General features: G+C 36.0%; 1 protein-coding gene across 2 annotated transcripts; it reads left to right on the top strand.

Annotated features, from left to right (window-relative positions):
• Positions 1 to 46,003: 46,003 nt before the first annotated feature.
• Positions 46,004 to 121,202, top strand: LOC101890702 (transcription factor hamlet). Of its 2 annotated transcripts, none has more exons than XM_020035483.2 (8): positions 46,004 to 48,146; positions 90,004 to 90,476; positions 96,611 to 96,748; positions 96,813 to 96,975; positions 107,451 to 107,604; positions 111,336 to 111,492; positions 118,041 to 119,090; positions 119,212 to 121,202. In XM_020035483.2, the coding sequence occupies exons 1-8, from the start codon at positions 48,080 to 48,082 to the stop codon at positions 120,391 to 120,393; spliced, it is 3,384 nt and encodes a 1,127-aa protein (XP_019891042.2). In that variant the 5' UTR covers positions 46,004 to 48,079; the 3' UTR covers positions 120,394 to 121,202. The 2 variants fall into 2 exon arrangements, with proteins under 2 accessions (XP_019891042.2, XP_019891043.2); XM_020035484.2 differs by lacking the exon at positions 46,004 to 48,146 and adding an exon at positions 82,089 to 83,885.
• The last annotated feature ends 16,606 nt before the right edge of the window (positions 121,203 to 137,808 follow it).

The raw sequence follows: 137,808 nt of genomic DNA, 5'->3' as shown, positions 1-137,808 counted from the left end.
TTGACAGGGTGAATCATTTCATATTTACATAACAAATCATATCAATTTGTATCAATTTCCATTTTAATATCCTTGATTGACTAGAAGAAGATTTTCTCACAATTCTCATCAGGGGAAAGAGTTCATCCTTCCTTATGTAAATTTTATTGTTTTTTATGCCCATCTTGTCAGGCCGAAGAGAGCAATCATAGAGTTGAGCATGGATAATCCCTGAGGAAATAAAGACGACCAATAATTACGTCAATATTTTTGTTACGGTGGCCAACCAGCCAGCCATTCAGTCAGCCAACCCCCAATTAATAATTCATAAATTCGTGTCCTTGCACCATTGTTTGCCTCGGCACTGCAAATCCCAATGTATCAATAACATCACGCATAAAAAATAACAATGCTCTGCGAACAAGCCCATGAACAATTTAAGGCTATGGCCTGGCTTCGCTGCTTAGATCGACAGCTGTCAAAAATGACATTTCAATTGTCAAACAATGTACATTCTCTCCCTGCCAATCCCCTGTGATTTCGATTTTTTATACATGGCTTAATAAAGCCTTTTAAACAATTCCCAAATACTTCCTGGTAGATGGGTTTTTTGTTCTTTCCTTCCACATTTTGTCAATTGAGATTCGTTGCAATTCAAATCGAAATAATTTTTATTGTAAATGTTCTTGTTGTTGTTCTGTTCATATTTTTTGTACTAGTCGGGCTGAGTATTCGTTGTACACTTATGGAAAGTGGGATTTTAAAGAATTGGCAAAATATCATTGAACTGTTGGTAGAGTGGGGAGCGGCGATACTCAAGGGGGGGAGTGGACGGTGGAGGGGTTGGCATGCAAAAGAATTGAATCAAATGAAAAAAAGAAATGGTGAGTTTTACATTCATTTTTAAATGTTATTTAACCCACAAAATACGCTATTGTTTAGTGTGAACAATTGCGATTACCACAACTCCTGTGTGTGTGTGTGTGCAGGGGAGCGAGTGAGTCGCAGCCAACTCACTGAGGGGGAAGGATTCTATTATTCGCTTAAACGACACATAAACGTTCATTTGTGCGCGTATTTTCATAAAATGTGTTAAAAAGTTTAAATTTCTCGGGGGTTGGTGGGTGTGTGTGAGAGTGTGTGCTGAGCTGTGTGTGGCTGTTGCCTTTGCCGCCACAACTGTTGAGGTTGAGTAGATGATGGTCCTTTTGTTATTTTTAAAAGCGATATATTTTTACTTCATTTCAAACAACATTTGCTGCGGTTTTTATGTAATTATGATTGTATTATATTTATATGTTTGTATTTAAAAATTATACATGTATGTATTAACAGTTAAGAGACAACAAATTATAATTGCTATGCAAAAATTATTTGGTCCAAACCCGGAAATTGATGATATGATCCAAAATTCAACCTAATTGGGCAAATGTAACGTAACTGGCACATCAATTAAATAATTGGAAAGATATATCTAAATTTTTTAAGATAAACTAAATACACAATATGAAATTGATTTATGTTATTTACACTCAATTCTCTTGGAAACTATAATGAAAAATACAAAATCTGGTATTCCGAAGTAAGTAACCTTATGATAAAATCTTGTAACTCCATAAAATTTGGAAGTTACATTTTAAGACGGGATAGAATATTTTTTGAGAGAAGTTAAAGAAGTGTGTTAAATTTAAAAGCTCTATCTTTAATTGTGATTTTAACAGACGTTAGGACTGAAATATACAGCTAAATCGATATAGACTAATATTTGGAGGCTGAATGCCAATATTAATATATTATCTATTATGTATAAATGTACAATTTGTATACCCCCAGTCATATGGTTACAGAGGGTATATATCATTTGATACTAAATAATAGGTTAAGAAACTAGGCCTCTTTGGACCAAACCCATTTCAGGATATTTGGAATTAATCTAGGGGTGTCCGTGTGTCTGGCTGTTGGGCAAGATAACTGTGGGATACTCCCGATTTGATCAAAACTCGGTACATCGTAGCATTATTATAAAACTTAGATCCAGTTGGGAGATGGGCAATATCAATTCACTCCTGGCTGAGGGTGTATATCTGTCCGCGATATCGATGATACTTTTTAACTTGTAATACTAAAATTTTGCCTGACTTTGAAAAATGTTGTATAGATATAACATTCTCATTAATAGTCTCGGATTCCGTCAAATTTCGTGGGAAAAAAATTTGGGAAAAAAAAGTAAAATCAACTCTACATCAACTCCTTACGGATAGCGTCACTATAACAAACGAATTTCTTTGAGGTGTTGTAATCGGAATGTTTACATGTGCTAAGAAAAATAAGTAGTGTTACAAAAACTTTGTAAAATGATGCACAAAAGTCGATAAAGGGCCTCAACGTAGCAGACAGATTTTTCAAGATACTGTGAAGGATCCTGTCTCAGAATCAAGAAGCACTATCAACTTTACGATTTCAATTACACTGGTATCACGTTAGCTCATTGTCAAGCTAACATAGTCTTCCGACTGTTGCTACCATGAGCATATATATGGTTGCTGTATACATCTTCAAGTTTGGAGGTTAACGACACTGGCATCTTTACGAATCGGAGCCAAATAACTTTTTTATACCCTTAGTCATAGGGGTCGAGAGGATATAAATCATTTGATACGGTCAAAAAGTGCCTCATCGAAATAACGATTTTAGACCCTACGTCTCTTTGGACCAAATCCATTCTAGGACATTTGGAGCCGATCCAGCGATGGATCGTCCGTACATCTGTCTGGCTGGTGCTCAGAATAATCCGATTTTGTCCAAACTTGGCACATCGTAATATTATAATCAAACTTAAATCGAGTTCGGATATGGGCAACATCGATCTCGCACATACCCCACAAAACGTCGAAATTTTCGAAAGAAAAAATATTTAATTGCACAGAAAGAGAAAGGATAATACGATTTTCTCCAACTTCGCAAATCCCAATATTTTCATCAGTGCTAATTCAGATGGGAAAATGGACAATATCGGTCCACTCCATAAAATACCAATTGACTCTTATAAAATGTGATGTATGAGCCCTATTGTTTTCACACATAATACAATATTTTTAGTCCACTCCTTGGGGAAGTACCACCCCGCAAATTGTCAAAATTTTGAATATCCATTAGGTTCATAAAACACGAAATTAACAGTCGATTCCATTCTGACTTGGTACATTTCAATATTTCTATCAGCACAAGATCTGTAACAAAGAGGGTAGAGATCGAACCATTCCTGCTGGTACCTCCACCACATAGGGTTCCAGGCTTTGAAACACAAAAAGCTCAAAAAAGCGAAATAAGTACCCAACTTTCTTCAAATTTCACACACAAACATTTTTGTTAACACAAGATCTGTTGTGATGATGATATATATCTGTAAACCCCTCTTGGTAACTCACCCACAAAGGGACACAATTTTCAATCATTTAATCTGTCATAGCTCGCGAAACTAGTCAGCTATTTTTTAAAACTTGCTATATCTCATCCAGAAACTTGAGATGAATATGGAATTTATGATTTCGCATAAAATTCAATATAAATGATCGATTTTCTTGAAATTCAGCCTATACCAATATTTTTATCTGTATTAGATGAAGTATGAAAATGGAATGCTTCGGTCGACTATATCAGTTAACTTACGCACATTTTAACATTTTCATATATCCCTTATAAAGTGAAGAAAGTAGTCGATATAGTCCAAACCTGGCACGTCGCAATATTTATATCATATTTAATAGGTCCGATACGAAATGGGCAATATTGTCCCATTCCATCGAAACCTTCTCCATAGAGGAGATTTGAATAATTATAAGAGAAATAAAAATATATTTAAATGATCGAACATTGGCTGATGGTATACATCTGTCGGTAAAGCCGACTGATACTTTTTAACTTTTTTTTTAAATAATTTCGTTCAAATGACTGCCTCGGCTGACCATGCCATTGTGTAAAGCTGTGTTTCACCGATGGCTTCACGAATAGCATATTATATTCATAATACTGGTAAGGCAGAAGGGAATTTGTTTATATTAGCTTTTAATGGGTTATTTTGCTCATATAACAAGTTAATGTTAGGTTTATAAATAGTAGTAGGTAATAGCTGGAGGTATTAATTAAGTATGCTCTTGTAATGTATTTTTGCTTGTGCAATTTCATAACAATTTTTAGAATAAATTAGAATGTAAATAAAGTATCTGTTAAATTTTTAAAATAAAATAAAAATTTAAATTTTTTTAAAATAATTTAAAATTTCTTCTGCGTTTTTGGTTATAAAAAAAGTAGTTGCCCTAAAATCCACTTTGTTATCTGGAAAACTATATTCCACAAAAAGTTTGAATTTATATCGATCCATTTTCATGACTCAACACTGTAGAAAAAGAAATGTTCCATGTACGGTTGTTTGTGTGTTTATATGTTATGCATTAATATCATTTAACCACTAAACATTTTTATTATTATTTCAACAAATGGGATTTCAAAACGGCAGCAGCAGCATCATCATTGCAACACACACACATTACCATTGTTAAGGTGGAGGTGAACATGGGTTAGAGCATGCAAATTGTTGGGTACGAGGATACGAGGAGTGTGTACATTTTATTCGGTTTTGTTGGTTTCGGGGCTTTGTTAATTGCTTTCGTTTCAAATATTCCACAGCCGGATATGTCACCATTCAGTTCATGTTCACTCACATTTTGATTTGGTTTGAGTATTATTGGCAGCCTGTGATTGTGTTTGGTAATATGTGTCACAAATCCTCCACCTTCGTGGCAAAATCCTCAATAACAATGCAATTATAGATGTGATTGTGTGTGTGTGTGTGTGAAATTTAATGAGATTCATTTGAACTTCCCACCTTTTTTCCATTCTTTCTCACTCCGCACTTAAATGCAAAATTATGAAATGCCATTGATACACGAGGACAGACGGAAAGGCGGACGGACGAACATGGCCAGCAGAAAAATAAAGAGGACAACATTGAACAGATTGCAAAAATAAATGTGAACACTTTGTCATGCCAGAAGGCGTACATTTCAAATAATTTGAAGTGAAAACAACTCTATGGGCATCTCGGTTTGAGGTCGCTGTAAAAATGTATTACAAAAATATGAAATGTTGCAAGTGAAGTGGTAATGGTTTTGTATGAAAAGCGATGTTCAAATATAAAAACTATTTGTTATTGCCCCATCTTAAAATAATTTTGAAAGACATTTAATTGTAAATAATTACTCATTGCTACTGTTTATCATATTATAGTATTTAATCGCGATGTTTAGATTTTAATCCCTTGGAAGTAAGTAGAGATAATTAATTATTAATATATAATAATTAATATTTTTATACCCTCCACCTTTGAAAGAAGGGTATATTAACTTTGTCATTCCGTTTGTAACATCCTTAAATATTCGTTGTTAAAGTATATATATTTATAATCAGCATAAAATTCTAAGTCGATTTAACGATGTCCGTCTGTCTGTCTAAATCGCCAAAATTTAGGAGAGCAATTTGTATTGTGCCTAGGATAGTTGGTATTGAAAATGTGATATATCAGTCCACGTTTTGGTATAGCCCCCATATAACGGTACCTCCCGGTATTCGGTATTTTGAAGATTTTTTCCACATTTTTTTCACGAATTTGTCTGAAATTTGGTATTTGTAGTTCGTGTGGCGAGTATGTGTAGTTCCACGCTTTGGTATAGCCCCCATAAAAAGGTAACTCCCGATATTCGGTATTTTGATTATTTTTGCCACATTTTTTCAAGGATTTGTCTAAAAATTGGCATTTGTTGCCCATAATGAGTTCAAGCTCCGGTGGCGAAACATCGCATGCATAGGTCCACCATTTGGTATAGCCCCCATATAACGGTACCTCCCGATATTCGGTATGTTGATGGTTTTTTGCCATATTTTTTTTCTGATTTGTCTGAAAATTGGTATTTGTAGGTCATATTGGCTTCTAGCTCCGCTGGCCCATATAGACGTATTTCCCGATATTCGATATTTTGATGATTTTTGGCACATTTTCCCATGAATATGTCTACAAATTTGTATTTGTGGGTCATAATGGGATTTAATGTTTTCTTTACCCTAAGGTGGAGGGTATTAAAAGTTTAGTCTGGCCTAACTTAATGTTTTTTACTTGTTTTTCGATAAACGTCGTCATCCGTATTCGCCATTGGCATGAGTATTGGTGACAATGATTTTGGTTCACTGATGAATCTTTTAGAGATATTATTATACGCTGAATTATCGAAAGGATCTCCTCTTAGCTGTGTCAAGTTTGTTGGTCTTGCTTGTGACCCCTTGTGGAGGAGGTACGTTTTTTGTTGGATGTACCAGAAGATAATAATATTACGATGTACCAAATTTGGACCAAATGAGATACTCCATTCGAGAGCTATCGTGAGCACCAGCCAGCCAGAGACAAAGACGGACGGGTGGACATCGCTAGATCGACTCCAAATGTCCTAAAACGGATTTTGTTCAAAGAGAACTAGGGTCTAAAATCGTTATTTCCTTGAGGCACGTTTTGACCGAATCAAATGATATATACCCTCTCTATATGGCTGAGGCTATAAAAAGTAGAGGCTATAAAAAGTACCTAAATTCGGCATTTCCGAATTTTTAATGCTTTCCACCACATGGAAAGAAATTGGAAAAATTGTCAAAATACGGAATATTGGATGACACAGTTATAAGGCTATACGAAAACGTGAACATGAATAGCCAATTGACCGACAGAGAAGACAGTGCTTATTGCGAACACCAAATACCAATTTGGATCTAATTCAGTTGAAAAATTGGCTAAGATCGGCAAATACTGAATAAGGAAGGTACCATTCGAAATATTCCATGATGTGAATCTGTATTACGAACGACAAAAACGTTTAGAACATTCAGTCGAAAAATTTGATATGAGACTTTAGAATACCGAATATCGTTAGGTACGATTTGTATGGGGGCTACACGAACATGTGGGCCTCTGTTGATAATTTTCTATCATAAAATATAGTACCTATTGCGAACTTCAAATTCCAAATTTTAAATAGTTCCATAAAAAGTGTGGCTATAGTCCTTAATTACAGAATATGTAAAGGTGCCGTTTAATGGGGGCTATACGAAGACGTGGTTCTGTATAGGACAATTTCTGTCATAAGAGGTAGTACCCATTACGAACTCCAAATAGCAAAGTTGAAAACATTTGGTATATGTAAAGCATACACAGTTCCAGAGTTTTGTTCATACAGTTAGCTTTAACTTCGGCTTTGTGGAATCAGCTCTAACTTTTTTCTTTGTGCTTCTAATTTTTATTAAATTCCTCAGCGCTATGAAATTGTTATTTCTGCTGAAAGCTTTAACTAGTTAAAACATGTTGGAGATATTTCTATAATTTCTAAAGTTTTATTAATTACATCCAACCGATTTAATAACTTCATTATATTTGCTATTTAATAACTCGACATTTTATTACATTATTATGTTCATATTCGGCTTGTGCAAACACAATTCTTTAATATCCTACAGATCAGAATAATACAATCGATTTGTTATGTATTTTTTTCTTGCTGCTATCACTCACATTTCATACACAGAGCAGATGTCATTGCAACACCACCAATCGCAACAATTCAATTTCCGTTCATTAAATCTCTACGAGAATGGCAAATCCAATGTCAAACACTCCCCCACAATATTCCGTCAGCGTTGGGGAAAATCCCAGAAAAAAAAACCAAATGTACCATAAACGACAGTCTATCGACAAACAGCAGAAACATTTTCCTTGGCAAAACTACAAAAGACCATTTCGCAAAGTCTAAATGTTCCAAATGCACAACAATAGCAACCACAGATCAGGCTAAAACATCCGCAGCGGAAGGAAGAATCAGTGGCTTGCCTAACCCCGGCAAGCAAATGTTGTTGGAAACATATTTAGCTTGTCTTGGTGGTGGTGAGTCCACTTCTCGTTGGAGGGTGAACTCCAATCCATATGTCTTGCGTCGTCGCTCTGTTGCACTGCCACGGTGGCAGGAACACTTTAAAGGCTTGCATTAACAATGCGATTATCCTTTAAACGAAACAAATTATTTCAAAATTTCATTTTCATTGCCCCCAGGCATTGCCTGAACGAAGGCAACAAGCGCCGGCCGCCGTTTGCCCAGCGAGTGTGTCGGTGCACATTAGCTGGGTGGAGGAGGAAGCAAGCATATAACGACAATGATAACAAATTATGAGAGGGTGTGGGAGATTGTTAGAATCCGTGCTTCTGCGGTTGCTGGATGTATTACACGGCATATTCACAGTCAACCAAATTATGATTTATGATGCCATCTCAACCACTCGCCGTCGTCAAACATAATTGAATTGTTCCCAAAAAAACAACAAAGATTTCTTCCGGGTGGAAGAGACCGAAGGAGAGTAGAAGATAAAAACCACACATTTAATGACGGCTCCACACACATATGCCTTTGGAAAATTTCACGGACTATTACACAATTTGTTGAGTTAAATGCGGTAGCCACTCCTACTGCTACTCCTCCCCGATATTTTTCAAATCTCATCCACATCGCAGGGCATTCATAATTCCATGAGATTGTAAATAATCTGTGGACACAAAATTGGGACAAAATCTGTTCTTTGCACACTTCATTTGATTTTCTGAAACGCAAAAAAAAAAAACAAAGAATCCTAGGAATTTTCCAGCCATTCTTTTTCTTCTTTCGTATTACGATTCTTCAGCCAACCACAAAAAAGCAAATTCTAAGCGTTTTAATGATGGCATGTTTCTAATGTCCTTTTTATTCTTATCCGCTGTGCGTGATGTCTTTGAGGGTTCGCTCTCTCCTCTCTCTCACCAGCGTTTGTCCTTAATCAACTTGAATATAATAAAGCTCCCTCTCCAATCTACTGTAGTCATCTGGAGTGTGGTGCCACCTCATCGTTAGTCCATCGTTGTTGATTCTAGTCCACCTTCTTCGCCATCACCATCGCCATCACTATGCTTCTAATCTATAATTTATTACTTGAGTTCGGCCATTACATTTCATTTGCATATTTATGAATAACGAACGTGGTATCCAGTGGTGTGGAGCTAAGGGAGCTTCCTGATTGCCCAAGTTGGGTGAGGTGGAGTGGTCAGTGCGGAAGGTAGGTGGGTTAAAATATTCTAATGGAATGGGCCGCAGGAGGAGTTTTCAAATATGACATCACAGTGTCCTCCATTATTAAATGACATCAAGTGGGAGAGTACGGACAGTAAAATATGGCGAAAGGAGCAATCACGAATAGGGATGTTGGGAGTTAAGGAATGACAAGAATTGGAGTATCGGTATTGAAAACTTCAACAGAAATATAATGTACGAGTATAAAAAAATATTTAAACTTGGAGTTTTCCCGAGAATCCTGAATATTTTTTTACAAAATCCAAGATTTTTTGTGCAGATAAGAGGTCGTAGTTATTCAGGAATTACCTAAACGATTTTTCTCTAGAAAATCTTTGAAATATTTAAAAAGTTCACGATATTTGGTTAGGAGGTCTTTAAAAATATTTTTCTATGAAAACTCTAGTAAAATCATGTGAAAAAAACTTAAAAAACAAAGGAAAAACCTTAGCGGGTAGTTTTTGAAAAATATTTCAAAAATAAAAAAACTTTGGTCGAAAAAGACTTTTTTAAATTATTTCAAAATTTATAGTTTTTGTTCATGAATACCTTTTAAAAATGTCTTATTAAATTCATTAATTTTGTGGGGAAGTTTTTTTAAAAATCAACGATATTTTAAGAGGAAGTCCATGAAAAATATTTTAATAAATCCATGATATTCCCTTATCATATTTTAAATTATTTGTGATTGCATCCAATTCAAGGCTATCGTTAGAGCATCCAGCATTTGATTGTGAATAAATATTTTGTGTCTCGTATTGTGATACTGGAAGCGTAGCCCGACGTCAAGGAAGTGGACGGAAGAAAACAGCAACATCAGCAGATGGTTCGAAAAATAAAGAAGCGACTTGATCGAAACCCGCGTCGCAGTGGCCGAAAAATGGCTCGTGAGCTGAATATACCGCAATATTCCATTCGGCAATGAGGTCGGAGTAAAGCCATTGAAATTCCAAAAATTGCACTAATTTACACCGCAACAGAAAGAAAATAGACTCAAAAGAGCTAAAGAGTTGCTTCGCTTGGCCGCAAAATGTGAACTGCCGAATTTGGTTTTCTCCGGTGTGAAAACATTAGTTGTTCAGCAGTTTATAAACAAACAAAATGATCGTGTTTACTTGTCAAAGAGGAGAGCTGAAAATCTGCACCTTCGGTTGGCCACCAGAATTCAAGCGCTGGCCATGGTGATGGTGTTGGCCGCCATAACAGCCGCTCGTATTAATCGTGGCATCAGAATAAATGCCGAATATTATCGCGAAAATATTTTGGAAGGTGTATTAAAGCCTTGGGTTCGCAAACATTTTGGCCGCAGACCTTGGACATTCCAACAGGACTCAGCACCATCACACTCAGCACGTGCCACCAAAGAATGATTACAAAATGAGGTTCCTCGCTTCACTTCCAGCGCACAATGGCCACCAAAATATCCGGATACCAATCCTTGTCTTTGTGTCAAGGTTGGCACTAAAAAATACCAAAGTGTCGATAACCTCAAGCAAGCGCTTCGACGGGAAATGGCCAAAATACCCCAGAGCAACTTTCGGGCAGCGTTTGACGGTTCCATTGGCCGTTTGAAGGCCATAAGTCGTGCCAAAGGTGGCCAATTCGAACAAATCTAAACTTATTCTCAAATTTGATGTTATTTCCGAAATTTTTTGCTTTCATTTAATAAAATAAAAAAATATATATGTATAAATTATGGCGTTTGACTTTGTTGCAGTTTTTTTATCTCATCCTGTATTTTTAAAAAATCCAGTCTTATCGTATAGCTAGGGATCCCTAAAAAATAATTTAAAAAATACACGGTTATCCTTGAACGATATTTTTCAAAAATTCATGCTTTTTTTGTCAGTCTATCAAAAATATTTTTAAAAGCATGGTTTATACATTAAGAAGATTTTCAAAATATTAACGCTTCATCTCTAGTGGGAAGTCGAGTATTTTCAAAAATTTAAGATTTGTGCTTGTCTCCAAAATGTTTTTAAAGTCCACGATTTATGCCTGGGTATTTTTAAAAAATCCACTTATATTGAGGAAACTCCTCATTTTTGTAAAAATCACCTTTTTTGTAGGTGAGGTACAATATTATCTAAATATCGGACTATATCGAAAAAGTTCAGACTTGTGCCCGAAGTACCAAAAGTAGTGAGCCTTTATTGGCCATCCTCAAACTCCGCAAATACATTATGATCTGATCCTCTCAGTTAGCCAGACAGATAGACATCACTATATCTACTCCGAATGTACTGAAGTGGAATTAGTCAAAAGATACATAGGGTCCGAAAAGAGGTTTATTTTATTTTTCGGAGCCGAATATGGAAAATTTGAGACGGCTAAAAAATTCGTGCCAAAAGTCAGATTTTTATGTTCGGGATTTCTTGAATTCCGAATGTTTTTTTTTTTGCAATAAAACTAGTTGTCTTTAGGATCTTATATTTTATCATATTTAAACTACCGTTATTCTACATACAAAATTGATTCTTGGGTTATTTTTTCCTTTTTCAACTCCTTTCAAAAACTTTCTTAGAAAGCAGTTTTCAGATATTTTATAGATGAATTCTAATGAATCGTTCAATATATAATTACTTCTCGTTCACATCAAAGAACTTTTCCAAGAAAAATCTTCTTACTTATTTTTATCAAACTATGTCCAAAGACTATCACGCTTTTTTGAGTTGACTCTATACTTTTCTATCATTAGTTTCTTTCCACTCTTTATTCGTTGTGCCTGATAAAGATTTCGTGTCTTCAAAATCAAATGAAGTCACATTAAACGTCTTAGTGGACACTCTGTTGGCCACAAAGCTATGGCTATGGTGGAAAGACGAAGTCAGCTCGGCTCATGCACACAGACATTGGTCACGAACGGAAGTGCTGATAAGACTAAAAATGTTTTATTTCGTTGTCGTGTTTAATGTCTTTTTGTCGTGTCTAATGTCCTTAGGAGGATTATCAAGGTGAGTGGGAATATAGGGAGGAAGGGAGGCAGAAAAAGAAAAGCATAGATAGGGAGGGGGTGGAGAAAGTTTTACCGAGCTTACTCGCACTCCTTGGAACAACGTATTAAAGTTCAGCCAACAGAATATGTAATAACTTACCATCCAAATCCCCACTCATGCCAAAGAACCACCCACCCACATACCAACCACAATGACAAACAAAATGGCCAACAAAAGGAGGTGGAAAAATAAAAAGCGAATAGGACACGGTGAACATTTAGCTTTGTGGGTCTTATAGAAATAACCAATTCTTGACTTTCTTGCTGTGGTGGCCTTTATCTGATGAAGGAAATATTTAAGTCTTCCTTCCAAGGCATTTGAGATTAGAATGGAAAATTATTTTCATGATAAGTTTAATGTTGCTAAAATTATGGATTTTTATTCAGAAAACAATAATGGAAGAGAAATATTTTCTAGACAAATGGGTTAACGTAATTCAGGAGAATAATTAAGAAAACAAGCTTAATAAAGCTCAAGCTCATTTATTCCTGTATGAAAATTTGTTTGCGAAATGTGGTCATGGACTTCAAAACAAACTTAGTATACTTTGACCTTGAAATGGACCTACATTGGAAATATTTGAAAAAAATCAGGCCATAAAATTCCAAAATTCATTATTAATCATTTCAACTCGGATGTAAAACATACATAGCTTTAAAACTATTTAATTAAAATAATGTAGGAAATTGAAAAGCTCCTAAAACAATTTGTTAATTTGAAATAATGAAATATTAAAAATAAATATGTTCTTGCAGAGTCCACAATTTCATGAATTTATTGAAAAAGTTTCTTAAATTATCAATGATTTTTTTCTGACAAAAAGTCCTTGGAACACTTATTTTTTAAGAAATCTAAGAGTTTTTGTCGGAAAGTGGACTAATTTCTGAGACTTTGGAAATTAAAAACCAAACAAATAACTTTTAAAAAATCCACAATTTTTTGTCAGAAAATCTTTGAAAAATTCACGATTCTTCCATGCCCTAGCAATAAAAATGTGCTCAAAATTTTATAATGTTTAAGAAGCCAAGGCCTTCTGATAGTGGTCTGATACACATCACAAACCTAATTTTCGTTACCCGACTAAAGCGTTATAGAATATATGTTCTTCATTTTATCTATATTATATACAGAGTGAGATAAAACAAGTGCAACAAAGTCAAACGTCATAAATTTAACATTTTTTTTAATTTTATTGAATGAAAGCTAAAACTGTCGGAAATAGCATCAAATTTTAGAATAAGTTTACATTTGTTCGAATTGGTCACCTTTGGCACGAATTATTGCCTTCAAACGGCCAATGAAACCGTCACACGCTTCCCGAATGTTGCTCTGCGGTATTTTGACCCATTCCCGGTGAAGCGCTTGCTTGATGTGATCGACACTTTGGTATTTTTTATTGCCAACCTTGCTTTCCAAAATACTCCAGACATAATAGTCCAACGGATTGGTATCCGGAGATTTTGGTGGCCATTGTGCACTGGAAATGTAACCATTCTCCTCAACAATATTTCTGTTAAGTTTTCACATACCTTGAGTAAATTTTCAATATTTTCCATTTTTTACCTAATTTTGGATTTCCTGATTTTGAATATGAAATTGGCGAAGACAAAAAATTTGGGTTTATGCCAGAAAACCCGAATGTTGAACAAGCAAAAACGATGTAAAACTCTAAAAACTATGGTCAAATGGGTCATTTTTCAAATCTCTAAAATTGGGACGTTCCATTTTATGGGGTCTATGGCAATACTGAATATTTTTTTCAGAAGAATAAATCTGCTCACTAAAAAATACCCATCAAATAACAGCTGACCCTTTTGGAAACTGGAGCCAAAGTCTTCAAAATACTGAAAATTAAGAGGTTAATTTTCTATCAAAAATGAAATTTTTTAATTGATTTTTGGTCGAAGCGCAAGTCTACTCGAAGTAATGTAAAAATTTCAAATTGCACCTGATTTGGCTGTTAATTGGGCAGAAACCTTCAAAACGCCGCAAATCAGGGACAATGTCATGTGGGGTTATACCTTAACCTACACATCCTGAAAATAATATCAATGACGGTGAGAAAGTTCTTTCTATAATTTCAAGTACGGACAAATATGTATGGAAAATCGACTAGACTATGACATCTCCGACGATTATTTCGAAGTATTGCAAACGAAAAGACTTATTTAATATACCCTCCGACAGTTGAGATGGCGTAATTATCTAAAGTGCTTGGGGTGGTGAATCTCTCCTCTTTGATTTCGATTTCGGGGGTTCGCAAGATAAACAGTAAATAAACTGTTGAAAACGATTCAAAATCATTTTGTCCCACAAATCGTTTTGCGGAACCCTGATTTTCGGCCTCGAAATTGTTTCTGGTCAATAACTTTATTAATATTGATTTTATGCATAAAATGTCGGATGGTCTATTTTATATTGGGTTTAACCAAAAATTTGCTGTACCTTGAAATATTCGTACCAAAAAGAAAGACGCCAATAATTCTTAAATACAATAGTTTTTACAAATTAAAATTTATCTCTTTGTTGATATTTGAAAAAATCTAGTTCAAAAATTTATAATGAGAAACTTCACATGGATCTGGAGTTAGGAGTACCTAAAATATAAAGTCATATAAATGTAATTTTATATAAATGTTCTAATTTTGTTTTCCGACTTTAAAATTAAAGAGAAAATAAGTTTAAAATTCGTAATAATATAAAAAATATGTATTCTTATTCATAAATTTCTAATTTTCAATTTCTAAAACATTTCTTTGTGTTCTCCAAAGGTTTGAGATTGAACGATCGAACACTTGAATAGTTTGTCCAAACAAAACTATGGTTTGTTGTGCTAACAAATTCCATTTGAAAATAATAACAAATCTTTCATTATTTTCCAACATAAAAATATTGAATTTTAACAATATTAACAACACAACAAACAAAACCAAAAAAGCCGCCACCACAGCGGTCAACCGGCTCTTGATCTCAAGTAGTTTATAAACATCTTTGTGGGCTCTTGTATTTTATGGAAGACAAATTTTATGGCTATTTATAAGTCTTTGTCAAACTATGAGGGTGAGGCAGTGACAGCGACGACCACAACCATCACCAGATGGTCTTGAATTTCACACTTAACGACAATTTTCCCGAATACCCTCAAAATTTGTCAAGGATGATTATGCCTAAATGAATTTGTCGTAAAACTCTGTTTATGATCGATACTCAATTGTGCGAAGAAAAAGAAGAAAAGTCACAGACATTCCCCGCCAGCCGGGGGGACTGACCGCAAATAATTACAAACTATTTTGAAAAAAGGAAAATATTCCAAGCAGCACTTCTTTGAGAAATTTAAATTATACAATGACTACATACGTTGAGCATTTACAATAACTTTTTCAAGTACATATGTACAATGTACATTCCTTGGAATGTGGCATGAATTATCCTCCGTTTTTAATTAGTCTCCATTTTATTCTGCCCAGCCATGTAAGCTAATTTATTCAGTGTTGTTGGATGCATCTTGAAAAATTATTCAACCGAAATTTCTTTTTAAAATTTGCGAATGCTTCCTCTCACCGCTTGGCTGCATATCAAACGAAATGCTCCACAATGTGCAAGGATGAGGAGGACAATGGATGCGAAAAGTGGCTGGATGGCTGGCTGGCTGACGGGCTGCAGCCATTCCTCGTGGTTTCTCATGCAAAATGGTTATATATTTTCCATTCATTCTTAATTTCTTCTTTCTTTTTCTTCCCTCCATGCATTTCATTTTCCATTTTGTGTCAATTGTATGCCATTTTATTTGCTTGGAAAAATCTTAAAATAATTCCAAGACTTAAAGTCAAGTGAATTGAATTTTGAGCACCATTCCCCCCCGGCCATTTTCGTAGAATCCATAGATGGTTGCTGTCGTCGTTTGCTCTGAAATGGTTAAGTAAGTGAAAAATTTTAATTGCAACATTTTACCTCTTTCATGGTTTTGTGATTTTGTTACAAATTCCATAAAATTATTATTGTGAACTGATTTAGCCCAGCTGCGAGGCATGCGAAGTGTTGGCCATATTTAACGAAATTGTAATATTATTAGAGCAGTCAGTATTATCCTGCAAGTGGGTGTTTTTTACTTGTGAGTCACATGGACTAATGGAACAAGTTAGTCGACAACTAACAAAATTGGCAGTTTTAAAGAGAAAACTAGTTAATGAATGAAAATATGAAAAAGGAAGCAGGTTTTTGTATACTCAGCACAATTCACAATTTTTATACCGCCCTGAAATATTGGGTTCTAGTTATTATTGGGGAGCTTAGAATGCATGGAAATCTATAATTAACATTTTTAAGTTTTTTTATCATGGCAATATTACAAGAACGAATTATCAGCGTTTGAGTTTATTTTTATCAAATTTTTATTATTTTTTTATTCAAATTTTGACATGTTACGAGACCTATAAGAACTTTCTTGTCGACAATTTAAATATTTTTTTTTCAAAACCTAGGTATTCCCGGCCTTTCACCCTGGTAAACATTACTTATCGTTCTCCACTAATAAACAAACGTTGTTTTTATAAAAACAACAATAAAGGGATTAAGCCTGACCATTTTGCAACAACAAAATACTATGGTATACCGAACAAACAAGCCTACACTGTTCTATTTTTTTAATCTTCTACAACTATATTTGAAAGCATATTTTATTAATTATATAATAATTAATGAATTTTATAAAAAAATCACATTTTTATGCCTTAGGGAGAAATATGGAGGAATCTGATTCAATTATATACAATTATAGCCATCTGGGAACTCTGCCCTTTTTGTATGAGTTTCCAGGTTTTTCAAAATATTGACCATATGTGAAATAGGTGACAGGACACATCGACTATCATAAAAGAAAAAACATTCAGTAAGAAAAAATATAGACCGAATCAGGAACCCTCTTCGAAAGATAGGTGAAGTGTATGGCCAAAGTCAGACCTCCTTTGCCTTTTGCAAGGTAGGTACAACAAGAATTTAAACTATGCATCACATTTACGGAATTGCTCTAATTTTAGTTGGCATATAGGACAGTCGAGAACTCACCGATAATTATGCAAAAATGTAACTCTTTGCGGCGTCGGGAGAAAAATTACAATATACTAAGTATGGGCCAAATTAAAAAACCCTTTGAGAGGGGGTTATGGCTAGATCGACTTTAAATGCACTAAAACTGATTTTGTCCAAAATTTACAATTTTTCGATGGCGATTTTTATACCCTCAGCCATATGACGGATGTATATCATTTGATACTGCCAAATCGTGTCTCATCGAAATAACGGCTTTAGACCATAGGTATGATTGGACAAATCCGTCATTTGGAGTCGATCTAGGGGTCCCGTCTGGCTGGCTGGTGCGCACCATAACTCTCGAAAGAGGTATCCGATTTGGTCCATCGAAATATTATTGTCAAACTTACACCGAGTTCAGAGATGGGCAACATCGGTCCACTCCTTTTGGTACCTCCCCCACAAAATATCAAAATTTTCACGGAAAATAAATTACCTCATAAAATGAGAAAGGATTTTTGTCAGTGCTAGGTCTGGGACTGGATTCTTGTTCTATGAAAATATGAAATGAAAAATATTTCCTTTATAATTTTTTTCATTTGACATTTCTTTCCTTTATAAATGTTTTCATTTCACATTTTCATAGAACAAGAATTGAGGCCCTGATCCGAAAATAGACAATGTCGGTTCACTCCATCAAGTACCTTCCGCACAAAGGTTCGAAATTTAAAATTATTATAACTCGTATAAAATATTTACGAGTTTGTACATCCTAATTTTTAAAATATCCTAATTTTTTATAAGAGGAATACTTTGGTCCGCTATACAGGGTGAGATAAAAAACTGCAACAAAATCAAATGCTATAATTTTATTTTTTTTTTTTTTAAATGTTATTAAATGAAATCAAAAAATGTCGGTAATAGCATCAAATTTTAGAAAAATTTTAGATTTCATCGAATTGCTTCCCTTTGGCACGAATTATGGCCTTCAAACGGCCAATGAAACAGTCACATGCTGTCCGAATGTTGCTCTGCAGTATTTTGGCCCATTCCCGGGGAGGCGACACTTTGGTATTTTTTGGTGCCGACCTTTTTTTCCAAAATACTTTAGACACAATAGTCCAACGGATTGTATCTGAAGAATTTGGTGGTCATTGTGCGCTGGGTGGCGCGTGCAAAGTTCTGTTGGAATGTCTAAGCTCTGCGGCCAAAACGTTTGCGTGCCCAAGGCTTTAATACACCCTCCAGAATATTTTCGCGATAATATTAGGCATTTATTCTGATGCCACGCTCGATTAATACGATACAATTGGCTGTTATGGCGGTCCACACCATCACCATGGCCGGCGCTTGAGTTCTGGTGGCCAACCGAAGGTGCACATTTTCAGCTGACTTCTTTGGCAAGTAAAGACAACCATTTTGCTTGTTTACAAAATGCTGGACAACGAATGTTTTCTCATCGGAAAAAACCAAATTCGACAGTTCACCACTTTCGGCCAAGCGACTCAACTCTTTACCTTTTTTGAGTCTATTTCCTTTCTGTTGCGGTGTAAGATCTTGTACTTTTTGGAATTTCAATGGCTTTACCCCGAGCTTATTTTTCAATATTTGCCGAATGGAATATTGCGATATGTTCAGCTCGCGAGCCATTTTTCGGCCACTGCGACGCGGGATTCGATCAAGTCGCTTCTTTGCTTTTCGAACCATTTCTGCTCATGTTGCTGTTTTCTTCCCTCCATTTACCAGTATCACGGTAACGAGTGACGGTACGAGACACAAAAAGATTTATTCACATTTAAATGATGGAGTGCTCTAACGATAGGCACTTGTGTTTTCCCAGCCAAATATAAAGAAATCACACTCTCACGCTTGAATTCCATCACGAATAACTTTTTCTCTGGAAAATTCTCACCAAAATGCTTTTGTACGCTTGCGAGCTGTCACTGGAATAATTTTAACAGCTGTGGGACGAGTGGCTTAGAAATGACAGCAGTCTGAAGTTGGTTGCAGTTTTTTCATCTCACCCTGTAGATGGGGTTGGCTTGACAGAATTCGTATAAGCTAATGTTTGATTAGCGGGATCTGAATGGGGGTGTAAAGTTTACTAAGAACGAGAAGCGCAGAAAACTTAATACAATCCTTGAGGGTGGTCCACGACAGAAACATACTGAGGGCTTTCAGGACTCAGGTAAAAAGTACAGAGCCTTTGTTCTAGTCACACGTCACGTTTAAACAATAAATGCATGTCAGTTAAACTTGTACACTTTTTCGGCAATCACAATGGCCTACAAAAGCCACACAATAATAATTGTTGCTTAATACGAGATATGTGCGATAGAAGCATTGAAAAACTTTTTCTATGTTTTACTTTTTCTAGAAATCTCTGTTTTAAAAGAAGTTTGTAAAATGCTTCGACCTCCAATCAAAAACGCTTAACATACGTATTTTCCTTTCCCCCACAAATTCCCAAAATAATATCACACTAAATTATAAAATAATTATTTTTACATTTCCACAGAATAATTGATATCCCCCTTCCCCCTGTAAACGTTATGCCAATGAACTCGACAATAATCAACCACTAAAGCGTCTGCAGTGAAGAAAACACTTGATACCACTTGCTTATCCCACAAACAGATGTATTTGAACGCGAAATGTTTAACATGTCTCGCTGAACTGACCACACACTTCTCGATAAGATCAAGATTATTTTTAATCGCCCAGCCTGCAGACAATGCGATCATGTTTTCACAACAATGTTAATACATTTTTTGCGCTTAATTTTATCATTTCCAGACAGACCAAAGCAATTGAAGTTCAGCTGTGGCAGCTGATCAGGAGGATCATACGAACGAATGCGGTAGCAATTAAAAATTTGGAAATTTGATCTTTCGCTTTAGCAAATAATTTGCTTTTATTTTTGTTTGTTCTTCAGCAGAGCATCTCGCAGAAATCACAATCATCAATGAAACGATCGATGAACAATCGAATGATGGGAAGGAATTAAAACGGAGCACATCAGAATGTATGACGTCTAGCAAAATGATTACGACAGTAATCCCCCGGCTTGGCGGAGAGGCAGAACTATTTAATGAAAGTCACGTTCCGTTACACAGACACACCCACACATACTGCTCTCTGTGAAATTGATCCGCCTTTAGCGAATTTGTCTATGGATGTGGAATGCCTCCTCACCTACAATGGGTTTGAAGTCATTTGAAAATAGAGAGAGAGAATGAAAAACCTAATGAGATGATTGCATGTGAAGGACTCACCAAAGCTATCAACGATCCATGCCATTCAACAAATTGAGGTAACTGTATGAGTATATGCTAATTGTCCAGATTAGAAATGCTGTCATGTTTCAACGAGTTACAAATATGGGTGGCAATAGTTACCGCTTGAATATATGAGGTCACCGGATATCGGAATTCTACTGGGCACACAACAGTCATCCATCTATCTGAAATTCCACCCAAATATGGTTGAATGTGACTGTGTGTTTGTGGCTGAATAACTAGCTATCCCAGATGAATAACGGCATTTATATGTACCTAGAAAATCGTGCTATTCTTTACGCACAAAACAAGTGGTGGTCATTACCTGGTAGCGTTTAGATTCACAAGTTTAGTTTCTTTGTAGATATATTTCATCGCTGTGGGGATTCAATAAAAGTTTTAAGCTAAAAAAGTATCGTATTAAGAAATATGCACTCCAAATTATTCTAATAAATAGATAAATATTTAAGATCACCGATGTAGCCAAGGACTCCGACTGGACACACTTTTCAGGGTCTGCCGAATTTAGAAAAGGTTTATTCAAACCTTAAATATTTAAAATATTGTATATCTATATCAATATTTAAGGCCCTTTCAGCGAAAGTTCTGTTATTTGAGGACTAAAAATATCAATTATACTTTCTGAAAAGGAATACACTGATTCATTCTTCATTCAGAAAACCCTATGCGCGTAAATTAAACCTATTCGATTGCTAAATAACTTCATTAAATAAAGTGTGGATATGGTTAAATCGCCTGATCTAAAATATAATTTACGGGTCATGAATATTTCGAGGAGTCAATATTTTTTAATATTTTTAAAGCCTCTGCCTTTGCAGGGATCAAAATACGTCTCATTGAAATAACTAAGGTATTTAAAGTCGAACTGGGGGCGTCCTCAGGGTCTGTGATCGGGGTGCGGTAATATGTTAATCGAATTTGAAATCAGGCACCTTAAAGATGTGATATAACAGTTCAATGCTAGCCTCCCCATAAGCGATCAATATGTACAAAATAAACAAAAGACACATATAAAACTAGATGAGCCCACGGTTTTGAACTTTTCCAATTTGACAAAAAATTGTATTCAAAACTATTTCATCGTCTCCATACGTAAACCCTAGAAACCAAGAGTGGCCACAATATCAAATTTCAGAATTTCTGCGATAACCCTTCACCCAATACCAAATTTAGTAATATTTAGTACGCATATCCAAAACAATCTACAATTCTTCATCCTAGATCTAAAATTAGTACCACTTAGTACTTTTTGAACAATTATAGTACACATTTGCAAAAAAAAAAAAAAAAAAACGTTGCATATCAGATCGTAGACACTAACACTTGTCGCAATATAACATTTCACGGTTTCAACTCTATCCCTTTACCCAATACCCACTTTAGTAACACATTGTACGTTTTGAAAATTTATACTATGCATATCCTTTCAAAGAAAATGTTAAGGTACCAGTTTAACTCTTTCGTCTGGGCGTTGATTCTCTGTCTATCTGTTATTCCACTACAGTTTTTTGCACAATACGGTATACCTGACTCATTTTATATTAAAGATTTTTTTTCTGAAATTCAGAATTTTTGTAGGGAGGTGCCAAGCCACTCTCTTTTTGAGAATTGCATTTTTTTCTTTTTTGACAAAATGTTTAAATTTTTGTGTAGGAGGCATTAAAAGGAGTGGAATAATTTTGCCAATCTCTGAATGTGATCTAAATTTGATTGAGCTAATGGTATTCAAAATAAATTCACATAAAAGTGGTGTTCATTTTTACCCGCTAAATATAATTCAAGGGTCGTCCAAAATGCTATGCTTCTGCGCTGTCCTAAACCCTAACTTCGGGCAAAATTCCGTGTCGTTTGGTTTTTAATTGTGACTTGTAGAGCCACTTCAAGATCAGGAAAATGTTAACACCTAAACATACATCAGGAAAGTTTTCTTTTTTGGTCCATTTCCACCTCTAAACATTTTGCGATCATCTCCAATTCTGACCCCACTTCCATTTTCAATTTTGTGAAGATCGGGTCGTAATTACGAGCTGTAGAGTGATTGCAAATTAACATGGACTAAATCGTATGGTATATCTTTTTGATGTACCAATACCTTCAATATACTCATATACCAGGGCTTACTATAAAATTCGCTCAATATTATAGGTATAATCATGACTTAAAAAAACATCACATCTTGTAAATATTCTCATCATTACGTTTTCAAAATCCGTAAAAACTTCTGCCCGACCACTCGCATCGGAAAATCTAAATGATATTGATCGTTTGCGGTTTTGTTATATAAAACAATTAAAATGTCAAAATTATGGAAAACCAAGTAAAAATTCTAGGCAAACATGCGATATGTCATGGCTTCGTTTGTCAGTTGGGGCTAGTCGTTAACAGCGATAATGTAGAACAGAAGGCACAGAAGTGGCTAAAATCTCTTTGGTCAGAAACACAACTCAACAGAGACATGGCATGGAAAATCTTATGCAAATTAAGAGGGCTCATAGCCATGTGAAATAGAACGCAATCTAACGACACCACCGCCACTACCGCCTCCGTCATCATCATCATCGTCACTATAACTATCAACCCCAACCCCCTACAGGCACACGAAGTTTACCGCAACTCAATAGCCAACAACCACATCTATTTCCACACACACACACACAGTGCACATGGACATGCCAAAGGATAATGGCAAACCACCTGCTTAACACTCTTCAGCAAGTGAGCAATTAAGGTTACATTTGTAGTTAACCCATAAACACCCCGGCAATGTTCTCCTATCTCCCCCCTCCCCCTGCAACTTGACACTCCCAGCCCAGCTTAACGAAGTTAACTCGGTATCAGTCACTTTTGCTTGCTCTCGCTCTCTCTTTTTCCCAGTTAATTTCGTTCGACTTCTACGTTTATCCTTGCAATAAAATCAGCCAACAGTCAAAAGGGCATTTGCATTAGAAAGCGTGACACTTGTCGCTCAACATTATTCACAGAGACGCACGCTCCTGCTATAACTTTAAGTGAATATGAAATGAACACACGCCGTGAACTGAATATCATTTTATGGAAATTTGTTGTTGTTGTTGTTGTTGTTGCTCCTGTACTTCAGTTTGAAGCATAGTCTTACATTTGACTACAACAAAACAAAAAAATGACCAACAACATCCGGTCAAAATATGATTAGAGGGAGGCGACTTCAGCCACCCAACCAACAAACCGAACAAACCGAAATTAGAACTGTGCGGCCGGCCGTCACTGGCTGCCAGTGTCTCCCATGCGCTAGTCGGCTGGCTATTTTTCTTAGTTGGAAATTATGCTCTTATCTGGTTTCCTGTCGTGTTACTTTAGTCTATGGTTACATATTTCTTTAGCTATTCTCCTGCATATCTCAAGGAATAAAAATGCGGCGAATATTATTGGGTTGCGGTTAGCTGGGGTTTACGACGCGCTCCCTACCCTCCTCTCACCGGTACCAGCACGAGTTGTCAGTAACGTTTCATAATAGATTGTCAAGACATTTATAATAGATTGAATAATCTTATCAACCTTAATCGTGGTCAGGGCGAAACAACATTTGGCACTTTGGTTTGTAATAAAAATAATTTAGAAAGTCAAAATGGGTATGGCGACTAAAATATACTCTCAGTCTATGACAATTTATTTATATACGTAAACAAAAATAATGGTGATCAAAGTTGCAAAACTAGTAAACATTCTTAAGAAACCCACGTTTTTTTCTACTAGGTCCACAGGGAAAATTTTATGCTACAAAAAATTTGAAAAAATCTGAAACTGAAAGTCTTAAAAATATTCTGAAGCAAATTCGTGGCTTTAGGCCAAGATAGGCTTGGAAAATGGTAAAGAAAACATTTGTTTTAAGAGTTTTAATTTTTTAGAAGTACTTGAAAAATATTTTATTTTAAAAATAGTGATTTTTTTCAATTTTCTTAAAAAATATTTTTTGAAAAAAAAAAAAAACAATATTTTTCCTAGGAATTTAAAATCAAACGATTTTTGTCCAGAAATTTCTTGCAGAATATTAAAAAATCACGATTCTTGTGCTAACCCTTCCACAAATTAAAAAAAGTAGTACCTCTTTAAAGTGCACATACCATCAGCAATATTCCCAAAAATTTGAACTTTAGTTATGCAGAAAGCAAGGGAAATAAATATGTTAAAAAACTTAAAACTTCGTTCAGGTAGAACGAATGAATAACAAGTGGAGAAAGATATAAATGTATATAAGTGCGGTTGTAAGATTTAGAAGATTTTCCAAAAGAATGTTAGTTTTATTTAATTCTTTGGTTCCTCTTCTATTGAGCTTACGATCTCGTCACTTGGGTAAAAATGTTTTTTGTCATAGAAGTTATTTTTAAAATAAGTTCTGGGGAGAATATCCCAGACAAAAAACAAGGGAACTGATGAGGATTGGTTGCTCTTTCCAAAACCTAGGTATTTCCTGCCTTACCCCCTGGTAAACATTACCATCGTTCTCCACTAATAAACAAACGTTGTTTTTATAAAAATAAGGGATTAAGCCTGACCATTTTGCAACAAAAAAAAATATGGTATCCCGAACAAACAAGCCAACTCTGTTCCAAAAAAAAACTTAATTTAAATTTAATAAGAACAAATTTATGAAGTTTTAAGTTTGGATTAACACCATAGCGATGACAATGGGGGTGTGGTGTCTGATGGGACTAAACTTTTGTGTCCCGAAAGTAGAGTTAGGAAGTTCTTGCACTTTTTACATTTTAATGGCTTTACCCCGAGCTCATTCTTCAATATTTGCCGAATGGGATATTGCTTTAACAGCAGTCGGACGAGTGTCTTTGGGATGACTGCAGTATGGAATTGGTTGCAGTTTTTTCATCTCACTCTGTAGAAGGGGATTAATCTAATACAAAATTTAGTCCTTTTTTTTTTTTTAAATACCTTCAAATCTCTTCTCTACACATTAGCAGTTACCTAATTGCCAAATTTAAAGCAATATGCGTTCACCCAACACCAAATGTAGTTTTTTCGTATATTTGAAGTACGTAGTTTCAAAATTCACTTCTTTCTTTTAACCCTATCACATTTTGCAGTCCTATCCCTTCCCCGAATACCAAATTTATTATCATATAGTACGAATTTCCAAAACCATCTCCATATTTTAACCCTTCACACTAACAGTGAACCTAATGTGAAATTTCAGATTTGATGTACTACTTGTTCACCCAATACCAATAAACAACCAGTTAGTATTTTCGTATAAACGTACGTATTTCCAAACCCTGTACTTTATTTCAACGCCAACCACCAGCAATGACCCCAATATCAAAATATTACATTTCCAACTAAAATCGTTCCCCCAAAACCAAATTTTGTACCATTTACTGCAGTTCTTATACCAACTACACGTGTTCAAAACCACGTTCTTATATCAACTCTACTTCCCAAACTTAGTTCTTATACCCAATGTGATCTTAGCTCAATCCGTTCACATAATACTAAATGGTTACAATTTTTTTTTTGCAATTTTGTAATTTTAGTTCGAATCTCCAAGAAAATCTTTATAAAATCTCCATAAATCCCCCTCACTCAAACATTGACCCACATGCAAAATTATATAATTTTAGCTTCAGCCGTTTAATCTTGGTGTGGAATTGGTTTGTCACTAACTGACCTAAATATTTTCAAATTTATTTTTTGAATATAAAATAACCCATGAAACAATGCCCACATAGATAGCTTTTATACATAAAAACCGTTGTATTGACATCACCTTTCATATCTAGTTCCGGGAAACCAAATCGGTCAATGCATTTCAGAGAACATCAATTACTAATACAATGCCACTTTCTTTACATAGACTAAAATGTGCCCACTGAGACTACATTACGATCACCCTTTTTATAACCTCCACCCTGGAAAGGAGAGTATATTAAATTCCTCCATATAGTCATCGTAGACCCCATAAAGAATATATATATGTATTTATGATCAACGCAAAATTCTGAGTCGATTTAACGATGTTCGTCTGTCTCTTTGTTGAAATCACTAGGCAGTACACACTAATTAACGCTGACATTTGAGACAGTACTTTGTATTGTGTCTAGGATAGTTGGTAATGAAAATAAGGAATGTCGGTCCACGTTTTCGTATAGCCCCCATATAACGGTACCTCCCGATATTCAGTATTTGAATGGCTTTTGACACATTTTCTATAGGACTTGTGTTATTATAGGTATTTATAGTTCATAATGACTTCTACAACCGGTGTCAGAACATTTCCATTTTCGCTAGATTTTCCTTGGAATTGTTTTAAATTTTGTATTTAAGACTCATAATAAAATTTAAAAGAAAAATTAAAAATTATGGTGTTTGACTTTGTTGCAGTTTTTTATCTCACCCTGTATATCATTCCTTTTGCACAGGATCACCGCGGAACCAATAATCCATTATTATTATTAGCTTTCTTCTATTACTTACCTCTTCTCCCCAAGACAATAAAAGAAACAAAAAGTTGGACTACCCTGCACTACCATGATATGTAAGAATTGAGGAATTTTCCGAAAGGAATCTTGCACGCAAATTTATTTATGTATTCACATGGAACGGCCAAATGACCCACCAAAAACCTTCTAAACAAAGACAAAACCATTCTAGAGACATTATTTTTTAAGCATTTTTGTTGGCCATAATTTACCGTCGTATTACTATCATTAAGGACACTAAAGGAGTCGGAGACGGCCAACGATGTTGGTGGACATTGGCAAGTTTATGTCCAGCAGTGATAGCAATCTTCCAGTGATATATGTATGACGTATTTCATGTTGACTTCCTAGCTTTTACCTGTTTTTTTTTTTTTTTTTTTTTTTTGGGTTTTTCTGTGTCTTTAGTGAGACCGGAATTTCAACTATCATTTAAGGTGCCTTTTTTTGTTGGTATTGTTGTAGGAATTTTCTAGGGAAATCAAACAAAATATCAAGTAATCAGACCACTGGCGGAGCCCTAGACTTACAAAGTGACACGTGCATCCCAAACGCCAACACCAACACCGCCACCACCACCATCATCGTCATCATTGCAAGCTACTACAAAAGCCACCTTGCTCATTTAGTAGTGCATGTTCGCACATAAATCCCCAACTTTACGCTTGGCCAGTTGTGGCGAACAGACCGGCATAAAGTATAACGAAAAGTTAATTTCAGGTCGGTTCACTCATGTGTCACGAACTTAATTTTCATTCGTTTTTTCTTTCTTGGCCCAGCAGTGTTGTCGTTATTCTATAGCCTTATTTCTCTTCCGATGACCAATAAAGTTAGCGACTGTCATTATTGTCTGCTTCCTTATGTTAGCAGCGAACGTTTTTTGTTTCCTTTTTTTGTGTAAACTTTTTGTCTTCCACAATGGCCAGAGTACGTCAAAGCTGGTGACTCGTATTACACCGTCCAGCAGAAATATTAGGCTGTTCGTTCGCCAGAAGCTCTTTTAGAATTGAAAGGTAGGAAACGTTTTTATGTTGCCTTTGATGGCTGCTTCTGACTGAGAATCTTCAGGGAGCGACTTGAAAGAGCAAATCACTTAAATTTTATTGGTTCTAGCTTGACTTCCCTTTTCCAATGAAGATTTTAATGAGCGTTGTTTGAAAAGCTGTGGGCCATTGTTCTCCTGTTCATCATCTGTCGAACGTGACAAATGGCCAGAGAGTTCTGAAGTGAAGCATTTGCTACCAGACAGCATCATGACATTTGGCTACTCGAGTTTGCTGTTGCGCATGCGTGCATTTAGTGGTCATTTAAAGTCACTGACTTGTCAAGATGAGTAGTCTGGTGTTGTGTGACAATTGTTGCTGTTGAATGGCGATATTGCAACCACTTGCCGTCGTTCCAACTGCTATTGAGTTGCGATCGTATGTATGGTTGTCTGCATATTACTCAAAGATCACAGAATACTTATGTAAATGTTGTTGTATGAGTATTTTATGGATATAATGTTTAGGGTTTATTTATGCAAATATGGGGACAGTGGACTGACCAGAATTTTTATCCCAAAAATAAAGCAGGAAATATGAAAATATAAAGTGGCATCCAAATATATTCCGAAGTATGTATACTTAATGGGAATATGGAGTATTGTTTAATAAAGGATAATATCATATATGCAAATTACCACATGTCATTATTTCACGCATTACAAAGTAAAGCCAACTAATAATCACCTGTAATACAAAGGGTCTATAGATCTCTATTTTCAAATAATTGCTTTCACTATTTCGTGGCAATTTTCTATATTTTCAACATCTGTCGTACTAATTTAAAAATTTATATTTTCGTATATTGAAGCTGGTTCCATTAACGTTAAGGGAACCACCTTCAATGTAAAAGTCAGGAATTCCCTTTTTGGCCGGACTTTTGTCATCTTGGCGACTTTTGTCATCTGGCAAGTTTGTGACACATTCCGATTAAGATTCCTTGGACCTATTACATTTTAGATATATAGTGTCCTCAGCAATATTACTGATGACCATACGATGTTTTATTTGGTCGAACATTTCAATCGTCAATTGAGTCGGCAAAGGGGTCTCTTTGGACTTTTTATAGCCTAAGTCATATGGCTACAGGGGGTATACATGATTTGTTACGGTATCAAAATATGTCTCATCGAAATAGCGGTTTTAGACCCTACATCTCTCTGCACCAAATCTGTTCCAGGAAATTGTGGGTGCCCGCCCACCCGTCTGTCTGGCTGGCTGGCTGTGCACACAATAAATTTTGAAGGGAAGGGTCTAAACTTCGTATATCGTAATATTATTATCAAACGTAAATCGAGTTCGGTGATGGGCAACATCGGTCTAGATAGGCTATTCTGGTACCTCCTCCACAATAAGACAAAATTTTCATAGAAAATAATTTTCCTAATAGAACAAGAAAGGATAATCGAATTTTGTTTAAACCGAATATATGTATCAGTGCTAGGTTAGGTGCGAAAATGGACAATATAAATGTCATACCCACAAAAAATCAAGATATCGAATAATTACAACTCTTATAAAATGAGACAAAAGGGCACGACTGTCTTCGAGTCTCGGGTATCTCAATAGTTTTATTAACACTCGATCTGGTGTGAAGATGAAATTTGATACCTACCACACAACGGGTCAAAATTTTCAATAATTAGATATGTCATGAAATGCGACATAAGCATCCGACTCTATTGAAATTTCACACATCCCAATATTTTTATTAAAAAAAGACCTAGTTCGATATATCCCATATTGGACGGACGAAAACTGCACCATCAGCAGAAAGGTTCGAAAAGTAATAAAAAACGACTTGATCGAAACCCGCGACGCAGTGGCCGAAAAATGGCTAATGAGCTGAACATATCGCAATATTCTATTCGACAAATATTGAAAGATGAGCTCGGGGTAAAGCCATTGAAATTCCAAATAGTGTAAGAACTTACACCGCAACAGAAAGAAAATAGACTCATAAGAGCTAAAGAGTTGCTTCGCTTGGCCGAAAGTGGTGAACTGCCGAATTTTGTTTTCTCCGTTGAGAAAACATTCGTTGTCCAGCAGTTTATTAGCAACCAAAATTATAGTCTTTACTTGCCAAAGAGTTCAGATGAAAATGTGCACCTTCGGTTATCCACCAGAACTCAAGCGCCGGCCATGGCGATGAAGTGAGCCGTTATAACAGCCGATGGTTCTCTCCGCTCGTATTAATCGACCGTGGCATCAGAATAAATTCCAAATATAATCCCGAAAATATTCTGGAGGGTGTTTTAAGACCTTGGGCACGTTAACATTTTGGGCATACCAACAGGACTTAGCACTCAGCACGCGCCACCCAACAATGGTTACAAAATGAGGTTCCTCGCTTCATTTCCAGTGCACAATGGCCACCAAAATCTCCGGATACCAATTCACTGGACTTTTGTGTCTGGAGTATTTTGGAAAGCAAGGTTGGCACTAAAGAGTGCCAATACCAAAGTGTCGATCACCTCAAGCAAGCGCTTCGCCGGGAATGGGCCAAAATATCGCAGAGCAACATTCGGGCAGCGTGTGACGGTTTCATTGGCCGTTTGAAGGCCATAATTCGTTCCAAAGGTGAGCAATTCGAACAAATCTAAACTTATTCTAAAATTTTGATGCTATTTCCGACCTTTTTGGTTTTAATCAATTAAATTTAGAAAAAAATGTAAAAATTATGGCGTTTGATTTTGTTGCCGTTTTTTTATAATTTTGAATAATTATAATTCCCATAAAATGCGAAATAAGAGTCCGATTGTTTTCATGTCTTGAACATTTCAATATTTTTGCCAACACAAGATAGGGTATGAACATAAAATATATCGGAAGATGAAATACATACCTTTCATAAAATGCGAATTAAGCATCTGATTCTTTCTAAACTTCGCACATTCCAAAATTTCTACCAACACAAGTTGTGGTGTGAAGGTGATACATATATAAATATCTGTCTCAACCCGGGATCTGACCTGAATATAAATTAATCGGCCAACTCCTCCTGGTACCTTCGCCACAAAAGTTCAACATTTTATTTATTTCAATAAATTTTGAAATTAATGTTCGATTTCCTTTAAATTTTGCACATCCTAATAAATTTATCAATATTAGTTGAAGTGGAATACCTTGGCCTACACTGTATGGTACCTCACGCATATTTCAACATTTTTCATTGATAATCACATGTCTCATAAAATGTGAAGAAAGTAGTCGTAATAGTCCAAATCTGACACACTGTAATATTTATATCAGATTGTCAGATACGAAATGGACGAAATTGGCTCACTCTTCGGAACTTCCCCTATATAGGGTGAATAGTTGAAATAATCCTAACGCAAGGCTATCGGCAAAACCAACTTATACTTTAAACTTTTTTTTAAAAAATATAGTTAAAATCCCTGTTAAGTCGGATAGATAATGTCATTCACGGTAAGATTTTTTTTTAATCTTTAATAACAATTGTTTAATATCATCCACTCACAAATATTGCGAATATATTTCCTTACCACTGTAAAAAATAATTTGCAATGATCTGCTGAAACTGAAACAACATTGCAACATCATCCGGCACATCAAAACATTGTCAGCAATGTCAACAGCAAAATCTCTTTCATTCAACTTCGATTTGTTTGCTTTAAATTATTGAACTTGGAAGATGTTTACAAAAGTGTCACCAATTTACGGAATGAATTGTGATCATGGCACAGAACACCATTGAGGTAGGTGGACAAAGTGCTAGCCACAACAGAATTGCAGTGTTTATTATTCCAGTGGCCGAATACCAATGCAAACTGGACACAGTTTATGATAGCCAATAATATACATACATATATGCATAAAATACACATGTGTGTGTGTAGATTGTGTCATAACTTTTTTCTGTGCGACCATTAATGAAGACATAAAACGCACAGCATACAACAAACAATCAGTGGCAGAAACATAAAATGATCAAAAGCAATGATGACGACAGTCAGCAGTAGACGAAGCCATAAAAAATGTCGAAACAATGGCAACGTATTTTGTGGGAGACGTATGAATAGGACCTGTTTGGCGTAAAATGTACGTCCACATATACATATGTATATCTTTGCTAACTGCCTGCTCCGTAGACTACCATGTGGATTTAAAACAATGACTGATGTCAGTGGCAACGAATATTGGAAACGTAAGCACTAGACAGATATTTACTGTGGCTAACAAATGCCACAACATTTGGATATAAAATTATTTGAAGTTAAAACAATTCAAATAACAGATATAGCTTGGAAAATGCGACTAGGGATTTCAAAATTTTAAACATTTGCGATAACTATTACATGTGCGATATTTCCATACATGTACCAATATTAGATATTTTTGTAAAATGGCATTCCACTCATTATTTATTCTAGAATTTATAAGTTCGTTTGTGAACTGTGGTCACTAATTGGGCGGGGCCTCTCAATAGAGTTTTAGCAAACGTTAAAAACGCTTTAACACAACTTATCAAAACATAGCCACTACGAAAGAAAAATATGTCTCGGATATTCGAAAGAAATAAAATCGACGCTTACCTTTATATGAGGCTTATGTTAAAATTTACGCTCATATTAAATCACTTTTGCAGAAAAATTTTTCTATCTATTAAAAATTCGGACAAACACCAAAATACAGAAAATTTATTTTTCGCAGAAACCTAAAGAATGTCTGGAGGTACCGAGGTATAGAGTGCTATATCAAGTGGACTGCTATTCCGCAGCAGTGTTTATATGCCCTGAGAAAACAATAATAATTAATCAGAAGATTCATACAATGTATGAAAAAATAACATATTTAGCAAATTCTAATAAATGTGTTTGAAATAAATACTTCGTAGTCGAACTATTGCAAACACAGTAAAGCTCAGAGTGTGTATCTCAAGTCTGATTTTCTTTCAAGTCCGGCTGTAGGCTTCCCTCCACTTTGACTGTGGTCGATTCCATCAAAATCTCGAATATCTATATAATATAAATTTCAAAATTTTACAAAAAATATTGTGTTTAGGTCTAAAGAAAAAAATTAAGAAATCTGAAAAAGACTTCATTGCTCGACGAGTCTTATAAACAAACAAGTAAGCAAAGGTTATAATCGTGCGGGGCCAATCATGTGATACTCTACAACACTATTATATGTTCGATGTCCCCTTATGTCCAAATCCATTTTGGAAGATTTGGTTTTTGAAATAGTGCCAAAGAGCCCTGCCCAGATATTAGCCTTAGGTTTTTGACACGGAGAATTTGGCCAATGTGTAGGCACTCCGTCGTGATATTATTGTATTGTATATTGGTATTAGGTATTCAAAACAATTTCACACACAAGTTATGGTCCGTTTTACAGCTAAATATAATCCAATGGTCATCCAATTCCGTGTCGATTAGTTTTCAATTGTGGCCTATAGAGCGACTACAAAATTAGAAAAATTTTGGGATGTGATTTGAAATTTGAAGACAATTGAACATTTTTTATTATGATGATTTAAAATTTTCTATACTTCGTGGGGAAGGTAGTTGATGGAGTGGTGGCGGTATTGTCCAATTTCGCACCTGGCGAAGCATTTATGCAAATCTTAGAATTTGCTAAGTTTGATCCTTTTGTGGCGGAGGTACCAAAAATGACCATCTGGAACGATATTGCCCGTCTCCGAACTCGATCTTTATAATAGATCTTATGTTTATGGAAATATTGAGATGTACCACGCCTGAATAGAATCGGATGTTAATTTCGCGTTTTATGAGTTTCACGTAAAATTACAATTTTGACCCTTGGTACCTCCCCCACCAGAAGGAGTGGACCGATATTACTCATCTCCGAACTCGATCTAAGTTTGATAATAACATTATAATGCACTATGTTTGGACAAAAACGGATACTCCCTAAGGGAGATACTGTGGGCATCAGCTATACAGATAGACGTATATTCCTAGTCGACTCCAAATGTCCTGAAAGGGATTTGGTTTAGGAGGCCTAGGGCCTAACCCGTTATTTCGATAGGACAGGTTTCAACTGTATCAAATGATATATACCATGGATATGAAAAAACAGGCTGGGATGAAAAAGCGACAACGAACTTAATACTGCTGTCATTTCTAAGCCATTCGTCCGACAGCTGTTAAAATTATTCCAGTGACAGCTCATTACATTGTTTACAAGCGAACAAAAGCATTTTGGTGAGAATTTTCCAGAAAAAAGTTATTCGTGATGGAATTCAAGCGTGATAGTGTGATTTCTTTATATTTCAGGATTTAAAAGTGAATAAATCTTTTGTGGGTATATTTACTGGTAGCGTAGCTCGACGTCAAGGAAGTGGACGGAAGAAAACAGCAACATGGTTCGAAAAGTAAAGAAGCGACTTGATCGAAACCCGCGTCGCAGTGGCCGAAAAATGGCTCGTGAGCTGAACATATCGCAATATATGAACAATATTCGGGGTAAAGCCATTGAAATTCTAAAATGTGCAAAAACTTACACCGCAACAGAAAGAAAATACACACAAGAGTTGCTTCGCTTGGCCGCCATAACAGACTATAGTCGCTCTCCGCTCATATTAATCGACCTCACATTAGTCGATGCCGATTAAAAGATGCCCGGCTGTTTAAATCACGATATAGCCCAAATCATTTGATGTAGAACTTTGAAATTTGGCACGATAGCTTGTATTGCCTCTATGATAGTTGGTATTGAAAACGAAATGACAATAACAATGCCTTCCGATATTCAAAATTTTTATGAATTGTTCCACATTTGGAATTGAGAGTTTGTAACGGGTTCTAAATCTTATCGTATTCGGTATTTTGAAGATTTAATCCCATTTTCTAATGGGTTTGGCTAAAATTTGGTATTTGTCAAATTTCAATCGATCCGAACATAATGTTTTCCCTTATAAAGGTAAATTTCGATTTCAAGTCTTTTTTTGCGTTTTAGTCGTATTTTCTATTGAATTTTTTGGTATTTTTTATTTTTTTGGGGTCTTCTACTCGATTTGACCAATAGTATGATTTTACAAACTATTTTCTCGGTCATCAGGGATGTCGTATCATACAGGTATATAATTTTTAGTCCGAATATTCATTTATTACAGAATGTCATTTTTGAAGAATTATTTTGCAGGCCCGTCTTGTAATTTTACCAATCTTTCTTTCTTTTTAATTTTTGTTAAACAATATTAATACCCAATATTCCATTTATGAATTTAATAGCTTTTACTCGTTTCAGAGTTTATAACATTATTTGTATGCTTGTATTTCAATAAGTTTTTAATAGATTTTTTTATTTAATTTTGTCACAGTTCCCCTTCTCATGCCCCTGAAAGGAGGAGCATATTTTTATTGGTCAAAATGAGATACATTAACTTCAAGGGCATCTTCTTGCTTGGCCAACAACAAAATAAAAATAAACTTTTAGCTGTAGCAGAATTTTTCAGAAGATATGATAACAAAATGACCGAACGAACAACAACATAAAAAGAGCTGTTCATTTTTTAACGATGACATCGCCACGCCCTTCCACACACAAAAGTAAATTCGCATAACATTGTCACAAACACACAGGTACATGGTAAATGTATTTCCTTTTCAAAAAGATATCGAAGAGATAATTTCACTTGGCTGGCTTTCGATGAGTTAACCAACTCTAGCAGAAGCTTGTCCCAGCATTGCCTAATACCGTCGCTTGATGATGATGCAGCTTTTGATTGATTTCGCTGAATTTATTGAAAGTTGCACGCACTTCAATGGGTTTCCAGATGGAACTGCTAACGCAAATGGCCAAACGTTTTACCTAAGTTCGAAAACAAATCAACCGACGTCGTCATCAATGTAATCATCACCATCTTCTTCGTCATCATCATCATCGTAAAATTCAAGGACTTTTTGCGTTTCGTTGTTCTTCATTTTTTGTTCGTTGATTTCTTTTTTGTTATTCTTTTGGTATGCATTTGGAGCCCCCCTTCCTTCCGCACTGGCTCGGTTAACCTTTAATTGCACACCGAGCTCCTTCACTTCGTGGTTAATCGTCAGATACATTCGGCTTTGTATTCCCAGCGTCTGCTGGCTGATTGCTAACGTATGTAGCCATGTGCGTTTGTGTGCCTTTCACTCAGAGTTCACTTGACGCTGGCGCTGGGCCATTTGCCCTCTTAACACACTTCATTAGTTGATTATTTTTCAAATGCTGAACAGAACTGAAAAAAAAACTGAAGAAAAATGCCATAGAAAACACCGCTAAAATCTGCCAACAATTACAGTAAACGGCGACCTTAAACGCAATACAGAGCAGAGCAAGTGCGAGGGCCAAGATTTGATGGACATAAACACGACGACGTCATATTCGTTCGAATGAATTCGCTTGTTCGAAATTCTTCGGCGAATTCATGCCGTGCACACACACACTCATCTTGTTGGACGAAAAAGCAGAAGAACTTGAGCAGAACTAAGCTCCACCTCTTTGTAGTTAAGGCGCATGCCCGATATGAGAACTCATTTCTACTCCCTCTCTTTCTGTTGAACGGTGTTGCTCCCCATTTTTACAAGCGGAGATTCACTTGACAAACAAATTAAAAGACAACAAATACAAGCATGGAATGAAACTAAAGAAGAACAAGAAGACTCCGCAGCACAAAACATTGCCGAGTGTAACAATGTGGGGCTGTGTTGTCAGAGTGTATGTGTGTGTGTGCTCGTATGTACAAAATTGTATCTCTCCATTGAGGAGGCACAAACACACATCCCCACCTTTGTGAAATGAATAAATACACTCTCTTCTGCAGATAATTGGGAGAGATAAGAACGATAGGGCTCTTCGTTTGCCCGCCAGTCAGAAACGTTGTTTTTCATTCGGGAATGGCAGCGAGCGGGGGAGAGTAACAAAATGCGTTACATCAACAACATAACAAAATAATAAAGAAAAGAAACCAGAGAAAAGAAGAGAGGATAGGAGCATCCTATCATCAACATCATTATATGTGTTCGGGGGGTGGTGGGTGATTGTGGGCGTCCCCCAGCATAATGGCACAACATTTTTGTGTATCTGTCAGCCTTATCTTTTCTATATCCAATTCAAACTGTGTACAAGTCTGGCGAATGCTAAAAATGGATGTCACTTGGTTGCCGTGCTGCTGTTCTCCACTGTCTGCGGGCATCCCACCCCAATTGTGTGGGTGGAGGAGGGGACCGGGGTTTGGGATTTGCAATTTAATGTGAATTGTGTAAAAGACATTCATATTTCATTATTCTCTTCTCCCACTCATTCACCTACGCCGAGTAATGCTGTTGCCCCATCCTCGCCTAAGTACCCTCTCTCAATCAACAAACCGTAGCCATTAAAGTAAATACTGCCGATGTATTTTTATTTGAACAGTATTTCGTATTTTATGGTTTGTTCAATTCGCTTTAACAGCCACAAACCAAATACAAACTGCAAACGAATCTCCTGACTATTCCAACTAACCAATCGACCGACCCCACATCCAATTGATATACAACCTACCTACCCTGAACAATGAAACAAGTCACCCACATATCCACCCACCAATCGATTATGGCTGAGGTGTTAAATCTTATTATAGATACAATCTCAATAATATGATTCAGATTGTTTGATTTACAACATAACAGGGGATTTAAAAAAAATTAAGGGAGGGGCGAGAAGGTCTTTTTCGCAGTATTGCGATTATACATATCTATATATTGTTAGGAATTTATTACTCATTTGATAATAGATTTGTGTTCGATTCTAATGAGATGGGAATTCGATTTTTCCTTATAATCTTGTAAATGAGCAAAACAAATATTTCGACGGGATATCAATAATTTTGTCTGAGCCAAAAAAAAGCTCATGATATCTTAAGGGATATACAGGGTGAAATAAAATAACTGCAACAAAGTCAAACGCCATATTTTTTTCATTTTCTAAAAGTAATCAAAGAAAGCAACAAATATCGGAAATAGCATTACATTTTGTAATAGGTTTAGATTTGTTCGAATTGGGCACGAATTATGGCCTTCAAACGACTAATGAAACCGTCACACGCTGCTCGAATGTTGCTCTGCGGTATTTTGGCCCATTCCCGGCGAAGCGCTTGCTTGAGGTGATCGACACTTTGGTATTTTTTAGTGCCAAAATACTCCAGACACAATATTCCAACAGATTGGTATCCGGAGATTTTGGTGGCCATTGTGCGTTGGAAATTAAGCGAGGAACCTCATTTTGTAACCATTCGTGCTGAGTGCGATGGTGCTGAGTCCTGTTGGACTCAGGCCAAGGTCTGCGGCCAAAATTTTTACGTGCCTAAAGCTCTAATACACTCTCCAGAAATTTTTTCGTGATAATTCCAACATTTTTGTTTAAATTCTCACCAAAATGCTTTTGTACGCTTGTAAACAATATAATGATCTGCCACTGGAATAATTTTAACAGCTATCAGATGAGTGGCTTGGGAATAACAGCAGTCTGAAGTTGGTTGCAGTTTTTTCATCTCACCCTGTATGTTTTATACGGTATAAATAATATAATCAATTAAGAAGATATTCAAATAATATTAATATTAAATATTAAATAATATTGATATTTAAACCAAATATATTCAAATGCAAGTAATTAATTTCAAATAACTGTGCTCATTGCCAATCCTTTAAAAATATAATTTACATTATATAATCAAAAACATACATTTTTATCGAGAAGTTGATTCAACAATGGGGCGACTATGCCCCAGTACAACCAATTGCGGCATTGGAGTTCTTCGGATTTTCAGTAGTTGTCAATTTATGCTGCAAAAAATTAGATTGATATCCCAAGGGATAAAGAAACTATGACTAAGAAACTAAGAAAGATATTTCAAACAAGTAAAGAATCAGGCAAGTTTAACCGTGCCGTTCCTTTAAAATCTTTCATAATTAGGAAGAAACTTGCAAAATTTAAAAAGGGCGGTACGGTTATATTGTTACGAAGTTTCCTGAGGGAACACAAATTGGCAATTAACAGCACTTTCTGTCGAAAAATAAATGAAAAACCACCAAATAAATAACGTACAATCTTGCAGTATAGTTATATGAGGGCTATATTTAAAATGTGGACTAACATTGCCTATTTTTAGTACCATAAATTCTATGGACCCAAAATGCATATCAACACTTTAATAGTGTTTGAGAAAATCACTGTTGACATTCGTATCAGTCTATCATTTATGTATCAGATCTGAAGAAGGATTTTCTGCCTTTAGAGAAAAAGGTTTTTAAAAGGTTTCCTACTTTTAGAAACTTGTGTGAGTTTTACTTTATTTTAAAGTACATATATAAGATATTGCATCTATACGGAAATTCCGATGAAAGTTTAAGTCTATAGAAGACTTGGAGAATATTTCCGTTTTATAGATAAACTAAAAAGGTCTTATGTCTATGAAAGTCCTGAAATCAACAATTTCTGTCTAAAGAGGTGGTGACGAAAAGAATCGATGGCATGAAGAACTAAAAGAAATTATTTTTTGTATAAAAAACGGATATTCGATTATCTAGGAAAGGATCTCTGTTCACAAAACCCGGGAAAGGGATATCCTATTCATAAAAGAACGAAATTAGTATTTTACTCATTGAGGGCTTTTGTATAGAGGAAAGGACAAACAAGTAACGAAGCAGTTAGTTGAAAACTTTGTTAGACAATTTTCTGTCACAGGCTGTAGTACCTAGTAGGAACTTCAACTCAAATTTCGGTGAGTTTTGTACCTAAAGTCGTCAAAATACCGAATATACGGAGGTACTGCTATATGGGGCTTATGACCTGCATATATAATTTTCTGTCATAGACTGTAGTTCCCATTAAGAACACTAAATATGAAATTTGAAACAATTCCGGTGAATAATGTCGTTAAAATCATCAAAATGCCGAATTTTGGGAGGTACAGTTATATGGAGGCTATACGAAGACGTGGGCTGCATACGCAATTTTTTGTCATAAGCTGTAGTACCCAATACGAATTCTAAATACGAAATTTGAAACACCGTTGTATATGGGCTATACGATACTGTGGACCTATATAGATATTTCTCTTCCAGGTGGTAAAGTGTTTATAAAGAACTTCTAGTGTGGATTTTCAAACAATTTCATTGAAAAATTTGGCTGGAATCATCAAAATACAGAATATCGAGGCGTACAGTTATATTGGGGCTATACGATATCGTGAACCAATATAGCCCATCTTCGAACTTGACCTGCCTACAGGCAAAAGACTCATCTGTGCAAAATTTTAACTTAATATCTTTATTAGTTTTGACTATAGCGTGGAGGGAGGAGGGTTTAAAAAACTATAAGAATCTTTGAAATGGGATCTCTTTTTTATACCACATTTGATTAATTTGATAATTTTTAATTTACGTTAGAATAAGAAACAAGATATTGGGAAGGCTCAGCGTCGATCAATCAATCAAATTTCCTCTGATTATACAGGGTGAGATAAAAGAACTGCAACAAAGTCAAATGCTATAATTTTTAATTTTTTTAATTTTATTGAATGAAAGCAAAAATGTCGGAAATAGCATCAAATTTTAGAATAAGTTTAGATTCGTTCGAATTGGTCACCTTTGGCACGAATTATGATGAATGAAATGACAAATGAAACCGTCACACGCTGCCCGAATGTTGCTCTACGGTATTTTGGCCCATTCCCGGCGAAGTGCTTGCTTGAAGGGATCGAAACTTTGGTATTTTTAAGCGCCAACCTTGCTTTCCAAAATACTCCAGAAACTATAGTCCAACGGATTGGTATCCGGAGATTTTGGTGGCCATTGTGCGCTGGAAATGAAGCGAGGAACCTCATTTTGTAACCATTCTTAGGTGGCGCGTGCTGAGTTGTGTTGAAATGTCCAAGGTCTGCGTCAAAAATGTTTGCGTCCCCAAGGCTTTAATACACCCTCCAAAATATTTTCGCGATAATATTCGGCATTTATTCTCATGCTACGGTCGTTTAATACGAGCGGAGAGCGACCATCGGCTGTTATGGTGGCCCACACCATCACCATGGCCGGAGCTTGAGTTCCGGTAGCCAACCGAAGGTGCAAATTTTCAGCTGACCTCTTTGGCAAGTAAACACGATCATTTTGTTTGCTTACAAACTGCCGGACAACGAATGTTTTCTCATCGGAGAAAACCAAATTCGGCAGCTCACAACTTTCGGCCAAGCGAAGCAGCTCTCTATAGCTTTTTTGAGTCTATTTTCTGTCAGTTGCGGTGTAAGTTCTTGCACTTTTTGGAATTTCAATTCCGTATTTTTCCGGAATTTTTCTTCCGTCCACTTCCTTGACGCCGGGCTACGCTACCAATATCACGGTAATGAGCAATGGTACAAACACAAAATATTTATTCACATTTAAAGGCTGGAGTGCTCTAACGATAGCCATTTGTGGTTTTGCAGCCAAATATAAAGAAATCATTCCATCACGAATAATTTGTTTCTGGATAATTCTCACCAAAATGTTTTTGTAAGCTTGTAAACAATATAAAGAGCTATCACTGGAATAATTTGAACAGCTGTCGGACGAGTGGTTGGAAATGACAGCCGTCTGAAGTTGGTTGCAGTTTTTTCATCCCAGCTTGTATAGAGGGGTATAAAAACTATTGCTAACCTGAAAACGACAAGTCTATGTTAAGTGTTAATCTGCTTACAAATATAGGTTTCAGGTTAAAATGCAAGATTGCTCATTTATAGTGACATTGCTATTTCAAATACTTTTTATAATCAACAATCTTGAGCAATATAGAAAATGCATTAACGTTTCGTGTGACAAGCTTATGTGTACTCAAAACAATGTTAATATCCTTGAAATCCTTACTGAACAATTGTGACATGTATTTTAATGCAACTTTTCGTGCAAGGTAATGTGACTCGATAAACAAAGTCTATAGTGACTCATCTGATTATAATAAAATAAAAAAAAAACAAACTGTCCCTTTTCAGAACTTTTCCAGCTACTAACCTATTTTATATATTTATCATTTCAGACGCAAACCAAAATAAAACAAAAAATATGACAATTATAGATATAAACAAAACTTGCATAAGATCCCCCTCCATTCGACAATGAGTGTCACAACAAAACTAGATGCCATGAATATGGAGTAAGTCACTTGGAAACACTGATTGTAGAGAATGGAAGACAGATCCAATGCATCCCAATGATGTTGTGACCCACATATTCCGTCTTATCATTTTCTTGATGAAATACGCACCATGAACGACGGACAGTAAAACGAGAGGCAGAGAAAGAGAGAGAGAAGTTTTGATGTTTTATGGATAAAAATAATTACGATCATCCTTACATTTCATTTCAGCTATGTATGTATGTGTGTATCTGTATGGTTTCATTGTTACGGACTCTGACTCTTAAGAATTTCGAATCTCATATAATTATAAATATAACAATTCAAAATGAAATACTCATTCCAATAATAACATCATAAATAAAAATATTAAAAAGAAAAAAAATTAAAACTACAATGCACTGAACAAATAAACAAATAGTAGAAACAACAACAAAAACATAAGTATATTATCCATACCCCTCCAAGAGCAGAACACACACATTTGCTCATAAATAATGTGGATATGAAGACCAAAGGAAATTTTCGAATCGTCGTAATATTTATTTTTTTCTTTGTGGAACAATGGAGGCGCTAAGTAATGAATGAATGAATCGACTCGATTCGAAGAATGGTATTGGGCCAGTGCCCAGACACTGTAGTCTATCACATGATAGAATATTTCAATATTTGCAAATCTATAAAAATATTTAATAGCTCCTACAAACAGAATGTTCCTGTTTAGGTGGATGAGACATCGAAACAGTGAATCAAAAATATTAAGTTAAAACAATTGAATAAAAAATTCTTTTTTTTAATCTCAATTCCAACTTGACCTCATAGAGAATGTTATATAAATCAATATCAATTAAATCACAGCGGGTTAAAATAGAAGGAGTAGACCATATGTTATAAACATTTTTGATGGCATATCTGCAGAGTAGGAATATCAATGGAGAAGTGAATGGTCAATGGCAACATTTTTTTAAATTTAAAATTCCAGCAGAGGACAACATAAAAAATACGAGTATGATGTAATTTAACATTAATTCAACACAAATGTTCCAAAAACAGAGCTCAAAACTTCTTTGTTGACTTTTAGTAGACAAGATCTATTTTCTTAAATTTTCTAAAAAAAAATTCTGTAAATACATTTTGTATGGACTTTCAAATGTGAATTTTTATAAAAGATTATTCTGAGGGCTGTCACGGCTGTTGTATTGGAGTAGTTGTTAAATAATAACATCCGGGTAATCAATGCTATAATCGTGGAGTTTTAAAGATTAAAAAAAGCTAACAAGACATATCGAGTATTATAAAAGAATTTCTTCGAAGGACTATCAAGACTATTATCTTGGATTTTTAAAGAATTTCTTCACAGGACTATCAAGACTATTTGTGGATTTTTTTAAGAATATCCTTAAAGGATATTCGTGGATTTCTTTTTAAAGAATTTCGACGAAGGACGTTCGCGGCTATATTTGTAGATTTTTTACAGAATTTCGTTGAAGGACGTTCATGGCTATATTTGTAGATTTTTAACAGAATTTCGATGAAGGACGTTCATGACTATATTTGTAGATTTTTTACAGAATTTCGACAAAGGACGTTCAGGGCTATATTTGTAGATTTTTTTTACAAAATTTCGATGAAGGACGATGATGGCTATATTTGTAGATTTTTTACGGAATATCGACGAATAACGTTCAAAGCTATATTTGTAGATTTTTTTTACAAAATTTCGATGAAGGGCGTTGATGGCTATATTTGCAGATTTTTTACAGAATTTTGACGAAGGACGTTCAGGGCTATATTTGCAGTTTTTTTACGGAATTTCGACAAAGGACGTTCAGGGCTATATTTGTAGATTTTTTAAAAAAATTTCGATGAAGGACGTTGATGGCTATATTTGTAGATTTTTTTACAGAATTTTGACGAAGGACGTTTATTTGTAGATTTTTTAAAAAAATTTCGATGAAGGACGTTGATGGCTATATTTGTAGATTTTTTTACAGAATTTTGACGAAGGACGTTCAGGGCTATATTTGTGGATTTTTTACAGAATTTCTTTAATGGACTAACAAGATGACTATCGGAGTTGTTTTAAATAATTTTTTCGAAGATCTAATATATATTTATTCGGGGATTTTTTAAGAATTAATTCAAATAACTAATAGTTCTTTAATCGTGGATGTTTAAACAATTAAGTCAAAGGACTAATAGATCGTTAATCGTGGATTTAAAGGACTAATACATTTTTAATCGTGATTTTTTTAAGAATTTGTAAAAGGAACTATCAGGGCTGTAGTCGTATATTTTTAAAATAGACTTTCCTTATTTTTTAAGATTTGTGTTCGAAGGACTATCAGGACCAGTGGTGGAGTATTTTTTCGAAGAATTGTCAATTCTTGTTCTTTTTAGTTTTTTTTTTTTTGTAATACAAGCAGGGCTATTATAGAGATTCTTTAACAAAATTTGATTATCAGTACGATGACCTTTTCCCACAATCTACACCAAATTTAGTATCATTTAGTACCTTTCGCTTATGTTATAGCACGCATTTCCAAGTTAGCCTTCTTATTTAAACGCTTCTCAGTCACAGTGTTCTTAATATCCAAATTTATAATTCCTGTTTTTTTCCCACACTATACTCCATAGATAGCACCATTTAGTACTTTTTGTACACCTAATGAACGCATTTCCAGAACGACCGCTCTCTATTCAAAACAAACAAAATGATCGTTTTTACTTGCCAAGGAGGTCAGCTGAAAATATGCACCTTCGGTTGGCCACCAGAACCCAAGCGCCGACCATGGTGGTGGTGTGGGCCATCATAACAGCCAATGGTCGCTCTCCGTTTGTATTAATCGACCGTGGCATCAGAATAAATGCCGAATATTATCGCGAAATATTCTGGAGGTTGTATTAAAGCCTTGGGCACGCAAACATTTTGGCCCCAGACCTTGGACAATCCAACAGGACTCAGCACCATCGCACTTAGGACGCGCCATCCAAGAATGGTTACAAAATAAGGTTCCTCGCTCCGGATACCTATCCGTTGGACTACTGTGTCTGGAGTATTTTGGAAAGCAAGATTGGCACTAAGAAATACCAAAGTGCAGATCACCTCAAGCAAGCGCTTCGCCGGGAATGGGCCAAAATTCCGCAGAGAAACATTCGGGCAGCGTGTGACGGTTTCATTGGCCTTTTGCAGGCCATAATTCATGCCAAAGTTAACCAATTCGAACAAATCAGAATTTATTCTGAAATTTGATGCTATTTCCGACAGTTTTCGCTTTCATTCAATAAAATTAAAAAATGTAAAAATCATGACGTTTGACTTCGTTGCAGTTTGTTTTATCTATTTATGAGTCGAATTTCCAGATCCACTGGATACGCCAATGGATCGCCCATTTTTTGTATAAAATTCCAGAAATACAAAATTTGTCCTTCGTTGCCTACTGTTTCAAAGTTTATGAACGCATAAATATTTTTGTTCCTTTTTCTTCCCGTTCTACCACCCAACAAACTTAATGATCCACAAAATGTTCAACACATTAATTTAACACAAATTTAACAACAAATAATGGCAGATAATCGAACAAATATATAGGTATCGAGAACTTGCTGATGAGACACCCAATTATAGATCGCCTTTTTAACTGAGAATGAAAATTAGGTCGGAAGAGAAGTTCTTGTGTGAGTGCTGCTGAGCAAGTATGTGTCGTTGCCAATGCCACTGCTCGGCCAATGCATGTGCACAGTGGGCTGGTCATAAACGGCGATGATAAGACATCGTTGTCGCCGTTAGCTGTCATAACCGTTAGAGAAACTTTGCCACAATTCACAAATAAATAAAGAATACAGTCGTATCCCCCAAACCATAAATAGAGAGCAGAGCCACACAAAAGCAAAAGCAAAGAACCATTCTGCCGGATGAGGAGTCCAGTAATCATTTCTAATACTGAAACACAACACAAAAAGTGTATCCGAACGAACAAAAAATACAGATACAAAGCTGTGCAACAACAAAAACAATGTAGCCCAGCTAAGCAACCCCACCAATACCATCAGCGTTTCGAAATGGGAGCAACCTCGTCGAAAAGTATATCTGAATTATTTGCTTTCTAGTCAGTCGCAGTAAAACAGATCGCCATCATTCACACATCAGTGTGGAGATTTTAATAATTGAGGCGACATTTTTACGAGCGTTTGGAGTGCGGATTATGGCATATCGTCTGAAAACGGCCAACGAAGAAGCAACAGTGTCACATTGAAATTGCAACACCTCGGGAATTTCATTCTCGTATTTTTTGATGAAGTTAAGCACTTGACCAGCCGGGGTGTTATGGTGAGCAAGGATCAGGTGCTTGTAATGGTATCAGTGGTGGTGGTGGTGGTTGTGTCAGAAGTGGTGATGGTGGTTGTGCCAGTATCTCTGTGTTAATGTGCTTGCGTGACTTGATTTGCATAACGCCAACGTCGTCATACTTCTCCGAGTCAAAAAGAGTCAACTTATGAGGTGCGAGGTCAGTCAGTCCGTCAACCAGCCAGCCAGTCATCTATCCAATCCAGCCAGTGAAAAGAAAAACTATCATAACTAAAGAGAATCAGTCAGCCAGCCGACTCACCGACCGACCGAACGTGTGCCACAACAATAGTTACTTCTGCCATTGTCCTTATTCTGAATGAATATCCCCCATCCACAACAACAACAACAACAGAGACTTGAAGTTGGCGTTGTGTTCTAGTCTCTGCATAGAAAAGAGGCCTATTACTACTGACTACAAATTGTTGGCGTTGTTGTAGTTGTAGCACTGACTGACTGACGGTTGTGATTGTTGCCATTGTGGCGCTTTCTGGTTTCCACCTGGATTTGTTGTAAATGAGAAACAACGGCGGCAACACCAACAACCTAGAACGGAGCAACGGTGCAAAGCCCTAACACACTACTTAGACTTTTGGAACAACAACAATAACAACAACCACACCAGTGGAGAACAGCGGAGGAGGCCAGCTTTTTGTAAAAGCCACCAAGGAAATGTCTCGTCAGTCGCGTCTAAAGAGTTTCAACGAAAACAGCTATTCATGCTGAATGGCTCAGTTCAAAGCAGAAAAAAGGGAATCCACAACGCTAAGTAAACAAACAACGACCCCTGGCTGGCTAACGGCTTGGCTAGATGCACAGAACCAGGACCCTTCGAAAAGCACAGGACTAGCTAGCCCCTCTTTGGGCCACAACGGAGCAAAAAAAAAACTATTGTGGGATACCTCAAATTCTCCAACAGCCACAAAAACGCTTCCTTGGTTTTTTCTAAAAAAACATGTGTTTTGTAAATGTCCGTGTGTTTCAAACGTACTTTAAGTTTTCCAAACCAATACCTGAGTAACCACGTTGTGCCTTTCTTCTTCCATGGCGAACGACAAACGATTTTGCCAAAACAGAAATTACCACAAAACCAAAATACCCGGTATATGAAAATTCAAGGTGAATGTTCCTCTGTTCAGTTCCGTTTTTCGCAAAAAAAAAAAAAACATCCAAAGCTTCTATGAACTCGGCAAATAAAAGTGTGCAACAAAAAGAAGCAAGAAAAAAAAAAAGCCGGAGGATGAGAATATTATGAACCTGTTGTTCACCACATCAAGGGTTCAACGTAGAGTGTGTTGTATACATATAAGAAAATTTGTATATATATGTGTGTGTGTACCTATGTGTCTGCCGTACTTGTGTGTATATTTGTTTGTCGAGGATATTGTTGAAAAAGAAAAAAAAAAAAACATCCACAAAGTTCATCTGGAAAAAAAGTTGCAATTAATTGACCCACATTTTTGTTGTTCAGTTTTGATTTAAAGTGATTTGAAATAAACATCGAAAATAAAACGACCAAAAACAAATCGTTTGTGATCTAAGCTGAATTAAAATTAAGTGAATACATAAATAGATACCAGAAAAGAGAAGACGTGTTATGCTCAAGCGGGATTACATCTGCCCAAATGTTTATGTCTTCTTTGCTGGAACAAATTATGAGGTCTAAGGCTCAAGCGAGAAAATTTAGTCAAGGTAAGTGAAAGGAATTATTTAAATGTTTATCCCTTATCCCTTTCAATAATTTAGATAAAAAACCTATAAAATCTAGAAAAAATTTGCATAGGACTCAATTCAATTCCACTTATCGAAGTACGTCCCTTGTAAGTCTTCAACACCAAATATCAGTGCAATGTTGTAACATCTTTCTGGCTGTCCTTTCATATCAGATATGTTCGTCCTTGCAACTGAATATTCTAACTTATACCGATATTTTATATCGTAGTAAAAAAACCCTCATTTTTGATATCATAGATGTCTAATACATTTATGGGGCTTCATAGTCCACATATTATAATGAGGTACAATTTCGGTCCTCACTTCTTTCATAGTAATTTTCTATAGTTATAACTTTTATGAAAGTGAAATAAGAGTCAAATTGTCTACAAATTTCACATATTCCAATATTTTTTAACAACACAGGTTATGTATCTTCTGTACCTTACCCCACTTCTGGTACCTTCCCTCCTTCTGATACCTTCCCCAATTTCTGGTACCTTCCCCCAAAGGGTCAATATTCTCATAAAATGAAAATATCTTACCAATGCTTTTCAAAAATTATTCGGGTAAAAAGCGGACACTAAGCGAAGTTGTATTGAAACTAAACTAGAAAATGCATATATGTGAATAAAGTTTGGTATGTATCGGCACATTTCGGGTATGAATGTTGCCTATTTGCTTAAAGAAAATATCGAAAATCCTAAAACAAAGATTATTAAAAATTACCCTCAAAAAGCTTACCTTGGTTTCATCTAAAAGCAAATCGGCTCACTACAATGGAAAATTTCCAAAAAAAAAAATAACACACATCATTAGAAAAATAACAATTTTCATAATTGTTATTTTTCTAATGATTTGTGGTATTTTCATATTTTTGGGAAATAATTAAAAATATTAAAAAAATTAGATAGAAAATGAGTTAAAACCATCAAATGTCATTACGAATTTTAGATACCAAATTTCAATCAACTCCACTGAAAATGTGACATATGCCATTAACATAGCTGATATTGAGAGTTACAGTTATGTGTAAGCATTATGAAAACGTGGGCCTGCATATATAATTTTCTGCCAGAGAAAATGGTGACCTGCGTGAATATCAAATACCCACTTTTTGGCTAAAACTATAAGAAGTACCGAAAATAGGGAGTTTTTTTTATATGGCGACATAATCCCTATTACAATTTTGGGGATTATGCCTGTTTTCTTTTCTTTCAAGATCGCTATAATGGAATAGGGATTGTGTCCAAAAAAAATCGCAAATATAATAATTATGAACGATTCTTTTGCAGAAATAAAACCCATTGCAGGGAAGGCATTTTTATCCTGATTACGGCAAAGTAACTTTTTCCCGGTTTTTCGACCCGAAAGATCGGATACAAAATTGAATCCGGTTCTACAAAACTGATATGTAAAAAATGGGTGTAATTTGAATGCTTATGGAAATATCTATTCAACAAGCGCTTATATAATGGGGTTGTCTGATCCGTTTCCGGAGCAATAAAAAATTGATATTTTTGTACCTCAACTTTCTAAAAATTTTTGCATACTACATTACAGCCTACGCTCTTGCCTTTTCAAAATGGTGCTAAATGTGCCGATATCTCATATAGTTCCAAAGATATTAGTGATATAAATCATTTTTAATAGCCGGCCATCGGTCGGGGCTTGAGATTTCTTCTCTGGGTTATATCCAACATTTACCTTCAAAACTCTTCGGACTTAAAATATATTGGAATAGAATTATTATCAACATACTTCATTCCATTCGGAATCTGGACAGATTTCCCCAGAAGGAGAAGGCTAAATCGATTTTATGTTGATCAAGAATAATTTTTTTTCACCCTATATGATCTCGGGGATTAACAAATGCGATGAGTAACTTAATATAACCTCTATAGTATGGTGGAGCGTATAAAATCACTCAAAAACTTTAGTTCGACAAAACGTTTGACACCATCCAACGCAAGAAAACGTATATAGCCAAATTTATACTTTGGTTTACGTAATACGATTCAAAAATAATAAGTTACAGTAATTTTAGTTTAAAAAGTGGGTAAGTCCAAAGTTGGCCGAATCTGCTAAAAGGGGCTTCTGACGAAACAGTTACAGATATCGCATTTTTTTCCTTGGACGAATTTTCTGATTTCAAAAATTCCTGATTTCAAACATTTGGTTTAATCTTTTGAAATTCCGAAAGCCAACCAAAAATACCGGTACATTAAGTCAGGAATGCTTGTATCCTTGCTAATTTGGTTAAAAACACATCTGAAACTTTAAAATACTTTAAATAGAACGATACCTCTATATGATATATATGATTGTACCAAATATTGGACCCATATTGAAGTATTTTTATGAAAGAGATTTTTTTCTATCGGGAACTAGAATTTTCAAATTAATCTGATTCTCTTGAAAATCAGGCAGTACCTTTAAATAGAAGCTCTGCAACAACTTGAGACTATAAGGCCCATTTTCATTACCGCCATCTAGGGCAATATCTAGGGACCAACATTTTTTCTACGCACTTCAATCTGTTTGGAAGCTACAATGATTTTCACGAACTGACTACACGCAAATGTACATTGCTAAATCGGAGTGAAATTTCATGACAATTTTTAAAAAAATACCCTGCAACAACTTACAGTTCCCATTAATAGGCTTCCTAATCAATGTTTGCCAAATCAAAACACAACTTCTTTTCTTTGCTTTGGCATTTTCAAAAAAAAAATCTATTATTTTTTCTTGCTGCTAATACAGAATAATTCCTTGACAGTAGCTTTTAATATGTTATTCGGCTTATACAGCTCTCAGGTTTTTCCAGGGTATAATTGGAGGGAAAGTCTAAGCTTAACTAATTTCTTCCATAACTACTATATATTGAAATACTGGGTTGGTGGTCTAATTAGTAACAAACTTCAAGAAACCACAAGATAACGTTTGAACGAGCTGGGCAATGAAAAGTTTTGGAAAAAATCTTATTGTTAATAAAAAAAATTAAATTATAATACAATATTCCTCTTTGCCATGAAATTTAATATATGTTATGCTGTGAAAAGTATATGGAGGACAATAACACATGAATTCCATGAATAAGATAATGAAAAACAAATTCCATTTTGTCTTATTCATAAAGTGGACGACCTTCAACTAAATGCGAAACGGAGATATACAAAAGTCGAGTCATGGCGATATCGTCATCTCATCCCATTTGGCAGCATCAGCTAAAAGGGAAACGGAAAGGAAACCACCATGTGCTGTGGCGTGGGCTGGTGATCACGACGACATTAGCGTGGTGTTTTTATCAGTTTCAGAATATTTATTGTGAAATTCCTACAAAGTTAGTCAAAATAAATAAATACAATGAAGGCGTACATACAACAACAGCTCTACACAATAACTACAACAACAACAATTAATACAAACCAAATTATAAATACTTCTATAAGAAGATGATAGGCGTTGTGAATTTTATCTCCAATACAAATACAATACACGGAAAGGAAGTCCCTTGCTCAATACCAGGCACTTAGATACCGAAACCTAACAATGTCATAACCTTAAAACCATATTCGAAATCAACAAAACGCTTCATTTCGATATCGCTGGCTGGTCCTCTAAAGTGAAATAAGACGAAACGATGCGACAATCAGTCAGCAGTCACTTGCCACTATTACGAAGTTTCTCCGTCTATTTTTCAACTGCGCATGAAACGTTTAGTGATTCCTACAAACACCCACTCACCCATTCCTTCGTACAGCCCTCTTTTCGCAGAATAGAATTGTAGTGGACAACAAAAAGCAACACAAACAACAACAACAATCATAATAACAATGCCTGGGATGCCTGACTGACTACACTGATACGTTTAGATATCATGCTAATCACAGTTAACTTGTACATGTGTAAATATGTCGAGGACGACATTGAAATTGCAAAACACATGTAAGTGCAGGGCTTCTGTTCGTTGTGATGTATTGGGGTGGATCGATGTGAAGTTTGTGAAGATGGAAATCTTGGTTGTAGGTGTTATGGTTTCTGCCTCTAGAGGAAACAAAACACTTCTATGCTGTTAAAATATGCGATCCAGAGTTTATGAAGAATATCAGGATTTATCAGCAGGGGATAAACAGGTCAGCAGGTTATGAACGTAAAGGTAAAAATAGAATACACGTGTGACGTTATTTTAGAAGTTTACTTCGCAAAGTAACCGAAAATGACTTTCCGTCCCAAATTAAACCAAAGGCTCCTCTTTAAAAAATGGTTAAAAACGGGTTTGTAATAAGTCAAAATGTCGGAAGTAGCATCAAATTTTAGAATAAGTTTAGATTTGTCCGAATTGGTCAACTTTGGCACGAATTATGGCCTTCAAACGCCAATGAACCTGTCGCACGCGCTCGAATGTTGCTCTGCGGTATTTTGGCCCATTCCAGACGAAGCGCTTGCTTGAGTTGATCCACACTTTGGTATTTTTTAGTGCCAAACTTGATTTCCAAATACTTCAGACACAATAATCCAACGGATTGGAAATGGAAATTGTGCCCTGGAAATGAAGCGAGGAACCTCATTTTGTAACCATTCTTGGGTGGCGCGTGTTGAGTCCTGTTGGAATGTCCAAGGTCTGCGGCCAAAATGTGCCCTAGGCTTTTATACACCCTCCAGAATATTTTAGCGATAATGTACGGCATTTATTCTAATGCCACGGTCGATTAATACGAGCGAAGTAGAAGAGTTCTAGTGGCCAACAGAAGGTGCACATTTTCAGCTGACCTCTTTGGCAAGTAATCACGATCATTTTGTTCGTTTACAAACTGCTGGACAACGAATGCTTTCTCATAGGAGACGGAGAAAACCAAATTCGGCAGATCAACACTTTCGGCCAAGCGAAGCAACTCCTTAGATCTTTTGAATCTATTTTCTTTCTGCTGCGGTGTAGGTTCTTGCACTTTTTGGAATTTCAATGGCTTTACCCCGAGCTCATTTTTCAATATTTGCCGAATGGAATATTGTGATATGTTCAGATCACGAGCCACTCACATTTTTCGGCCACTGCGACGCGGGTTTCGATCAAATATCTTCTTTACTATTACGAATAACTTTTTTTCTGGAAAATTCTCACCAAAATGCTTGTGTACGCTTGCAAAAAATATAGAGAGCTGACACTGGAATAATTCTAACAGCTGTCGGACGAGTGGCTTAGAAATGACAGCAGTCTAAAGTTGTGGTTTTCATCTCACCCTGTACTATATGTCTAGGTAAACAACTAATCGAGAATCAACACCCAGACGAAACAGCTGAATATAAAATCTTAAAATTTTGCACGAGGGCAAGTCTTGGTACGTAGGTGTGTAATAAGGCTAGGTGTTTGGAAATCCGATTTTAAGGTTACGGAAAATTCTAAAATGGTTCCATTTGGTATTCTGCGAACATACTTGGAATTTTGTATGAGAAGCAAGGAAAGTAAGTTTGATATATACGGGTGATTCTGTAAATGTGTACTATAACTGTACGAAAATTACTGAATGGTACTATATTTGGTATTGGGTGAAGGAATAGAGCTGATATCCTGAAATTTGATATTGAGGCCTACATTGGTAATGTGTTCTACAAGTGCACAAAAACTCCTAAATAGTACTAAATTTGGTCTCAGTTGTAGGGATATAGCTGGAATCCTGAAATTTAATATGGACGTCACTGTTGGTGTCTGTGATTCAGAGAAGGAGCTGGTTTTGGATATTCGTAACACGAAATAGTACTAAATATGGTGACGGGGGAAATTACAGAGCTGAAATTCTGAAAGATATGGAGATTTCTTTGAAGGTGAAGGTGGTTTGAAAATGCGAACTATAAGAAAGTAGTAAATCGTACTAATTATAAACTCAGCCTCAGGCTATTACGTGCCTCATCGAAATAGCGCTTTTCGACCCTAGGTCTCATTGGACCAAATTCGTTTAGGACATTTGGAGTCGATCTAGCGATGCCCGTCTGTCTGTCTAACTGGCTCGTGCGCACGATAACTCTCGAAGGGGGTATACGACTTGATCCAAACTTGGTACATCGTAGTATTATTGTCGAACTTAGATCGAGTTCGGAGATGGGCAATATCGCTCCACTCCTTCCGGTACCTCCCCCACAAAATGTCACCATTTAGAGAAAATAATTTACTGCACAGAAAGAGAATGGATAAACTGATTTTGTTGCATCAGTGCTAAGTCATGTGCGAAAATGGACAATATCCGTCAACTCTCTCCAGTACTTTCACCACAAAGAGTCAACATTTGGAATAATTAAAACTCTTATAATTTGTGATGTAATTTTCCGATTGTCTTCAAGTTACAAACAACACAATATTTTTGTTAACCCTAGGTCTGGTGTGAAGATGGGATATATCGGTTCATTTCTTCTGGTACCTCCCCCACAAAGGGACAAAATTTTGAATATTCATGATGCTCATAAAACGCAAAATTAACATCAGATTCCATTCAGACTTGACACATCTCAATATTTGCATCAACTCAAGATCCGTTATAAAGATGACAGAGATCCGACGCTGAAAGAAAGCGAAATAAGCATCAAACTCTCTTCAAATTTCACACATACATAAGATATGGAAGGGTCACAATTTCCAATACTTACTTATAATTTACCCCCAGATTTCAGTTATTTCGATGGTATTGACTATATTTTCCAATGTTAGATTTTTTCAAGTTCTTAGCGGTATTTTATATTGGATTTGCCTTTAATTTGTTATTTTGATTCCAAAGGCCCACGGGCTCCAATTCATAAAACAATGTTGTTCAAATATGGCATTTAGAGTTTAGTCACAACTTTTTGTATGGTAGTAAAAAAATCTCCGCTATATTATCCCAACGAAGTAGCAATTTTTGTTCTAAAATTGTCATCAAAGTAGTAGTCAAAGACTGCAAAGAAAATAATAGTAAAATATACCAATGCGCACCATCCTAATACATGTCCGCACGTAACAAATAGCCACATGTTTCATTTTAGAAAATTCAAAACCGCGATTAAGGCGACAAGACATTCTCCATCAATTGAAAGGAGGCAGCAGCAGGCAACAGAAGCTGTTCAGTGATAAGAAACCTTAGCTCTGGGGATTTTTCTCGTTTTATTCTTAGATGCTATGCCACAAATTTAGAGGCGAAATTCCTCTCCTATATCCGATGTATTGGCTGGCTAAATGCGTATTCATTAGTGGTCGGTCTAACGATAAGAAAATATTTATAATATGAAGGCACACACACACATGCACAAAGCCATGTCCATGCCCACACCGGAGGTATCGTAAACTGTAAATTGCAATCAGCAGTGTGTGGTCATTTCAGTGTTTTGTGCGGTTTTTTTTATTTTTTTCTGAGAATAGAAAAGATGAAGTTGGGAGTTGAAGTTGTTGGTGTTTTGATTTACAATCTTATCACAAGAAGAGAGCTAAAAAAGGAGTCACATAATGGCGTATGCTGACCACCACATTACGAGTTATGCGGGTTTTCCCCCGACATCGTTTGCATATTTCCATATCGCTTGACCACGCACATGTTGCCCCCGCCCGAACAACATGAGGAACATTTGTTTGTTTTGTTTCTACCCCTTTCAAATATTTTCGTATTTTATTTTGCTTTTATTGACTTCTAATCTTTGCTCATCAATAATTTTGAATTATTTGTGACTTGCCTTTTCTTCCCCAAAAAAAGTTAGCTTATCGCGGTCATAAAAGACAATTGAGTTAAGAAATATTTAGTTTATTTTTATCTACTGCTGCTTGCCCCAAACACCTCAACAGAATTCACGCACGTACTCTCACACCTCTGCCCAACCTGCATTCCGGCAAGAGGGGATTTACTTCTGTTTTCCAAGCATTTCGATGGTGGTGCCGGTGGTGGTGGTGTTAATGGCTGTGTACTTTGATTCTTCCTTAGATTAGTTTCGACAAGAAATTTTATGACACCTCACCACCAACCAAGTCTATCATCAACAACATCATTGGAATTATGGTTTAATTGTTGTTGTTATTGTCGTTGGCAATGTTGTTGTTGTTGTTGTCTTGTCGTTGAAATCCATTCGAGTTTGTCTTTGTTGTTTATTTGCCCAAAAATTCATAATTCATTTTATGGCAATTTATGATCGGAAAACATTAATTGATAATGTCTTCAGGTATTCAATTTACGCTTCATTGTTTTACTATCACCAGCCAAGGAAATCGAAGAACGGGGACATTTGGTCAAACGTGTGCTTTTGAGAATTGCTGTTATTGAACAGTTTGATTGTGAAATAGGATCGATGAAAGCGAGGCATCAATAAACTATTTCGATTTATCATATGCAGGTTGTATAATCTATATTACAATGGACTATTTTGTTGTGATTGGATAGATTAATGGGATAAGGATTGGATTGGAGCAAGAACTTACACTGAAACAGAAGGAAAATAGACACAAAAGAGCTAAAGAGTTCTTTCGCTTGGCCGGAAGTGGTGAAGTGCCGTATTTGGTTCTCTTCGATGACAAAACATTCGTTGTCCAGCAGTTTGTAAACAAACAAAATGATCGAGTTTACTTGCCAAAGAGGTCAGCAGACAATGTGAACCTTGGGTTGGCCACAAAATATGGCGTTCAACTTTGTCGTAGTTTTTTTATCTCACCCTGTATCTGCTTTCACAATGACAATGTTGTACCTTTTTGTACATTTTACCTTTAAATTGCAAATTCCCAAAAACCTTATCTTATCACAGAACTTTTATACCAAAGAGGATCCTCATGCAAAAGTTCAAATTTCTGGTTCTGTCCCATCGCTCAATATTAACTTTGAAGGGTCCAAGGTTCCTTTGTGGGCCCTTGAAGTACGGATTTACAAAAATTCCTATCTTTTAACACCAAAGTGACACCTATATAACGAAATTTCAAATTCCTAGCTCTTCCAATAACAATGTTGGACAATTTTGTGGTGTTTACAACTTTCCGTACTCTTGGGTACGAGGGCATTTGGCGACCGCTTTAAAAATGAGTTGTTGATTTTGTGCATTAGTTTTCCTTTCCTACCCTTTGGTCACGAATTTCCAAATTTTCAGTCTTATCTTTCCATCTTCACATCATCAGTGAACATAATTCCAAATTTCAAGGTTCTAGCTACAACCGGTTTGCCTTGGTATTTATTACCATAGACTAATGAACATTTTATACCCGATTCGTAACTTTTTTTCGTTTTGATCAAAGATTGTTGGCATTATACCCTACAACACTATGTGTTGGGGGTATTATAAGTTTGATTGGGCCAAAAATTATGTAACACCTCGAAATATTGATTTCCATGTTAATTTGTAATCACTCTACCGGTCATAATTATGGACTGATTTTTACAAAATTTAGAATGGAGGTGGGGCTAGTGCCAGAATGATCGCATAATATTTAGGGGTTGAAATGGACCGAAAACTTAAAATTATAAACCAATCGAAGCGGATGTTAGCATAGGGCTAGAGCTTAGGTCTGGGCAAAAGTCTTCCAATTTTGATGGTCATCGGATAATATTTAGTGGGTGAAATAGACAATAACATTTGTGTTAAATAAAAGTCAAATTTTTGTCATTAAACCGCGAATATTTTTAATCCTGGCGAAATCACAACTAGACGAACAGGTCAATTCTGACCGTTAGTAAATATAGATGCCGATAGTAAATATATCGGAAGGGGATGTTAGCTAGAATTTTACAAATTTTGTCAATTCAAAATGCCCTCTTGGCATAAAAGTATAAAATCTAAAAAAATCGCACAAAAGTAATCTAATAATGAGGTTAATATAGATTTTGTAGTATTTTGTGATATTTTTTAGTTTTTCATATTTCTTATCGCATGTGATTTTTTTTTTTTTTCAATTTGACTTATAAAATATATTTTGTAATATTTTTTCACCTTACAACCCTGGCTGGGGTTATTATATACAAATTGCAATTATTGTCCGCTCCTCAAGAAAATTTTCATAAGGGTGGAGTTAGGCTTAGAAAGGCTAGGCCTATTGTTTTTAAAAATGTTGGGGTTGAAATGGACCAACAATGGTCACAGATAGAAACCAAAGGACATGAAATCTCGCATGAAGTTAGAGATTAGGACAGCGGGTAGAATGGACAACTACTTTAAAAAAAAAACAGGAAAAATTTCCTGATCACACAATTAAAGCCAATCGACACACCGGAGAAGAAAGTTGAAGACAGGGAAGAATTCTAACATTTTGGTTGACCATTCGATTATATTTAGCTGTAAAATGGACCACAATAACTAACAGCAAGACGAAGTGCGTAAATATTTTGCAAATGTCCCTAGTCAAAATACTAAGGGTAATATCTGGACAGTGCTCCGTGACATAATTTCAAAAGCGAAATCTTCCCAAATAGATTTGGCTTCTAACATATTGCAGTGTTGTAGTGTATCACATGGTCGGCCCCACACGACTATAGCCTTTGCTTACTTGTTTTTTAATCTTGGTAGGGAGGGAAACTTTAGTCCAGCCGAGGAAAAAATATATTACTACTTTCTACAAAAACATATACCCTACGTTCACAATATTCTATGTTCGATTTGCACCTCGCAGGAGAATTGTGTTGTCCTACCCAAAATCATTGAGGAAAACAAATCTCTGCGGCGTAGGGTACGAGTGAAACATATGATTTGATTATGATGGATAACAGCAATGTATTCGTTTTTTTTATGAATTTTACTTCAATTTATTGCAGCAATTATTTTAATTCCCAATTTAGCTCAAACATATCGCGACAATTGCCAAAAATTCAGATTGCAATATCTTTGCGTGTACAACCTTGCTTATCAATAACAAAATTATTTATTATCGGAGAAGGTTGTTCGAGGAATTTCGTCAATTTGTAAACAAACAATCGATGAAGCCACAAAGTATTTATCTAATAATATTTAATGATAATAATATTTAATATGTATCATTGTTTTATTAACCAAATACAAAACAATCATTTCAATTCAATTTGTTTAAAATATTATCAAATATATTCGTTTCGTTTACAATGGTAGCCAAAACATACCAACACCACCTCCACCATTGACTTAATTAAATAATTTACAATTATCATTAAGTGTTACATTCAATTGAAAATTGTCGTAATTCTGTAATCTCAAAAACGCCTAATTGGATTAAATGCTGGTCGCCCCAACAAAAAAAACTCATATCTCAGCCATGCGATCTGAGACAATAGTCAAGTGATAGTGTGTGATATCGTTTCAATACCTGTTATAGGTTATAGTCTTCTGGACATGGTTTGCAAGTTAATTTATAACACCTTCACTTAAAAATATGGTTTTATCAATGGTCTTTTTGTTCACTTCAATGTTTTATGTCTAACACACGCACGCACACACACACACCTGCAGAGTACCATCTATGGTAATAATCATAAATACTCTGAAATAAATTCGATTATCGATAACACCACCACCAAAATAACCGAATATCTTGTCTTGATGGCTACAGATAGTATAGATCGTGCCCAATATAAGCGTATGATGTTGTTGTTGTCGTGGTTTCTTCGATACGCCGTCATTACTTTATGACCCCCCTCATAAAGTTAAGAAATGTCTCTCTTTTTGGCAGTTGAACTCATTTAATGTTGTGATGTGTACGTGTGTGTGTATGTGCGTTCTTCTAGACAGGTACAATCTTTTAGATTGGACATTTAGTAATTGTTTAGGTATCAATTAATCAGAAAGTATTGTCATTGAGAAATATCGTTCGAAAAGTTTTGTCGGCTGGGAGAACAAAACTAGTTTCAGGGTGTTGATGAACAGTGGGACAAATATAGAGAAATTTAGGCGTGTGCCTGAGGTACTACGTACAGAAAGGGGTGAATGTTTGAGACATGAATGGTTTTTTGTAAACATTTATTTCGTGGCATTAAAATCCTTGTAAGATTCCTCCGGGTGATGTCTTGGGGTGAGTTACGTCTTAATTTTTTTCCGTAAAAATGTCGTCAAGTTCGGCTGGGTGAGCATTTTTTTAAACTTCACCAATCAAATAAATTCTCCATATCGAAATCCCCAAAATTTGAAAGTTCCGTTATGTATGAACTGAACCAGAATACTTCAGTGTATAGTCTAAATCGATTTAGCGATTTCCGTCTGTCCGCCTCTCTGTTGAAATCACGCTATCTTTCGAACAAATTGAGATAGAAGGCTAAAATTTTGTATTTTTCCAGTAGACAGGTTAAGTTCGTAAAGGTGCCATGTCGGTCTATGTTTTGGTATAGCCCAATATTCGGTATTCTGATTATTTTACATACATTATAGACCGAAATTGTTTCAAATTTGGTATTTATAGGTCGAAATCGGTGCTACAGCCCATGACAAAAATTACTTATGCAGATCCGAGTCTTCGTATAGTCCCTATATAACGTTACCTCACGATATTCGGTATTTTCATGATTTTATCGATATTATTTACCGGAATTGTTTTGAATTTCGTATGTGAAGATCGCAATGGGTACTACAGCCAAAAAAAATTGGTATGCAGGTCCACGTCTTCGTGTTTACCGGATTTCATCTAAGTGGTATTGTTCGGAATTTTTTGAAATGGTAGAGGGTATAAAAAATCGGCCTGGCCGAACTTAGCTTCTGTTTTTATAATATATTCGTATATAAAATAAGTTAGATGAATTTTGTAATCAAAACTTCGTACATCGTGCTGAATTTTTAGATTTTCCGGGTTTTCTTATTATTTAATTTTTTTCTTCTTTTTTTGGAAAGAATAATAGGAAAATGTTTACCATTTACACCGAAAATACTTAAAAATCTTTAATTTTGAAGTTTACCAAGGAGGATATTAGGAAAAGCATTGCAAAATGGACCCACATTCAATTTTTCTGTTCAAAACTATTAAAACGTACCCATATGTAAATATGATTTCAATGCCAAATTTCAGAATTTTAGCCCTTAACCCAATAACAAATTTTGTACCATTTAGTACGCATGCCCAAAACAATCTACATCCTTCCATCCTAGACACCAGTAGTAATCCAAAATTAGTACCATTTAACACGTTTCGTACAATTATAGTACACATTTCCAAAACCACCACCATATGTATCTTAATCCCACATACCAACGGAGACCACAATATCAAATTTTCGGATTCTTGTCCCATACATTCACTCAATACCCAGTCTAGTAACATACTGTACTTTTCGTATAATTTCAGTACTCTTTCGTGAAAAACAGTTCCATATCTCAATCCCAGACATCAACAGTGGCCTCCATATCATACTTCAGAAATCTAGGTCTATCCTAAGCTTCAATCCTAAATTTATTATAATAATTTTCGTACAATTATACTACGCATGTCCAAACGGTGATTCAAAATTAATACCATTTAATACTTTTTGAACACCTATAGTACACATTTTCAAAACATCCTCAATATCTCAATCTCAGATACCAACAGAGACCTAAATATTAAATTTAAAAGATTTCAGCTTCATCCTTGCACCAAATTTAGCATTAGTTCTTTTTCGTATAATTATAGTAAACATTTTCAAAACCACCTCCATATCTTAATTCCAGATACAAGCAGATACCTCAATATCAAATTTGAAGATTCCAAGCCTACCTCTCACCCAATACCAAAATTTAGTACTTTTTTTACAAATATAGTACCGATTTCACCTCCGTATGTCCAGGCTACACATGAACAGCGATCCTAATACCAAACTTCAGATTTCAAGCACTATCTGTTCACCCAATATCAAATTGTAAAAAATGTAGCACAGTTAAGTACTTTTCGTGCACTTGCAGTACACAGTTCTCTTTATCACTAACCTGCAATCAGCAGGGACTTTAAACAAAATTTTGAAATTTCATCTTCATCCCTACTCAGGAAGCGAACTGTTTCTATAGGTCCACGATATCGTATAATCCTCATACAACCGCACCCCTGGTATTCGGTATTTTGATCATTTTAGCCACATTTTTCAATGGAATTGTATGAAAATTCACACAAGGAGTTATTTCTGAGTACTTTACCTTCTGGAAGGGAATTTGTATAGCTCCCATACAACGTCAACGTCTTTTTCATGTTTCATATTTCAATATTGTAATGGCTTATGACAAAAGTTGACTATGCAGGTCCACGTCTTCGTATAGACCACAATATAACGACTATATTCGGTATTTTTAAGATTTTAACAGATTTTTGGCGAATGTTATTTTTTGAAAATTTCCAAATTCACCCCAAATGGTGGAGGGTATTCAAAGTTCGGCCTGGCCGAACTTACTGCTTTTTTACTTGTTAACTCACACCAAAGTTCTCTATCCGTTCACATAATGGCAAATGGTACCATTTTAGACAACTTTAAACCTTAAAGCTCAAATTTTCAAAAGCCCTTTGGTACACCTATCCTGCACTCCATCAGCTACTCCAGAATTTTAACTCATTTCCTTTATCCAATACAAAGTATAATTTTTTTTTGGTACATATTAGTATTTGTCGTGCACTTGCAGTACCCCGTGTACTCCGTTTATCGCAAAAATTGTGAAACCAATTTTTCTTTCCATTTGTGAAAAATATTATTAGTATCAAAATATTACTTCACACTCCATTTTACAAATATTTGCAAGTGGTACCATTTGGACCACTTTTATTAAATGTACTATTTTTTGTTCTTAGGTCTTTAGAACTATTGAAAAAGGGTTTCTAATCAAAGATTTTGAAGAGAGTGTCATAATTTATTTTGATATTATTTTAGTACGAAAACGTCCGAAATCGATTGCTGTAGAGACCCAAAAGAAGGGAACATTTTGTGGATCTTCAGTGCGTCAATTTTAGAACCTGTAAGACAACATTTTTCATAGACAGAGCCGCACATAAAATTTCAGAAATCCAGCTCAACCTTTTCACTAAACTTCAAAGATACAATATTTCGTTCTATTTAGGCATTATATTATAAACTTTTACAAATTCAATTCCATAACATCACGCATTAATATCTGGATTCGACTAGGCATTGGAAATATTTTTCAGCCAATATATTTGTTGCCGATTGAAATTATCACGTTTTTTCCTTCAGTGTATAAACTGTCATAAAATTGGTATTTTATTTGACATCAAACAAATGATTAGCCGCAGATAGCAACTACTCAACGCTAGAAGCTTCAGCAAATCACTCACAGGAAAACAGATCTCTGATGGTATGTGTGTGTGTTTGTTACCCCTCCATCGATCGATCGGTTGATCGCCAACAACGAACGACGCTCCCAAATGACTAGCTCCCGCAATTGGGCGCACATTCAACGAAGTCAGAGAGTTGCACTGATAATGGCACCGTTAGTCAAAGAGATGGTCGATCGACGGTAGATGGTTGTGTGCTGGCGTTTAAGTTGCGTGAGAGATAGTCGTTAGAACCGCTCACCTGTTAACAGCCGTAAACGGTATTCAAAGGCAGTTATCGCTCCAGAATAGAAAATAAACCAAAAATCCGTAAAAAACACAAAAGCAAAATACACAAATGGTCAAAATGTTATATTGTCCGTTTCGTAGAAAAGATAGCGAAAAATCGGAATAAGTGCAAGTGATTAGAAATGAGAAGTTGCGTTTAAAAAACACCGGTGATTTGATCGCAACAAATCGTATCGTATCTTAATACGAAAAGTGATTCAGCGGCGGTAAATCAAATAATTCCTTAGCAAACAGTTCCGAAATATTTCACTTGGTTGTGGTTTCTCCTGAACCGTTGAGATCGATCAGCTTTAGCAGTGCTCGCCGAAACAAGTGAGTAAACAAACATGTTGCAACTCCAAAGTAAACACTCTGCAACTCAAGTACCTGTGATCTGCGATGTAACCAAAAACCAGAATTAATGTTTAATTGCCAAATTACGGAGTTCTAACAGTTTAGTGCGAGTTGTTGTGAAGAGAAAAAAAAAACAAACACAAGGACGGACACCTTTAAAGGTCCTTGTGAATCCGGTTTATGACCACTACCACAACAAGTTGTAACCGTTTTGTCTTAGGTTTTTGTGGGTTTATTGTTCAGCGAAAAAAAAAACAAAGCGGCAGATGATGCCACTCATCGTTGTCTTGTGCCCTGTTTGGCAAAGACACGCGCCAGGAAGTTTCCGGTATCTCAATGTCAGAATTTGAATTCAATCAAGGTGAGTGAATCATGGGCATATGCAATTCCAGTGAAGTGATTTAAGAAGGGGGAGAGACAGTCAGTCAAAGCATAGCAGAACAGAACACTGTCTGTCAGTTGGGTCGACAACGCCTCATGACATTTGGACTGAATAATTGCAGCAGTAGCAGCAGTAACCACGCAGTTACTCACACAAAATCCTCTTGATATTCTCATCTATTCATTAAGGACCTCGAATGATTGATATAACAATGCTGCAGCAGACGATCACCCCAAATACTACCGCCACCACCACCACCACCGACGATGACTGCCGGCAATGATCACCAAAAAAATTTGTATTTACATTCGCATCTTGCAACAACCTCTCCTCTGCCGTTACTTCCTCTGGTAGCGCCCCCAAAAAATGTGCGATCGTTTAATTCATGAACTGCAAAGTTGCAGTTGCCGCTCACGAGTATTCGGTTTCAGATTTTCCTTTCATTGTGTGCGAGAATACAAAAACAAGCCGAACCCCTCAACTCCTCATCTGCGTCGTAATGACGTGGAAGTGGGTTTTCATTTGTTTGATCCCTGCCATCAGAGAGGTGAAAGGAAAATGGGGTCAAGGTGGGCAAACTGTTGTAGGAAAGCATTGCAAAATAATTGATTGATTTGAATTGAATTGGAGAATAGTCATTGATGTTAGGGAAAGTAAATAGATTTCTAAATGAATTTTAAGCAGTTAATGGCATTGTTTTAAGAAAATAAAGAATAATGGGAAGAGAGGTTTGGTCAAATAACTATTCACTCAAATTCTGTTTAATTGGGAACTTAGGAAAACATATCAACAAAAAATCAAAAATCAAATAAAAAAAACTGCAATCAACTTCAGACTGCTTTCATTTGTAAACTACTCGTCCGATAGCTGTTAAAATTATTCCAATGACAGCTCATTATATTATTTACAAGCGTACAAAAGCATTTTGGTGAGAATTTTCCAGATAAAAGGTTATTCGTGATGGAATTCAAGCGTGATAGTGTGATTTCTTTATATTTGGCCGAAAACCACAAGTGGCTATCGTTAGAGCACTCCAGCATTTTAATGCGAATAACTCTTTTGAGTCTCGTACCATCGCTCGTTATCGTGATACTGGTAGCGTAGTCCGACGTCAAGGAAGTGGACGGAAGAAAACAGAAACATCAGCAGAAATGGTTCGAAAAGTAAAGAAGCAACTTGATCGAAACCCGCGACACAGTGGCCGAAAAATGGCTCATGAACTGAACATATCGCAATATTCCATTCGGCAAATATTGAAAAATGATTACCCCGAGCTTATTTTTCAATATTTGCCGAGCCATCGAAATTTGCCGGAGCCATTGAAATTCCAAAAAGTGCAAGAACTTACATCGCAAGAGAAAGAAAAGAGAGTTAAAAGAGCTAAAGAGTTGCTTTGCTTGGCCGAAAGTGGTGCAGTGGCGAATTTGGTTTTCTCCGATGACAAAGCATTCGTTGTCCAGCAGTTTGTAAATAAACAAAATGATCGTGTTTACGTGCCAAAGAGATCAGCTGAAAATGTGCACCTTCGGTTGGCCACAAGAACTCAAGTGATGGTTTAGGCCGCCATAACAGCCGATAGTTGCTCTCTGCTCATATTAAGCGACCGTGGCATCAGAATAAATGCCGAATATTAACCCGAAAATAATCTGGAGGGTGTATTGAAGCCCTGGGCATGCAAAAATTTTGCCGCAGACCTTGGACATTCCAACAGGACTTAGCACCATTGCACTCAGTATGCGCCACCCAAAAATGGTTACAAAAATAGATTTCTCGCTTCATTGCCAACCCGCAATGGCCACCAAAATCTCCGGATACCAATACGTTGGACTATTGTGTCTGGAGTATTTTGGAAAGCAAGGTTGGCACTTCAAAACACAAAAGTGTCCATCACCTCAAGCCGGTGACGGTTTAATTGGCCGTTTGAAGGTCATAATTCGTTTCAAAGGTGACCAATTCGAACAAATGTAAACTTATCCTGAAATTTGATGCTATTTCCGACATTTTTCGCTTTCATCCACTAAAATAAAAAAAAAAAGATTAAAAATATGGCGTTTGACTTTGTTGCAGATTTTTTATCTCGCCCTGCAAATTTTTAAATTGGTATTATGTGAGCGAACAGAGCTAAAAAAATAAAATTTAGTTGGAGAATCTAGGTGGGAAAGTAAGTTTGATAGGTACGGAATGAGTTGGAATTCTTAAACTAGGAATGGGAGTCTCTGATGGAGTACAGGAAACATGTGCCAAAGGTTTTTGAAAATTAGACCCTTAAGGTCATGAGAAGTTCTAAAATGGTACGAAACTTCTAAAATGGTACTATTTAAAATAATGTGAAGGGATAGAGAGTATGAGAATCAAGGTTGGAAAGTAAGTTTGATATATGAAGGTGGATTTGAAAATTTTGTGGTAAAGTGGTGGTTTTGGAAATGTGTACTACAAGTGCATGAAAAGTACTAAATAGTACTATATTTGGTACCATTTGATATTGGACGAACTGATAGTGTCTGAAATCTGAAATTTCGTTTTAGGGTCGCTGTTCATGTGTAGTTTCGGAAATGTGTACTATGATTGTATGAAAAGTAATTAATAGTACTAAATTTGGTATTGGTTGAAGGAATAGAGCTTAAACCCTGAAATTTGATATGAATGTCACAGTTGGTGTCTATGGTAAGGGTATGGAGGTGATTTTCAAATGTGTACGAAGAAAAGTACTAAATGGTAGTAAATTTGGTATTGATTGATTGTATACAGTTGGAATCCCGACATTTGATATAAGTTGTAGATGTCACTGTTGTTGTCTAATGGTGGATCACTGGTCTTGTTTAGGATGGATATCCGTGCTAAATGAGGCATTGGTTGGAGAGAGGAGCCTTGGATAGAGCTTTGCAAATGTTTGCTTAAATTATATAAAAATTAATAAATGTTACTGACTTTGGTATTCAATCAATGTATAGAGCTGGAATCCCGAAATTTGGTGTTGAGGTCTCTCGTGGTATCTGGAATTGAGAAACGGTAGTGGTTTTGGAAATGTGTACTATAATTGTTTGTAAAGTACTAAATGGTACTAATTTTGGTATGGAAAGATGTAGATTATTTTGGATATTTAGTACGCATATCCAAAATAATCTACATCTTACTAAATTTGGTATTGGGTAAAGGAATAGCGCTAAAAATCTGAAATTTGATATTGAGGTCACTGTCGGTTTCTAGTTTAAATATATGGAGAAATATTTTTGGACCTAATAATTGAATGTGGGTCCATTGTGCAATGGTTTTACCTCCTTCAAAAACTTCAAAATAGAAAATTTTCAAACTTTTTTGTGGAAAAGGTAAACTTCTTCCTATTATAATTTCTGAAAAAGGAAAAATTTGAATAACATCGAAAACCTGGTATGACATCTAATCTTGGCCCGCCACTCTCGTTGGAGTTATTTTCGGTAATACCATTCTAAGTAGATTTTTGTATATCTCCGATCTGCTGGTCTAGAACAATGCTTGGGAATACTTCATCTCCCTCAGACTTGATCTCCGGGCCAAAGAGTAAGTTTTAGGTCCTGCGGTAGAAATATCCACATTTACCCCTTTGAAACAGGGCCAACTATCTATATTTTCAATAGAGTCAGAAAAATAAAGAGCTGTTATATTATAAAACATCAAAGATTTTTGGAGAGTTCCCAATGTCCTCAAATTAGTTTCTCCCTATTTAAACAAATATGTAATATCTTGTGTATGTATCTGATTGCAATTGTTTTGTCCTTCATATAATTGCATACTTTGCTCCTCAGGCATCTTATATTTAAAATAACACGTAATATGCCTTGAAACTGTCTTTCCCACAACATTTTTACGTTGAGGAATTCTCCACCCACTTTTTTCCACCACTTCCTGCAAAACGAGTTTTTACATTCCTAGGGATATTTTGATTGTGAGATAAAATAGTTTGAACTCTTTCTGTGTTTGTTTCTTGCCTGAGAAGATTTCGGGGCAAAAAACAAGAGTCACTATTAGAGTCAGAAAAAAAACTGAAGTCAGATGTCAGTTATAATTTCAATGTTTCTTTAATGATGACTTCTTATATTCTTCCAAAGTTTAGGTTATTTTTGAGACCGCCTTTGTTGGTGTTTGCGTATTTCGAGCGTCTAGTACTTGAGCTTTGGCATTCCGCTTACATCTTCAGTTGGGAACACAAAAGGTAGTCCGTTGCCGCTGAGTGCCTTGATTTGGCAGACATTTGAAAAAAAATCTCAACAATTGTAGACTGCGACTTCCGCTTTTGGCAATGCCACAATGAATGCAAAAGAAGTAGGAAAACAAAAGATATCCTTGATCGTTGAAAGAAAGAGTAAAGATCGCTCCTTCGAATTTAGTTTGAATGACTTCTGTTTGAAGGTTCAGTTATTTTTTCTCTTGTTTTTGTTGACTTGAGGGGGAATGTTTGCGCATTGTGGATGATTTGTAAAGGATAGTGGCCGACCGGTAACGTAATGATGCATATTCAAGTCACTTTTATTCCTCCAATGTACCGTTGTTCCTGGCTGATCTTAAACAGCCAGGTCCTGTATCTGCAAATTTGGAATCTTTTCAAATCAAGGATTTCCAACAGAGTTAATTACAGCATTGAGTTTGTTTAAAAAGCAACTCACCAGTCAAGGAATGAAAGACCAAGGCATCCGTTTTCTGGAATGCCACATGAGAGATATGTGTGTGAGAGACTTGGTAGACTTTGAGGCAGACACGATGGTTGACAACGACTTGAAGATAGGGTGGAGTGTAGCGTGGCGTGGTGTGGTGTAAAAAAGCATTGAAGCCAAGAGACATTTGACTTTTTTGGCAAAAATATTGCGCAGCTTGACTTGAAATCATTTGTGTTGTTTTGTCAAAGAAACTAACAAAGAAAAACGGGCATGAACGGAATGATAAGGACAACAAACAAGTCGTTTTGTTGTTGTTGTTGATTCTTAATGATTCTCTAACAATGCTCAACGACGATCAGTTCATTATTTGTAGTTTTGTTGTTTTATTGTTTTTTTTTTTTCTTGGCATTTGTAAAACTTAAGGGCAGATATCGTCAAGGTCAAAGAACAGTCAATGATTGGCCGGCCAGCCAGCCAGTCGAACCACACATGATTGTTGACAGCTACATTGTCGACTCGATTGTAATTTGAGCAACTTGTAAATGAGCCAATGCGATAACCCATAATTAATTTGCTAAAATTTCACTTTCTTTAAAGACTTTGGGTTTCTGCGATTGATTTGAAAGGTGTGCAGAAAATAATCGAAACAATTTCTCAGGCTTCCCATGTCACGGCGTGTCAAAAAGGTGTGAAATATTTTGAGAAAGTAATATTTCGATATTGTGTATTGACCTTTTAGTTTTTTTGTTTTTAATCGTGGACAATTCTGTGGAAAGGTTATTGTGACTTTGTTTCGGTACAATTATTTGTTATGGCATATTTTTTACCAATGCCTTGTTGTATCAGTTCGTGTTAAGATATGACTTCTTTGTAAAGTCGCACAGTTTTGAGAATTTCTTTGTAAAACCTACAGGTTTTACCGTCTGTCCATGGTACCTAAGTCGGGATGCCGTAGTAATCTTTATTACAAAGGTCAGATTTTTGAAGCTATAATAATTGGAAATTTCGACCCTAAAGAGGGGAAGTAAAAAGTTGTAAAAGAGAGCTCCATGTTGATTTGCCGGCAATATTTACTACTTTTAGAATTGCAAACGATTCTCTAGAAAAAAAGTAACATGCAATTGTAAATTTGGGCATTTAAAGGATCGAAACTATTGTATTCCTTGGCAAGTGCCTTTAATCTGATATTATCAAATATTAAGCATTCAATTAAAAATAGAGCCTTATGCAAAAACCACTACTTGTTAAGTTCGGACAGGACATTCAAGAAGTATATCCAAACATAAGACCGGGTTGGAAAAAAAAAAAACTAAATATTCTGAAACGACCCTAGTCCAAAGAGACGTAGGCTCTAAATCGTAATTTCGATCAGGCTGAAGGTAGAATTATAACTGAAATCTGAACTTAGAATAATATATGCGACGCCAAGCCACTGCTTCAAACATTCCCTGGCCAAATATCTCTAAAGGAGTTTTAGATCATGTTTTTAGACATAATTTTTGAGGATTTCCCGGCCAGGAAGAGACGCTTTACGATTTTCTAATTTTTCGGGCCAGAAAACTTAAATTTCTAAAGACATATTTTACAATACTTCGCGGCTATAAGCATAGCGGATTTTTACAAGGTCTTTCTGGGCAAAAACCAGGACTTTTTACAAACAACTTGATCGAAAATGATTAATTGTTTGGGAATATTTTGAACATGGTCCTCCTAAAAATTACAAAGAGAAATGAAAAAACTGCAACCAACTTCAGGCTGCTGTCATTCCTAAGGCACTCGTCCGAGAGCTGTTAAAATTATTCCAACGACAGCTCATTATATTGTTTGCAAGCGTACTAAAGCATTTTGGTGAGATTTTTCCCTAAAAAATGTTATTCGTGATGGAATTCAAGCGTGATAGCGGGATTTCTTTATATTTGGCTGGAAAACCACAAGTGGCTATCGTTAGAGCACTCCAGCATTTAAATGTGAATAAATCTTTTTTGTCTCGTACCATCGCTCGTTACCGTGATACTGGTAGCGTAGCCCGACATCAAGAAAGTGGACGGAAGAAAGCAGCAACATCAGCAGAAATGGTTCGGAAAGTAAAGAAGCGACTTGATCGAAACCCGCGTCACAGTGGCCGAAAAATGGCTCCTGAGCTGAAAATATCGCAACATTCCATTTGGCAAATATTTAAAAATTAGCTCGGGTTAAAGCCATTGAAATTCCAAAAAGTGCAAGAACTTACACCGCAACAGAAGGAAAATAGACTCAAAAGAGCTAAAGAGTTGCTTCGCTTGGCCGAAAGTGGTGAACTGCCGAATTTGGTTTTCTCCGATGAAAAAACATTCCTTGTGCGGCAGTTTGCAATCAAACAAAATGATCGTGTTTTCTCGCCAAAGAGGTCAGCTGAAAATGCGCACCTTTGGTTGTCGACCAGAACTCAAGCGCCGACAATGGTGATGATTTGAGCCGTCATAACAGCCGATAGTCGCTCTCCGCTCGTATTAATCGACCCTGGCATCAGAATAAATGCCGAATATAATCACGAAAATATTCTGGAGGGTGTATTAAAGCCTTGGGCACGCAAACATTTTGGCCGCAGACCTTCGATTTTCCAATAGGACGCAGCACCACTCAGCACTCACACGCGCCACCCTAGGATGGTTACAAAATGAGGTTCATCGCTTCATTTCCAGCGCACAATGGCCACCAAAATCTCCGAATACCAATCCATTGGACTATTGTGTCTGGAGTATTTTGAAAAGCAAGGTTGGCACTAAAAACTACCAAAGTGTCGATCGCCTCAAGCAAGCGCTTCGCCGCGAATAGGCCAAAATACCGCAGAGCAACATTCGGGCAGCGTGTGACGGTTTCATTGGCCGTTTGAAGGCCATAATTCGTGCCAAAGGTGGCCAATTCTAACAAATCTAAACATTTTCTTAAATTTGATGCAATTTCCGACATTTTTTTCATTCATTCATTCAAAAAAAAAAAAAAAAAGCAAAGAATATGTCGTTTGTTTTTGTTGCAGTTTTTTTTTATCTCACCTTATCCTAATAATCATTTTATATATTTCAAAAATCGACGAGATATAATACAGTGTAATATCTTTAATTCATTTTAAAAATCCATATCGTTTATAACTACAAATTCTCCCTCAATGCAAAATTTCGTTCGCTGCAAACATCTACAATTTTCCCACAGTCAACTGCATGTTGTACGGATGTTCGCAATATAACATCCCACTCATAAATAAATTTAAAACCCCTCCTTTGAAAACTAATAGAGACATCCAAAGTGAACCTGACATATTTATTAGATAGTTAGGCATTGTTAGAGGATATTTTATGGTTATCTGAACAATATGCAAACACGAGAAAAGAGACAACGTTCATATTCATACATTCGAATTCATAAAAAGGGCGTACAGACATATTGAGACCAAATGTGAACAAATCTACCAGCAACAAAAGGATAACCCTTCTAACCCCTTCTTTTCGTTTTATCAGTTATTGCAGTTGGAAAAAAGACTAGAAGCATTGACTTTCCATTACCAAGTCAATGATGGTAAATTAGAAATTTATGACTTTGCAATCGATACTGCAAAATATCCTAAACACATTTGTCAAAAGGATACAAGAGGATGAGCGTTTGCCATGACACATTTAAATATTGAAGGCATGAAGGGCTGACTGAAAGCGTGTTGTTTTTTGTATTTCCAAACGTTAAGGGAATTTAAATGTTAAAGGATAATAAACTATTACCCAACAACAACAACACCACCGCCATAAACGATACACATTTTGTGTTTCATCGTTTTGTTGTTGTTGCTGTTCTTCATTGAAATGTGTTAACTTAATTTAACGCTATTAGCACCCTTCTTCGAACGTATGCCAAGCGGAATAATTAGACAACGCCATGAGATGAGATAGACCCGTGTTTTGTGTTTGCATGCTCATCATCACAAATTGCGAAGAGTGAGGAGGGTGACACACAGCCAAGGAAATTCTGGAAAGCAACACCCCAATTTGTTTGTTAAAATCATGAAAATCTCAATAGCTGCGTTATGAATGTTTTATCGTGCTTTTTCCAAATTATGGTGATGATGAAGATGTTCTCGATGTTGATGTGACAAATTTGTGGCTTGTTTCGTAGTTGAGTCCCTTTGGTCAGAAGGAAGAGGTGCTTATAAAGAAAATATGGGCAGAAGGATAACGGGAAGGCGACCATATTTTTTTTTATTTTATTATTTTATTTATTTTTTTTTATTTTATTTTTTATTTATATTATTTATTTAATTTTTATTTTATTATTTTATTTATTTATTTTTTTTTTTGACGTTGAAAGTCCTTATCTACTATACTTTTTTTAATCATCCTCATATCTTTTCGAAATGGAGGTCAGGTATGACTTTGTGTACTGATCAAAATTTTGGAAATTTGTTTCAATTTTTCTTTAAACCTAATAATAATCGCCAATATATGGATCGTAAAATCTTCCCCAGAAATGGTAAACATTTAAAGAAAATGGAATCTGTGAAGTCATTTAAACTTCGCACATTGTAATATGTATATCAATTTTATACCGGTTGCGTCAATGGGCAATATCGGTCAATACTTTGCGGTATATACTCTATATATACAGGGTCTGTCATATAACGTTTTTATACCCTCAGCCATATTGCTGGAGAAGGTATAAATCATTTGATACGACCAAAACTTAACTCATCGAAATAACGGCTTAAGGCCATAGGTCTATTTGGACCAAATCCGTTTCAGGAAATTTGGAGTCGATCTAGCGATGTACAACTGTCGGTCTGTCTGTCTGGCTGTGATCCAAACTTGGTACATCGTATTATTGTCAAACATAGATCCAGTTCAGAGATGGGCAATATCGGTACACCCCTTCTGGTACATCCATACAAAATGTCAAAATTTTTAAAGAAAATAATTGACTGCACGGAAAGAGAAAGTAAAATCCGTTTTTCCTCCAACTTTGCGAATACTAATATTTTCATCAGTGCTAAATCAGATGCGAAAATGGACAATATCGGTCCACTCAATCAAGTACCTCCCCCACAAAGGGTCACAATTTTGAATAATTATGGCTCTTATAACATGTGATGTAAGTGTTTGATTGTCTTCAAATTACACAAATCACATATAATAACCCAGGGTCTGACATGAAGATGAAATATTTCGGTCCACTCCTTTTGGTACCATCCCTACAAAGAGCCTAAATTTCGAATATTCATGCAGCAACACGAAACTAACATCCGATTCTATTCAGACTTGGCATATCTACATTTGTATTATAAAGATCGAAAGATCTACTATAAAGATGGTAGAAATCGGAATATTTTTTCTGGTACCAAGTTTTGAATAACCAAAACGATCATAAAATCCGAAATAAGAATCCGATTCTCTTCAAATTACACACATCACAACATTTTTATTAATGGTCTGGTGTAAAAATGAGATATATCAGTCTACTCTTTCTGGTACCTCCCCCACAAAGGGTCAAAATTTTGAGTATCCATGAAGCTCATAAAACGCGAAAAGGATTTCCTATAACTTTGTCCATACCAATATTTCTATCTGAATTAGATGAAGTATGAAAATGGAATGTTTAGGTCGACTACAACTGGTATCCCATGCACATTTTAACAGTTTGTAAAAATTATCACATATATAGTCTCATAGTAGGAGAATTTTGCATAAACTCACATTGGGCACAGGTTTAACCCTAAAATGTGTTTTGAATATATATAACTTTTTGGCGTTTAGGTTAAAATTAGAATTTTGATGTATTCTGAGACCTATAGTAGAATTTTATGCAAGTAATTTTGTAGAGTATCTTAATTTGCTACGATCCCGTTTAAAGGAAGTTTTTAGGCATATTTAGGTAAAAATTGCCAAAGAGACCTCTTTGTTGACTCGTTTGAGGGATAACATTTTCGAACAAAATAATTCCTATATACACTATATACCTAAAATGCAAGCATTCCAAGGAATCTCAATCCGAAAATTTAAATAAAAAAACAAGTAAAAAAGCAGCTAAGTTCGTTCGGGCCAAACTTTTAATGTCCTCCACCATTTGGAAGGAGTTTGCAAAATCTTAAGAAAACTTCGTCGAAAAATGCCGTTTATATGAAAACCGTTATATGAGGGCTGTTGGAAGGCGAGAACCAGCATACACAATTTTTTGTCATAGGATCTAGTATCCGTTAGGACCTTTAAATGCGAAATTTAAAGCAATTACGTTGAATAATGTCGCTAATATGGGACCTGCATATAAAATTTTCTAGCACAAGTTGAAGTATCCATTACGAACTTCGAATAAGAAATACCGGATAATAATGTCTCTAAAAATTATAAAAATACAGAATATTGGGCCGTATCGTTATATAGGAGCTATACGTAGGCGTGGACCTGCATAAGTAATTTTTTGTCACAGGTTGTAGTACCCATTAAGATCTTCCAATACGAAATTTAAAACAATTCTGGTCTAAATACCGAATAATGAGAGGTACTGCTATGTGAAGGCTATGCGAAAACTTGGACTGACATGAACGATTTTCGAACTGACAAAATACACATGTATGCAAAACTTAGGCCTCTATCTCAACTCGTTCGAAAGAAAGCGTGATTAAAACAGACAGTCGGGTGAATATCGACTTAGAATTTTACGCTGATCCAGAATATATATATACTAACAGTGGAATTACAAATCGAATGACAAAATTTAAAAAACCCGATTCAATTCTAAAAAATTCGGGCTCCGCTCAAGAGGTATCATTCCTTGGGTTCAATTTACGATTATTTTAGTTATTGCTTTCATACAAAATGTGATTGGTTTGATTATTGTTCTATCTTCAGAACTTTTACTGGAACCTTTTTATTACCTTTATTTAATCTAGCGAACCTCCATGACCTTAAGACTCTTCGCAACAATAACTTGCAACGTAAATTCCCCACAAATTGCTTCTCGTTGACCAAAAGACCATTTGCATTATTCACATTACAGATCAAATGACTATCCTCAGTAACATTGGGGAGAAAACTTATTCACTTAGTCTGAAAAGTTTGATAAAACTCATTTCTATTTTTCACTTTGAATAATGAGCATTTTGTATCTGTCAGTTGTTGTTCATTCTTGGCACTCAAGCTTCTACACCTAACCAAAATGAAAACAAAAAAAAACTGAAAAATAAAAAAATCACATTGGTCTCGTTCCAACTTTTCTTTATCATTTGAAAAGTTTTGTTATTCCATTCAATTCGAATGCTTGGAAAAAATAGTCTACGAAAGCCCACACACACACAAATATCCCATAGATACGAAGGCATAAACAACATTAGCAACATTTTAATGCAATCCATGCAAACAGAATAAGCAGCAGAGATGCGAATGGATAATGCGCAGACGCCCTACGAGGCGTTGAGGAATGGGGACATTTTATATTCCCCCCACACACTACTATTCACCCACCCACCGCAAATACCATTCGTACGCTTCTCCGTAATGAAGAGTAGATACAATGAACTCGCATCCTTTTGAGCCTCTGAGCCACAGAGTTGCAGCATCCAGACACTGAGCCAACGATCCAATCAACAAACCTTCAGACCACCCCACGTCCCCATTTGTAGAAATATCTCTCTGAGAATGGTGGTCCCCATACTTTAGGCGCTCTTATTGTCTGCCATTATGCCATTTCATTTTGCAGAGGGCGAAGGGGGTGTATTATATGGCAGAATCATAATATGTAACCATCACCCCCACCCCTCATAATTTCCCCCCTTGAAAGTTGGTTGCCACAATGTTGGTCGACCGCAAATGAACGAGAGTTTGTTCAGTATTCCGCGTTTCCAAGCTGCTGCTGGTGCTGTTGTTGTTGTCATTGTAGTATTTGCTTTGGGGTTTTTAGTGTTTTTGGTGTCACAACATTTATTTTTGCTCCTGCTGCTGCTGATGTTGTTACCATTGTGGCTGCTGTTGTTGTTGTTTTCGTTATTATTTCGGTTCTCGCGTGCTGACTTGTTCTCCAACATTTGTAACTTATCTCTGGGTGTTTTGTTGATGATGATGACAAGCTTTCTGTGTTTTTTTTTTTTCTGGAGTGTTGGGATAGAGGGAGTTGCTTGGGTGTATATGTTAAATTTACAAACACATAAGTATGTACCAGCATATGTACATGCTACATGTACATATTTATCTCTAAATGTATCTCCATGCACGAGATAGAATGAGATGCCAGATATCCCACCCAACCAAATACAGATATGTTGAAGCAGAGGCAGATACAGACATCACATGAAAGTAGGAATCCCCAGCACAGCCAACAGAGATACAGAGAGATACTCAATTGTAAATGCACTTCAAACACACAGATTACAGATATATTTATTTAAGCACACACACACACACACGCTCACACACTCGTGATGTCTGTGAATCCATTTCGTATTTGAGTAGAGAAAATATTCTGTTGCAGTATTTTTTTACATTGAATCTGTGAGTGTATCTGTATGTGTGTCACATTGAGTGTATCTTTTTAATAGATATTTCTCCATGTCGGCCTTTTTCACGTTGTGTCACTCAGTATTGTTTGTTTTCTACTCAAAATGTCGCAATTCAATGGGGGTGTGTGTGCGTGTCATTTGTATATTTTTCTATCTGTGTTTTTGAGTATCTATTCTATTGACAATACATAAGAAGATGTTACCGCCCCAAATAAATAATCCTGTTATCACAATGACACTCCTCCTAGCTTCGGCGAGAAATATTTAAACATACGCCTGTAGCCATGCATTTGACTAAATGCTGTTACATTATTTAGATATAATGGGAATATTTGATAGCTTATTCTAATGCATTTTAAATATTGTGAAACTGAATTAGTTCAGAAAGAAGAAGTTCCTTATCTGTTTCTTTCAAAATATTCCATATCAACTCATTAATAAGATATTCTGTTTCACCATCAATCTATTTTTATTCAAATCACAGAATTTAAAAATTGTCTTCCCAAAATTGTTAAAAAAATTCAAGAACATTACTTTGAATTCCTTTTTTTATGTCGAAAAATACAATACATCGAATACTTTTTTACCAACGTCTTAGAAGCCTTGTAGAGGACATGATCAGGGAAGCCATGCCACGTCCTTATAAAAATCATGACTTTCGTCACACAACATGATGTAGTCCGAAATGGTTTGAACTAATAATTGAACTACTTCTTCGACATTAAAAATATGACTGGGTATTTAATTTATGCCCATTTGTAACTATTCTCAACTAAGAAATAAAAAAGCATGTGTGACATTAAACTTTAATAATATCAAACTCTAGTTTATCAAATTTGTCTCAGTTCGTACCTATCAACTTTTTCCCAAACCATATATGTCAGAAGGATAGTACCAAAGTCAACGAAAAATCAAATGGAATATAAGAGGTGGTCATACTAAAATATTCGGAGATCCACCGATGTAGCCAAAAATGTGTATCACAGGGGGCCCAACCGATAAAAATGAGATTTTAAAGCAAAATTCTCTAAAAAAATATATACCATCTTGGGGGGTTTACATTTTCAGGGGGTATTGGCATATATTTCCCTTATGTCTGTAACAAAATGCATATACATGCAACTTATTACAGATGTTATTGGTAGTTGACGACTAAATATGGGAAAGATAGCAGAAAGTGTGGACCGATATTCCAGCATTTGAAGGAAATATAAAAATGTGCAAAATTTAAAGAAACCCGGTAAGAAAAGATCAAAAATCGGGCTGGGCCGACTTTACTCTCCACCATGCAAAGCTCCCTGCAACATGTGTGAAAGTTTATGTGAAGTAAAAAGTACCAAATATGAATCGATTTCCACCAAATCTCGTATTTGGCATTTGTCCCTCTCGTCCCAAATACCAATAAGTAGACAGTGGACGATATACTTCGAGAACGATTATTTTAGAACGGAGCAATGGATATATGGGAACCGAATTGGTATGTGTAAAAATACATCCAATTTTGGCTGAAGGTATATATATTGAATGTATATCTAAATCTGAACCCACATCTATAAAGTTTAGCAAAGGTATTTCTGGGCTGCAATGTCTGTCCAATGTCTGCGGCCAAAAGGTTTGCGTGCCCAAGGCTTTAATACGCCCTCCAGAATATTTTCACGATAATATTCGGCATTTATTCTGATGCGAGCGAGAAGAGCGACCATCGGCTGTTATACTGCGACGCGGGTTCCGATCAAGTCGCTTCTTTACTTTTCGAATCATTTCTGCTGATGTTGCTGTTTTGTTCCGTCCACGTCGGGTTATGCTACCAGTATCACGGTAACGAGCGATGGTGCGAGACACAAAAGATTTATTCACATTTAAATGCTGTAGTGCTGTAGCCACTTTTGGTTGTTCAGCCAAATATAAAGAAATCACACCATCACGCTTAAATTCCTTCACTAATAATTTTTTCTGGAAAATTCTTACCAAAATGCTTTTGTACGCTTGTAAACAATACAATGAGCTGTCACTGGAATAATTTTAACAGCTGTCGGAAGAGTAGCTTAGAAATGACAGCAGTCTGAAGTTGGTTGCAGTATTTTCATCTCACCCTGTAACCCTAAATATATTCTTGAGAATCTTTCAAGTTTCGGAAAAAGAGAAAAAGTTGGTGCATTATAGGAATCAAGTTAGCAATTCTCTACAAACTTCATGTGTCTCAATATTTTTACTCACCATATATATAGTCTGAATATGGGGTATAACAGTTTCTCTCCCATAGAGGGTCTAATTTCATAACAATTACAACTCTAATAAAATACAAAATAATCTACCGATATTTATTTTAACTTTGAAAATTCTATACTTATACCCACTATAACTCTAATGCGAATATGGAATTAATAGGCCCCCCTTCTGAAACCTAATCCACAACAGGTCAATATTTGGAATAGCTGTAATCGCACATTTTACTACTTATTAATATTAGATTTAGTACTGGGAAAGGATATTTAGGTTCAATCAAAATAGTACATCTATAAAAAGGCATATTGGTCAAATGTTGAGGATATATATCGTAAGCCAATGTTTTTGCACATTTAACATCAGAAATTCTTTGTTGGTTCGGAAATTTATTTCGAGATGTGTTTTGTGGGTACGTAAATCTGATTCTGGATCGGAAATATCATCTTCACAAAACATACCAGATTTACCTCAACCTGGGATTACATTTGGAAGGATGTTAAATAAATATTGAAGAATATAGAGGATTTTAATTAATTCCTTAAACAATCTACAGGAAGTACGCCGTTTATACCTTTGTTTGGTCTCTATACAACAACTTACAATATATAACAATATAAAGAGATAATATGTTCAATTATGAGTCCGAAAGACAATATCTGGGTTTTAGAATGTGTAAAAATAAATATTTCAAATTTTGTACCAGGATGTCAATTGAATTTTGAAAGTCTTCTGGTATCAAAAAAGGGTATGATATATTAGCAAAAGCCTAGGAGTTCAAAAAGTTTTAGTTAAGTAAAAAAATGATCTATACCCCAGGAAAATTCTCTAATCATATAAAAGATTAACTTATATAAATGTAAATTTGACATAGAATTGAATAAGAAGTTCCGAACAACGACTACAAAATAATACAAAACTTTTTTTGAGCACAACACAGATGAACTCAGCTAATGTTGGTTTTTACCCTAACCACAGGAAAGCCTTCGGAGAAGTTTTGTTGATACTTTGCAGATATAGACAGAAACAAAACGCAATCTTCAAAGACCACCTAGAGACAGAGGGTACAACCCATGGGAGGAGGAGGGTAAATTGAATGGCATTCAATTATGTGCACATATACAGACAAATGCAAACATATCGCTGTTCCATATAGTATATAATACATATATAGTTTACAGATTGTATTTGTTGTCCTTAAATGACGGCCATTTTTTGTGTCAATACCACTACACACACACGCGCACGCAACCACACACACACACACACTGAGAGATGAGTGGAAAGAAGAGCATTCAATAAGACTAGAATTCCAATAAGAATTGAATGAACAAATGTTGCCTAACCTAAGGCTCTCTGCTGGCTTCTGGTGTGTGAGTGTGTGTTAAGTGTGGAGATGTGAGTGTGTGTGAGTGTCTGGTTCTTGTGAAGTGAAGAGTGTGAGTCAAATAATGTTTTAAGAAGCAGCAACAGAAGAAGAAGAAAACAAACTTAAAATGAAACAGAAGAAGAACTGAAATGAAATAAAATAAAATCACATTTGCGATAAAAATGCTGGGGAATACGACGTCGACGTTGGTGGTGATGATCACATAAGTTTTGGAGAGTGTGTGCGTGTGTGTTTGTTTGTTCGAGGGTATAATGTATGCTTCTGTGGTTTTATGGCTGCTCCATTCGATGCCTTCCCTTGCCTTGAAGACATGAACATGGATTTTATGGAATACCATAGAATTCAATTTGAGGGTGGGACGGGGCTGTGATGGGGACATTACTTTACGTGTGTAGTTATGTATGTGTGTTCCGATTCTTATGTATATTCTCCTGCAGATAACATGCAAACCTAAGAGGTCTTCGTCGCTGTCGTTAGCAACGTAAATGTGACATAGATTTAAGAGCAAAATGAAAAATAATATCCACATATATTTGTGTGAGTGTGTGGATATTATTGTGGTGGGGCAGGGGAGAGGAGGCAAAAGCATATTGAAATGAAATAAAAATAAAGCGAAATATAAAATAAAAAATTCCCAAATGCGCCAAGTCGACAATGTCTGGCTGGGGTTTTATGCACAAACCTACATAGCAGCGCACACAGGGACACCCTCCGCACGTCAGTACAAACAAATATGCGACAAGCCAAACAGCCAACCAAGCAACCTGTAACGGCAGATGTTGGGGTTATTCATTTCGAATTGTACGAGAGGGTGGCAGAGAGGGCTCAGTGGGCCGGCTGGCATGGGTGGTTTTGAGGTTGGGGAAATTGAAATAAAGTTATGTATCTTTTTTTAAATACAATTCCAACGTACGCTGGTCTAAACGAACGATAAACTGCACAAATTCCATGGACGGTGGCAGAATTCGTGGCATGACATCGTCTGTGCGACAGTTAGTTTAAAACTTTCCACTTAACCAAACAGAGATCACATATTAAATACGGCAAAACGGATAAACTCAAATCGTACGGTCTTTTATGTGTGAACTTTGAAAATGTATTATTTAACGTCGACTCCCCTCTCTCTCGTCCCGCTGTCCAAAAATACAAAACCAACAATGTGCAATAAGACCAACCAACTGTGACTCAATTGTCCTTTTTTCTTTGCGCAGTTGGTTGGCTGCCGGGCTGGCTGGTTGGCTGGCTGACGACAACAAATGAACAGATATCCTCCAGAGACACACACATACACACACAGACTCACTTTGCCAAAATTCCTTTATCAAATAAGAATCGGTTGTTGTTTTTGTTGAACAATAATGAGCATAAATGTTCATTTGAACACACAAACAACACAGCAAGAGCCAACAACAAACAATGATGATTGTTGTTTCAACCCCTACTGTGAGTGTGTTCTTCAAATGTTGTGAGAGTATCTCTGCGGAGGATGATTGTATGTGTGCCCGTGTTAGTGTATCTCTGTGTGTGTGTGTACATTTGAGTAACCTAAAGATGTAGATAGTTGTGAAACATCCCATTTAGAACTGTGTGTATCTGTGTTTGTATTCTACCCTCCCCTCAACAAATGATGAGACACAACATCCTCTTTCACAGAGTCTGTTGATAACATCCAACCGACCAACCAACCAACCAACAATTTATCCTCCTAAAAGTCCCACCACCATTCCTGCCACATGAAAATGACTCAATTCTAGCTGTGTTTGTTTGTTTGTTGTTCAAGGCAAGAGATTTCGACTCATCCTGGCCCTCATCGTCATCATCCTCAGCAGCATCATTTCAGATACACAGATATCAGCAGACAGAGGACATAGCCCGGCAGAACGGACGTAACGCAACACAAAGCCTGGCACATCCATCCATACATCTTCATTTTAGTCTCTGTTGCGACATCATCACATTCACACACACACGCACGCAGGCAGGCAGGCACACAAACCCCGAGCAAATAACTTCCGACGACAACGAGAACCGTTGCGCGCCTTGTACGCATCCGTGAATCTGTGCAGTGCTGTGCCCTGTGCCACCGCATTGAGACATCATCAATGTAACCACCAACCATTGACTTTCACAACGAATCGAATTGCAGACGAGGAGACACATTCATTATCGCCGTTTAACGAAGAGAGCGAGCGCATTCCTCCTTCTCGTCTCATCAGAACTCATCGCAAAAAAAAGAAGAAAAAGTACGGAATATCTTCGTGTGGTGTGCGGCAACTACTTTTGAATGAATGAAATTTCCGAGTCTATTCCTATCTACGGTGATTCTTTCACTTTTTTTTTAAATATTTCCAACGTTCGTTCCGTTGTGGTTTGTCTCGGTGCTCTAGTCACATTCAGTTCCGTTTGTGAATTTGACGTAAGACGTAGGAGTCTGTTGATATTTAAAATTGAAAAATATAAAAAAACAGTGTAACGGAAATAAATGAATAAAACATGAATAACAGAAATAAATTGTGATATACTATGCTAAAAGAAAGTGCAAGGAGAATTTAATAGAAAAAAATAATTAAAGAAAAAGGAATTTTATCCAAAAGGAAGGTTGTTCAAAGATTATCTCACATTATCAATGAGAGTGTGGTGAAGAAGTGTGGAATTCTGTGCCAAATAATTTTTTGAAACAAAAAAAGAACCTAAAATAACTTTTAAAAATTTTCAAACTAATTTCGAAATTGGATTAAACCAGCAAAATGATTTTCGATAGATATGCTGTCACAGGTATGTTTTGAGAGTTTAAAAAAGGAATTTTAATAGAGATTTTGTGATATTAAGAACTTTTTGAGTTAATGGACATTTGGAATATATCCGTCGGAGTTTTTCAAAGGCGATATAACGGAATGATAAAAAATCTATTTTTATTTAAAGCGACTTAAAAGAAAACAATATTTATTTGAATTTTGCCATTTTAAAAAATAAAAAAAGAAAATTAAAAAGAGTTCGAGTTCGTCAAATCAACATCATCAACAAATTATCAACTTTAATTTCGTTAGACTTTAAAACCGGGCAAAACTCTAGGAAATCGTTTATATCTTCCAGATTTCTTTTGTGTACAATTCAAAATAACTTGGTTACTCAGATTAAAACTTGAATTTAGCAACATTTCGCCCAAAAGTTACCCATTTGCGAAAAAATCAGGGATTTGAAAAAATGTTGAATTGAATAATAATTTTTGGCACATTTTATGAACAGATTTACTTTATATACTGGGACCTTAAATCCCTTATCTTGAGTCCTGGGGGTCGAAATTAAATTTTTTATATTAAAACTGAGGAATATTAGATCACTAAACTTCGTGACATTATTCGTGGCCAAATTTAATTCGTTTGCGAAAAAATCAGGAATTTTGAAAAAATGTCGAATAGAATAATTAATTTTTGTCACATTTTATGAACCGATTTAATTTATATTGATATCTGGAGTTGTTAATCCCTTATCTTTTATCCTGGACTAAAAATTACCTTTTTTTAGCTATTCCCACTGAAAAATATTAAATCATTAAACTTCAAGACATTTTTCGTGGACAAATTTTAATTTACAATAATTTTGACTCGAAAAACTTTTCCATTTGAGGGCCACAAAGGAAGTTATTAATTCTGTATTTTGGGTTAAATTTGCCCCATACAGATTATGCTACTATTTTTCAGAGTGAGAAATTTGTTTGATTTTTCTCAGATTTGAACTAAATAATTTACGAACACACAAAATATAAATTCAAAGGGGTTTGAGAAATAATTGGAGTAAAAAATCTATATTTATCTAATGATAATTTTAGAAGGGTTTCCGATCCTTGATTCCATTTTGGTACTTGTTTCCTTTTTGTGTTTACATGACTAGGAAAGAAAGAGGCATATGAATGAAGGAAATTACATTAGAATGATTTACACAGATAAAAACAGAGCTAAATCAGCAGTGTCGACCTATGTAGACCATTTGACTTGGTATAAATTTAGATTGGACTCAATCACTTATTTTTCAAATTTCTAACATTTGGCCGGTTACGGATACATGATTCCAATTTATAGCTCCTACAGTTCAAAAACTTTACAAGGACCTTTAATTAAGAAGTAATGTTTAAGAAATAGAACCTACTTTTAGTAGACTTCGGGACAATAGACTTCTGTAAAAGTTCTTTTGTTTTGATTTGGATGGGTTTGAGAGCCCATGACAATGAGGATTTGCTATTAATTAATTTAGATGCCTCCAGATAAATGTAAAAAAAAAATGTAAAATACATAGCTAACAAGTTTTTCCGGAGGCTCTGATTTTGGACATTCTTCCGAGATTCCTATTTTTTATTTTTAGAAATTTGTCGATTTCTCGAAACTTCTTTAGAATCTGGACCGATTTTCTGAATTATTTCAAGAATCTTTCTACATTTTCCTATGTTTCTTGCGAATATCTAAACACACTCGCAAATATCTCTGCAAAAAACATACCAAATCGAGAATCTCTCCGGATTTTCATACGAATTCGCAGCGAGTTCGTTTACAGACCCCAATAATTTTTTTTCTTAGAAATTCCTTAGAAAAACTTTCCGAGTGTATGAGTATGGTATACACTAAATTTAGAGCTGCTTAAGAGTGATTTTAAAAGGTCCTTCAATAGGAGTTTCTAATTCTCACTGTGTTCTAGAAAACCAAACACACTTAATTGAATCGAATTTAAATTTTCCTAGGAGTATCAAAATCAAATCTTGGAAAAGAATTTATTGAAGAAGTCCGAAGTTCTATGTCCGATGAACCTATTTTTCTCAAAAGCTATTTTAGGAGATTTTAAGATACTAAATATTATCTTCACACTGAATTCCATACGTGTGTCTTCTTTTATTCCTTTTACAATTGAAACCAAAGAAAAAAAAATCGGTTGGTTTTGTAGAACTTCTGTTAGAAAAATATCTGGTTCGAGGTGCACGATTTTACTCCAAAAAATACATGTTAGGCACAAAGTGAAATGCCCTTGTTGCCTGCTCGTGTGTAGCACCAGCTTTATGAACTTTAAAGCAAAACCGGACTCCGATTCGTTTCTAAAGTTAAACCCATGGAACATTTGGTTCAAATTTGCACTGCAGTCACTTGATTAGAAATAGTAAAATTAGGGACAATTTTAGAAATGTAATATCTGGACAAACAAATCGACAAAATAGCCTAGAGGACAACATAAAATGATATCAAGAGGAAACTCGTTACCTTGGGATGGGATTCGTCATTTTAAATACATAATAGAAAAAGTATACAGGATGGTTATTTTTCCGATAATTTTTGTAAATTTTACATTGGATAGTTATGAAATGGGTTCGACATGTATTTCTAAGATCAGATTTTTCATAGATACCGATTTTTTCATAGCCTTCGTTGTACAAATATACCGCTTAGGATGCTGATTCATTGGAGGAGGTAACCAACAAATACCACTCATCGATATTTGCCATACCTTTAATGCAAAATGTATTTCTGTTCAGGTTGGCGCGAATTTCTATTAACCACAATGCAAAAATTAATTCTTTACCTTATGTAACAGTCTCGACACCACAGAACGTTAGAGGATCTATTTTAGTTCGAAAATGTTTACCACAACCGACACACACGTATCACTAACATCTGGTCCAAGGCGTGTCACGATACCTCTGCGCATTCTTAAAAATATGAATCATAGGGAGGTCGCCTTCTAAGCGAGGAAAATATTAAAATTCCGAAATGAAAATATACATTTTCTTATCTAGGTTTTGAGGTGTGGTGTGATTAATAAAATTATTATTAGTCATTGGTCATAGCACAACTTGCTGCATTCGAATTGTAAAATTTAACTATTCACTTATCTGTTTCGTTTTTCTGTTTCATATCTCCTATGAGAGCCTGTATCAATATTTACCTGCTCAAGTGGTCCTCAGATAGTTATCCCAGAAACAAGTGTTAATCTTGAAAATCTCATGTAATTAGGGCAACAACCGAAAAAAAAGGAAAATAAGTTGCCAACAACCTTGTTAACAAGGCCATAAACAACATTTGAGAATTTTCACACTTGGCCACAAAGATAAATACGCCAAAGTGTTTAACTAAAAGCGGTAAACCACTGAACAACACACAAATATTACCCAATCACCGTTCCAGCAACCTCATCATGGTCCTGTTAACAATGGAATCCTTTAAAATAACACAAACAACTCAAACACCATGTACCTAGCGCCTAGTTAGCATCAAAAACACAAGGACCTCACACAAGGTCATGATTTTACTTGAGAATCTAACAACAACAACACCGTTTTGCTGTTTGCTTTTTACCTATCTCATGACGGCTTATCTCATGGAGTACTATTCCAGAGCTGTAGCTATCAACAAAACAAAATGAAAGCTTCTTTTGACATCATTGTCTGTCAGCGTTTTAAAAGTGTCAATCATTGCTGATATTTTCAGCGTTTATGGGTGAATCCAGTAACGTCTACATCTTTGACATTCTTTCATTGTCCCCCCTCCTCTCCTCTTTTCCAAACACCTTGTCAAGCCAGACAAACTTTTTTTTTTGGAAACAAGCCATAATTTGATGGACATCCTACGATAATGCCAATTTCCCCCCATTAACTCTATTGTCAGATTATTCGCCGCCGATAAAAACGACGAGTGTTGGCTTAGCTCTTCACTCGATATCTGCTCACGAAAACGAACGTATTTTTAAATACATTTTATTTATACTGTCTTATCATTATCTATTTGGACATTGGGACATTTAATTTGAAACCAAAAAAAAAAAAATAGTATTTACGTATCGAACGAAATACGTGTGAAATTAATAGAAAATGGATTTGGTAATCTTATGACAAGACGATTAGTGAAGTAGTTGAGACAGTGCTCTATTTTAATGTCATATCTGTGGGGGTTTTGGCTAGACACTATCAATGGGGTTTTTGAGATTTTATTTGAATATACAATTTGTTTTGGCGTTGTGACGTAAAAAAAGTTTACTAAAAAATAACGACAAGCTTTCTTTGCAGGTGGGCTTTTGGGAAGTGGGAAGGAATTTTTTCAGATCTTAAAAAAGAGACTTTATTTTTTAATAAAATATTAAGGAAATATTGTTTAAAGAGATTTGGCTATATTTCCTTTTTGGGAAAATAACCCTTGATAAGCATACTTTAGAATATTGAATTCTAGATTTGAAATATTTCAATTTTCAGAGTTATGCCGGCTTTGAAATTGTAATTCCTCCAGTGAAATCAAATGAATACTGTTTTCCAAAGACATTTCATTATCCTTAACTTTATCCTTCCATGACAATCTGCCATAGTTTTTTGAGACATATAAAAAAGGGTTCTAGGTAATTTCCGGGTTTTGCTCGTTTTCACCTGGAGATGGAAATTGCTCGCGAGCGGCATTGCTCGAAGAGTGGGAGTTTTATCGGGAGTTCACTTTTCTCTCTTTTGTTTTGGCTTGGGAGCGCTTCCGAGTCACTTCTGTTAAAGTGGGAGCCAACTCATTAGAAATACAGTGAGAGTTTGCTCTGAGAATGAACTCGGATGAAAAAATATTTGGTTTTCTAAATTGTGGTTTTTTGAAACGGGATGGATGCTGTTTTGTACTGTAAAAGAGGGGGTTGGATGTGCCGAAAAAATATATTTACATAGAAATACACCAAACTTATGGCAAAAACTAAAAGAGAGCTCGGTGAGAGTAGAATAGGCTCGTTTTTGAACGAATTTTACTTCTACTCTAATATGAACAAATCGTACTCGCCCTTATTCGAGGGACGCCGAAAAATAGGATTTTGCTCTTTTTGTTTTTTCGATTCCCAGGAGTGATCCCGCTCAACTTCGAGCGAGTTTCACTCTTTTCTCGAATTTGAACGAATTTCTCGGAGTTCTGCTTTATATTGATAGAGTTATGGGGCCCTTTATCCCCAATATTATTATTCGAGGGAAACCGAAAAATAGTGTTTTACTCGTTTTGTTTTCTTATTCCCAGGAGTGATCCCGCTCAGCTTCGAGCTATTTTCACTCTTTTCTCGTATTCGAGTGAGCTTTTCGGAGTTCTGCTTTATATTGATAGATGTATGGAGCATTTTATCTCTCAACATATATTCATAGGGTCAAGATTGCCGAATTTGTTAGTAGCTTTGTTTGTTTTCTTCCAGTTTAGGTATAGGGCTGGAAGAAAACAAAAAAATAGGATTTGAAAAAAAAATCTTGTTGTCCTGTTGCGGATCCATAAATCCAAATTGTACCAGAAAAAGTGTACAGGGACCTTAAAAAAAAATAACAATTGGAGAATAATGTTAAATGAACAACATTTTCCAAAATCTGGACCTTTATCAAACAATTTGGAAAACGTGAGCTAAACGTCCAAAGTACCTATTTCCAAAAGTATCGCCATTTACAGTTACTATGCCAGATACTGGCCCCATATTGAATATTTCTTACATAAAAGGATTTTATATCCTAAGGACCATAAATTTCAAACTGCAGCTCGTTCGGTTGGATATTTTGTCTAAACTATTTATAATATCGAAATTAGGTGAAATTTTACATGGGCCTTTGTACTACAACATGGACAGATGAATCCCATTTTCAACACCTATCAACTAATCAAATATTAAAGCTTTAAAAATCTATATAAAATGGTTAGGTCCTCATTTTGACTTTAATAAAATACTGTCAGAAAATCAAAATCAATACGTCGGAATAACACAATAACTTCTCATTTAAGGGCAAAGGGAAATAATTGTTCTTTTTTTAAAAACGCTACTATTTAACACTCGCAGAGTCGTTGAGAGTTATCTCCTTTGAAATCCCCTCAAAACTATTATCCAATTTTCTAATTAAATTACCCCTCCTTCATTTCCTTTTCAGGCAGCACAAGTGACGATTACGATTTGGGTGCATTCAAACAGTTTCCTCACAATTTGATCTCTCCCAATTCGGCCCATCCGTTGGCGTTGAGTGCCCACAGTACAGATCTGAGTAGTTATCATCATCACACGCAGCAACACCATCAACAGTCACCACTGAACGGCTATCGAGGCAGTGAATCACCGCCAAGAAACACCGGCTTGCCGGATGCAAATTCTCCACTAACCACCAGTCCCGGAGGATTTCTAAACAATTCTGGCCTGCATCATACCACACCCGCCCAAATGGAGCAGTTACTTAGCAGTAAACTGCAAGCCGAAAACCTACTGCTGGGCATGACCCGTCTCCAGGAACCCGTCTGTGATTTAACGCCACGTGAAAATGGTGTCTTTGCCAAACAACATCTGCGACGTGGCACCCGATTTGGACCGTTTGCCATGAGCGAACCAACGGACAAAACAAATGCATGGGATGTAAGTATGAAAGAGTGACATTTATGAGAAAACAGGAAATAAATATGGGATATAAGTCAAAGACAAAGGACATCGTCATCATCATCGGCATTCGTAACGTACGTTAATCCTTTCACATCTGTTGACAAAAATATTTCCGATTTTTTGGCACAAAAATAAGTCAAATTTTGCGCAAATTGTATTTCTATTTTTGCCAAACTAAAGCAGATCACATTTCCAACATGTGTGCGTTAGTGTTAGTGTCTTTGACACATCCTGTGTGTGTTTGTAATTTAATCCTGTTACAGCATAACCCAACAAATCCCTGGCAAGCAAATGAATTTTGAATTTTCGAAAAAGGCAAAGAAAAATCGATCAGGGAAAAATGTTGGCAATTTTTGGGTGAAAATTAAGTGATTGGGAAAATATTTAATTAAAAAAAGACGCCACGACCACCACCACCAATGACTGCCATTGTCACGCTTGGGAAATGCTTGAGTGACCGTTGAGGGAAGTGAGAGTGATACTCTTCAATTTGACTGACAAATCAATAAGGAAATTAACGCCAGGCAGCAGCCAGCAAGGAATGCACAATTGCCAACCGTTAAAGGATAATCTCCTCCCAACGGACAGACAATATCAACAACAATAACTTCAAGGACGATATTAATAAGTAAAAAATCCTCCACACACACATTGCCTCAAACCAGAGCTAATTTCCTCACCGAGGAAACAGCAAGCAGGCAAATCCACAAAGTGTCCCTAAATGAGGCTTAAATTCAAACGCAAGATAATTCCAATTAGGGGCTTGTCACACTCGTTCTCATTTTCACACCAGATGAACAGCTTTATTTTGTGTTACAACAATAACAATAGAGCCGAACAAACATCATCTGTATCTTCTGGGCGAGCGAGCCTGGCAATCGATTGACAGACAGACAATCCAATTGAAGATAGGCCAGGTAATGCTGAGAGGAATGCCTTTCATGTTTATTCTCTGTTTGATTGCCCTTGTTTTTTGTGAGACACTCGAAATTGAAATGTGAACATGGACTAGAGGTCCTTGTTGTTATTGTTGGGTTTCTGTAACCCACCAAGTGTGAACATCCACTAAATAAATATTTTTTGAAAAATTGGAAAAAAATTTGCACATCGCACCACAACAATTTGTAAAGGGGCAAATGTAATGTAAATATTATTTTTCATATTTTCTTTTTGCATAGCCAGGGCTCATCCTTGCTGCCTCTTGTTTTTGTTGTGTCAACGGCCACCAAAGCAAAAAAAGGTGCAATTTATGTGTTATGGTTTTATTTAAATCTGCAACAAACAACAATGATTTCGAACATAAAAATGTGCTAAACTGGCTGACAACCCAATTTTCATAATTCAAATGCCTCCGTTTGGCCATTGTCATTGCCAGACAAAACTGGCTTTGCCAGGAGATAAATGGAACAGGAAGCACCAGAAGGAAGGCACAAATTTGCAGCTACTAATCCTCCATTCAGATGGGATTAAACTGATCTCTTCTTGGCAGTGTTGTCATATCAATTGGCCATGTCCTTGGCATTATTGTCTTGACGAATATTGTTTCTGTTTTCGAATGTTGTTGTTGTTGTCTGAAATGTCATATTTCATTGCCTCGATAAAGAACGAGATGCTAGTAAATAGATTGTCGTTTTTTTGTTTCATTTTTTTCAAAGCCGAAGAAAACATGTGAAAACTCATTTTTTTGTATTGTCATGAAATTGGAGACATCTAATTTCATGTTTCTGTTTTTTGTGAAAGTGTTACATGATCTTAAGATGTCCTAAGACAGGGTTTACACACAAAATATTATCTCTGGGCAAGGATAATAATAAAAATAAATAAAAAAATAGAAACATATTGTTATAGATATAGAAATTTGATATTGGCAAGGATTAAAGAAAGATCAAGGGACATCCAATTGATAAGATGATGTTAGAGAGTGTGGAAGTGAAATACTTCCGCTACGTAGAGTCAAGAAATTAGATTTTAATTTGCCAGAATCAAGGACGTACGCAGGGATGGGGAAGCACGGAGGAAGCAAGCCCTTTCAAAATTTAGTTCCTTAATTTTTTTACCGCTTCGATATGGTTTCGAAGGATGTTGTTGCGCACGTCCTGGTCAAAAACCCCAATTTTGTTACAAATTTCAAAGTTAAACGCAATTGATAATAAGCATGTTATATCAGAGGTATTTAACAAATCTGATGACAATATTTAAATTGTAACCTGTGTTTACCAAACTATTTGAAACAGGGCATTAGAATGAAGAATATTCATTGTGTCAAGAAAATTTTGTATTGGAAATGGGTCATATCGATCCATGTTTAGGTATATTCCTCACTCATAAAACGGTGCCTTCTGCTTATCGATATTTTCAAAATTTGAACCTTTAATTTCCCACAGAAAAGCATTTGCAATTTCTTACCCCAAAAATATTCAATACTACTTGTCTTAGACCTCCATGTAGCGGTACCTACAGGCTTGAAGTATAAATTTATTTTTTTCCATATTCCAGTCTAAAGAGGATTCAATCACGCCCTGTAGGAAATTTTCAGTGTAGATCCCTTAATTCGTAAACCCCATTTAGAATAACGAATATCAGTACAGCATATTCGATAATCTGAAGGCTTCTGTTCCAAGTTTCAAAAGGCATATCTGCAATTTGGCAATTTGAAATCGAATTGAAAGCAGATTTGAAATATCAAAAATCGATTCTCATTTGACGGAAGCTTCATATAGCTCTAACGACTCTATAGCATTCATAGATCCTCGAAAAATAGTGAAATGTAGATCTAGGTTTTAACAATTATTGGTATACCGTTATAACCCCAATTATTGATATTTTAAAATCCTTAATCACACTTATCGGAATAGGGTCTACAAAATATTCTTAAATTATTAGTGCAGTGTATATACAGGGTGAGATAAAAAAAAAAACAGCAACAAAGTCAAAACCCATAATTTTTAATATTTTTAATTTTATTGAACGAATGCAAAAAAATTTCGGAAATATCATCAAATTTTAGAATAAGTTTTGATTTGTTCGAATTGGCTACGTTTGGCACGAATAATGGCCTTCAAACGGCCAATGAAATCGTCACACGCTGTCCGAATGTTGCTCTGCCCTATTTTAGCCCATTCCCGCCAAAGCGCTTGCTTGAGGTGATCGACAATTTGGTATTTTTTAGTGCCAACCTTGCTTTCCAAAATACTCCAGAAACAATAGTCCAACGGATTGGTATCCGGAGATTTTGATCGTCATTGTGTGCTGAAAATGAAGCGAGAGACCTGATTTAGCAAATATTCTTGGGTGGCACGAATAACTTCTTTTTCTGCAAAGTTTTCTCCAAAATCCTTTAAAAAAATGCTGGGATAATTTTAACAGCTGTCGGACTTGTGGCTTCGAAATGACAGCAGTCTGAAGTTGATTGCAGTTTTTTCATTTCACTCTGTAATTTTAAATCAACTTCTTTTAATTTTTTTTCCTATATTTCAAATTTTTAAAAGTGGTTCCGGGAACCATTTACAGAAATGAGTTTCACGTCAACTTTTTATAGCCATTTTAGGAGTTTGTTTAAATTTTAATTCTATAAAAAAAACTTTACTCTCCACCCCCTGGATGATCCAATGGGAAATAAGCTGGAAGGGATTAAGAACTTTCTTCACTTGAGTAAATGAGCAAGCTAAACATATGCCCATGTAGACACACGCACATACTCACACACACACACACACCAACTTATACATGTGTCACCATTTAATTTAAAACTCTTGAAAATCCTCTTCAAAAATCACGGCAAGCCAGTGAAACAAACTTGAGGAGGAAGGATGGATGGATGGTTAAGGAGCTTTACATTTGCATGCGTTTATTTTGCTCTCGCAAAGAATCATCGTCACATAATGCTGATGAGTTTTCATATATGTTCTCATATTAAAATAATATAATTTTTGGAGCGTGTTGCTGATGCTGGAACGCGGCACAGAAGCCACTTAATAACAAAAAAAAAAATGTTCTACTCATCCAAACTACTACAAACAACAGCAGCGGGATATACAAAAAACGCCAACACAACACAAAAGTTCCAAGAGAATATTATTGTTGTTGTTTAAAATAACCGACGTTTTTCCAAATGAGTTAACCAATAAGGGTCACACACACATAACACGCCACAGTAGCAGGCGGAATCGAAAAAATGAAAATGCAAAAAAAAGAAAAAACAACAAGTTGGTGTAAAACAACAGCCAAGTGGGTACACATGTTTAACAAAAAACGCCGCATGAAACAACTTAACGCTAAAGCTAGAAGTCCAACAACAATAGAGGAGTGAATGAATGCCGGGCAAAAAAAAGAAGGGAAAAAGGATAAGCATACGTCTGCTTTGGGATAGACGATGATTGCTTGAACAGACATTTGGAGAATGTTGAAGTTATGAACTTTGTAAAGTTGAAACCTTTAGTCAAGAAGCTAGCCCTAACCACCACCACCAACACCCTCCATTGAAAAGTTATTGGGCATGGAATGCTTACACTCCAATTAATTTAAAGCCAGGCGAGACGAGACTTCTTTATCAGCAGCAGCATCATCATCCTCATCTGGCTACTCAACAGTCGGAATAATCGCCATCAATTGTTTGGCATTTAAAACTCAAATGCTGTTGTAGACCATAAAGGGTTTCCGACCAGGACGATGATGATGATGAGGCTGATTATTATGAATTACACACACAAACCCAGCAGTGGTTCAAAGACATTGAAGCCCTGCTGAGATGCCACAACAACAAAAACAAAATCAATATTTTTTCTAACTAATTTTTATGAACTGATAATAATTTTCTAAAACTAACTGTAAAATCCATTTGGCACAACCCCAAACATTTGCCATAAGTCTCTCTGGCTCGCTGGTCACGCACACTTTAGTATTTATCTTTGGAAAAAATTACTATCTCCTCCTTTTTGTAACACATTAACCATAACCACAGTCCCTTGAGACCGCACTTATGGCTGGCTAGTCGCCTGTATGTCTTAAGGCAGCTCTTTGTCCAAATTGTCTTCTTTCGTTTTCCTAGGCAGACAGTGTGACGTCTTCCTTAGGGTTTGTGCTGCACGCAAATCATCATTGTTGGTTGCTACCGGCTATCGTCTTCGTAAGAAATGTTGTGTGGCTTCTTGTCTTTCTTGTAATTAATTTTCGATTGTCATTCGACCACAATTCATTAATTATAATTTCGTTAGAATGGTTAAAAAGAAACTTCTAATAACTAAGGCGAACATGACATGAAATCTGCAGGACAACACGTAAAGGATTTATTGGAAAATTTTTATTGTTGGCGAGCCGAAAGAAAAAGGGTTTCGAACGTAAATCAAATCAATTGTGTTGAAATAAGACTTCTGCTTTTTTGTTTTCTTATCCGTACACGGAAACATGTGCAAGTAATTTCTGCAATAAATTTTGAGGGTAAAATGTCCTTAAAAATTAATTATTTTTTCTATTACAGGGCAGGGGGAGTTGGGAAGAAGGAAAATGTTTTAAGATTAAAATAATAAGAATAAATATCTAGAGATGAGCTCAACTATGTATTTGACAACTTCTTCGTAAATGGAGCAGATTTGATCCTAGATTTGTTTATCTATACATTTATCTAAATATCTACATATATATGTGTATTTAACTATCTTTATAACTAACTTACATCCTATCCATCTATTTATTCATTATTTTTTTAACCGGATGACAACCCCTCTATATCTCTTATTAAAAAAATTATAAAAATTTCCCATTTCCAAAAAATGATCGAATGATTCTTGGAATAGAACAAGTCAAAATTTTAATTAATAAAATATTAATATTTGCCCAGTTGTCTACATTTTCTAAAAGGTCTCTTCCTACATTCCCCTTGACATTTCACATTAACAGGATTTTTTAAATTAACATAGCCGTGATTAGTCAAGACACAACCCACATTTGTATTTAACATTGAAGAAATCGCCAATTACTACTACACACCAATAGATGGCGCTGCTCGACATAAACAAATTAACAGAGCCCTCCCATGTATATAGGTTTTCATTTATTTTTTTTTCCGAAAAATATTAACGAGTTTTTTCTTTTTATTTCATTTTAACTTCCAGCTCTTAAACATGCCCCACATACGTAATCTACTGCAACCCTCGCCCGAAGTTAAGAATTTATTGAAGAAAATTCGCACAGTCACCTCTGTGGACAATGATAAAGAGGCTAATCTAACAACATTTTGTATAGCAGGATATGTAAGATGCATTTTTTGTAAAAAATATTTTAAAAAAGATTTAAAATAATGTTACCTATTTTTAGTTATGGTACGAAGCAAATCGTGATATTGCAGCTGGTGAAGAAATGATAGTTGACGGTCGACCTACATCACCATATCAGGATCATAATGATTCCTTAATGAACGGAGAGGCTCATACCGGTTCGTCAATTCACAGCAGCGAGGATCGCAATGAAAGAGAAAATGGTAAGTTAAAAACAAAATTAAATTTTTTTTATTAAAATTATGAAAAAACAAATAAGTCAGCATAGAATTGTAATTTAAAGCATTAGGGCATATTTTTGAAATAGTTTTTTTTTTTTGAAATTCTTGGGTTATTTTTTTTTAAATTAAAAAAAAAACAATTTCATTTTATATATTTAAAAAAATATTTCGCCTCATGGTTATTATATAAAGATCGTACTTTTAATGCTACTTGTAATCCTTACGGGGTTAGGGAGATTCCAATTCCAAACCTTAAGGTGGACTGTATATGAAATGATGAATGTTTGGCAATATTATTTCGCAACCAAAGGGAAATATTATTGCGTTGGTGATAAAGCAAGAAATAATAATAAAATAGGTTTCCAAAAATGTTATAAAGCGCACTTTATAAAATAACAAATAGGGGAGAAATAGAGAATAGGAGAAGATTTGATGCTCACCGTTTGAATGTTGTGATGCAAGTAAAAGTGAGTGGGCAGATTTCTAGCAGAGGAGACAAAACTTAGGTTACATCCTTCAGTTTAAGAATTCAAAAAAGGGTTTTAACGACAGTAACTAATACTTAACGCTGCGCAGTATACAATTCAATAAATATAATTCATGTCGTAAATAAAAATTCATAAAGTTATGGGAAATTATTCAAATTTTAACAAACCCTCTTTTCAAGTTAAATTAGAAGGTTCATTGTTTCAGCTTAGGATCTTACCCATTATATTGATTTTTAAATGTTTTAATTATTTTTCCGTATATGATTACAAGGCAGGTACTTCAGAACTAATGTTCCATATAGTAAAGAAAACAAAATTAAATTTTAAAGCACATCTATCCAATATTGATTTGTTATAATTTTTCAACATAGTTTTCTATTAGAGAAATAGATTGCCTAAACAAATTCAAAATTTTCTTAAAATTAAATTATTAAAACGAAGAGGTCAAATATTTGAAGCCTTAATTATTATTTTGCAAAGTAACGACATTTGTTGCCTTCCACCACCCCATCATTTTGATAATACAATTTTCTCACAATGTTTCCCACAACTTTAAAATAATTTTGATTGTTTGCCAACAATTTCTGGAAAATATCCTTTTTTCCCACCAACTCTTAATGCGAGCAACCCACTGTCAAAGGTTTACTGGTCACCATATGTCTTCTGTTAACCTTATGTTAAGTGTTCCTCTACAAATGTCCTTTAAGTGGGTGATATGTGCGCACCTAAGCATGACTTCCATGAGGCAGGCGCAAGAAAATAAAACCTACCACTTATTTACTAACTGACTACCGCCTGATAGGTAGGTAGGTGGTGGGAGAAATACGTTACAAAATTATGTTAAAAAGTCATTTGTGTGCGGCAATGAGTTAGTCTATGTAAAGGAATTGGCCAGGTGTAGAAGGATTTTGTTTTTTTTTTTTTTTCATGGAATTTCTGGCGTTGGGAAAATATTAGCAAAAATCGGTTACAAGTTTTTTATAAATGTTTTTTAATTGTGTAGTCCAAAGGAGGTGGAGGGAATGAAGATTAATAAAGCCATTTCTCAAAGCCCAATTCTTTGGGAGATTTCTAAAAGCTTTCTCTTGTTTCTCGTCTGTGGAAAAGGCTTATGCGCAAGTAAATTTTTCTCTGCGCATGCCAAATGTATTGTTTTTCAGGTATCCTCTAAAATAAGTATTTTTTAAATCCCCTTGACAGTTTGTAAAAAAAAAACAAACAAATTGAAAAGCCCACATTTTTAAAATTAGACACGAGTCAAAAATTTCATTAGTGTTTCTCTTCTAAACTGGTTATTATCCTTTGAAGTAATCATTGTCCAGAACAAGAGAAAAGGAAACAAACATGAAATATACATTTAACCATTGATATCATGATCATGATTACGATTGCGATCTGAAGATCACAATTCGTTAATAAACTACACTGCCATTTGAGGGGGTTCCATAATCACGTCATTCATCCGCCGGTCCATGAAAATGTTGCCTTTTATACGGGAGGATTAGGATTAAAGTGTGCACTTTGTGTGTAGCCATTGTTGTTGCTGTTGGTGGCGTGTTGTTGCATCATAAAAATGTTGATGTTCATGACAATGCTTATGATGATGATGTGTTGATTTGATGTTAATGCCGAGCATTTCCTTTGGCCGAAATGACATTCAATTTAACAAATTTTTAATAACAAATGAAAACATGTGTGTGTTTGTGTGCAGCCAGCCAGGGCTTGCTACTGTATCTCATTGTGGTTTAAGGGGGGTTGAGATTGATGCCAGTGCCAAACACATGTAGGCATGCGCGTCTGTGACCATTTGTTGGGCAATTAATAAAAATCCTGGCTTATGGCACCCTCCAAACCTAACCCACCATCATACAATGGTGGTGTGATGTCCTTGTTCACACTTTATTGTTTTGGGAAAGGACATTAGGCAGCAGCCAACCTGGCAGCCAGTCATTCGTCTCTAAACCCTTATAATCTGTTTGACAAACATTGTACATATCAATTTCATGTCATATTTTCATCTGATTGCAACCTAAACGTGGTCTAACATGAGTTTTTAATATCAACGAGCCCTTGCACAATATCGTCATCATTAGATGGAGGTGAGTGCTGTTGTTGGCGGCGTCAGAGGTGGCGGTGGTGGTTTTTATGTCCATTTCAGCATCATTTCCGTTTAATAATTGTGTAATCAACAAACATTGTCATTGCAACGCCAACATATTAACCATTAATAAGCCCTTATGAAATAAAAACCAAAAACAACAAAAAATGTTCTTAAATTGAAGACATCCCAGTGAACAATTTTTAGGTCATACCCAAAAAAAATATATATTATTCAAACAATTCTAGGTTTATTGGTAAGACAGGAAATTTAAGGAAATGCAATATTTCTCCCCTCCAAAGGCAAAAAAAAGTAGTCGAAGGTAACATTAATATGAAGGATGGACACAACATAAGTTTAGGTTCACCTCTCCCAAAGCAAATTTCTCCTTCCAAAAATGTTTAATGGACTCAATATTGGTAATATTGTTGTAACAACCTTAATACAAATATGTCTGCCATCGAAGGCCATGAACAAAATTCTGAATCAATTTGCGACGCAATCAAGGGTCAGGTTTTTTCCTTTTACTGCATTTGATGTGGAGAAATATTCATATTTTGCCCAGGGGTTCGTGCCAGGGTCTTGTACTTGGGTCCACTGGAGTCCGCTAAAGTACGGGGCCTGAAATATGCTCAAACCCGATTTTTTATTTACTCCTACACCATAGAGCCTCTTGCCAGATAATTGATTCTGATTTTCCGAATTCTCAAAAAATGACTCCTTCCTAGACACATATTTTATTCTTGCCTTTACTACTTATTTGTTGTAATTTCTTATTCATCTCCCTCACGATCCCCATTCTTTTCATCAAACTCATACCAAATCGTTTACTGGGTTATACCTAGACTGCAATTACAATTTGATGTTGCTACATTTGATGGCGTGATTATTACTCCGGACTGTGATATTTTCAACGCGTGCCTTACACCAAGTCACGCATTTATCTTTATTATTACATCTCCCTTTTCTTGGTAGCCAAGTTATCCAACTCTTTGTCTGTCTGGTCTGCTGGTCTCTCAGTCCGTAGGCAGCATTCTAGTTCCTTGATTTGTACACTTTTTTAGTTTAGTTTAAACATCAAATAATTTTTACTAATTGTTTTAGTTTTTGGTAGAGGTGACATTACTTTTGTTGTTGCTGTTGTTTTTGTTGTAGTTATTGCTTCTGTGTGGTGGTTTTTCCTTTGGAAATTTGTTATTGTCATCTGTGTGAGATGGGATTTTGCCGCGGTGTAAAGCTAATGTCGTTTACTTGTTTTGTTGTTGGCCGGGTGTCCAGCTGTGTTGTTTCCCACATTTATGATTGTGTGGCGTCAAGATCAAAACATTAATATTCTATGGTTGCAGCAGCAACAACAACAACACCGCTATCTACCACTGCTGCTGCTGAGTTGTATTGGGTACGTGTGCCTCACTATCTTCATTTTAATCTTGTTTGCGTAATGTATTTTTACTGTTTGTTTTTGCTTTATATCGTTTCGTTTGTTTTTTGGTTTATCCTCCGGCACTTTGCTTGTCTGTCTGCCTCTATGTCTGTCTCTCGTCCATGATAGCTATTGTTGCTGCTGCTGGCGTTGATGATGTTGCTCTGGTGATGATCTTTATCTAGACGAGTCGATCTGTCTGATCAGCTTCTCTGTGGCATTGTTTTCAAAGCTTGGCGATTTTTTTTTCATTTTGTGCTTGGGTTATTTAATATATCATTGGAAAATTAGAGTAATTTATGCAATATTCGCCAGGTGAAGAGAAGTGTCTTTGGGATTTCTTTTTCGATCCAATGTAAAAATGAATTTCCGTATTGCCATGAAAAACCAATTGGAAAATTGTTTTCATGATCCATTTATTATAAATGCAAGTTTGTAGCATTGAATATTGAATCGTTATTTGTTGAAATCTAGTTCAGAAAAAAACCGAAATGCAGTAGATGGTTATGCAGTGACAAAACATACGTTTTGGGGGAGGAATTAAAATAAGAATCTCAAATGAAAACCGTCACATTAAAAAAGGGGAACAATTCCTCGGAGAGTAAATACAATATCAAAATAAGTATTTCTGATATTTTAACTTGTACTTAATATTAAATATCAAGAACAATATCGTTAGAGACTGATTCTCCACCATAAGTTAATATATAACAACTCAAAAAGCAGTAAGTTCGACTGGGCCGAACTTTGAATACCCTCCACTATTTGGAAAGAATTTGGGAATTTTTATAAAATCCGTTAAAAATTCTGAGAAAATCTTAACAATACCGAATATAGCCGTTATATTGGGGTCTATACGACGTGGACCTAAATAGGTGTTGTTTGTCATAAGCCATTACCATATTCAAATTCGAAACTTGAAATAAACGGTGAATAATGTATGGGGAGGTATCGTTATATCGAAGCTATACGAAGACCTGGTCCTGCATACACAATTTTCTGTCACAGGCTGTAGCATCCATTACGAACTTCAATTACGAAATCTCAAACAATTTCCGTGAGTATTGTACCTAAAATCGTCAAAATACCGAATATGGGGAGGTACTGATATATGGGGCCTATACGAAGACCTGGATCTGTATAGACAATTTTCTGTCACAGACTGTAGTTCCAATTACGAACCCTAAATACGTAATTTGAAACAATTCCGCTGAAAAATGTCGTTAAAATCTTCAAAATATTGAATATTGAGAGGTACCGTTATATGGGGCTCTACGAAGACGTGGACCTGCACAGACAATTTTCTGTCTTAGGCTGTAGTATCCATTTCGAACTTCAAATAACAAATCGGAAACAATTCCAATTCCTAAAATCATCACAATACGGAATATCGGGAGGTACTGTTATATGGGGGCTCTATGAAAACCTGGACCTACATGTGCCATTTATGAACTTAGCCTGCCTACTGGTAAAATAAACATGTGTGCAAAATGTTAGCCTTCTATCTTAATTCTTCGAAAAATAGCGTGATTAAAACAAACTTTGTTTGGTCTGACACGAGGGAGTTGCAACGGAATGACAAAGTTAATATACCCTCCATAGTATGGTATGGGAGGGTATAAAAATAAAAGTAACTTTTTCTTCTAATATTTTCGTAATACATGCAGAACCCTATTTAGGTGTCTATCCAATACTACAAAAAATCAGTTTTTCGTTGTCATTTTTTTCTTCCGTTTGCTTTGATTTGACATCTCTTTCATTTTCCATTCGCTTGACACTGATGGAAAAGTAAATGGCAAAAAAGAACACCAACAAAAAAGACAAGGGTTACAACATCGTATGTGTCCCATCTTTCACATAAAATAACCATTAATTAAACCATCATCAATATCATCCGTAAACGACAGAAAAAAAGAGCCGTGGCAACACCAGAGGCACCAATACCATTATCGCCATCATCATTCCGGCTAGTTAGTGCAGCAGGCCATCATCATCATTTTTTATCGCACGTTGACACCATAACAACTAAATTAACTTTTTTCTCCCTCTCTCTCTCTTTCCAATATTGATGGTTTTTGTTGTTCTTGCTCGAACTAACAAAAACAACAACAAAAAGTAAAGGCTTAAACTATTTTCATCCATTCATCCATATAAACAAAAAACCGAACAACAAAGAAGGCCTCTGGACCAAACCTATAATTTTCTATTGCCTTACATTATTAGACATTAGCCGGCAGTTGTTGTGGTAGCGCGCACAAATCAAATCAGGCAAAAAAAAAAAAACAAACAAGCGACACTAGCTCCGATGATGATGATGCAGATCATATCAATCATTCTTAAATCTTTAGCAGCGCCATAGAAAAGTCAAACCAAACGACTACTGTTTTTGCAATTGATGACAAAACAATATGTGTGGCGGTGCGACACATGTCAGGCATCGAGTTAGAGAGGAGAGTGCGCACCTCCAGCCAAAAAAGGGGTTTATTTTCATGCACTTGGTGGACTAATGCAATTTGGGAATCACAAAATTAAGATCAAATGTGGTGGACATCATTATCGAGACACTAATGCCAAGAGCATCATCAATTGTTGACTTTTTAAGCGTTTCTTTAGATGGATGTTGGAAAATTCATTTTTCATTTATTGGGAGTAGAAGGAAGTGACAGAAAGACAGACAGATATGTCAATCAGGACGACCTTAAAAAAAGGGGTGACAATTAATTGATTTTTTTTTTTGCAAAATGAAGGGCCAACATGGAAATATTTTGCAAGACCCGTAGCAATTTAAAAAAATGCTACCACATTTGCTATCAGTCTTTTTGGTAATTATGGTTTAATTAGCTCACGCAGGTTTTGTATTTTTTTTTTCACTACCAAACATTATCAGCCTTTTATATAATTTAACCAGGAGATCAAACCTGTATAATCAAAATGCGAGCTCTTTTAAGAAACTTCATCGCACGCCTCTTATGTTCAGCAACGTAGCTGATATTAGGTATCATAAGCTCAATTGATACTTAAATAAGTAGAGTTATTGATTTTGAAGGAAAGATCGACAGGAAGCATTGCAAAAGTTACCAATGTATATAGAATAAGTAAAAAATCAGCTAAGTTCGAACTTTTTATACCCTCCACCAATTGGAAGAAAATTTAAAAAGTTTTAAAATATACGTCGAAAAATATCACTCAAATGGAAACCGTTACATGTGGGCTATACGAAGACGTGGACCTGCATCGAAAATTTTCCGTCATAGGTTGAAGTACCCATAACGAACTTCAAATACGAAATTTGATACAATTTCAGTGAATACTGTTGCTAAAATTATCAAAATACCAAATATCGGGGTACCGTTGTATGGGGGTATGCGATATCGTGGACCTATATAGACAACTCTATTCCAGGGAGTAAAGTACATAGAAGGAAGTCCTTGTGTGTATTTTAAGACAATTCCATTATAAAATTTGGCTACGATCTTTAAAATAACGAATATTGGAAGGTACTATTTCATGGGGGCCATACATTATATGGTTCGATATAGTCCATCTTCGCAAGAGCTTGACCTGCTCACATGTGGCTTTTTAAGACGTTGACAAACAACATATGTAATGACGATTTTGTTGAGGTGCGAGTTCGATGAACGTTTCACTTCAAGTTCGGGACCCGCCAATTGGGCGCCAGATCGTGCGATTTAATATCTTTAGACTATTTTTGTGCAGCTATTTTAAAACTGATGTCTCTACAGGCAATTGATGCATTTTAGAACAACATTGACGAATTTACTCGTGAGATATCGACTGAAATGTAGGAAAGACTATGTCAAAATTTAACTAAGCCGATGGACCATTTGAGACGTACTTGCGGTCAAAGTTTGCATGAAACAATATTGAAACATTGAACTACTATCAATTCAAATAAAGAGGAATTAATGGTGACCAAAAAAATATGTGGGCTTTCGAAAGGATGGGAATCTAATTATGGGGTTATTTCAAATCAAGTGATTTTAAAAAGCAAAGTGCGTATTTTAGGAACTTTAAAAATTTTATAAAAAGTTGATTTCCACAACATTATCTTTTTTTAAAAAATTTTCAGAGACAGATATCCTTTTGCCCTTCACCTGATGACATTTTCAGAAAATGCATATTTCCATTTCTGCGTGGGAATTTAACACAGGTGATTCAATGTTTCACTTTCGAAATTAGATGGCGCAAATGTTAACCACCCATTTTTTAAACATAGTCCTTGCCTTATCCTTTGAGCAAGGTTTAGCTCTTCTTGTGAACTTGTAACCCTCCTCTGAGGTGGTGGGTAAGTTGCTGGCCCTCTTAACACATAATTAGAATGAATGCAAAGCCAACAAAGAAAGACGAGGCAGAAGAAAAACAATCCCATACCCCAAGCACTACCACCCTTCCTCTAAGTCAGACTGCCAGTCACCCCGGACACCATATGACACAAGGCCAAAATGCAATTGACTTTTTAATTTTAAATACAAAAGTCCGCTCAAGTCAATGTCAGAGTTTGAGCCACCTGTGTGCCCTGCTTGAGTCAAAACCGCAAGAAAAAGTCACGAAAATCTTCTCGTCCTTTGTGTAACATCCCTTAGGTTGGCCGGAACACCACCTGTCTTGGCATACGTTTGGTGGTCACTCGGCTTAATGGACAATTTGATTTAATTTCTGTTGGCCGGTATTTGCTGTTGCCCGCGCCGTTATCATGTCAAATGTGGCTTTCAATCAGTTGCGTATCTCAGCGGTTGCTGCTTCTTTTTGACCAAGTCCCAGGTCCTAGGAGAATTTGAATGCAACAACAAAAACAAAAGGCCTTGTGGCCCACAACTCAGGTGCTGTGTGGATGTGGATGTCAGCCTTTTGCTGTACTCTACTTTTGGGTATGATTTGTTGTATTTTTAGGGGTGTCCTGGGCAAATATTATTAATGTCCACGACCATTCTTAGGCTGTGTGTGCATACAGGTGAGGGTGTTTACCCTTATTTGAGGTGCTGCTCTACCACTACCATGTGACAGTGTGTGAGTGTGTTCGTCTGATGTTTGGTATGCATACAAAAGCCAATTATCTATTCATTTTCATATGTTTACGTGTTTAACGAAAACTAAGCGAAATAACTAAAAAAAAACCCTGGGTGGGTAGTTATGGGTTAGGGAAAATCGTGAAAAGTCCTTGTTTTTTAGTTGAGCTGTGGCAAAATGAATGAGTGGGCTACTGTGATAAACTGGCTAGGTGTATGAGTGTATATGCGGTCAAGTGGAACCGAGCGACCAGCAGAACATCAGACAAGAGCTTCGTACAAAGGACACTTGACGCTTTACAGGACTCCATGGTCAAACACTTGTTCAACGGAAACGGAAGAGTCAAGTTGTGTGTGCGCTCAGTGAAGATTAATCAGAAGCAAAATAAAACGACGATCCTTTGAAGAAGACCAAGAGGTCTAAAGGAAGAGTTTAAAGAAGATCTTCAAAGTAAAAAAAAATAAATAAAATTTGTGAAAAGAAAAGTTTTAAACTATTTGAATAAAGTGAGTTGATATAAAAAAATAAATTAAAAAAAACATGAATGAAGATCCAGGGTTCAGAAATAAAAAGTTATTAAAAGGAACAATTTATATAGAGGACTTAAATGTGGCAAATGCATTTTAGTTTGATTCAGTGGGTCTATTATTTGAATAAGTTCTGAGTCAGCACACTCGCGTTATTGCCTGATATAATCCGAGCAATTTTTCGGACTATTTTTTTTCTTTTTTTTTTTTTTGAATTTTTTTAAAATACATTTAAGGCTCCCAAATCTATAATACCGAATTCTATTCCCTTGTCAATTTTTATAGAGAGAAATGGGAAGCCGCTGGGCAATTTCTCAAAATGCTTCAAATTTATTTAAAATAATTAAACTTAAAATAGATAAGGTGTTGATTTTTTCATATTTTGTGATTTATTTTTTTTTGTACTTCCAGAATATATTTTTCTCAAAACAAGTTATGAAAAAAAGGTTTTGTTTTGAAAAAAATATATTCCTGAGGTAAAAAAAAAATAATAACTCACGGAATATTAAGAAAAAATTCACCTCCAAATCGTTATTAAATTGAGTTACTTTAGATAATTATTAAGCGTTTTGAAGGATTGCCTCATTTTTAAAAAAAATTGAGAATATAATAAAATTAATTATTATAGTTCTGGAAGTCTGAAAAATTATTTAAAAAAATTAAAGGAGATAATAAAATTCATTATTATAGTTCTGGGAGTCTAAAAAATTATTTAGAAAATTTCAAAATAGAACTATCCTTTGCTTAACTGCGCCTTACGAATTTTAGGAAAAATTAAAAAAAATACCATAATAATATTTACAGTTACAATTCTTAGATAAATTTTGATTGCAGATCTATTGGAGTTTAAAAATTAATTTCTAAATAATTTGATGTCTATTTTCTTTTTTCAGTTTCATTCTATGGTTCAAATTTAAATCACGACGACGATTATCGAGACAACAAAGACAAATCATCGGAACATCTAGATCCTGCATTAAGTGATGATGAGAATGGTTTTGATATACGCTGTGAAGTTTGTGATAAAACCTTTGGAGATATAGATCGGTAAGTAGTCGAAAACCCCCTCTCTTACAATCTGACATTTACAATTCTTAACACACTCTTGTATCGCTCACACGTGCAGACTCATACAACAAAATATATAGATCCCAATGGGAATAATTAGGCGGTGATAATTACAAGGCTGAAATAAATCAAAAACGAAATGATTTACCGATTATAATTTGTCATTTACTCATCAGCACACCTCTTGCTGTTTTTGGGAGGGGGGAAGGAAAAACTTTTGGTTTTTCTTTTATTACAGCAACAAAAACTAATGTTTAACAAGTGTTGTTGAACACCTCTTTCTGGGAAAACCGAAAAAAACAATAAATAATTAGGCCTAATTTGTGTAATACCGAGAGACAAGGAGGAGTTGCTCGTTATGCAGACAGAAGGGTTAAAGGGTTATTGGGTCTGTTATTATCAAGTGAATGATTATCCTCAATACCAAAATAAAAATACAATCAGTGCCAACACCCAATGTCTATAAATTATATATTCAATTAATGAGTTGGCGTATAAACGTACCTCTTTTTTTTGGAAATTTATTCCATTTGAAGTGAAAAGGAAGGTGTTGCAGTGAAAGCCCTTTGAGGTTAAGTTGAACTAGAAATAAATAAAAATGAAAGAAAATGAAAGTTAAATTAATGGGTTAAAATATGTATCACTTAATTTTAAATCTTAATTAGGGTAGAAATTATTTTTTAAATTAATTGAAAATTGGTGAATTTTAATTTTCAAAAAGTATCTTCAAATCCATTATTTTTTTAACAAATTGCAAAAGCTTAAAAAGTTAGGTTTCTCTTTAGATATTAGGCACATAATTGAAATCAAGGGAGTTAGATAGGAATTTGGACAAAAGTTTGATGTCAAATAAATTTTGTTCAAAAATAGAATTACTCTCCCCTTCTTGTTCTCTCTTTCAAAACTAGGAGCAAATACGTCTGAGGATAATTAAGAACAAATTTCCTATAAATAGTTACTTTTTATAACCACGGAGGGTGTATTAAGATTGCTATTCGAAGTAATCGTTTTAGATTCGTCAAAGTATTAGCGTCAAATTCTAATCCGATTTAGCCACGTATGTCTGCCCGTCTGTTGAAATCACGCAATCTTCCAAAGGAATTGAGATACAGTGCTGAAATCTGGATCAAGTTCGATGATGAGCTATACCGGCCAACGTTTTCGTATAGTCCTCCAAACAACTGGACACCCTTTTTATATTAAGCATTTCGACGATTTTCGGCAAATTTTTGAACGGATTTATTTGGAATTTGGTATTTGAAGGTTTTTAAGGGTTCCTTTACCACCATGCAAAAATTAGTCCACATTGTGGTATATCACCTATATATAACGGTACCACCCTATATTCGGTATTTTGATGTCTTCCCCAATTTTTTAACGGAATTGTTAGAAATTTTGTATTTTAAGGATTATAAGGATGTCTAAAAAGGCTTCAAAAAAAAAAAAAAAAAATGCTGATATTATTTTGACTTATGATAGAGTTCTACTCCTACTAGCGGAGTCTTCTTTGGAAGCAAAAGGTTCTATAAAAAATGCATTAAATAAATTCAGAAATCATCTGTCTTTAGAAGATTCAGAATTTATTTACTTATTTCTCTTATGAAATTATTGCCTACCCCAATTGAGACAAAGATTTGCTCATTTTCACTCCGGAGCAAAGCTTGCTCACGAGCAGAATTGCTCGAAGAGTGGAAGTTTTTTGGAGTCTACTCTTCACTCCTCTTGGAGAGCTTGGAGAGAGAGAGAAAAATATACTCACTCATATTCGAGCGACATATAAAAATTGAGTTTGCTTTTTGCTCGTATACGAGTGAGTTTCTCTCTTTGTACAAATTCGAGCGAGTTTTTCTGTAGCACCCCAAAATACTGGACGAGGATTTATTCACTATATCCGTGCCAATTAAATTCAATAAAACTGTTTTTCTTTCAATTGGAATTTAGAATTTTCTAATTATTAACAAGGTGTCTGCCAAGGTTATTAGATAAAACCTTAGTAAAAGATACCTAAAATTAGGAAAAGTTGTCTATACCTATTTGGAGTAGGACATTTTATTTAGAGGACTTCTACAAGAAAAAAGTATCTTCTAGATATTTCTGGTACCTCGATGCCAATTATTGGCTGCTCATCCAGAGGTCTCCTATTCGCAAAAACGATTTGAGAAACTTCCAGAAATTCGGTCACAGGTTACAACCTCAGGCGAAGTTCTTCAATATATCAAAAAACAGGATTTGTTTTTCCAAAGTCTTCGATTTTTTTTTTAGAAAATTTTCTAAATTTCAAAATTCTATGACAAGATCTTTAGGCTACGAGGTGAAAGGAGGCACTCTTCAATTTTCCTATAGTTCAGAATTATTAAAGCAAAGATCATATTGAAGGACCTTTTCGAGTTTGGACTCACTGATTACTCCTTGGTTTCCTAAATTTTCTTTCTCATACTTCAACTCCTTCCTCCTTCTCCTACAAGAATACTTGATTGTGGTAATTATTGAAACAATGTCTTCTTTACAATTGAATTATCATCCAAGTAACCTTTGAACAATAATCAAACCAAGCTACACACACACACTCTCTAAGCAAACATTGGTCCCCCTGCAAAATAAATTTGTTTGCCCGCCAGTCAATATTTGCCCAATAGTTAGCCACCGTCAAAGAAGAAAAGTGTTAACAGTGGCGGCTTAGCACACCGCTCGCTGAGGTAAATATTTACCGCTTAAGTGGACACACAGCAAAAGTGTCAATTACTCTACACAAAATCATTTCAAGTGGCCGCACTGCACTCTCTCTCCTGGTCAGGCCATTACAATGGAGTGCAAATGCATGCAATCGCAATAAAACGCTGAGCTATGGTTTTGAGTTTTTTCTGTTCTCTTATTTTTTTTTTTTTTTGATGGCTGATGACATGATTTGCTTTGGGAAAAAAGGACACTTGAAGAGCCATGGCATGTGTTGTCATTTGTTGGTGGTGTTGGTTAATGGATAATTTTGATTTTACAACAACACGCAAATGACAAATCACAAAAATCATCACCAAATGAAGGCAAGTGACGGACAGCCAGGCAGCACATGTCGAGCAACAACTTGAAAAGCATTTACAGAGGATTCCAAAGTTGTGGGTCACCATGTCCCTTTCGGTGGCCATGTGGCCATCCCGTGCGACCTTTTGACAATTAGGTTTTTTGTGTTGTTGTTGTGTTGAAGAGTGGGCCACTGATGAAACCTTTTGATTTGTTGCATATTAAATGAAAATATTCATACACATTTGTCAGTGGCCGAAGGGGAGGTGCCCACCAACTGAATCAACAGAGGATGCAGAGGGAAGGCAGCAAAAAAAAAAGGATTTTATCTGATAATTTTCTAAATAAATGGGGAGTTGACTAGTAAAACAACAACAACAACGAAATGTGAAGTGTTTGTGATTTTGCCTTTTTTTAGTTTTTCTTTTTTTGTTGTTGTATTTTGGTAAATGTTTTCATGTCAAAAAGATTTCAATCGCTCCATTATTGAACTTCCAACTAAAAGAAGTGTGAGTGAGTGTGTGTGTGTGTGTTTTGTTTACATTGTAATTTATTTAAATGAAATGTGAATTCTGACACATGTTGAGCGCTTTTGATGTATTAAACAAATGACACTTGTCTTTGAGTTGTGATAGAAAGTAAGGCCAATTAATTTATTTCTATTTTTTCTCATTCCGCTTTCTCTCTCTTTACAGACTCGATGACCATTTAGTGGGTGCTCATCATTTTCGCAAAGACGAATTTCTGTGTGAATTGTGTTCAAAACGTTTCTGCCATCGTCCTGTGCTGCTGAAACATCGGGCATTGGTCCACAACGAAATCAGGAAATATCCTTGTGAAAATTGTACCAAGGTAAGTGGGGCTTCATTGTTTTTTTGATAATTTCGTCTGTTTTTTTTTTCTTGTGAAAAATAAGCTTGTTTTTTTTTTGGATGATGGATTATGGTCTTAATAATGTTTATTTTTATCTGGTGACCATGTCGCATTTTTTTCTAATTTCGATTTTTTTTCCTTCATCTCAATGAGCTTCAATTGTCCATTGTTTTGAAAAGAGAAGAAAACAATAAAAAAAATGAAAAAAAGTAAATGTCTTGTCATGCAGACACACTCATGCATGTTTTCGGTTGACAACGAAGACAACAAAAAAGAAGTGTGAAGATTGATCAACTTGAAGAAATCTTTTTGTTTGTGATTAACAGAAATCTATTTTATCAACTATCTGAAGACAAAAAAACCAGCAACAACGAGAAAAATGCTTAAGCAATGTGACGCGATCAACAAAACTTTTGATTTCTAACATATCAATATTGCCGTCGGCCATTTGTGCTTTGATACCCTCCTTTTCTGTCCAGCCTCAGAGCTTCTACTGTTTTTGTTGGGAGAAACAAAAAAAAATAAAATCTCCTTTGTCTTCTTTCAAAGTCATTTGGATGGACGGTGGGTTGAAATCGAAAATGATAAGATCATGCCACAGAGTTGCTCATTTGATCGTAGTCTATCGAGAGCGAAATTTACTCGCGAGCAGGACTGCTCGAAGAGTGCGAGTTTTTTAAGGTGTCGACTCTTCACCTCCTTTGTTTCGTGTGACAGCGTTCCCGAGTCACTCCAGGTTGAAAAATTAGAGTTGGGTCGAATAGCTCGAAATAGAGTAAGATTTTGCTCAAAGAGTGGAAATGAGTGGAAAAATTATTCAGTGTGCCTGTGTGCAACAGGAAACCGGTGTTGATGTTGCTGTGTACTGTAAACGAGGGGCGGAAGAAGGACAGACAAGGTGTGAAAAATGCCCATAGATAGAAATACAGCAAGGGTATGGCAATAATTAAAAGAGTGCTCGACAAGAGTAAAATTTACTCGATTTTTCGATTCCAACGCGTTTCGATTCCACTCGAAAACGAGGAAAACATGTTCACTCATATTCGAGCGACATCGAAGATTTTTTTCTGCTCCTAGGAGCACTCCCTCTCGAAGCGAGTTTCGCTCTCTATTCGAGCGAATTTTCCGGAGGTCTGAGTGATATACTACTTTTCTTAAAAAAATATTTTACATAAAAAATAATTATTCTATAAAACCTTAGCTCTAATAGTCTGTCAAAGAATATTCTTTAAAAAATAAATTTCTAAAATTAAAAAAAATCCAAATTAAAAAAATGCATAGCCATTGAAAATTGTTTCCCCTAAATATTCAGGGTTGAGTCTCTGATAGATACTGATTTCATTATTTCCTTGTAACCTTGAATCCATATTTCTTTATCATGTCTTTTAAAACTGCGATCAAAACCCTGGGAACAAGCATACTTATTCCTTATCGAAGGACCATTGCTACGAAAAGTCACATTTTCTTAATTTTTTTATTGATATATTCATCGTTGAAATATTACGATTTAATTTTCGTGCTCTACCCCCCGTACCCCCCCCCCCCCTCTCACCCTCACTCTGAGATTAATTACTGATAACTGTTCCATCTTCTCCTAAAACAAACTTCATTATACCCCCCCTTCTTTAACACTCTTAACCACAGTGCAATCAAGCCGCCCTCATCCATATCAACAAAATTTGAAAGAAATAGAAAAAAAAAATCGAAATCAGTTAATATGTTATATCCAGCGTCCATCCATCCATCTATCCAGATACCCTTCCCTTCACAACGACGAAAAAACAGAAATAATAACAATTGGAATGCATTAAACAATTAAACATTATTTGGAATTAAAATACTTGGCTGGTTACACTTGAATGTCTCGTTTCGTTATTCATGGTAAATTTGGATGTAGCAACAATGAGTGGCTAGCTGGATGGCTGGCTGGCGATTAGGGCGTGGACCATTTGTGGTGGCCAACAACGGACAATGGTTAACACTGACATTGGAGGGATTTGTTGAGGGGGGAGATAAAAGAGTTTTCATAGCCTTAATTTATGACATTATTTTCTTGCACCTCATCAACCACCAGACCTCAGTTGTTGCTTCATCTGCTGGGGTCGGCTGCGGTCGTCCATCAATAGCTTCTTTATCGAGCTCTCTGCGCTCACTCCATGTCCAATCATCATTATCATAAATGTAAGAAAAAGGTAAGCAGCATTTGCTGCTGTTAGTAATGTTTTTCTTATTTTGTGGCAAGAACCACAATAGCAACAACAACAACAGAGGCTTAATGGATTTTGAACATCAAAAGATTACTAAGCTTAAAATGCTGCTGGATGTTCTCCAGCAGTAAAATACCCAACGATGCTGGTGTTCAATTGTGGTTTTCTAATTTCATTTGATGATCAACCTGACCAAAGTCAGTTCGATTTGCTGTTGTTGTTATCTCCAAGTCATAAATCCAAAAAGGAAGAAAACAACAACAAAAACGTTGAAGAAGAAGCAGAAGACAAAGTGTTATCTCGGCCACTGTGTCTTGTCGGGACCGTTACAATTACGCTGTCATTGCATTCCGAATCGAGTTCATCAATTTAAAGAAAATATGGTCGGTAATGAATGTAATTGTTGGGCTCTTTTTTTGAAGACTAGTTTCGTTTTTTTTTCGTCTCCTTCTTCTCTTCTGCTTCTCAACTGGTGTTAGGATGTTTCTGGTCCTCGAAGTGTATCATTTGTGGTCATTATGATTATGCACTTACAACAATTGCTGGCATTCCAACGCAAACCTTAGTGGAATCTGGAGCAATTGATGTTGGCTCTCAATAGAGGTCGTTAGTAGTCAATAATCTAACGAAGAATGATCAGGTGAAAGAAAGGCATTCTTCAGAAGTTGTATGATGGAATTATGGAGCTATTGCATTGAATATAAGATATCTCATAGGGATATTATTTGAAACAATTTTAGAAATTAACTTTTGATTGCATTTTTATCTGAAGTTTCAAGGAATTTTGTTATCTAGGTAATAGTAAAAGATAGGCTAATTAGTCAGGATTTGTCAGATATGTTCAAAACAAAGCTTGGAGCATACAAAATAGTGGTTACTTTCCAAACAATTTTTTCGGAATTAATATGGGTGTAGAAAACTTCAGTCTGGGAATGAAAGTCCTTGGCGAATATATACAGATGCCAATAGGAAAGATTCGATGGTTTTATATGCTGGCGCCCCTGTAATATAATAGCCTTGTATGTTTATCTATTTTAAACGAATATTTTTTTGTCTAGACATGATACGTCTTTTGTCTAATCAAAGGACGAAAAAAATATCCTTCTAATTTCAATGTCCTACCAAATAAGATCAGCATCTAAATGTTGTTCAGAAGATTCTAGGTATAGTTCTCTCGGACAAGATTATCTTGATGATTATTGCTCAATGCCTAGCCTTCCCTAGGGATATATTTATTTCAGCATACTTAAATTGAGCTCTTTACTCTCTTATCCTGGGGGTATCCCAAAAATGTACCGAACTTTGTCCGGAATTTTTTCAGTCCAAAAACTCAAATTCAAAAATCGTGTTGTATAAACCGTAAAATGAATAAAGCAAGCGCATTTTATTCTAGAGTGTGAACCGGTTACGTTTGATGACATAAATCCTACACCTGATTTTCGGTTCTATTAGCTTTATAATCGTACACCGCCTTTTCAGACCAGTTACTACCAGCAAAATTTCCATTCCTTCGGATGAACACATTATATGCTGACATTACTCATTACTTGGTAATAAGAAAAGTATGTCATTTTAGCCTGTATATTTAAGAAATAACCCATTATTTTCCACCTACTGGCAACGCAGAAGGATATTCGTTCACACTAACTTTCAGTGGGTTGATCGGTTCATAAGGGTCCAAGCTTTTGCTGTTTTTTTAATTCTCCATTTTAAGATACCCTCAGAAACCGCCTTTTGAAAAATACCTTTTACCATTGATCCAATTATTTGACCTCTTTGACATTTTCAATGGTGAACCTCGTACCCCACTCGAATTAGAAAGAAACCAAAGTTTATTCCCCCCCCCCTTTTTTTAGAAACATGAAAAAGGAAAAGCTTTGTAAGGATGTAACAGATTAAGATTACCAGCCATACAATCTCCAATGCTGTGACCATAGATCAAAACAAACACACACACACATAACCACAATGACAACTGCTGAACAAACAAGCAGCACACGATAAATGAGAAGAAAAAATGTCGCCAACTTCAGCTACCGCCTTTTAAGTCACTGAAACTGGCCAGAGCGAAAGAGTGCGAAGAGGGTGGGGGTAGACTTTCAAAGTCATCAACATTACCACTCCCCAAATGGCCATAAATATATCGTTCAATACATTCTCTTTGTAGGTTGGTGGTGGTTAACCTGGTCTCTTCTTTAGCGGTCTCCGGTGTTGCTGTTGTTGCTACAAAATTACCTTCAAAAAATCATGATCGTCATTATTGTTATTATCGGCTAGCTGCGGTCTTAGCCTCATGATCATCGCGCTTTACGACAACATTAAGCTGACACTCAAAAAGCTTCAAAATTTCAGATTTTCGTTTCAGATTTTTTGGGGGTAGAAGGGTGTGGTGGGGGGCAAACTGAAATTCAAGTTAAATAAAAATTGTGATAACCATCCACCCCCACCTACTCTTCTTTCGTTTTCTTTGCTTCATCATCACATCTTTGAATCCGTTTGTTTTCTTGTTGCTGTTGCTGTTGTTGCTGCTCAGTAGTAGTCGAATCTAATCCATTTAATGTGGTAATAGTGAGCAGCACGAGCTACACAACAATCATTCTTCAATTTTTTTTGTCTAGGAGTTTTTTCTTCTTGCATTGTTTGGCAAAAAAGACGAGGAATTGGAAATGGATGAAATGAACCTTAAGAGGGTGGTGTATACATTCTTCTGAGATTCTCTTTATTTCCCGTTTCAGGATGTATGGAGAGAAATACTTATTTGATCAACGTTTCCTGAAAATATTTACCAATTCCCAAAGTTGTCTTAAATTTTTATTCTGCCAAAATTTTGGACTTCCAACTTTAAGCTTAAAACTGTATTTAGACCAGGACCAGATAGAGAGCCACACTTTTATGTTATCCCGTTGTTACTCTCTCATTACATTGTTTGGTAATCTCTCTTTGAAGGCCCGCTTGCCTGCTTCTGGCTGAACCTGATTTAGGATTTCACTTTTCTTCTCGACTTTTTAACCATCCCCCTTCTGTTAAGGTTTTAATACCGAGAATTACGGCCCGTAGGCCCGCTTTGGGCTGGGCCTGTTTTATAGTGTTATTTTTCGATTTCACTTCTCTTCCCAAATTTTCACACCACCTCCTCTTCTTCTAAGGCCCCAATACCCTCGAAAATGATTTTTTGACAGCATGATTAGGCAGGCCAAATAACAAGACGCTAAATCAACAATTTATATATCGAAAACATTTTCGGAATGTGTCGGTGTGCGTGCAAAGCATTGGCGGCGGGTGGCAGACAAATGGCCCAAAAGGTTTCTACAGAAATTTGTCAGTGTGTGTGTGTGTGAGTACCTCGATTGAATAACGGTAGATGGCTTGACAACGCTCACACTCACTCACCTCGATGACGACGATCGCCGACGACAATTGTATCAATTGATGGCCAGCAATTGTTCGATCACTTGGTGTTATCAATAATGGTTGGACGGATGGATGGATGGATGGACAGGCATTTAAATGGTGGAGGGAGTGTTGGATTGTAATCCCCCTCCCTTCTCTACCACCAGCGATCTCATTTGCGTAATCAACTAGTTTGAGTGAGCGAGTGCGGGATTTACGTTGTTTGTTTGTAAGCCCCGCTTTGGCAGATCCGTTTAGAGACGTTTCAAAAAATCTCTGTTTTTTTTTCGTCGTTGTTTTCTCCAAGAAATTCGATTAACCGAACAATTGATTGGAGGAGTAAGTGAATGAGTACAGAGAACGCAACTGGATTTGGGTAAACGCCACAGCAGTGGTAGGTAGCCGCCGTCATTTCTTGTAGGGCTATTCATTCATTTACCAAACAATATATTGTCTGTCCCGTTCGGCTGGCTGGCTGGTGGTGCTGGCATGATTGATTGATTATATTTTCGTTTTCGTTTGGTAGCTTTTTAAGACCACAAAAGAGCATCTAAAGACCACCACCACCACTACCAGCGAATAACGCCTGATTTGTCCTCTAAATACAAAAAAGAAGGTATTTTACATACCATAGGCAGGCACGCACACACACACATTCTCATTGTAGCCACTTTACATTTGGCCAGAGATGGTTTTAAAGGTTGGCCTGCTGGGTTTTGTTGCTGTCACACACGGTAGCCACCACCGTTAGGCCTGTTTCTTTGTTGTTGCTTCTTTGGAAGAAAACAAAATGAGATTGATTTTTGGTTTTAGCTTTCAAAGCGTTAACACTTTTTCGATTCATCCATCGCGCACACACACATACATACACACACTTATTAGACATTATCTAATTCTCTTCAATAATTTTTTTCTGTTTCATTTTTTTAGGTATTTTGTGATCCATCGAATCTACAGCGTCATATTCGTACCCACCACATTGGTGCCAGAAGTCACGCCTGTCCCGAGTGCGGCAAAACATTTGCCACTTCATCTGGCCTCAAGCAACACACGCACATTCACTCCTCCATCAAGCCGTTCCAGTGCGAGGTGTGCTTCAAAGCGTACACGCAGTTCTCGAATTTGTGTCGGCACAAGCGGATGCACGCCGACTGTCGCATGCAGATCAAGTGCAACAAGTGCGGCCAGAGCTTCAGCACCGTTACCTCATTGTCGAAACACAAGCGTTTTTGTGATTCCACCAACGTACCGCCGGCAGGAGTCGGATTGCCACCCAGTCTACCTCATCCAGCAACGTTGCATCATCAGGCCCAGGCCCAGTCCTCGTCGGCAGCCCAAGCTCGATCTAGCGGCGGCGGTGTCAACGGCGTTTCGCAGTTTGCCAACAACATGGCCACTCCACCCAACCCCTTTTCGCTGTTCATGCGTTCACCCTATTTCCCACCATTTCCGGCAATGGCCTATGGCTTGCAGAGCATATTCCCTCAGGCTCCAGCGGTGCCCACGCCTAACTTCCCTCTGATGTTCAGCAAACCTAATGTGGATCTAAGACTACAACAGCAGCAGCAGCAACATCAACAACAGCAGCTGCGTTCTCCAGTATCACATCAGCAAAAGAGCGGTGGACATTTGAAACACAACTCCATGTCGCCCAATTTACCCAAGGAGCAAATGGCGGCAGTTCATGAGGCCTTTGGTTTATCCATGGAAAAGCAGGCAATGGAGAGAGACGACAACAAGCCATCACGTAATTCCTCTGTAGAGCGCTCACCATCATCATCGTCGCGGGGCGTTAGCCACACACAGACTCTTAAAAAGGAGTCTCAGCATTATACCTCCGATGAGGAATCCAATTCCGTGGTGGAACTGAAAACTGAACCCAAGGATGAAGAAGACGAGGAAAAAGAAATTGGAAATACCAAACATCGTAGTGATGATGAAGAAGAGGAGAATGTTTCTCGACACAATGATGAAGATAAGGTGAGTATTCGAAAAAGAATAAGTCTTCGAAAACAAGATTTTTAGGGAAACTCCCTGTGTGCTCCCAATTGTTGCTAATGACCAGTTTTTTAATTATTTTATTTTATTTTCGCCTTTACAGAAATCAATTGACATTGTTTCGGTCTCGCCACGTCATGAACAGGAACCCCACACCAAATCAACAGCTGCCGCCGAACTACCTCTGGATCTAAGCTTATCGCGCAAGCGCATTTCATCAAGCGATTCCCGTGACAGCCACGAGGAAAACAGCCAGAAATCAATGGTGCTGCAGCAACACAGCCCCCGCGTTCGCAGCCCCATAGCCAATGAGGAGCTCAGCAATGCTGAAAGCTATGAACCACCCAAAAAGAAATCCTCCTCCTTGAGAGCTGCCTTTGGCCTGGGCAGCAGAACATCAACTGCCTCACCGGGACCCACACCCTCACCATCGCCACCCATGACAAATGGCAATGGAACCAATGGCATCAACGAAACCGCCCCTAATGCCAATATGCCACCCACATGTCCACGACCCATACACCCGATGCTGCTGGACGAACTCTATCGCACACACGCATTGGAATCAGCCTTTCAACGTCCGTTCCCTTTTTTAGGACTAATGGGCGAGCGGCCGGCCTTTGATGCCAATGCGTTGCGCGCTAGAGGAGAGTCGTTTCCGCCCGAACCAATCTTTCGCGAGGCCCTAAGAGGTCTGTCGTCGGGTGTAATGGCTGCCGCCGCCCATCAATCTGGAAAACTTAAGGATCGTTATACTTGCAAGTTCTGTGGCAAAGTATTTCCCCGCTCGGCAAATTTGACACGCCACCTGAGGACCCACACGGGGGAGCAACCCTACACATGTAAATACTGCGATCGGGCCTTTAGTATTTCGTCGAATTTGCAGAGGCATGTGCGCAACATCCACAACAAGGAGAGACCTTTCCGTTGTCATCTCTGCGATCGTTGCTTTGGCCAGCAGACGAATTTGGATCGCCATCTGAAGAAACACGAGGCTGAATCGACGGGATTGGCCATCAGTGATTCGCCGTCGTCAAATGAGGCTGATCGTGACGACTCGTATTTCGATGAAATACGTAGTTTTATGGATCGTGTTACATACAACGAAGAGATGTACACCCCGACGAGTATGGGTAATGGAGAAAATGACACCGACTACAATGGCAGTGATGGCGAAAATGAGCTGTCCGTGTCAAGACCCTCATCGGTCGATGAGTTAAATGGGGAGAATAGTAAAGCAACGGGACAGAATGAAACGGTGACAGTCACCGAAGATGAGCAGTAATTTTGGAAGAGAGAGAATGAGGAATTTAATTTTGTTATGGAATGGCCCATATGCTGACCACGGGGTGTTTCTATTTAGCCTGTAAATATGTACTAATCATAGCTTTAGGTAATTTTCAATTACAACTAAGAAAAAAAAACAACAACATTTAAATTTAATTTTTTTAACATTTAAGCGTTATCTTTTTAATTCCTATAAGAAAAAAACAACAACAACAAAACAAGTAGCAATAAGAAAAAAAATTAAACAACAAAAAAACATTGAATTGAATATCAATGGCAACAACACCCAAAACTGATAATAAATGAAATGGAAATTGAATTGTTTAATTAAAAGAGAAAAAAAAAAAAAAACAAACTAAATTAAGAGCACTGCTATTAAAATATTTCAAAACACACACACACACATACTTATTTTTTTTAATTTTTTGGTGTATCCAAACATCCTTGGAATTTGAATAATGTGTGATGATGATGACGATGACTTGGAAGTGATTTCGTTTGTTTCGTTTTTTTGAAATTTGTTTTGTCATTCGCATTTAATTTCGAAAACTATGAAATGACAAAAAACCAACCCCAACAACAAAAACAACCACAACGAGATATTTATAATGTTATTTTGTTCTTAAGCTTAAGCAAAACAAAACTATAATATTTTGTACATAAAACAACAACAACACCCACAACCAAAACTATACATAGTAGTAAAAATATCAAGAAAAAAAATAATTATTACACAACTTGTTTATTTATTTAGCAATAAGTTATTTTTTGGCGATAGTATTTTTTAAATAAATAATTTTTGAAATATACATATTTTTTTAATATAAAATAATTTCTAGTGAAATAATTTGTTTTCCTTTTTTCTTTAGTTTTAAGCCCACCCACACACACATACAGACACCATTTCGTTAGTTTTAATTCAATTAAAAATCTAATGAGGATCGTCAATTTTGTTTGGAAATTGGTTGCAAGCAAATTCCAACAAATTCGTATTTATAAATACCATTAATTATTGTTAGTAATTGAATTATTATCATTCTTATAATTTTGTAATTTTTTCGATTTAGTTTCAAAAATTTAAATAACAGAAAATGATAACGTAATATGAGAACATTATTATTCAAAATAAAAAAAACAAAAGAAACAAACAAATTTAAACAAAAATATACACATAAATTTAATCAAAAAATAAAAATGTGTTTTCATTTTTTTCTTTGTGAAGGAGTTGTAGTTTTATGAAAAAATTTATGAAAAAAATGTTCTTTTAATTTCCTTCTGGTTATGTTCTTAATCTTTATTCCGCTTACAATAGCCTTTATGTAAGATTCCATTGTTTATACCCTCAGCCATATGGCTACGGTCACAACGTGCGTAGTCGAAATAACGGTTTTAGACCCTAGGTCTCTTTGGACCAAATCCGTCTCAGGACTTTTGGAGTCGATCTAGCGATGTCCGTCCGTCTGTCAGTCTGGCTGGTGCGCACGATACATCTCGAAGGGAGTATCGCATACTCCCTTGGTCCAAACTTGGTACATCATAATATTTTTGTCAAACTTAGATCGAGGTCGGAGGTGGGCAATATCGGTTCACTTCTTCTGGTACCTCCCCCACAAAAGATCGATATTTTCAAAAAAATATATATTTTCTGCACAGAAAGAGAAACGATAATCCGATTCTGCCCCAACTTTGCAAATCCTAATATTTGCGTTAGTGCTAGGTAAGGAGCGAAAATGGACAGTATCGGTCCACTCCACCACCCCCACAAAGGGTCAAAATTTGGAATAATTACAACTCTTATAAGATATGATGTAAGAATCCGATTGTCTTAAAATTGTACACATCAAAATAATTTTATTAACCCAAGGTCTCGTGTTAAGACAGAATGCATCGGTCCACTCCTTTTGAAAATTTCGACCTTTTGTTGGGTAGGTAACAAAAGGTAGAAATTTATATAAAAAAATATATATATATATTCTGCACAGAAAGAGAAGCAATACTCCGAGTTTGCTCCAATTTTGCAAGTGCTAATATTTGCCTCAGTTCTTGGTCAGGTGCAAAAATAATAATATAATATCGATCCACCATGTTCTTCCCCCACAAAGGGTCTAAATTTTGAATAATTATAACTCTTATAAAATGTGATGTAAGAAGCCGCTTGTTTTAAAATTTCAACCATCTCAATATTTTTATAAACTCAAGATCTGGTGTTAAGATGGAATATATCGGTCCAGTCCTTCTGGTACTTCCCAAACAAAAGGTCGACATTTTGAATATCCATGAAACTCATAAAACGCAAAATAAGCATCAGGTTCTCTTTATACTTCACACATCCCATTATTTCTTCTAACACAAGATCTGTTGTGAAGATGTGATATATCGTTCCACTCCTACTCCACTGTACCTCCCCCACAAAGGTTCAAAATTTTGAATATCCATGAAGCTCATAACAAGTGAAATTAACATCCGATTCCATTCCAGACTTGGAACATCTCAATATTTCCATCAACACAAGATCTGTTATAAAGATGGTAGCGATCAGACCTTTTCTTTTGCTACCTGCCCCTCATAGGGTTCATGATTTTTAAAAACAAAAGGCTTAAAGAGAGCGGCATAAGAATCCAACTCCCTTCAAATGTTACACATAAAAATATTTTTGCTAACACAAGATATGTTGGGAAGATGATACATATCTGCGTACCCCTTCTGATATCTCACCCACAAAAGGTCACAATTTTCAATACTCGTTTCTATCATAACTTGCGAAACAATTCAGCGATCCGTTGCAACTTGCTATATCTAAATATTTCTCTCAACCAGAAACCTGAGATGAATATTGAATGTATGATTTCGCGTAAAATTGGATATACATTTTCGGTTTTCTTGTAATTAATCGAGCATTGGCTGTGGGTATATATCTGTCAGCAAAACCGACTGATACTTTTTTATTTGCTTTAAGTGGCGTTAAGTACGCGATCTTTATTGAGCCGTCATTGGTCTAAACGACAGAGCTTTATAAGTTACTAGGGGGTAATTACTGTTCCATATTAACAAATAATTCTGAAATGGGACTGAAATCTCCAATATAACTTAATTAATGTGGTACCATTATGCACCAAAATTCCTATTTGAGAGAGGTTTCAAAAAAAGCCAGCGATTCTGAGAAAACTTCGTATGTCTATATATTTTTGTCAACCAAACATCTGATGTGAATATATACTTTATCGGCTTATTCCTTCTCGTAATTCCCTCGCAAAAGTTGAAAATTATGATTAACAATTATTCACAAAAAAAATGGTTATAGTTTGCTGATTTTCTTCCACTTGAAACTGGAGATAAAGCATCAGAATCAGAGGTACCTCTCAAAAATTTAGATTTTATATGCATATATTGATCACTTACAGATACAGTTTCCAAATTTGGAATGCGTAACGGAATTTAGAACAAAAATTAACTTGCCAAATTATATTGAAACCAGTTCAGATTTCGATATAGCTCCCATATATATTTTCGGTCAATTCCATATATTTGATGCATTAAACACGCTGTGTACGCCGCATGTCAATGAAATTTGGAATGTATGATGAATTTGTCTAAAAAGTTTGTTTTCCAGAAAACTACACAGCTGTTTAATTGAGGATACAATTATTACGGGGAAATATGTTGCTACATCGAATTCTCTAATTGCAACTGAAATGCCACTCAACTTCAAAAAATTGCAGTTTCCCGTACGCTTGGCATTTGCTATGAAATTAGTAAATCCTTCGTGTATGCGGACTAAATTTGGCAAGTTCCTGTTTTTCTCATGGTAAAAATCAAAAGGGGTAGCAACGCGCACCGGGTTCTGCTAGTAGCATTAACGAGGATCAGATGATCTTTCCTTGCTGGTTCCTTCATGGTTCTTTTTGTCAAACAACTTTATATAATCTGATGGGAAGCCATTTTATTTAATTTGTATAGAAGACCAAAGTCATACTGTATCAAATGCTTTAGCAATATCGAGGAACACAATTTCAATACTTTCTCTGTTTTTTTAAACCCCCCACCATAGTATGGAGGTTATATTAAGTATGTCTTTCCGTTTGTAACACCTCGAAATATACATTTTAGACCACACGAAGAATATATGGTATATCCCCCATATAATGCTTCCTTATATTCCTGATTTGGGCTACCTTATTAAGCGATTTTTTCAAGTTTCGCATTTGAATATTGTAATGGCTTAGGGCTAAAGTTGCCGATGCAGATCCACGTCGTCGTGATGGCTACATTTGGTATTTTTTGATTTTAACAGATTTTATTTTTTTTTAAATTGCCAAATTCGTTCCAAATGATGGAGGGTATTCAAAGTCGGCTCGGCCGAACTTACAGCTTCTTTCTTTTATATAATTAGTAATTCGCTTTACTTGGTGTACTGTTGAATGTTCTTTTCGGAACACCCACTGCTCTTTTAATAATAAACCATTAGTTTCTGTGAATCCTTCAACTCTGTTGAGTAAATTTTTTTCAATAACTTTATCTATACATGTAAACGTACTAATTGGCCGATAGCTTTTAGGGAACTAACTTTCCTCCTAATTTCTAATTTATGCTGACTTCGAATATTATTTGAAATGCTAGAGTTAAAATTATTTTTGTTTCGTTGGTTTTTAACTAATCTAACTCATGTTATATATCAGGAATTTTGAACCCATTTATCCGGTTTATATTTAATTGAACTGTAAAACGATTTTTAATAGTCTTGATTTTTCATATTTCTTAATTTAATGTTTCCATATTCAATAATCAGGAAACATTACAGTCCTCTATTCTGTGTAAAATATACCCTGAATAATTATAACTTTTTTTAATTTTCAGCAACCTTTAATTACGGATCACTGACAGATAATAATGCTATTATTACCATTCTGCTGCATTTCTACTGCTCTTAATAAAATTATTTAATACTAATCTGATTACACCGACACACACATAACCACACTCAATCCCAACATATATGAAAACTGAAAGTAATGGATTACAACTAAAAATTGCAAAATCCAAATGACGAAGAAATAGAAAAAATCCAAACCATTGACCGCATTGTCCAGCCTGACTCTACAAAGTATCAACATCAACGGAGATTTACATAGCGAAATCTTTCGACATATTTGACATAAATTCCTTTTCGTTCAGCTACGCCAATTGCTACGATTCCGATACGATGTTGAATCAGAACACATAATGCCTCGGCCGCCGGTGCTGCCGCTTCACTAACACGTTTCTTATTTAGAATAGCACAGAAGTTTTTACTTTCATTAACTGCGCATGCACGACACAAATCTCTGTGACAACGCCATAAATCTTTCCAAGTTGAGGCAGCGCACAGCACCACCACTAGCCAAGCAACCGGTGGCTTACTCAGAGATAGATACGGTACTGGGGCACATAAACAACCGGCTATAGTCATCCAATTGGAGACACTACCTCCACCATCGTTTGGTTACACTGGCATCCGGACTTCCATTAACTGTGTGGACGACAGTCAGGCTGGTCGGCCGGCTGACTGGCAGGCACATGCATGAATGCGATTCTATTAATTTAAGGCAGCCACCTTCATTCGTTAGAAGTTTCATTTTCATGGTTTCAATTTTCGAGGATTTTGTCAGATTTTTAGATTTGATAGGCCCCCCCTCGACTCTTTTGGCCGCGTCTGGTGTGTAACGGACATTGCCTGCCATAAGTCGCAAAAATGAAATTGCAATTGACAAATTTTGCACGCATGAAATTGAAAGGTTTCGTTTTTTTTTTTTTTTTTGTTGGCTAGTTCGCTTACTGAAATATACCCTGAACCGACCAAGAATCAGAATGGTCAAGAGTGAACCTAACTGTTTTATTTTTTATAATGGAAAGGAGGAACGGACAAATATTTGCCTCGGCGAGTGAATGACTGCTCAAATGAGTTATGTTTGCATATGATCCGCAAAGCCAAGAGTCGTCTATGGCAGCCTAGAAAATAAAATAAATAAAAGATGGAAAAACAAAAAAAAAAAAAGGAACAGTCAAATCGAAGAACATGCAACATGAAACATGGCCAAAATCTGTCTATAACGATGTGATAAAAATTAAGCTTAGAGTGCCTTTAGTTGGGCAAACACCACACCACAAATAGACAGCACGAGATTTTAATTTCAATATAAACGTGTTTTTGTTGATTTGAAAAAGTACGAGGGGTGGTTGCGGTAGATATATTTGATATAGGTCCACCTTGTGTATAGGTAAAATGCATGAATCTTGGTATTTTGAAGCAGTAGTATATTTCAAACGAATTGGATGTAATTTAAGTTTCTTGGTTCCCTTAAAATAAAAATTATCCAAATATTAAAAACAAAATCAATATAGACCCAGCTATTAAGCAGGTTTAGGTGTTTTCGAGAAGGGTCAGGATCTTAAGATCAGAAGGCCTTACGAACAATGTGTTGTAATTTCATATTTTAGGTTCTTAACGCATATAAGATCTATTTAAATCTTCAAAATTGATAATATTTAATAGATTTTAGGAATTTTAAGATTATAGAAAATTTTGGGTAAAACATTTTTTTGCATTGGTTCAAACCATAGCTAACAAAAATGTTGAGCGATTTTCAATCTATACCCAAATTCGAGCGAAGGTACTCCGGCGAGTACAAAAAAATGAGGTATACTATATTTTTCTCTGCTATTTGAAAAAGAGCAGATTCTTTGCAAATATGGCTATTCCCATTCGCCCATTCCACAACCGGAAACGGAAGAATAGCAAGTATGTTGAATATTTTTTTTATCCATCCTGTATCTTATGGTAGTGTGGGTACTTTTGTCGTTTTTACACACAAAATCCAGCGGTCCCTTTGGAAGAAACTCTGATGTTATTCTCTTTATGGTTTTTGAACACGATCTCCTCTCAACATCAAAAACAGATTTTTTAACATACGAACACCGACATCAGCAAAAATACATTTATTTTTCAACTCGAAACTAATTTCCTACTATATCTCGGCCATTTTGAATGCCGCTCTTTATTTTAAAAAATAGGAGTACTCAAAAGAATGGGGAGAGAGTAGAGAGTAATTTTCTTCAAAAATAATCGAGTACTATTTTCACTCGGGTTTGGTATCGAGCAATAAGGAATCCTGTTTATCCTTATTTCTCGCGATTAAAAATAACGACCAAGAATAAAGTTGTGATGATTAAAGTGCTATATAAGTGCTATACAGCTACATGCTATTTTTTCATTTTTTAATTTTATTGAATAAAAGCAAAAAATTCGGAAATAGCATCAAATTTGAGTATAAGTTTAGATCTGTTCGAATCGGTAACTTTTGGAACGAATTATGGCCTTCAAACGGCCAATGAAAACGTCACACGCTGCCCGAATGATGCTCTGCGGTATTTTGGGCCGTTCCCGGCGAAGTGCTTTCTTGAGGTGATCGACACTTTGGTATTTTTCAGTGCCAACTTTGCTTTCCAAAATACTCCAGACACAATAGTCCAAAGGATTGGTATCCGGAGATTTTGGTGGCCATTGTACGCTGGAAATGAAGCGAGGAACTTCATTTTGTAATCATTCGTGGGTGGCGCGTGCTGAGTCCTGTTGGAATGTCCAAGATCTGCGGCCAAAATGTTTGCGAGCCCAATATAATATTTTCGCTATAATATTCGGAATTTATTCTGATGCCACGGTCGATTAATACGAGCGGAGAGCGACCATCGGCTGTTATAGCGGCGTACACCATCACCATGGTCGGCGCTTGAGTTCTGATGGCTAACCGAGGCTGCACATTTCAGCTGACCTCTTTGGCAAGTAAACACGATCATTTTGTTTGTTTACAAACTGTTGGACAACGAATGTTATCTCATCGGAGAAAACCAAATTCGGCAGTTCACCACTTTCGGCCAAGCGAAGCAACTTTTTAGCTCTTTTGAGTCTATTTTCTTTCTGTTGCGGTGTATGTTTTCAATTTCAATGTCTTTACCCCGAGCTCATTTTTCAATATTTGCCGATGGAATATTGCAATATATTCAGCTCAAGGGTCATTCTTCGGCCACTGCGATGCGGGTTTCGATCAAGTCGCTTATTTACTTTTCGAATCATTTTGATACAACATAAACCATATCTTAACCACAAACGTCAAAGGTAACATCCATATCAAATTTCAATATTTCATATATATTCCGTTGCCCAATACCAATTTTAGTACTTTTCGTTCAATTACAGTACACATTTGCAAAACCACCACCAGATACCAACAGAGACCTTAATATAAAACTTCGGAATTCCAGCTCTGTCTGCGCATCCAATACCAATACCCAATTTAGTACCACTTAGCACTTTTCGTAAAATTATAGCACACATATACGAAACCATATGTCCAGGATGCACATGAACAGCGGCCCTAATACCAAATGTCAGATTTCAAGCACTATCCCTTCACCCAATACAAAACTGTACCAAATATAGTACTTTTCGTACACTTTTGCACATTTCCAAAAACCACCTCTCTATTACAAAAATATACCACCAACAGAAACCAAAATATAAAAGTTTAGCTTTTTTCGTTCAGCCTAAACCAAAGTGTTTCAAATTTAGTGCCATTTAGTACAGTTCGCATACTTAGTACACATTTCCAAGACTACCTTAATATATGCAACATTGATTCCTATTCTAAATTTCATGTTTCTCGGTCTACCCTGGTACCAAATATAGTACATTTTAGTATTTTTCGTACACTTATAGTGTGAATTTCCAAAAAAACCGTTGATACATTTATCAATCTATCAGTGATCCTCATTCCAAATTTAAGGGTTCTAGGGCTAATGGTTCGTCAAATACGAGGGTACCATATTTCCAAAAACATAGCCTTATCTGATACCTTCGAAGCAAGGTTCTAGCTGAGCCGTTCTATCTGGGAGTGACTGAATCGTAAAGTCAGTGAATTACTTTGCACTTTTATAAATATAGATTGATATTTCCGAGTACCTACGACATGATGACAAATATTGTGGAATATTCTGTCGAAGGAGATTTTTAAAAAATAAATTAATTAAATTTTTAAAAAGTAAAATAAAAATAAAATAATAGATGAAATCAGAAAATTAATGTGCACTGATAGTACGGTTCTTATAAATAATGTTTGAGGATTATTTCATGCTAAAGTTGACCGTGATTGCGCCTCAAATGGTCAAATGGATGGACCCAATCTACTTCAGAAAATCTGGAGTCTAGCTAGCTATATCTGGATTTGTAATTCGAGCCCTATCTAGTCATAACTGTCCGAGAGTAGTCGATTCGACAATTATGACTAGATAGGGTGTATTTTTGGAGTAATTAGGTGAGGTAGTGTTTAACTCTAGCAAATTTCAACGTCGGTTGGTGCAACGAGCAAATTATTACAGTTTACACTTGTCTATGTTTTTAATGGGCACTGCAAATTATAAATTTCGGATCGTTAGAATTATAAACACAACAGGTGAAAAGCAGCTTAGTTCGGCCGGGCCGAAATTTTAATACCCTCCACCATTTGATAGAAACATGAAAAATTTCAAAAAAAAAAAAAAAATCCGAAAACAACCGCTGGCATGAAAACCGTTATATGAGAACCATACGAAGACGTGGACCTGTATACAAAAATTTTTGTCATAGGCTGTAGTACCCATTACGGACTTTAAATATGAAATTTGAAATAAGTGAGGTAAATAATGTCGCTAAAATCATGAAAATACCGAATATAGGGAGGTACCGTTATATGAGGGCTATATGAAAACGTGGACCGATATGGTCCATTTACAAATTTAACCTGCCTACTGGTAAACTGTGCATGTATGCAAAATTTTAGCTTTCTATCTTAATTCGTTCGAAAGATAGCGTGATCGTCTCTAGATCGCCTTAGAATTTTACACTGATCCAGAATATATATACTTCGTAGGGTCTATTATAAATATTTCGAGGAGTTACAAATGTAATGACAAAGCTAAGATAACCTCCATAGAATGGTAGAGGGTATAACAATTCGAAATATCACACATTGCCTAAAATTGCTACACCCAGCCTCGTATAGCAAGCAGTTGATGCTGTTCTCTTTTTTCTAATAAACAAAAACCGAACCTGGTGATTTTGGGGGTATAGATCGATATGAGGCAACTTAAATTGTTACTCCACTAACACCGCCCGGCCTAAGACGAAATAGCAAACACCGACATCATCATCTCCCTCAGCCTCATCGTCAACCTAGCCGTTGCCATTTGAAACATGCAGTGGCACAGTGTTGCATGCTGCAACATACATGTGAAGGAAAATATTTAGATATGTTACTATAAATATATATGTATATAGCATTTTCGTCGATTGGTAGGTAAGTAACCACCACCACCGTTGTTAAGACTATGAAATGTGTATTAAAACTGTAACAACGAAGATAGATACTCTCAGCAAGATGAATAGACAGACGAACAGAGGACGACGTTACAGAAACAAAACAAAAAAAAGCAAATCGACCGGCCAATATTATATCGACCACAAAACAAATGGACGGACGCACAGGCACAACCTCAATCGAGTGAGTGGACGGATGAGGAGCATTGAGAATATGCCCGGCAAGTATGCAACGCATAACTTTGCAAGGTATGTCCATAGACGTCAGACGCCGATGCATGCTCTTTTTTTCTGTTGTTGCTTTGTATTTTGCGATCTGAGTTGTTACGACTTTTTCTAAGCCAGGTTTGAGGTTGTTCTTCTTGTTGCATTGGGTTGGTATATTACGAAGTCTAATACAATACTTAACAAAAAAAAAAGAAAAAAAGACAACGACGCCAATAACTAAGATGACGGAGAAAACCAGATCTAACGTAATTGGAGCAAAATGCGTTGTTGTATGAAATTGTGGATATATCGATCGGATGTTATAAAGACAACATTTAAAATTGAAATTTTGCGAGGAGACAGAAAAAACCGAAACTTTGAAGAAAAACAAAACCGAAATAAAACTAAAAGTTGCGTCATAGCTGAGACAGTTGCTCTTTGGTTGCATCTATTTCACAAAAGGCTCTTCGTTGTGGCACCATGGGTTGGAAGTTGTTTAAATGTTAAGTTCATTAAAAAGTAAAAAAATTGCTTATATTTTAATGAGTTTATAGGCGTCCAAAATACAGGGTGAGATAAAAAATGCAACAACGTCAAACGCCAAAATTTTTATTTTTTTTTTAAATTTCATTGAATGAAAGCAAAAAATGTGCTATTTCCGACATTTTTTGCTTTCATTCAATGAAATTTAAAAAAAATTTGGAATAAGTTTAGATTTGTTCGAATTAGTCACTTTTGGCACGAATTATAGGCTCCAAACGGCCAATGAATGTTGAACGGCCAATTGAATGTTGCTCTGCGATATTTTGGCCCATTCGTGGTGAAGCACTTGCTTAAGGTGATCGACACTTTGGTACTTTTTCGTGCCAACCTTGCTTTCCAAAATACTCCAGACACAATAGTCCAACGGATTGGTATCCGGAGATTTTGGTGGCCATTGTGAGCTGAAAATTAAGGAACCCTATGCGATGGTGCTGAGTCCTGTTGAAATGTCCAAGGTCTGCGGCCAAAATGTTTGCGAGCCCAAGGCTTTGATACACCCTCCAGAATATTTTCGCGATAATATTCGGCATTTAATTTGATGCCACGATAATATGAGCGGAGTGCGACCATCGGCTGTTATGGCGGCGCACTCCACCACTATGGCCTGCGCTTGAGTTCTGGTGCCCAACCGAAGGTGCACATTTTCAGCTGACCTCTTTGGCAAGTAAACACGATAATTTTGTTTGTTTACAAACTGCTGGACAACGATTGCTTCCTCGTCGGAGAAAACCAAATTCGGCCGTTCACCACTTACGGCCAAGCGAAGCAACTCTTCAACTCTTTTGAGTCGATTTTCTTTCGGTTGCGGTGTAAGTTCTTGCACTTTTTGGAATATCAATGGCTTTACCCAGAGCTGCTTTTCAATATTTGCCAAATGGAAGATTGCGATATGTTCAGCTCACGAGCCATTTTTCGTCCAATGCGACGCGGGTTTCGATCAAGTCGCTTCTTTAATTTTCGAACCATTTCTGCTGATGTTGCTGGCTACGCTACCAGATGGTACGAGACATAAAAGATTTATTCACATTTAAATGCTGGAGTGCTCTAACTATAGTCACTTGTGGTTTTCCAGCCAAATATAAAGAAATTACGCTATCACGCTTGAATTCCATCACGAATAATATAATGAGATGTCACTGAAATAATTTTAACAGCTTTGGGACGAGTAGCTTAGAAATGACAGCAGTCTGAAGTTGGTTGCAGCATCTCAGAGCCACAACATAACTTTGTTAAACATTATTATTTCCCTTTTTTGAACTTTATCTATCCTTTTAGATGAATATTTCCAATTATTGCTTAACTAAGTTCCTCGAAAACAATAGACCCACTGTGTCGATCCACATGTCCATCTATTGGTTTTTCGTGCACAAGCCCAACTATCTCAGCTTTGACCAAATTGGAATGCAGCCAGCCAAGTCGACAATGTTGTTGGTCGGTATTGTTGTTGTTGTTTTCCTTCTTTTTTATATTTAGTAACTCGCCAAAATAATTAGACAGGAGGCCAAGTAAACATCTTAGGTTAGGCCACTCAAAATGGTTTAGTACCACCAAAAAATAACACAACTGCACACATACACACACACACACTCTAGAGCATACACTTAAACACAAACGGCTAGCTGGCATCCATGTAAGATTTGTCGGTTTTTTTTTTTTTGCCGAGATTTGTTGTGGTTTCCAGCTTAACTACTCCCACATCATCACCGTAAACAATAACATGACCAACGAAATCAAAACTTTTTATACCCAGCTGGCTGATCAAATAAAATGTGTGTTCCTGTGTGTGTATGAGAGACTCTATAAGGAGTCAGGAGTCGCATTTTTTTGCGGAAGAGAATGATAGCCATTCAACCTAAATTATTTGAATATCTCACACTAAGAGGATTACCTATTCGGATATCAGACATAAGTCAACAAATTATGATTCCTATGATGATGATGATGATGGTGAGAATTACATGGACAAGCGAAGTAGTTGTTGTGACGTCCATGAATGAGTCTCCTGATATAATTCTTATAATTGTAATACTTGCGTAATTCTTTATTAGAAATTCTCTAATATCTGAGAGTATATATATAAATATATATATATATATATATATATATATATATATATATATACATATACTCTCAGATATTAGAGAATATATATATATATATATATATATATATATATATATATATATATATATATATATATATATATATATATATATATAAATATATATATATATATTTTTTTTTAATTTTTTTTTAAATGTTATTAAATGAAAGCAAAATATGTTGAAAATAGCATCAATTTTAAGAATAAATTTAGATTTGTTCGAATTTGTAACCTTTAGCAAGAATCATGGCCTTCAAACCGTCACATGCTGCCCGAATGTTGCTCTGCGGTATTTTGGCTCATTCCTGGGGAAGCGCTTGCTTGAGGTGATCGACACCTTGGCATTTTTTAGTGCCAACCTTGCTTTCCAAAATATCGCCGACACAATAGTCCAACAGATTGGTATCTGCTATTTTAATGGCCATTGTGCGCTGGAAATGAAGCGAAGAACCTCATTTTGTAACCGATGGTGCTGAGTCCTGTTGAAATGTCCAAGGTCTGCGGCCAAAATGTTTGCTTGCCCAAGGCTTTAATACACCCTCCAGGAAATTTTCGCGATAATATTCATCATTTATTCTGATACCATGGTCGATTAATACTAGCGGAGAGCGACCATCTGATGTTATGGCGTCCCACACCATCACCATGGCCGGCGCTTGAGTTCTGGTGGCCAAACGAAGGTGCACATTTTCGGCTGACCTCTTTGGCAAGTAAACACGATCATTTTGTTTGTTTACACACTGCTGGACAACGAATGTTCTCTCATCAGAGAAAACCAAATTTGGCGGTCCACAACTTTCGGCCAAGGGAAACAACTCTTGGGCTCTTTTTTATTTTATTTTCTTTCATTTGCGGTGTAAGTTCTTCCACTTTTTGGAATTTCAATGGCTTTACCCCGAGCTCATTTTTCAATATTTTCCGAATGGAATATTGCGATATATTTAGCTCACGAGCCATTTTTCGGCCACTCGGGGTTTGATCCATTTCTGCTTATGTTGCTGTTTTCTTCCGTCCCTTCCCTTGACGCCGGTAAGAGACACAAAAGATATATTCACATTTAAATACTGGAGCGCCCTAACGATAGCCAGCCAAATATAAAGAAATCACACTATCACGCTTGAATTCCATCACGAATAACTTTTTTTCTGGAAAATTCTCACCAAAATGCTTTTGTACAATTATAAACAATATAATGAGCTGTCACTGGAATAATTTAAACAGCTGGTGGACGAGTGGCTTAGAAATGACAGCAGCCTGAAATTGGTTACATTTTGTATAACCTCCACCTTGGAAAGGAGGGTATATTAACTTTGTCATTCCGTTTGTAACATCCCTAAATATTCGTTGTAGACCCCATAATGTATATATATTCATAATCCGCATAAAATTCTAAGTCGATTTAACCATTTCAGTCTGTCTGTCTGTTGAAATCACAATACAGCCCACATTTTTTGACGTAGAGCGTCAAAATTTAGCAGAACAATTTTTTATTGTGTCTTGGATGGTTGGGTGAGATATATCGGTCCACGTTTTGGTCCCCTTATAACGGTACTCCCAATATTCGCCATGTTGATGATTTTTGCCAATTTTTTTCACGGAATGGTCTGAAAATTGGTATTTGTGGGTCATAATGGGTCCTAGTTCGTGTGGCGATATATTGTATGTATGGGTCCACGCTTCGGTATAGCCCTCATATAACGGTACCTCCCAATGTTTGGAATTTTGATGAATTTTGCCACATTTTTCCAAGGATTTGTCTAAAAATTTGGCATTTGTTGGTCATAATGGGTTCTAGCTCCAGTGGCGAAACATTGATGTACAGGTCCACGATTTGTTACAGCCCTCATATAATGGTACCAATATTCGGTATTTTGATAGTTTTTGTCACATTTTTTCACGGATTTGTCTAAAAATTGGTATTTGTTGGTCATAAAGGGTCTTAGATCGTGTGGCGAAACATTGTATGTATAGGTTCACGTTTTTGTATAGCCCCATGTAGAGGTACCTTCCAATATTCAATATTTTGATGATTTTTGCTACATTTTTCCACGAATATGTCTAAAAATTGGTATTTGTGGGTTATAATGGGTTCTAATGTTTCCTTTACCCTAGGGTAGAGGATGTTAAAAGTTCGCCCCGGCCGAACTTAATGTTTTTTACTTGTTTCATCTCATCCTGAATAATTGGGAAATCGCAAATTTTTTCGGTATATAATACAAAACATCCTTTCACAGCGAAAAAATACGTCAGAAAAAAATACAAACATTTAGAAAATCGTTTTTTTTTTTTAATTCACAATTTTTTTTTTTTTTTTTTTTTTTTTTTTTTGAAACATCATGGAAATATTTAGCTTAAAATTGTTCAATAAGTTTTCAAAGGAATGAATAAAATGACCCACTCATGTCTTTCCCTTCGACTCCATTCTAAATCATTAAACCGCGCTTCTGCATCTCCATGCATTGGTTGTGTCAAACTCTTCTAGATAATCTTCACTCAAGACCAATGGCCAATAGAATTAACAATCATCCTGGTTGTTGTTGTTGCATTCTTTTTTTAACTAGCAGATACGAAAATTTTTGTTTTTCTTTCAGACTTTCTTTGCTTTCAGGCAGCAGGAGATGTCCAACTGCAACCCTTGTTTTTTTGCTTCATTTATTTGGTCTTCATACGATTTACTCGTACTTTCTAAATAAACCGCAGCTGAAGACGACAAAAAAAATACAAAAACACACAGCATTACCATACCGGCTTAACAGACTCACTGTCAAATGACCAGACATTCAAAAAGTAAGCGCGTTTCTTATAGTTTATAAGCTATAAAATAAAATAAAGATTACCATCACCAGTCATTACTAAAATAGGACTGCCGTAGTCGTTTTTGGCCAGAAAAAAAAGAAATATTTTTTGGAGGAAAATAGGCAATACGCCAGCGACCCAAAAGTAAAGCTCACCAAAAAAAAAGAAGCAACTCCAGCCAGCCTTAACAACACCACCAACCACCAGCATCAACGCCATCCAAAGCGAAAAGTCGACAATAGTCCAATGCCAAACAGCAACAAAACGGCCCAAAGACCGACGACCAAAGACCAAAGACCGACCCAATCATTAGCCATGGCAGATACCAAGTACCAATTTGGCCTATAAAATTGCAAACTTTATGGCCATTTCAATTGGTAAGTATATCAAGTTACAGTTTGTTTCTTCTCCAGGTTACGTTTGACGACTGCGACGAAGGTAATTGCGATGTCACATAGGCAACAACAACAAAAATAGCAAAACCAACAACAACAGCTAGAGAAGATGTAAAGCGCAAAAAGTTGCTATTGTCACGCGCTACTTTTAATGGTCGCCGACGCCGCCAACGTTACATTAGATGACGTTCAAATTGTTTTGCTCGCTCCCGCCTCCCACCGATGATGCATTTGCGGTTAACAACCGTGGCGCATGCTCGTAATTTTTACAAGCGCTTACCACCAGATGAACGCCACCACCACCAGCATCACCATCACCACAATCGCCTTCAATGCTTTGACAATCAAATTTGAAGAAGACTACTAGGAGGTGGTGGAGGCTGTGGTCGCTCGCCATAGCCAAAAACCCCCAAAGTTGAAGAGAGAGAAAAAACAAAAATAAACTGTAAAACCGTAAAACTTCGAGACAGGCACATAAATGCACGACCGGCACACAAACCCTAGATGTGCTGACTTTTAAAAGTTCACCTCTTTTTCGGAGCGGAAAAAAAGGAAGAGTTTTTAGTCAAATTAACATGACATCTTATGGCGGGCAAACAAATGTAATGAAAATGCATCGTACTTGAGCAGGGGATCTCATCTATAACGACATTGAAAGGAGCTATTTCCTCTTTCAATGCTACCTTAGAATCTTAGGGAATTGAAGATGGGAGATGAATTCCGTGGTTATAAAAATTATGTGCAAAAAATTGGACAAGGAAAAATTATCTCATACCAACGTATTTTGCAAAAATAATTAAGTAGAAGCTCAGGTTGTTGAGAAAAGAACGGCTTTCTGAAGGTAGAACGGAAAATTAAAAAAAGCAAGTAAAAAAAGCTGTAAGTTCGGCCGGGCCGATCTTTGAATAGCCTCCACCATTTGGAACGAATTTGGCAATTTTCAAAAAAAAAAAAAAAAAAAAAAAATAATAATAATAATAATAA

The sequence above is a fragment of the Musca domestica genome, unplaced genomic scaffold (assembly GCF_030504385.1).
Source record: "Musca domestica strain aabys unplaced genomic scaffold, Musca_domestica.polishedcontigs.V.1.1 19, whole genome shotgun sequence".
Classification (NCBI taxonomy): Eukaryota; Metazoa; Arthropoda; class Insecta; order Diptera; family Muscidae; genus Musca; species Musca domestica.
This window is presented reverse-complemented; position numbering and strand designations above follow the sequence as displayed.

Excerpts from the sequence above, each read along its gene's own strand:
- LOC101890702 (XM_020035483.2), top strand. The coding sequence starts at position 48,080 with ATGTTTATGTCTTCTTTGCTGGAACAAATTATGAGGTCTAAGGCTCAA. Across the intron at positions 48,147-90,003 it reads AGCGAGAAAATTTAGTCAAG|GCAGCACAAGTGACGATTAC; the intron begins GTAAGTGAAAGG and ends TTTCCTTTTCAG. Across the intron at positions 96,976-107,450 it reads TCGCAATGAAAGAGAAAATG|TTTCATTCTATGGTTCAAAT; the intron begins GTAAGTTAAAAA and ends TTCTTTTTTCAG.